Source organism: Engystomops pustulosus, chromosome 9 (genome assembly GCF_040894005.1).
Source record: "Engystomops pustulosus chromosome 9, aEngPut4.maternal, whole genome shotgun sequence".
NCBI lineage: Eukaryota > Metazoa > Chordata > Amphibia > Anura > Leptodactylidae > Engystomops > Engystomops pustulosus.
This window is the reverse complement of record NC_092419.1, coordinates 5,516,477-5,660,655: the sequence shown is the minus strand read 5'-3', so window position 1 is coordinate 5,660,655 and position 144,179 is coordinate 5,516,477. Positions and strand designations below refer to the sequence as shown.

Sequence of the window (144,179 nt, the reverse complement as noted above, 5' to 3'; positions counted from 1 at the left end):
CATTTCTCCATTCATCTTCCATAAGACAACATTCTGTTGACCAACCGGTTTAGTAAAACGGCTTAGACCAAGGCAAATCTCTCGGCTACATCTGAAAATTCTGGTGAATTAGGGGACTGTGTAGAGTTTATAAATCCTGGAACTTCAAGCCTCGGAAAAGCTTCAAACAGGAACTGTGAGGGATTAAGAAAAGTTATAGGTTAAATCCTCAGTTAAACTATCAAAGACGTCTCCAAGCTGGTGCGGAACATCTTGCTTCTCTAGAATCCTCCCTGATCTCCCGTTTATAGAGGTCTGAAAGGGTTAAAACGGCGTCTGTGTTTATTTGATCTATAGAAATCCGATGCTGCTGTTTGACACTGACCGTCTACCTGTCACAGCGCATTGTCACGGGGATTAGGGTTACATTTTGTTACATACCAGCCGTGTATATAGGGAAGCCATGTAACAGACATACAATGTATCATATACATTACCAGGATACAGTGTATCACATTGGGATATGATCAGAACTGGATCCCAGATGTAATGTAGAATTAGTGGGGGGAGCCGGATCATATTATGGGAACAGACAGCTGTGGTCTATGATATAGAGAGCAGTCAGTGCCGGCTCACCTGACGGGATATTAGAGGCATAACCAGGAGAGTTCTCCGGCTCGGATATTATTCCAGCAATATATAATTCATAGGAGCCCGAAGGTTATGGAATATAATCCCCACGTATACAAAGCCCCAGATCACGTACCTCACTAGTCCACGTTTGGGGGTGCGCTTACCACGGGAAGATGATGCAGGAACCCCAAGCAGCCGGTAGATATAGACGTGTACAAATTCCCAGAATCTTTACATCATCTCCAGCATCATCACCACCATCATCCTGTGTCCTTCCCCCTATAACAAGGTGAAGAGGCGATCGTTCTCTCCCATCACCTGCAGGAATCCGGCTCCAGCCCCTCGCTCTGGGGTAATGGTTTCCATTCACCTTACACTGGCTGTCAGCTGTTCCAGGCACAGCAGATACACAGCCACCCCCTCACCTCCCTGCTCCTGCACCATTGCATTGTGGGAGTTGTAGTCTTTCACTGGTGCAAAGAGACAATTACAGAGTGTGACCAGCAGGTTGTGCCCTGCAATCCTGGAAATGTGTCACAATGTATGGAAGAGCCTATTGTCACAGCGTCATCTATATACAGGTTATACATAGGTTATATATCATCTATATACAGGTTATATATTATCTATATACAGGTTATATACCATCTATATACAGGTTATATACAGGTTATATACAGGTTAAATACAGGTTATATACAGGTTATATACAGGTTATATATTATCTATATACAGGTTATATACAGGTTATATATCATCTATATACAGGTTATATATCATCTATATACAGGTTACATACAGGTTATATATAGGATATATACAGGTGTTATATATAGGATATATACAGGTTATATATATAGGATATATACAGGTTATATATATATGATATATACAGGTTATATATATAGGATATATACAGGTTATATATAGGATATATACAGGTTATATATATATAGGATATATACAGGTTATATATATATAGGATATATACAGGTTATATATATATAGGATATATACAGGTTATATATATATAGGATATATACAGGTTATATATATATAGGATATATACAGGTTATATATATAGGATATATACAGGTTATATATAGGATATATACAGGTTATATACAGGTTATATTTCATCTATATACCATCTATATACAGGTTATATACCATCTATATACAGGTTATATATAGGATATATACAGGTTATATACCATCTTTTTACAGGTTATATACAGGTTATATATTATCTATATACAGGTTATATACCATCTATATACAGGTTATATATCATCTTTTTACAGGTTATATACAGGTTATATATCATCTATATACATGTTATTCTGCTATATATATGTAATAGAGAGAACAATACACGCCCTGTCATGTACAATGTGAACCTATGGAATTACCATATATAACGTTATATATAAATATAGAGAATCATTACATTGCAACAAACTGTTGAAATTGTAACATTGTATTAACCAGTTCCATATTTTGTCGGCTAGCGATCTGCTTTTTGCTGCTTTGCTTCCAGGAGAAATATGGAATTCTTATTTGTGTTGAATTTATTCAAATTAAATTTTTTTTTCTTAAACAAGCAAAACAGGTATAAGGGTATTACAAAAATACCCCGAAAAACACAAAACACAGGGAAGCTAGGGCTCACGGGACCGCCATAGATGGAGATCTTACTTCATATGTTTTTTGGGTCTGAATTTTTAATTTGAAACTACCGTATATACTCGATTATAAGCCGACCCAAGTATAAGCCAAGACCCCTATTTTTACCACAAAAACCGCGTAAAACCTATTGACTCGAGTATAAGCCGAGGGTGTGAAATGCATTGGTCACAGCCTCCCCATTATATAGCCTGCCAGACCCTGCCCCATAGCATAAAGCCAGCACCTGCCCCCCCAGTATATAGCCGGCCAGCCCATATTCCCCAGTATATAGCCACCCCCTTCCCCAGTATATAGCCACCCCCTTCCCCAGTATATAGCCAGCCCCCTGCCCTAGTATATAGCCAGCACCTGCCCCCCAGTATATAGCCAGCCCATATCCCCCAGTATATAGCCACCCCCTTCCCCAGTATATAGCCAGCCCCCTGCCCCAGTATATAGCCAGCACCTGCCCCCCAGTATATAGCCAGCCCATATCCCCCAGTATATAGCCAGCCCCCTTCCCCAGTATATAGCCAGCCCCCTGCCCCAGTATATAGCCAGCCCCCTGCCCCAGTATATAGCCAGCAGCGGGGGAAGCCAGAAAGGTGAGTTTTCATATATTTTTTTTACTTGAGTATAAGCCGAGTTTGGGTTTTCAGCACATTTTTATGCTTAAAAACTAGGCTTATACTCGAGTATATATGGTAAGTAAAATTTAAAAAGCTGAAAAGAATAATTTTTATATTTTTTTACATTTTAGCCATTTTTGTCTATCTGTAATATAACGTTTCCCTATGACAGAGATTTTACAAGTGTTTGGCACTTTATGATGCAAATTTTGCTATATCACGTGTGTTTAAGGTTAACTTATGTTTTTAAAAATGATTTATTTACTTTTATTTTTCTATTTTTTTGTTCCTCAAAGGTCACAACAGTATGGTGCCTCAGTCTAGTACAGCTCTGTTCTCCCATAGGAGACACAATGGAGTCCGTAATATATTTACGGACCAGTATTTGCGCAACATTTGTGGCTCTCCAGGTGGTTAGTCACATCATCTGCAGCCTCCTGTTTTTTTGGGGGGGATCCACAAATACAGGTGTCACAACTGTGACATACAGTAAGGCCTGTGTTTTTCGGAAATACAAATCAGATGCGGGAAATATACAGTTGATACATGAAAACAGCCAATGGAGCCGTATTTTTGCAGCTAAATACATTCACGTGCAGGAGGTCTAATACGAGATCACGAGTTTCATCACATGATGGTCGGTATGTATGGCGGCAGTAGACCTGGAACATAAATGTATATTTTGCAGTAATTTGCTGCTGAGTTAGGGGCAGGTCACTGGTTGGAGTGGAGACCTACCTCAAGCTGCGTTGAAGCTGTGTTTTGATTGCATTACGAAGGATTCCATGGATCGCACTTTCATCGGCTTTTAGAAATTTTCAGGATTTCCGCCGCTGGGACAGGTTTTTAGAAGGGGATTGTGTTGCACATGATCGGATTTTGGCGGAATCGCACCGACTTTCATGTGACAGAAATCGGGGGCGGGCTGTTGGACGATCCGTCAGATTCGGACAGAGCGCAGGATTTAACTTTAAAATTGTGGCACAAGACAATGCACTTACGTGCACCAGGAAGAAGAAGGTGAACTCCGGGGACCTGAGCGGGGAAGCGACACATGCAGGATATCGGGGGCAGGATCTTAGTGACTCCCCGCACAGCGCATTATACACGGACAATGCACTTACATGCACCAGGAAGAAGAAGGTGAACTCCGGGGACCTGAGCGGGGAAGCGACACATGCAGGATATCGGGCCCAGGATCTTAGTGACTCCCCGCACAGCGCATTATACACGGACAATGCACTTACATGCACCAGGAAGAAGAAGGTGAACTCCAGGGACCTGAGCGGGGAAGCGACACATGCAGGATATCGGGTGCAGGATCTTAGTGACTCCCCGCACAGCGCCTTATACACAGACAATGCACTTACATGCACCAGGAAGAAGAAGGTGAACTCCGGGGACCTGAGCGGGGAAGCGACACATGCAGGATATCGGGTGCAGGATCTTAGTGACTCCCCGCACAGCGCATTATACACGGACAATGCACATACATGCACCAAGAGGAAGAAGATGAACTCCGGGGACCTGAGCGGGGAAGCGACACATGCAGGATATCGGGTGCAGGATCTTAGTGACTCCCCGCACAGCGCCTTATACACAGACAATGCACTTACATGCACCAGGAAGAAGAAGGTGAACTCCAGGGACCTGAGCGGGGAAGCGACACATGCAGGATATCGGGCGCAGGATCTTAGTGACTCCCTGCACAGCGCATTATACACGGACAATGCACTTACATGCACCAGGAAGAAGAAGGTGAACTCCGGGGACCTGAGCGGGGAAGCGACACATGCAGGATATCGGGTGCAGGATCTTAGTGACTCCCCGCACAGCGCCTTATACACAGACAATGCACTTACATGCACCAGGAAGAAGAAGGTGAACTCCAGGGACCTGAGCGGGGAAGCGACACATGCAGGATATCGGGTGCAGGATCTTAGTGACTCCCCGCACAGCGCATTATACACGGACAATGCACTTACATGCACCAGGAAGAAGAAGGTGAACTCCGGGGACCTGAGCGGGTAAGTGACACATGCGGGATATCGGGTGCAGGATCTTAGTGACTCCCCGCACAGCGCCTTATACACAGACAATGCACTTACATGCACCAAGAGGAAGAAGATGAACTCCGGGGACCTGAGCGGGGAAGCGACACATGCAGGATATGTGGCGCACGATCTTAGTTATCGTCAGACAACGCACAGCAGGGATCGTGACAGGACCGGGTAAGTAAATGTGTCCCACTGTGTGAACGCGGCCTCAGCCAGTGGCAAACTCCCAGATATAATAGATCTTGAATTTATACCGGAAGACATAACTCGGCACAGAGACACTTGTCAGAGTTGGACTGGCCCACCAGAGTCCCAGAGGATCCTCTGTGGGGGGGCCCTGGCTCAACCCAATACTGAACCCCCGAGGTCCATCAGAAAACACCACAATTTGGAGACTGATGGAGGATATTTCCTGGGGGATAATGAAGAGGGGGCCCCAGATTGATTTTCTCTGTTGGGCCTAAGGACATCCAGTCTGACACTGATGAGGACTATTCATGGCCATGGAATGAATATATGGAAAGCTTCCCAGAACAATTCCCCCTTCCAGCCTGTAAGATCCAATGTCTCGCTTTACATAAACTGGAATGAGATTGGATGTTTGATGTAACTCCCCTCGTAGCTGATATACAGGACCTACAAATGGCTACAACAGACAAGATGCAGAGGTGTTGCCTATGGCGATCAGATTGGTTGCTAGTGGTAACACTTCCACTTTTTGTTCCCGGGCTGTAACTAGAGGGGGTACAGAATATTGGGGAGCCATAACATTATACAAAATGACCGGTACCATAAATGGTCCATTTTAGTAAAGGGGGTTCTGCTCAGCTTAAAAAGGGAGGTTGAACTCTGGTTGCTATGGGCAACAAAAATAGTCTCACTTTTAGGCTGCTTTGATAAATAAGTCCCTCTGTTGCTATAGCGATGGCTATAATGGCCTCTTTCTCCGTCGCTAACACCCACCAGCACTTCAGAGCGGGGGATCGCGATGTGTCACTGACCTCCTGAGCAGCGGCACAGACATTTTATATGTTCAGGACGCCCCAAATGTGTGATGATAGTTCTATAAGCGCCTCCTCTTAGAGTGTAAGCTCTTGTGAGCAGAACCTGAATGGATTGTATCACATGACATGTTATGTGCCCCATGGTCTGGGATGCGCTATGGAATATGATGGCGCTATAGATTAGGGAAGGATTTGCTGGGAGATGTAGTAGTGTCACAGCAGCTGCTGGTGTCAGATATATTTAGGACATGAAGGGGTTATAATACTAACGATCCAGTGATCACTGTGGCCACGTTCACACGTCACGTTTGTTGGTGCTGCATTTTCGGTGCATTCAAAAGGCGTGATCACACACTGAGGTTACATTGGGGCTCATTTACTTACCCGGTCCTGTCGCGATCCAGCGGCGCATTGTTTCGGGTCTTCCGGCGATTCACTAAGATCGTGCGTCCAGCTTCCTGCATGTGTCACTGCTGCGGCGAGGTCCGCCGGAGTTCACCTTCTTCTCCCTGGTGCATGTGAGTGCTTGATTTTGCGACACACTTCGTTTTTTAAATTCCGCGGTTTTTCCGAATCCATTGGTTTTTTCCTACGGCCACTCCCCCCGATTTCTGTCGCATGAAAGCCGGCGCGAAATCTGATCACATGCGCCAAAATCCCGACGGAATTCGCTGCAAAACAGAAAAAGTGGGGAAACCCTCAGGCGTTCCGCTAGTGTAGCATTCATAACGCGGGGCCGAGGCCCTGATCGCATATGCGTTTCCAGAGATGTGATTGATATACTGATCGCATGTGTTTCTCTGAAAACGCATATGCGTTGGGGCTGAGACCCGCCCCCTGTGCATTAGCGTTGCGTTATGAATGCTACGCTAGCGGAACGCGTGACAGCGGCCTGACACTATTGAATGGAGCAGGAGGATACATTATCACCTAATAGTGAGAACAGGACCTCCATATGGATTGCTGGGGGTCTTGTTCTTGTGATCGGTTGGGGGGTCCCAGCAGTTGGACCCTCAAAGATCAGAATGTTCTCCCCCTTTAAGGGCATTTTCTATCGCCTGCGTATGGTGGTTTTGCTTTTTTACCCCTTGCATCTTTATATATTGTGTTATTATTAGCTATTGTATATAATTTGCTCGGTAAGGATGAGCATATGCTGAGCGTATACTTTCTGCTCTCCAGGCCCCATGATGTCCGGGCCCCTCCCTGACGCTTTAATGTGTAACCTGGTGGGTTAACCTGTTCCACTGCTGCACAACCTTTGCTCAGACACAAGCAGCGTCCGGCCCCTCCCCTGGCAGAGCAGAGGCTTCTGGGATTTGTAGTCTTGGCTCTGATTGATCTGTACAGTGGGTGGTGATGGGGATGGGCAGGTCTATCCTGTGTCTCTCTATGGCAGGTGAATGGACACAATGCAGCGGCTGCAGGTGCTCCTCCCATGTGCAGCACAGGTGTCTCTGCACACACACTGCCAGCACAGCCCCATCTAGTGGTGCAGGAGATCACTGCAGATACCTGGCAGAGGCAACAGCACGGCCCAGAGAGATTACTAATAATAATCATTATTTATACATCATATTCCGCAGCTTTACAAATCACAGGGGACAAACACAAATATAAAATGACGTTACAGAGGACAAAATTACTAAACTTGAGCACCACAAAAATGATTCCTGGCTGTAATATGGGGCAGGATGGTTGCGGAATATCAATATTATAAAACATTATGTTTCCCAGTTTACATTTCATTTTCCATTTTTTTGCGGGACAAGTTGTAGTTTCAAATTGCCCCATTTAACATTCCATGCAGGAAAAAAAAACGGATAAAAACAGAAATTCAACAATTAATTTACAGATGTATAATAATAATTCCTTTATTTATATAGCGCACACAGATTACGCAGTGCTGCATAGAGTTTTGCCAAATTGGTCCCTGTCCCCAATGGGGCTCACAATCTAATCATCCTACCAGTATGTTTTGGAGTGTGGGAGGAAACCGGCGGACCTGCAGGAAACCCACACAAACACAGAGAGAACAGATGTTGCAGATGTTGACCTGGATGGGATTTGAACCCAGGTCCCCAGCACCACAAGGCTGTAATGCTAACCACTGAGCCACCGTGCTGCAAGGCTGTAATGCTAACCACTGAGCCACCGTGCTGCAAGGCTGTAATGCTAACCACTGAGCCACCGTTCTGCAAGGCTGTAATGCTAACCACTGAGACAACATGCTGCAAGGCTGTAATGCTAACCACTGAGCCACCGTGCTGCAAGGCTGTAATGCTAACCACTGAGCCACCGTGCTACAAGGCTGTAATGCTAACCACTGAGCCACTATGCTGCCCAGATATTTTTTGTATGCAGTGACTACCGTGTGTTGACAATGAGAAATTAACTTTGACAGGTCAATAAGAGTATACAAATATCAAATGTATTTTTTTTTCCTAATTTTTAAACTTTGTATCTAATGAGGTTGTCCCGAGAATAAATGATTTGGGAGGGGGGGGGGGGGGTCTGATCGCTGAGACTATTATGAAAATATGGCCCCCATTCCGCTGTATTAATGGAACCACTGGTGGATCAACTTCCCACTTTTGTGTGATCGGTGTTGGACCGCCATGGATCAGCACGTTATCCTTCATCCTATAACATCCGACCTTTGAGTAAAGCCCCTTCCATTCTGTTTATATCTTATTACGCAATTTTTTTTTTGCTACACCATTCACCATATTAAAAAATAAAAAAATACTTTAATATTTTATAATCACAAATACTTTTAGACAAGACAATAATTTTTAAAAAATTTAATTTATTTTTAGTGGTGAAAGGAGGACAATTTAAAGTATTTAATTCTTTTTAATAAATCTATAATTATATGTTCCCTTTTTTCAGCCCGTCTGGTGTACAATACCCTATAATCCTTCAGTACTGGGGGAGTTTGGTGGTGAGAAGGAGCCCGTGCTTCTAAATGACCCCTGATATTTCAGTTCTCAAGTTGGAGCCATGTAAAAACATCCTGGAATGATTGGGAAGTATGTGATGTGGATGATGTTTGTGATGCGTCTGATTTGGGTGACCATGTGTGAGCTGCGCACATCTGATGTCTACATAATGGGGCTTATTTACTAAGGGCCGCACTTCCATCGGGTTTTCCAACGTTTTCGGGGATTGCGCCGTTGGGACAGGGATTTAGAAAGGGATTGTGTCGCACGCGATTGGATTTTGGCGCATCGGCGCCGGCTTTCATGCTACCAAAAGTTGGGGCCGGCCGTCGGACGATCTAACTGATTCGGACTGAGCGCGGGATTTAACTTTAAAATTCTGTTGCAAGCAATGCACTTACATGCACCAGGAAGAAGAAGGTGAACTCCAGGGACCTGAGTGGGGAAGCGACATATGCAGGATATCGGGTGCAGGATCTTGGTGACTCCCCGCACAGCGCATTTTACACTTACATGCACCAGGAAGAAGAAGGAGAACTCCGGGGACCTGAGCGGGGAAGCGACACATGCAGGATATCGGGTGCAGGATCTTAGTGACTCCCCGCACAGCGCATTATACACGGACAATGCACTTACATGTACCAGGAAGAAGGTGAACTCTGGGGACCTGAGCAGGGAAGTGACACATGCAGGATATCGGGCGCACGATCTTAGTCACTGCCCGCACAGCGCATTATACACGGACAATGCACTTACATGCACCAGGAAGAAGGTGAACTCCGGGGACCTGAGCGGGGAAGCGACACATGCAGGATATCGGGTGCACGATCTTAGTGACTCCCCGCACAGCACATTATACACAGACAATGCACTTACATGCACCAGGAAGAAGAAGGTGAACTCCGGGGACCTGAGCGGGGAAGTGACACATGCAGGATATCGGGTGCACGATCTTAGTGACTCCCCGCAGAGCGCATTATACACGGACAATGCACTTACATGCACCAGGAGGAAGAAGGTGAACTCCAGGGACCTGAGCGGGGAAGTGACACATGCAGGATATCGGGCGCAGGATCTTAGTGACTCCCCGCACAGCGCATTATACACGGACAATGCACTTACATGCACCAGGAAGAAGGTGAACTCCAGGGACCTGAGCGGGGAAGCGACACATGCAGGATATGGGGCGCACAATCTTAGTGACTTCCCGCACAGTGCATTATACACGGACAATGCACTTACATGCACCAGGAAGAAGGTGAACTCCTGGGACCTGCGCGGGGAAGCGACACATGCTGGATATCAGGCGCACGATCTTAGTGACTCCCCGCACAGCGCATTATACACGGACAATGCACTTACATGCACCAGGAAGAAGAAGGTGAACTCTGGGGACCTGAGCGGGGAAGCGACACATGCAGGATATCAGCGCAGGATCTTAGTGACTCCCCGCACAGCGCATTATACACGGACAATGCACTTACATGCACCAGGAAGAAGAAGGTGAACTCCGGGGACCTGAGCGGGGAAGCGACACATGCAGGATATCAGCGCAGGATCTTAGTGACTCCCCGCACAGCACATTATACACAGACAATGCACTTACATGCACCAGGAAGAAGAAGGTGAACTCCGGGGACCTGAGCGGGGAAGCGACACATGCAGGATATCAGGTGCATGATCTTAGTGACTCCCCGCACAGCGCATTATACACGGACAATGCACTTACATGCACCAGGAGGAAGAAGGTGAACTCCAGGGACCTGAGCGGGGAAGTGACACATGCAGGATATCGGGCGCAGGATCTTAGTGACTCCCCGCACAGCGCATTATACACGGACAATGCACTTACATGCACCAGGAAGAAGGTGAACTCCAGGGACCTGAGCGGGGAAGTGACACATGCAGGATATCGGGTGCATGATGTAAGTGAATCACAGCAGAGTTCGTCCAGGGACTGCTAAGTAAATGTGTCCCAATGTGTCATGTGGGGTCCCGTTTTTTCAGCAGGGCTCTCAGTGTCTGCCCCTGATCCTGGGCAGCTTCTGGTTCCAGGCCTTATCGGTTCAGCACAGTCCGGCTCCTGCGTCTTCGGCTTTAACCTCTGATTAGTCACTTTCCTATGAGCAGGATGTGGATGTCATATCAGATATAAGAGACGTGTGCACCTGAGTGTGATGCAGCCATGATATATTGGGTCTGCTTTGTCTGCAGTGATTGTGTGTTACACTGTCCCCAGGCCAAGAAGACATTCACCAAACCGGGAAAATCAAAGCATTTCCATACTGTAAAAAAATATCATTATCTCTTGGGACATGCAGAGTTTTTGTAACAGGGCTCGAGTTTAATAAAAATAAAATAAGACATTGTTGCTTGAACTTAAGTGGTTTTACTGTACATTATCAATGAAAACGGCTTCTTTCTTCCATTACCTGGCTCATCCCCCTACTGAACATATTTTCTATGAAAGCTCTGCTGAATATGTCTTGGTATTCCTAGACGGACTGCTGACTAAAGAATCCTACGGATAGAAAGGGTTGAAGGGAATCCCAGTGATTCTGCTGGAACTATTATTAAGTTTTCTATCTCGCCGCCAGTTTATTCACATCAATATTGCTCAGTTCTTTTCTAAAATTTGCAGCCCTCTGGTTTCCTAATCGTGTTTCTATCTGTTCTGACCCTGGTGGAGAGGAGGGAGGGTTTACAACGTAGCTGAATACTTTCTTCGAGCCTTGTTCCACTTTAGAGGGACCTAGTTTCGGTCAAGCAGGAACGCGAGTGACTCTATCACGAGCTTGTGGAGCAGGTTCCACCACATTCCTCCAGGTCACCAGGGATCCACCTAGACTCGGCTTATTAACCACATCCTGATCACACCACGCTGTGACCCAGGGAATGGCGCTAGTTATCCCCCTGGATATAGATTACATGAGATCCTGGGACAGATTATATTATATGCTGCTCTGTCTGTTGTATTTACTAAGAGAATAAGCAGTCAGGCCCATAATTGCGTTACTAGAACGGACAGAGCCAGAACCACAACATCTATAAATAAACCAGTCACATCTAATGCGTGTCAGAAATGGACTTCTATTAGGTCCACTTGAATTTGGATGAATTGGGATGAATGATCAGATGATGAAACGGGATGACATTTATAGAGTGTCCATGGAAAATACATATGTGATAGACTAGAGACACCAGATCCAGGCACCGGGACTGTGGTAAACATCTTATAATTGTTATCCATGGCCTCCTTCCTTCTAAAATCACCATTTAAAATTATGCTAATGAGTCTGAAGGGTTCTGGGGTCTTTACCAGAGCTGTAGATTCATAGGCTGTTACACTGTGCAGGAACACTTCGCACCTCCCACCGCGTCCTGAAACTTCCTCTAACGTAGAGAGTTTACATCAGGTAGAGGGAGGGGGAAATGCTGGGGAAGCAGAGACTAACAGCTGTATGACAAATGGGCTCTGGTAACCTCTATAGGAGCCCGTCTGAAAGGGCAAAGAGGCCTGGGTAACAAATAGGTAATAGTAACATAATAATATATAATACATAACAAAGAAAATGATCACAGTCACAGTGCCTGGATCTATGAGTAAATGTAAATGCAATGCAACTAAGCTGCAATACCGAGCTTAGCCACTGGGGAATGAATGGTGTTGTGTGGTATTGAAGTGCAAGAAGAACACTATCAATCTAATATTGGTGGCTCACCTAAAGCCCAGCAAAACTCCCAAAAAGTTTCTAGAAGGAACGACAGCAAAGTACACTGCAGAGTTATAAGATAATGATTTGCTATTACAGACGGGTCATTAGAGGAGGCGCGCTCTAGTAGGTCACAGTGTACACATGGATGGATGATTATCTCATCAGTATTAGTCCTCTCTGCATTGGATCCGGGCCAGCGCATCTGTATCACTGTCAGCACTGGACCCATCTTGTATATAGTAACAGTATAATAATCCGTGTATCTACAGCCGCAGCAGAAACTTCCATTTCCTGATCTTCTACAATCTCGGAATACCTGTCCTGTCCCCGGATGACAAGGACCGCACCTTCCTGACATAACACGAGCCACTACCACGCTGGCATTCCTCACATGTCACAGACAGCAGAGGTAGTGATGCAACAACAGGCTCCAAAGGTCCCGATACAGAAAACCATTCATTCCAAAGCGACAGAATCCTACAAATACTTGTATGACATGGGGGGAAACCTAAAATCACTACTTAATAAGGTAGATCCCATGGCAGGTTCCTTTACTAGGGACAAGTCCTACACTTCTACTTCTTGAGTGGCCGATATCTTGATACAAAGTCTATCTTGTATATATGCAAATTACACAAAGAGGCTACTATGTCGCCCTCCTGCACTATCGTCGGTGAAGCTGATGGGTCTGCGCATGCGCGGAGCGAATGCTCAAGGCTGTACGGCCTCGGCTCCGAAGCCACGGCTGCTGTGCATGCGCAGACCCTTTGGCTTCTCGGACAATATGGTAGGAGGGCTACAAAAAGGTTACTGGGGTGTGGAGTTCTGCTCCATGGAGTGGCTACTCCACGTCCCTGTAGCCTCTCCATGTAATTTGCATATATACAAGATAAACTTCTTATCAAGATATCGGCCACTCAAGATTTTGAAATAAAGATTATATATAGTAAAGGAACCTGCACTCAGATTATTAGGTAGGTCCGTGATGGTAGGTAGGTAGGATGGAAGGCTTCCTTTATAAGAATTTGGAAAAGGAAATAAATAAGGAAACGTTTGTATAGCGCCATCATATTCTGTAGCGATTTACAGATCATGTGATACAAACAAAGTAAGACAATAGCCTGATGGAACAATAGCTAAAGCTCATACATGTTACATATACATATTAATGGACTGAGTTTGATTCTGTTGCTGCATTCATGTTCTGGTTGCACCAAAACCAGTCTCCAAATTTTACCCCATTAACCCCTTAACTACAAGGCCTTTTTTCATTTTTGCATCCCCATTTTTCACTCCCCACCTTCAAAAATCTATAACTTTTTATTTACTTTTCCATGTTCAGAGCTGTGTGAGGGCTTGTTTTTTGTGTAACAAATTGCACTTCATAGTGACGGTATGTAATACAGGCAGTCCCCAGGTTACGTACAGATCCAGAGGTCTGTTTGTAACTAGGGATCGTCTGTAAGTTGGGTGTTCTTAAAGGGAACCTACCACCACAAATCTACCTATAAAGGTAGATTGGGTGGTAGGTGGATCAATGGGACGTGAGGATAGCCCTTTTAAAGGCTAATCCTCACGTCCCTGCACTTTTTTAATAACTTTAATTTGGTATTTATTCAAATTTACTTATGCGGCTACTGGGGCGTGGAGTAGCCGCATATGAGATTACACGAGGCGGCTACTCCACGCCCCGGTAGCCACTTTACTCCTCCTACTCACCCATCTCCGGCGATCCTGCGTCTGCGCATGCGCAGAAGAGCAGGCCCGCGCCTGCGCGGTCACAACTCCGAAACAGGCGCGGGCCTGCTCTTCTGCGCATGCGCAGACGGCAGGATCGCCGGACGAGGGCGCGCAGCTACGCGGAGCTGCGCACCGAAGATGGGTGAGTAGGAGGAGTAAAGTGGCTACCGGGGCGTGGAGTAGCCGCCTCGTGTAATCTCATATGCGGCTACTCCACGCCCCGGTAGCCGCATAAGTAAATTTGAATAAATATCAAATTAAAGTTATTAAAAAAGTGCAGGGACGTGAGGATTAGCCCTTAAAAGGGCTCTCCTCACGTCCCATTGATCCACCTACCACCCAATCTACCTTTATAGGTAGATTTGTGGTGGTAGGTTCCCTTTAGGTAGGGGACCGTCTGTATTCCATGCTGGGCACTGGGAAAAAAAAATTCTGAACGCAGTGAAATTGGTGAAATAAACAAATTTGTGCCATTTTCTTGTGTCCTTCATTTTACGGACTTCGTTGTGCGCCCCAAATGACGTCTACTCTATTCTTTGGGTCAGTTTCATTACATTCAAAAAATGAAAACCTTTTGTACATATAAATATTTCTCCATTTCACCTTCTTCTGGTGCCAATAACTTTTTCATACTTCGGTGCACGGAGCTGTTTGAGGCGTCTTTCTGCTCAGCTGATGTTTTTGTTGTTACCATGCTGGGGACTTTACGACCTTTTGATCACTTTTGATGAAATTTTTGATATTTTTTAAATGGCGAAAAAGTGCCATTTTGGACATTAAGAATTTTTTTTTACTTTTATTTCCTTTTTTTTTTTTACTATTTTTTAGACCCCTTAGGAAAATTGTTCCCCAACCACCGGTCCCAGGTGTTCCTGGCCGCAGCTGAGCTCTATAAAAAAAAAAAACAATACTAACCTTCGCTGTTCCCCTGCAGCAATCTTCTCTTCCTTTAAATCGATTCCACATTAATGCACTGCTCTATTGCAGGCGCGCGTGATGAGGTCATCACATTGGGGCAGATTTACTTACCCGGTCCATTCGCGATCCATTGGCGCGTTCTCTGCACAGGATTCGGGTCCGGACGGGATTTATTAAGGTAGTTCCTCCGCCGTCCACCAGGTGGCGCTGCTGCGCTGAAAAGCATCGGGACGCACTGGAGTTCACCGAGCCGGGCTGAGTGAAGGTAAGTGCAAGCTCCGCAACAGATTTTTTGTTTTAAATGCGGCGGTTTTTCCGAATCCGTCAGGTTTTCGTTCGGCCACGCCCCCCGATTTCCGTCGCGTGCATGCCAGCGCCGATGCGCCACAATCCGATTGCGTGCGCCAAAATCCCGGGGCAATTCAGGGGAGATCGGTGCAAATCGGAAATATTCGGGTAACACGTTGGGAAAACGCGAATCGGGCCCTTAGTAAATGACCCCCATTGTGTCTTCCAACAATAGAACCATGCACTAATGCGGGAGAGAAATGAAAGAAGAGAAGGCTGCTGCAGGGGAACAGGGAAGGTGAGTATTGGATTAATTTTTTTTATAAACACAAAAAACTAAAATAAGAGATACGCAATGGAGACATCGGAGCTTCCACATGCAGACGGTTACTATCCACCTGTTCTGTCCTTAGTGTGGATGACACACAGGAATATTATGTGCATTATGTTATAGTTACATCATAATTATTATCACCTACTTGATACTTAGCTATAGATTTCATAATCACTATTTCTACATTTATATTACCAAAGTTATTTTCCAATTCAGACAGTGGAGCAGTAACATGGCAGCCACAGTCTATAGGGCGGATGGGCTTCCATGGATTGGAGCTCTGTTAGACGATGTATCAGTATGAGTGGATTGGATTTGTTCAGAACTTTATTGATTTCTGAGTCGATTCCAGTCTGAGCCAATCTTTGATATGTTACATGACCACCCGCCCACTGGAAATACTTGCCTTTGATCCAATATGGTGGCGGCCAAGATGGCGGCTGTATTCTGGACACAGCCTAAATGATAGAGCCCCTCACCCATTACTTGCTGGGGTATCGGGAGGAATCAAAGTTCAAATCCCAGTGGTCTAATATTAACAGGTTCACGACCACCCGCCATGTATTCCCGGCGGTGGTCGGGTCCCGATGCGTGGAGAATGCTCACGGGCTGAGCCCTCTCCATAGCCGGTAAGTCTTCGCTGCATACTGCAGCTAAGGCTTATCAGTAACACCTGCGATCGGTGCCAGCACCGATCGCGGGTGGTTTTTTTTTAGCACATTGTAATGAATAAGGAGTAAAATCCCCATATACTGCCATACTGTAGTATGGCAGTATATGGTAGGATCGATCAGACAACCTAGAGTTAAAGTACCCTAGGGAGTCTGAAAAATAGTAAAATTAAAAAAAAAGTTTAAAAAAAAAAATTACAATAAAAAAACCTAAAAATTCTAATCACCCCCCTTTCCCTAGAACTGATATAAATCTAAATAAACAGTAAAAATCATAAACACATTAGGGATCGCCGTGTCGGAAAATGCCCGATCTATGAAAATATACTAACGGTTTTTCACTGCGTTTAACCCCGTAACGGAAAAAATTGCGCCAGAAGTAAAAAATGGCACTTTTTTGCCATTTAAAAAAAAATAAAAAATTTTATAAAAAGTGATCAAAAGTTCATAAAGGCCTAAAAATAATATAATTGAAAACATCATAAAAAGTCGCAAAAAATGACACCACCCACAGCTCCGTACACCAAAGTATCAAAAAGAAGACGGCAAAAAAAAAAAAAAATTTGTACAGGAGGTTTTCATTTTTGTAAATGTATGAAAACATTATAAAACCTATACATATTTGGTATCTGCATAATCGTATTGACCCAAAGAATAAAGTAGACCTGTCATTTGGGGCGATCAGTAAAAGCCGTAAAATCCAAGCCCACAAGAAAACGGTGCAAATGTGTTTTTTCACCATTTTCACTGCATTTGGAATTTTTTTCCCGCTTCCCAGTACACGGCAGGGAACATTCAATACCATCACTAAGAAGTGCAATTTGTTACGCAGAAAACAGGCCATCACACAGCTCTTTACGGGTAAAAAGATTTTTGAAGGTGGGGAGTGAAATGGACATGAAAAAACAGGAAAGGGCCCGGTGCTTAACCGGTTAATCATTTTATGACGTGTGCAAAAGGGAAAGTTTTATTTTGTGGAATATACATTAATGTACATTTTAGAAGGCAGGAGGCCATGGATAGAAATACTGTATCAGAAGATCCCACAGTCCCGGTGTCCGGATCTATGAGTAACGTCCCTGGATTATCAGGATGGGTTCCAAAGAGATTATTGTACAAAAATGTATTTCTTTGATGTAAATATTTACGGATGAAAAGATCTTTTTAAAAAAATAGCTTTTTGCCAAAAATAGTTTGTGTTTTTAAAGGAGTTGTGCCCCTATAGCATAGGACAGTGATGGCGAACCTATGGCACGGGTGCCAGAGGTGGCACTCAGAGCCCTCTGTATGGGCACCCGAGCCATCACCCCATCGCAGACTTCGCCAGACAGGACTCAAGGCCTCTTGCAGTTCCAGACAGCCCAGGACCCTAGAAGAAAGCTACAATGATAATCCAAACTTCTTCTCCTTCTTTCTACTGTATAAGTGTCCTCAGGGGCCTATACAATTTAATCCTGTGAAAGAGCAGGGAGTCATAAGTTACTGCTTAAATTGTCGCATTGGCACTTTGCGAAAAATATGTGTTTTTTTGGTTGTAGTTTGGGCACTCGGTGTCTAAAAGGTTTGCCATCACTGTTATAGGAGATAAGTGCTTCATCAATGGGACCCCCAGCATTCATGGGAGCATTTAACCCTCTTTAATTATTGGCTTTTCTTTCTTTTTTATAATGTCCATTTATGTCGGATACATGAATAACCAATGGATAACTATTTGCACCAGTCACATACATGGAGGACATGATCATCACTAATTAGTATCATGGAAGCCCCTCCCCTTGTCTTATGTAATAATAGCAGCGTCATTAGGAGCGGCCAAATAATCTGAATACTCACTAATGAATGTACATTATAGGGAACTATGTAAATAAGCAGTAATGATACAATATTATGCAACATTCTCATCTACTTTGTATACTCAGTGTTGCAATGTCCCAGGGTGTGGAAATGTGTATAGGAGCGAGAAATCTGTCCATCTACTCTATACAAAGGCGCCAGCCTCGTTACAGTGTATCAGAAAGGTGCAGTTAAAGGGATGTTCTTATTGCAGTATATTAATGTTTGTGTAATGAAAAGTTGTACAATTTTCCAATACACTTTCTGCAATTCCTCACTGTTTTCTAGATTGCTTGTTGTCATTCTATAGAAAGCTTCTATGTTTACTTCCAGTGGGCCGAAACCTGTCCCTGGTCATGTGATGTCACACAGGTGCACGGCTCGTTATATCCCTGGTCATGTGATGTCACACAGGTGAACGGCTCGTTATCTATCCCTGGTCATGTGATGTCACACAGGCGCACGGCTCGTTATATCCCTGGTAATGTGATGTCACACAGGCGCACGGCTCATTATATCCCTGGTCATGTGATGTCACACAGGCGCACGGCTCGTTATATCCCTGGTAATGTGATGTCACACAGGTGCACAGCTTGTTAGATTCCTGGTCATGTGATGACACACAGGTGCACAGCTCATTATATCCCTGGTCATGTGATGTCACACAGGTATACGGCTCGTTATATCCCTGGTCATGTGATGTCACACAGGTATACGGCTCGTTATATTCCTGGTCATGTGATGTCACACAGGTGCACAGCTCGTTATATCCCCGGTAATGTGATGTCACACAGGTGCACGGCTGGTTATATTCCTGGTCATGTGATGTCACACAGGTGCACGGCTGGTTATATTCCTGGTCATGTGATGACACACAGGTGCACGGCTCATTATATCCCCGGTCATGTGATGTCACACAGGTATACGGCTCGTTATATTCCTGGTCATGTGATGTCACACAGGTGCACGGCTCATTATATCCCCGGTCATGTGATGTCACACAGGTATACGGCTCGTTATATTCCTGGTCATGTGATGTCACACAGGTGCACGGCTCGTTATATCCCTGGTAATGTGATGTCACACAGGTGCACGGCTCGTTCATATTCCTGGTCATGTGATGTCACACAGGTGCACGGCTTATTATATCTTTGGTCATGTGATGTCACACAGGTATACGGCTCGTTATATTCCTGGTCATGTGATGTCACACAGGTGCACGGCTCGTTATATCCCTGGTCATGTGATGTCACACAGGTGCACGGCTCGTTATATCCCTGGTCATTTGATATCACACAGGTGCACGGCTCGTTATATTCCTGGTCATGTGATGTCACACAGGTGCACGGCTTATTATATCCCTGGTCATGTGATGTCACACAGGTGCACGGCTCATTATATCCCTGGTCATGTGATGTCACACAGGCGCACGGCTCGTTATATTCCTGGTCATGTGATATCACACAGGTGCAGGGCTCGTTATATCCCTGGTCATGTGATATCACACAGGTGCAGGGCTTGTTATATCGCTGGCCATGTGATATAACAAGCCGCACACCTGTGTGACATCACATGGCCAGCGATATAACAAGCCGTGCACCTGTGTGACATCACACAGCCAGAGACATAACAAGCCGTGCACCTGTGTGACATCACATGACCAGGAACAAATTTCTGTCCACTGGTAGTAAACATACAAGCTTTCTATAGAATGACAGCAAGCAGAGATGTAGAAATCTGTGAGGAATTGATACAGAAAGTATTTTGAAAAATGTTATAATTTTTCATTATACAAACAATTCTATTTGTTTGTTGAAATGTTGGGGCCACAAGGGACCGGCGCTGCAGCAGATAAAATGCAACTAAAAGCCTCAGAGACTTTGCTTTCCATATTGAAGACCATGTCGCCCCTTACACACTACAGCAGTCACCACTTTATGGGGCATCAAATTCCATTAGATAATTATATGTAGTCTGTAGACTTGACCAAATTATAACCTGACCCAATAATATATCAGCAACGCCATGAAATCTCAGTCTCTCTATGTATTATAAAAAAGACCTTCCATATTAGTGCCCCCATGTGCATGGCACCCACAATGCCCATCTAATAGAGGGCACCCAGTCTGTCATTCATCTGTGTAGTCTCATGCTGCCACCTGCTGCTCAGTTTCTATATTGCAGTATAGCTGCTGATCCTAAATGTCTGTAGAAATGAAACATTGTAACATGTATCAGGGATGACATCATTATTCACAATTATGTGTAGACGGAACATGTGACTAAAAGCTTCCGGCTGCTACACTGCTCATATTTTATCTACCATATGGGCTTCAGATTTTGCACATTATAATGATGCAATACAGTAATTAAAGAAATTCAACCATGAAAATCCATCATGATAAACCAGGGACAGTTACTCATAGATCCAGGCACCCTGACTGTGGTAATCTTCTTATATTTGTGATCCCTTGCGTCCTTGCTTCTAAATTCAACTTGCTAAATTATGCTAATTGCGCCTGAAGTGCTCCTGTGGGCATTACCAGAGCCTTTCTGTGCTGCAGCTTCACTGGCTGTTACACTATGCAGGTGCACACCCCGATCCCAGTGTATAATATGCAATCAAGCAGAGGGGGGAGGGGAGACAGTGTAACAGCCTGTGAATCTGCAGCATGGAGGGGCTCTTGAACCCCTCCACCTCCCAGAGCCCTTCTGGCTCATTTACACAATTATTAAAGTTGATTTTAGGTGGGAAGTCATGGATAACAAGAAGATTACCACAGTAACAGTGCCTGGATCTAGGAGTAATGTCGCTTGTTTTATTAGCTTGATTTTGATGGTAGATTTCCTTTTGCAAGCTATTGCTAGCCTTAGTTATGTGAATTGTATCTGTAATGGATGATTATTGTGAGCCTTTGGAGGGAGTCGGACTGACCCCCCATAATACCATAGTTTCCTCCAGTAGACCCAGGAGATAACATGTTACTGGACCCCGGATGGGAAGCAACGCAATTCAGAAACTAGAAGTGAGTATTTCCATGGAAATGATCGAGGGTGGGCACCCAGAATAATTTTATCTGGTGGACTTAATTGTTCAACAATGTAAGAGAGTCTATTATCTGCACAATATATAATTTATAGAAGACTATTCCTGCCTACAATGCTGAATGTGACAGCTTTGTGCTGAAATTATAGAGACAATTCCATCCAGCTCCAGCCCAAGTCTCCTGCACATGACAGCAATTTTGAAATTTATGAGAATACAAAGTTACTGCACAAGTGTGCGGGAAGAATCAGGATAGAAAATTACATAATCCACATTGGGGGTCATTTACTAAGGGCCCGATTCGCGCATTCCCAACGTGTTACATATTTCCGATTTGCGCCGATTTTCCCTGTATTGCCCCGGGTTTTTGGTGCACGCGATCGGATTGTGGCGCATTGGCGCTGGCATGCACGCTACGGAAATGGGGGGGCATGGCCGAACGAAAACCCGACGGATTCGGAGAAACTGCCGCATTTTTTTAAAAAAAAAGTGTCGCGGGACACGCACTTACCTTCACCAAGTATAGGATTGTGAACTCCGGCGGACCTCGGCGCAGCAGCGACACCTGGTGGACGTCGGAGGAACTACCTTAGTGAATCGCCGGAAGACCCGAATCCACCTCAGAGAACGCGCCACTGGATCGCGAATGGACCGGGTAAGTAAATCTGCCCCATTGACTTTTTTCGACCTGTGCACCTTTCTTCAATGGCACTTGTATTTATGGCAAGTAGCGGCTGCGCTGCTTCCATGCGACACAATTTAGGGAGCGTGCCATCGGATAGTCTGACTGATTCGGACTGAGCGCGGGATTTAACTTTCAAATTGTGTCGCAAGCTCAAGCCCTAACATGCACCATTAAAAAGATGGTGAACTCCGGGAACCTGAGCGGGGAAGCGACATATACAGGATATCGGACGCCCGATCTTAGTGACTCCCCGCACAGCGCATTATACACGGACAATGCACTTACATGCACCAGGAAGAAGAAGGTGAACTCCGGGGACCTGAGCAGGGAAGCGACACATGCAGGATATCGGGTGCAGGATCTTAGTGACTCCCCGCACAGCGCATTATACACAGACAATGCACTTACATGCGCCAGGAAGAAGAAGGTGAACTCTGGGGACCTGAGCGGGGAAGCGACACATGCAGGATATCGGACGCAGGATCTTAGTGACTCCCTGCACAGCGCATTATACACGGACAATGCACTTACATGCACCAGAAAGAAGAAGGTGAACTCCGGGGACCTGAGCGGGGAAGCGACACATGCAGAATATCAGGTGCACGAACTTAGTGACTCCCCGCACAGCGCATTATACACGGACAATGCACTTACATGCACCAGGAAGAAGAAGGTGAACTCCGGGGACCTGAGCAGGGAAGCGACACATGCAGGATATCGGGTGCAGGATCTTAGTGACTCCCCGCACAGCGCATTATACACGGACAATGCACTTACATGCACCAGGAAGAAGAAGGTGAACTCCGGGGACCTGAGCAGGGAAGCGACACATGCAGGATATCGGGTGCAGGATCTTAGTGACTCCCCGCACAGCGCATTATACACGGACAATGCACTTACATGCACCAGGAAGAAGAAGGTGAACTCCAGGGACCTGAGCGGGGAAGTGACACATGCAGGATATCGGACGCAGGATCTTAGTGACTCCCCGCACAGCGCATTATACACGGACAATGCACTTACATGCACCAGGAAGAAGAAGGTGAACCCCGGGGACCTGAGCGGGGAAGTGACACATGCAGGATATCGGGGCACGATCTTAGTGACTCCCCGCACAGCGCATTATACACGGACAATGCACTTACATGCACCAGGAAGAAGAAGGTGAACCCCGGGGACCTGAGCGGGGAAGTGACACATGCAGGATATCGGGGGCACAATCTTAGTGACTACCCGCACAGCACATTATACACGGACAATGCACTTACATGCACCAGGAAAAAGAAGGTGAACTCCGGGGACCTGAGCGGGGAAGAGACACATGCACACTGCACGTAACTCCCAGCACAGCACATTATACACAGAATGTGTATAATGCACTTTCTGTGAACTCTGGGGATGGGGTAAGTAAATGTGCCCCATTGTCTCCAAGCAAAACTGTCAGCTTCATATGTACAGTATACAGCCCACATGTTCTACAGCCAAAATTCTGCCCGTGTGAACTTACACTTTAATGACTAAACCCTAAAGATCATTAATTGTCTCAAATGTTTTTTTCAGACTTGGGCTCCTATGATGAGACAGAAAGCCTCCCCCCCCCCCCCACACACACACCGCCTGTATGGTCACAGATTACATGAATCCATAGACTTATCACACAGCCACTTACCTTGTTACACTGGAGCGCGCTTTATATTCTAAGGAAATTACAGTGTAAGGTTTCCCTCTAATCATTATATGTGAAGGCTGGAGTCTGCCCGGCACAGTGGGGCTACAAACCCATCCAAACCGTCCGCTGGGAAATAGGAAGGAGGCAGGAGGTGGGAGATAAAAATACTCCAAAGTAGAGGGTATTACACCTAGAATCAAAAAAATCACTCATAAATATATATATTTACTGCACATTGTTCTCTTCCCTCTAGTTTCTTACCTATACTTTGTCCTTGCTTCATACTGTGTCCGCCATGACAGTTCCTCAAGGACTTACATGTCACCCTACCCAGAATGTCCAAATCCCAAAAAGAGAAGGACATCCCGGGCTCCTGGAATTCGCCTTTCTCCTGCTCAAGATGTCTCTCCGCGAATCAGAGGTAAATACTTTTGGTTGTTCTGTATCAAGGGCACTTAGATCATCTGATATTTGATGTCTGGCGTTCCTGCTGTAGTGGACACTATAGGACTGATCACCCTCTTGGGCTCTGTAACTCACATATCCCACTTTTTAGTGGATTTTTACAAGCTTTTCTACCTAGGAGGTTGCATAATTGTAACAACAGCACCACCGAGTGCTACATGTGGATATACAGAGTATTTCATTAAAGTGAACCTGTCACCAGATTGTCACTACTAGACCTAATGACATGTTCCCCTAGCACTATGCTAACTATTGTTTTAGCTAAAAAAAAATGCACATTTTCTATCCCCAGAAACTTATCTTTGTAAGCCTAGCAGGGACCTTGCCAGAAGGAGCAGCGAGTCACAAGTGGCGGGTGTTATCCGTGCACGGCAGTGTGTCTGTCACCCCATGCCCCTGGCATGTCACTCATTCCCCCTTCCTTTAGCAGAGCAGAGGATGATCAGATGAAGGGAGGGGGAATGAGGGAGATGCTGGAGACATGGGGCAGAGTCACACAGTGACTAGCATGAATAATACAGGCGCCTTGTGACTCGCTGCTCCTTCTGGGAGGGTGCCAAGTAGGCTTACAAAGTTCATTTTTTTGGAGATACGGAGTATGCATTTTTTTATTTGTTTTTAATTTATTAATGTGAACAGCCCCATATTATGATGGTTTGTATTGTTAAGCTCTCATCATCGTTTTCTGTTTTAATTAAAATTAAAAAAACATCAAGAACAGCTTTCTGTTTCTAATGCTTATTACAAAATATTTATGTGAAAAATAAACATGAAGTTACAAAATGACAAAAAAAAAAATAATTCTCCATTGAAGTCTATGGGAGAGTGAAAATCTGCATCCATGTGCAGTTTCCATGCAGATTTCTCAGTCAAAATGGATGGGAAAAAAAAAACGCATGCGGAAAATCTGCATTAAAATCGTATATAAAAAATGCACATATAGGATGCAGTGCATGACAGTCCACAACATGTGCAGAGCCAAACACACAGGCAGTTTTTTCACCTAAACCAAAAAAAGAAAAAAGTTGATTTATCAAATGTGTCTGATTTTTTTTTTTTTTTGGTTATCTGCGCCTGCTCTGTGGAGGAGCTATTTTGAGACATTTTTTTAAAAATTGCATGTCATAAATTAGGAAAAACATCTGGATAACTAAGTTAAATAAGGTGTAAGTGGCTAAAATCCATGCGCACTTTTGGAAAGTCTCAAAAAAAGACGCAAATATGGTGCAAATAGGGTTAATAACAGCCTATCTATTCAGTGTGCCGCCAGTGTGTATGGAGGAAACATAAGTAGTAGTAACATAACAATGTATCACTTCTACATTGTTGTAAATGGTCATGGAATGCTGCTCCATTCAAACTCCATATAGAAAGCGAGCGATGAAGAATTGTTGGGCTATTTTCACCGGTCCCGTAGATATCGAACTGGGAGCCAGTGGCCAAGGTCACCCAGCGTTACATTCACACAATGGACACTTTGGGGCACATTTACTTAACCGGTCCTGCGCGCCCCCGATCCGGAGTGTACGACGAGAATGCACTGTGCCGATATGGTGCATATGTCGCTTCCCCAATCAGGTCCCCGGAGTTCACCTTCCTCTTCCAGGTGCATATAAGTGCTTGATCTTGCAACATAAATTTAAAGTTAAATTCCGTGGTTTGTCCGAATCAGTCGGACGTCCGGTCCCCAATTTGTGTCACGTGAAAGCCGGCACGATTGCGGCGAAATCCGATCGCGTGCGACACAATCCCCTTCTAAATCCCTGTCCTGGTGGCGCGATCCCCCCCAAAAAAAAATCGAAAAACCCGACGAAAATGCGGCCAAGGGAACCTTAGTAAATAAGCCCCTTAACTTGGTACTATAACTATAATTGGTGTAAATTTAAGCATAAATCTGCGCCAATCTCTGGTTTAGAGAGGAATGACCCAGCGACAGAATTTATTTCTCTGACACAACAGACTCTTCTCCCTCCGGAGACTCGATCTCTTCTGGTTTCTTATGTTACCGGTGAGGCACAAAAGGGAAAATGGAGCCCAGTTTGTTTTATTCATGAGACAAGGGTTGTGTGACGATGGCGAATGCTACAAGTGACTGGAGGGTAACACTATCAGGAGGGAGATTTCTGCTGCTCACACAAGGTTCCCTTGTCTAGATACAACTGTAACAAAACCACAGATGTGAAGCATATTAGATCTTAAAAGGGCGATTACCGTCATTGTGAAACGTGATGAAATCGCCAAAATCCAGTTTAGATACAAGATGAACAAGTGCTGTCCTAGGGCTCAAAGCAAATGATCCACGGATCTCCATGTGCGATTTATCACAACTTCGTCTGGAATTGCGACTTCTCCCCCCTCTACGCCATTTGGGCACAGGCTATGGTGCAATTCTACGTGGTATAATATCGACATTAATGGCCCTCATATTGTATAATGCCCCCTTTCAGTAGCCACCCCCCCTCCTGAGGACCCATATAATACCCCCTAATGCAACATATAATACCCCTCCCTCCTGTCCTCCTCCACCTCCTCTCATACAGTGGCCTCCTGTCCTCCTCCATCTCCTCTCATATAGTGACCTCCTGTCCTCCTCCATCTCCCCTCTCATATAGTGGCCTCCTGTCCTCCTCCATCTCCCCTCTCATATAGTGGCCTCCTGTCCTCCTCCATCTCCCCTCTCATATAGTGGCCTCCTGTCCTCCTCCATCTCCCCTCTCATATAGTGGCCTCCTGTCCTCCTCCATCTCCCCTCTCATATAGTGGCCTCCTGTCCTCCTCCATCTCCCCTCTCATATAGTGGCCTCCTGTCCTCCTCCATCTCCCCTCTCATATAGTGGCCTCCTGTCCTCCTCCATCTCCCCTCTCATATAGTGGCCTCCTGTCCTCCTCCATCTCCCCTCTCATATAGTGGCCTCCTGTCCTCCTCCATCTCCCCTCTCATATAGTGGCCTCCTCCATCTCCCCTCATATAGTGGCCTCCTGTTCTCCTCCATCTCCCCTCTCATATAGTGGCCTCCTGTCCTCCTCCATCTCCCCTCTCATATAGTGGCCTCCTGTCCTCCTCCATCTCCCCTCATATAGTGGCCTCCTGTCCTCCTCCATCTCCCCTCATATAGTGGCCTCCTGTCCTCCTCCATCTCCCCTCATATAGTGGCCTCCTGTCCTCCTCCATCTCCTCTCATATAGTGGCCTCCTGTCCTCCTCCATCTCCCCTCATATAGTGGCCTCCTGTCCTCCTCCATCTCCCCTCATATAGTGGCCTCCTGTCCTCCTCCATCTCCCCTCATATAGTGGCCTCCTGTCCTCCTCCATCTCCCCTCATATAGTGGCCTCCTGTCCTCCTCCATCTCTCCTCATATAGTGGCCTCCTGTCCTCCTCCATCTCCCCTCATATAGTGGCCTCCTGTCCTCCTTCATCTCCCCTCATATAGTGGCCTCCTGTCCTCCTCCATCTCCTCTCATATAGTGGCCTCCTGTCCTCCTCCATCCTCCCTCATATAGTGGCCTCCCGTCCTCCTCCATCTCCCCTCATATAGTGGCCTCCTGTCCTGTATCTCCCCTCATAGTGTAGCCCCATGTCTTCCCCTGTTCCTGGGAATTAAGCAAAAAAAAAATGTGCTACTTACCTTTGCTCATTCCACGCAGTCCTGCTTCCTCCTCTCCCCTGAGTTCTGAGATGACGGAGGGGGGAATAGCAGCCAGGAGAGGAGCGACCACCACACATTTCTGATGTAGAGAATAGCTGCAACACAGGGTCAGCTCCAGGTCTCAGTAGGCCCATGGGTGACAGAGCCTCAGGGGGCCCCTTTGCAGTGAACTCACATGGCGGCATTCAAAATTCAGAATCTAAATCAGTCTCCTGTTCCCTAGTTTATCGTCCCAAACATTCCCCTCATGGTTATTTTATACAAGACCCCCACTCCCCCTATGGATTCATTAGATACAGTCCTCCCCCCATGTATTCCTTATGTACAGCCTTATGTGGGCCCCCCAGCAGCTCTGGGCCCCATAAGGCTGGCACCGGGCTTGCAGCAACATGTGCAACAGGTATAAGGCTACATGCGCATAAACGTCCAATGTTCCTATGTTATCCTGTGTTCCATCAGGGTCATATATATATATCAGTGGCCTCACAAACATGGTCAAGATTTCCACGGCTATGTGTGTCATTGGAGCGGTAAATTGTACTCATCTACTATCCCCGAGTGTGAGTGGAGCTCCCTCAGCAATGACACACGGGCCGCAAACACAAGAGCGACATATTCCAATGTTTGCTGCTGCTGCTGAAAATCACACATAGGAGTCAGTTGTGTAATGTTGCAGCATAGTAGGGCAGCATAGTAGGGCAGCATAGTAGGGCAGCATAGTAGGGCAGCATAGTAGGGCAGCATAGTAGGGCAGCATAGTAGGGCAGCATAGTAGGGCAGCATAGTAGGGCAGCATAGTAGGGCAGCACACAGCAGCATATAACAGAACAGAGCAGCATAGCAGTGCAGCACAGAGCAGCATAGCAGTGCAGCACAGAGCAGCATAGCAGTGCAGCACAGAGCAGCATAGCAGTGCAGCACAGAGCAGCATAGCAGTGCAGCACAGAGCAGCATAGCAGTGCAGCACAGAGCAGCATAGCAGTGCAGCACAGAGCAGCATAGCAGTGCAGCACAGAGCAGCATAGAGCAGCATAGAGCAGCATAGTAGTGCAGCACAGAGCAGCATAGAGCAACACACAGCAGCATAGTAGTGCAGCACACAGCAGCATAGTAGTGCAGCACACAGCAGCATAGGGCAGCATATAACAGAACAGAGCAGCATATAACAGAACAGAGCAGCTGCAGCCATAGTGTAGGCCGTGCACTCTTCTAGTCTGCCATGTAATTGTGCTGCACAGCTATTGGTACCATGTCACAGAACTTCTGCAGCCCAATATCATTATTACTCTGGTTCTTGTTGCAGCATTTCTTACATTGCACTTCTAGTACAGACAAGCAGCTCTGAGGAAGAGCCTGCAGCCTCCACACTCCATACACGTCCTGTCTTCTCCCGGAACCTGATCTGCTGTTATATAAACTGCCAGCAGGTGGCACTGGAGGCCATTGTTCAAAATGCCTTAAGCGGAATAAAGTTATTCGAAAAATAAACCTAAATGTAGGTGTGGTCGACGTGACGTAGGGAAACATGATTGGCTAACGGAAAAAGGGGCGGCATTACGTGAGGAGATAAGGTGGGCGTGGCTAGCGCAGCTATGAATTACGTGGGCTGCGTTGCTGTTGTGGTTGCCTTGGCAATGCCACAAGGCTAATTACTCAGGCTGTAGCTATGGCGACGCACAGACGCCATGTGACTGGTGGGATTTATTTCACGTGATGTCCCCACAGCAGCTGTGGAATAACGTGTACGTGCACCTGTGTAATAACGTGTATGTGCACCTGTGTAATAACGTGTACGTGCAGCTGTGTAATAACATGTATGTGCACCTGTGTAATAACGTGTACGTGCAGCTGTGTAATAACGTGTATGTGCACCTGTGTAATAACGTGTATGTGCAGCTGTGTAATAACGTGTATGTGCACCTGTGTAATAACGTGTATGTGCACCTGTGTAATAACATGTATGTGTACCTGTGTAATAACATGTATGTGTACCTGTGTAATAACATGTATGTGTACCTGTGTAATAACGTGTATGTGCACCTGTGTAATAACATGTATGTGTACCTGTGTAATAACGTGTATGTGTACCTGTGTAATAACATGTATGTGTACCTGTGTAATAACGTGTATGTGCACCTGTGTAATAACGTGTATGTGCAGCTGTGTAATAACGTGTATGTGCACCTGTGTAATAACGTGTATGTGCACCTGTGTAATAACGTGTACGTGCAGCTGTGTAATAACGTGTATGTGCAGTGTGTAATAACATGTATGTGCACCTGTGTAATAACGTGTATGTGCACCTGTATAATAACGTGTATGTGCACCTGTATAATAACATGTATGTGCACCTGTGTAATAACATGTATGTGCACCTGTGTAATAACATGACTGTACACCTGTGTAATAAAGTGTATGTTCACCTGTGTAATAACATGTATGTGTACCTGTGTAATAACATGACTGTGCACCTGTGTAATAACATGTATGTGCACCTGTGTAATAACATGTATGTGCATCTGTGTAATAACATGACTGTGCAGCTGTGTAATAACGTGTATGCGCACCTGTGTAATAACGTGTATGTGCACCTGTGTAATAACATGACTGTGCACCTGTGTAATAACGTGTATGTGCACCTGTGTAATAACGTGTATGTGCACCTGTGTAATAACGTCCGTCAACTCTGGTTTGCCCGGACCTGAGTCCCGTCGGCAGCAGTCCCTCCATCTATTTTACGCTCTATCTTTCACTGAAACAGGAGAGAGACATTCTATTATATATTTTCCTTATCAAACAATACACTTGAATCCTTTGCGCTTTTTGTCTCCCCCTCCTATTGGCCACGTTGATGCATACCTGTGGATCCCCACATTAACGCATCTAACACCAGCCCTCCATCTGTGTAATAACGTGTATGTGCAGCTGTGTAATAACATGTATGTGCACCTGTGTAATAACATGTATGTGCAACTGTGTAATAAAGTGTATGTTCACCTGTGTAATAACATGTATGTGTACCTGTGTAATAACATGTATGTGTACCTGTGTAATAACATGTATGTGCAGCTGTGTAATAACATGTATGTGCACCTGTGTAATAACATGACTGTACACCTGTGTAATAAAGTGTATGTTCACCTGTGTAATAACATGTATGTGTACCTGTGTAATAACGTGTATGTGCACCTGTGTAATAACGTGTATGTGCACCTGTGTAATAACGTGTACGTGCACCTGTGTAATAACATGACTGTGCAGCTGTGTAATAACGTGTATGTGCATCTATGTAATAACATGTATGTGCATCTGTGTAATAACGTGTATGTGCAGCTGTGTAATAACGTGTACGTGCAGCTGTGTAATAACATGTATGTGCACCTGTGTAATAACGTGTACGTGCAGCTGTGTAATAACATGATTGTACACCTGTGTAATAAAGTGTATGTTCACCTGTGTAATAACGTGTATGTGCACCTGTGTAATAACATGTATGTGCACCTGTGTAATAACGTGTATGTGCACCTGTGTAATAACATGTATGTACACCTGTGTAATAAAGTGTATGTTCACCTGTGTAATAACGTGTATGTGTACCTGTGTAATAACATGTATGTGCAACTGTGTAATAACATGTATGTGCACCTGTGTAATAACATGTATGTGCACCTGTGTAATAACATGACTGTACACCTGTGTAATAAAGTGTATGTTCACCTGTGTAATAACATGTATGTGTACCTGTGTAATAACGTGTATGTGCACCTGTGTAATAACGTGTATGTGCACCTGTGTAATAACGTGTACGTGCACCTGTGTAATAACATGACTGTGCAGCTGTGTAATAACGTGTATGTGCATCTATGTAATAACATGTATGTGCATCTGTGTAATAACGTGTAAGTGCACCTGTGTAATAATGTGTTTGTGCACCTCTCTAATAACGTGTTTGTGCACCTGTCTAATAACGTGTATGTGCACCTGTCTAATAACGTGTATGTGCATCTATGTAATATCATGCATTTTTGGATGGACTGCTTAAAAACTGACCAAAAACGGGTTCAAAACGCCATGTGTGGCATCACCCTTTGTCTACATTCACACAAATGTATGTGGCGCTTACATACGGCCGAGGTATATACGTCCCCCATACACTTCTTTGGCCTTGCGGCGCCGTACGGGAGCGGGAAGGTGCAACACATGTGCGGCACCGTTCCTTAATTGGACATGTCCTATTTTTCTACGGAATATGGCGGAGTGCACTGTGTATTCCTATGGTGAGCAGCGCGTATCCCCTGCTCCTCACCCCGGCGCCGATGTGTGCCCAACGCTCTACGGTATGGCGGGCGTATATTGCGTGAATGTAGCCTAATGATAAATCTCCCTCATGGTTCCCACTGGGAGCTCATATCCCAATGGCAAAAGAGCCAAGAGCCGCCTCCTATCATCCCTACAGTCTCATTCATGTCATCTCCTTGATCATAATTCCTTCTGTTGGGGCCGTCATCTCTATTCCCACCATCTATTATAGCACCCAACCACCTAAAATGTTGCCCCCCCCCTAAGGTCCAGTAGAGCATATAAGGTATCAACACCCAAACCTCTAGGTGGAGGCTTAAAATATCAAACAGTGTAACACCCCCCCTGTATAGGCCCTTCAGCCGCAATTAAAGGGGTGGTCTCATTTCAGCAAATTATTGTTATTTTTTATATTATAAAAAGTTATATAATTTTCCAATATACTTTCTGTATCAATTAATTCCTCACAGTTTTCTAGATCTCTGCTTGCTGTCATTCTATAGAAGTTATATATGTTTATTTCCAGTGGACAGAAATCTGACCATAGTCGCACAGGTGCACATTTTGGAGCGGGACGACCTCCCTCATCGGATCTGCAGAGCTGAGTGCAGACACCGGACCATCTCTTATCACCCACTGACACCACATCCAGACGACCTACTGGCCACCAGGCTATTGCCGGACACTTCTGCTCTTATTTTGGTAAGATTTCGTAGTTTATGGATAATAAGGGGCCTCCTACCTAAAATTAAAATGGAACCCCACTTATTGTCCTATTACATCTCTGTTATATTGTTTTTCAACAATACAATCCTCAGGGATTGCCCTGCTCAGCAAACTCATTAGCAAATGGACAAGCTTGCAGCCTAAGGGTGAAGACACACATGGCGTTTTTGGGCCGTTTTTACTAAGTGCGTTTTCAGATCGTTAAAAACGCATGCGTTAAAAAACGCATGCGTTTTTTGAAAACGCATGCGTTTTTGTCCGTTTTCCAGAATTGCGCAATGAAAAACGGACAAAAACGCATGCGTTTTCAAAAAACGCATGTGTTTTTAAAAAACGGATGCGTTTTTTAACGCATGCGTTTTTAACGATCTGAAAACGCACTTAGTAAAAACGGCCCAAAAACGGCCCAAAAACGCCATGTGTGTCTTCACCCTTATAAGGGTGATTGCACACGTGGCGTTTTAAACACGTTTTTGGCCCATTTTTAAGCAGTCTGTCAAAAACCGCATGCGTTTTTGACTAGTTTCATTTAAGATAATTGGTTAAACCCATCAAAAACGGATGCGTTTTTTAACTGACTGCTTACAAACGGGTCAAAAACTGGTTTAAAACACCACGTGTGCAATCACTCTAACGTCCCCCATAGACGGCAATAGCCGCAATGTGTGATCACTGTACCGTTCCGCAGCCGCAAAAAGATAGAGTGTGTTCTATGTTCGGCCGTATTTATGGCCTTGCGGCATTATTTTCAATGGAGAGAGGAGGGGTCACCAGAGTGGCTCACCTATGCCCTCTGGGCTACGACCCGGTGGGCAGACGTCCGTGTAAATGCAGCCTAACATTGAGGGCTGATGAGTTTTTTGTGTTTTAGATCTAGAGAAGCAGCAATTTACTAGCAATTAATCTTGCAGAGTTCTGATGGACGCCGCATTGTCTGTCGCCCCGTGTCATCTGACGTGGCAGGTGGTGGCTTTCTTCCTCTTGATCATTTGTCTGTGTTATTACATCCTCTGTACAGGGGGCCTTTGATGCCGTCTTGCAGAGCGCATGTTGTGACCCCCGCACAAGCGCCGATGGCTGACATTTATCCTCCTTTCTCTATGTGCGGAGAGAAGCTGCAAGGAAAGGAGCAAGTAATATTTCAAGGTGAGAGGAGCTGTCAGTCTGGAAATTGAATTACTAAGCTCGGAAGTCAACTTGATATTTTCCTATAGGTATAAACATAGAAAAAAGAAAGGTTTTGCAATAGACATTCTCCCACACCAACACACACACTAGAAGCCCACTCAAAGGGGATCTACCATCAAAATCAAACATGATGAACCAGGGACACCTACACCTGCTAATCTTCTTATATTTGTTATCTATGGCCTCTTTCCTTCTGATATAAACTATTAAAGGGAACCTACCACCACGATTGTACCTATAAAGGTAGATCGGGTGGTAGGTAGATGTAAGGGACGTGAGGATAGCTCTTTTTAGAGCTAATCCTCACGTCCCCGCTAACTTTTGGTACACTTTATTCCCCTAATATGTAAATTTCGTTACTGGGGCTACTGGGGCGTGGAGTAGCCGGCACGAGGCTACACAGCGCGGCTACTCCATGCCCCAGTAGCCGCATAACAAAATTTACATATTAGGGGAATAAAGTGTACCAAAAGTTAGCGGGGACGTGAGGATTAGCTCTAAAAAGAGCTATCCTCACGTCCCTTACATCTACCTACCACCCGATCTACCTTTATAGGTAGATTCGTGGTGGTAGGTTCCCTTTAAAGGGCTCCAGTGTACCAGCTTCACAGGCTGTTACACTGTACAGGAGCACAAACCCCCCCTGTTCCCTGAGCACTTCACCAATCCTGGTGTAATCTCACAAAGTGGGACAATGTGACAGCCTGTGAATCTGCATCATGGAGAGGCTCTGGAAGCCCATCAAGCTCATCAGCATAATCTTAAAAGTTGATATTAGACTGGAAGAGGCCATGAACGACAAATATAACAAGATACCACAGTCACAGTGCCTGGTTCTATGATTAACTGTCCCTGGTTTATCATGATGGATTTTGATGGGAGATTTCCTTTAACCCCATAGCGCAATAAGACGTACCCTTACGTCTTACTGCGCATGGGGGAGTATGAAGAGGGCTCACAGGCTGAGCCCTCTTCATACTCACCGGGCGTTTGCTTCATAATGAAGCAAACGCCCGTCGCTAACACCCGCGATCGGTGCTTGTACCGATCGCGGGTGTTAACCCTTTGATTGCCGCCGGCAAAGCTGCCGGCGGCATTAAAGAGCCGGCGGCGCGTGGGCGCCGCCATCTTGGCTCCGATCGTCACTCCCCGTGACGTCACCGGGGAGCGGCGATCCGTTGCCATGACAGCCTGGGATCACACAAAGATCCCAGGCTGTCATGATCGGGGCTTTCTATTATAATGTGCGATCTGCACATTATAATAGATGGTATGCAAAATCCCCATATACTGCCATACTGTAGTATGGCAGTATATGGTAGGATCAATCAGACAACCTAGGGTTAAAGTACCCTAGGGAGTCTGTAAAATAGTAAAAAAAATAAATAAAAAAAAGTATAAAAAAAAAAATTATATTAAAAAAACATAAAAATTCAAATCACCCCCCTTTCCCTAGAACTGATATAAATATAAATAAACAGTAAAAATCATAAACACATTAGGTATCGCCGTGTCCGAAAATGCCCGATCTATCAAAATATAATAACCGTTTTTCACTGCGTTAAACCCCGTAGCGGAAAATAGCGCCCAAAGTCGCAAATGGCATTTTTTTGCCATTTTGAAAAATAGAAAAAATTCTATAAAAAGTGATCAAAATGTCGAACAGTCCTAAAAATAGAAGCATTGAAAACGTCATCAGAAGTCGCAAAAAATGACACCACCCACAGCTCCATACACCAAAGTATGAAAAAGTTATTAGCGCAAGAACACTGCAAAATGAAGAATTTTTTTTCTGTACAGGAGGTTTTAATTTTTGTAAATGTATGAAAACATTATAAAACCTATACAAATTTGGTATCCCCGTGATCGTATTGACCCAATGAATGAAATAGACATGTCATTTGGGGTGCACAGTGAAAGCTGTAAAAACCAAGCCCACAAGAAATGGCGCAAATGTGTTTTTTCATCATTTTCACTGCATTTAGAATTTTTTTCCCGCTTCCCAGTGCACGGCATGGAATATTTAATACCATCACTACGAAGTGCAATTTGTTACGCAGAAAATAAGCCATCACACAGCTCTGTACATGGAAAAATAAAAAAGTTATAGATTTTTGAAGGTGGGGAGTGAAAAATAAAAACGCAAAAACGAAAAAGGGCCTGGTCCTTAAGGGGTTAAAGGAAACCTACCATTTGATTTGATGCAGTATGAAGCAAACATACCTTGAGAATGCTGTAGCTACACTGATGCAGGATCATATCTTGGCAAATCCCTGAGTGGTTTTTCTGAAAAAAACATTCAGGACCTTGGGAAAGCTGGGTGAGGCTGGCTGCCCGATCAACACGTTACAGAAGGGATATTGGAATTACAAAAGGAGGTTAGTCAAGCATGACTAATCAACCTGAGCTGGATCACTCGTACACAGCAGCTGGGGGGGATGGTGGAGCAATTGATTATTCTGTCTGGCAGGGAGAAAAGTGATTGCCTCATCATCTCCTGCAGAGAAAAACTCACAGGCTGGGAGAAGCGCGGAACCAAGTGCTGGAGGAGCCATAGAAGGGACAGCGCTTCATTATCATAATGTTATATCTATTTTATCAGCAAAACCACTCAGCTCAGGGATTAACCAAGATATGATCCTGCATTAGTGCAGCTGCAGCATTCTCAAGGTATGTTTGCTTCATACTGCATCACATCACATGGTAGGTTACATTCTTTGTAACAATTGGAGTTTTTTTTATCCTTGTAGTTTTGCAAACTTTCACTCCTATATTACATCTAATGTATAAGTCTAACCAAAAGGGCAGCAGATATGGGCAGCAGCAGCCAAGACCTATATGTAATCCCCATGATATGTATAATAGTTGGTACACTGTGTACACAAGCTTTCTGCAAAAATGTTTGTAGGTATTTTCATTCTTGTAATTTATGGTAAGAACATTTCTTGAATAACTAGAATCTGCCATCGCGTCATGTGAGACGCTGCCTAAGAATCTCAGAATTCTTGTAATTCAGCAAAACTGTAACTAATTCCATTCATTATTAACATTGCAGCAGCAGAAAGTCACAACATTCAGAGCAACAAATAAGGAATTGTTTCCTGGTGTTACTTTATCTTTATACAATTCACACATGATGTCTCTGTGTCTTGTAATATTGTTTGACCTGAAAGACAAAATACACTGCGAATCCGAACTGAGACTGTGCCCATAGCATGTGTCCCCCCAATGATAGACTGTACCCATACCATGTGTCCCCCACTGATAGACTGTACCCATATCATGTGTACACCTAGTGATATACTGTACCCATACCATGTGTACCCCTACTGATAGACTGTACCCATGCCAAGTGTATCCCTACTGATAGACTGTATCCTTACCATGTGTACTCTTACTGATAGACCTCATCCATACCATGTGTCCCCCACTGATATACTGTATCCATACCATGTGTCCCCCACTGATAGACTGTACCCATATCATGTGTACACCTAGTGATATACTGTACCCATACCATGTGTACCCCTACTGATAGACTGCACCCATGCCAAGTGTATCCCTACTGATAGACTGTATCCATACCATGTGTACTCTTACTGATAGACCTCATCCATACCATGTGTCCCCCACTGATATACTGTATCCATACCATGTGTCCCCCACTGATAGACTGTACCCATATCATGTGTACACCTAGTGATATACTGTACCCATACCATGTGTACCCCTACTGATAGACTGTACCCATGCCAAGTGTACCCCTACTGATAGACTGTACCCATACCATGTGTACTCTTACTGATAGACCTCATCCATACCATGTGTCCCCCACTGATATACTGTATCCATACCATGTGTCCCCCACTGATAGACTGTACCCATATCATGTGTACACCTAGTGATATACTGTACCCATACCATGTGTACCCCTACTAATAGACTGTACCCATACTATGTGTAGCCCTGATAGACTGTGCCCATAGCATGTGCACCCCTACTGATAGGCTGTAACCATTCAGTTGTGCCTTCATTGAGAGGTTGTAGTCATCCAATGTATACCTTTTTGAGAGGATGTAACCATCCAGTGTGTGTCCTCAAAGAGAGACTGCAACAATACAATGGGGCAGATTTATCAAGCAGCCTGAAAGTCAGAATATTTCCAATTGCCCATGGCAACCAATCACAGCTCCCCTTTAAAATATTCATGAGCACTGGTGAAATGAAAGCTGAGCTGTGATTGGTTGCCATGGGCAACTGGAAATATTCTGACTTTCAGACTGCTTGATAAATCTGCCCCAATGTGTCTTCACTATGTGTGTCTATAACCATACAATGTGTGACTTCATTCAGGGACTACACCTAGCTAATTGTTTTCCTACAACTCCAAACCGTCCCGAATCCAGCGGGGCAGTCCTGATTTTGGAGCGCTGTCCCCCTATCCCATACGGCGGGAGGTATGACATCAACTCTGCCAGCATCCTCCGGAGGACAGAGTTAATTGGCAGCTCCCTGCACTATCACTGTGACTCTGCTCCTGTGTGTAGCTGTAGGCGCCAGGTGATGATGTCATCCCTGCTGACTTCAGGGCTACATACAGCAGAAGTAGCTGTAACGGAGCATATGTGTTTATTATTTTACTGTGGGGGGCACAAGAAGAGGGGGAGCTGCTGTGGGGGGCATAAAAAGAGGGGGAGCTGCTGTGGGGGGCACCATAAGAGGGAGAGCTGCTGTGGGGGGCACAATAAGAGGGGGAGCTGCTGTGGGGGGCACAATAAGAGGGGGAGCTGCTGTGGGGGGCAGAATAACAGGGGGGCTGCTGTGGGGGGCACAATAAGAGGGGGAGCTGCTGTGGGGGGCACAAGAAGAGGGGGAGCTGCTGTGGGGGGCACAATAAGAGGGGGAGCTGCTGTGGGGGGCACAATAAGAGGGGGGGCTGCTGTGGGGGGCACAATAAGAGGGGGAGCTGCTGTGGGGGGCACCATAAGAGGGGGAGCTGCTGTGGGGGGCACCATAAGAGGGGGAGCTGCTGTGGGGGGCACAATAAGAGGGGGAGCTGCTGTGGGGGGCACAATAAGAGGGGGAGCTGCTGTGGGGGGCACAATAAGAGGGGGGGGCTGCTGTGGGGGGCACCATAAGAGGGGGAGCTGCTGTGGGGGGCACAATAAGAGGGGGAGCTGCTGTGGGGGGCACAATAAGAGGGGGGGGGCTGCTGTGGGGGGCACAATAAGAGGGGGGGCTGCTGTGGGGGGCACAATAAGAGGGGGAGCTGCTGTGGGGGGCACAATAAGAGGGGGAGCTGCTGTGGGGGGCAGAATAACAGGGGGGGCTGCTGTGGGGGCACAAAAACAGGGGGGGCTGCTGTGGGGGGCACAATAAGAGGGGGAGCTGCTGTGGGGGGCAGAATAACAGGGGGGGGGCTGCTGTGGGGGCACAATAAGAGGGGGAGCTGCTGTGGGGGGCATAAGAAGAGGGGGAGCTGCTGTGGGGGGCATAAAAAGAGGGGGAGCTGCTGTGGGGGGCACCATAAGAGGGGGAGCTGCTGTGGGGGGCACAATAAGAGGGGGGGGCTGCTGTGGGGGCACAATAAGAGGGGGAGCTGCTGTGGGGGGCAGAATAACAGGGGGGGGCTGCTGTGGGGGGCACAAGAAGAGGGGGAGCTGCTGTGGGGGGCACAATAAGAGGGGGAGCTGCTGTGGGGGGCACAATAAGAGGGGGGGGCTGCTGTGGGGGCACAATAAGAGGGGGAGCTGCTGTGGGGGGCAGAATAACAGGGGGGGGCTGCTGTGGGGGGCACAAGAAGAGGGGGAGCTGCTGTGGGGGGCACAATAAGAGGGGGAGCTGCTGTGGGGGGCACAATAAGAGGGGGGGCTGCTGTGGGGGGCACAATAAGAGGGGGAGCTGCTGTGGGGGGCACAATAAGAGGGGGAGCTGCTGTGGGGGGCACCATAAGAGGGGGAGCTGCTGTGGGGGGCACCATAAGAGGGGGAGCTGCTGTGGGGGGCACCATAAGAGGGGGAGCTGCTGTGGGGGGCACCATAAGAGGGGGAGCTGCTGTGGGGGGCACCATAAGAGGGGGAGCTGCTGTGGGGGGCACAATAAGAGGGGGGGCTGCTGTGGGGGGCACAATAAGAGGGGGAGCTGCTGTGGGGGGCACAATAAGAGGGGGGGCTGCTGTGGGGGGCACAATAAGAGGGGGAGCTGCTGTGGGGGGCACCATAAGAGGGGGAGCTGCTGTGGGGGGCACCATAAGAGGGGGAGCTGCTGTGGGGGGCACCATAAGAGGGGGAGCTGCTGTGGGGGGCACAATAAGAGGGGGAGCTGCTGTGGGGGGCACAATAAGAGGGGGGGCTGCTGTGGGGGGCACAATAAGAGGGGGGGCTGCTGTGGGGGGCACAATAAGAGGGGGAGCTGCTGTGGGGGGCAGAATAACAGGGGGGGGCTGCTGTGGGGGCACAAAAACAGGGGGGGCTGCTGTGGGGGGCACAATAAGAGGGGGAGCTGCTGTTTCTGTTCTCTCAAAGCATTATCTATAAAGCTGGATGTTATACGGACATTCAGACGGGAGCTTTCCACTGCGGAAAAAAAAAATCAAAGCAAAAAAGATTTTATTCGGTCACAGAGCAGTAATAAAGCTTTTACCAATAAAAAAAAGCGTTGGTTGGCGGTGACGTCGCCTGGTTGGCAGCGGCAGCCATCCTGGCTGGTGGGCGGGGCTCGTGCGGCCGGTGCAGAGGCGGGAGGCGTGGCGGTGGGCGTGTTCTGTGGTGTCGCTGTGGGATCGGAGCAGGAGAGAGCCGGAGTCTGGTGTCGGGGAAGCGGCTGCGGTAAGTGCCGGGAACTCTGGGGAAGTAGCGCGGGGAGCGCGGCCCGGAGCAGGCGGAGGACTGGAGGTACCGGGAGATACATGCAGGCTCCTGCTGACTGACAGCACGCACCGAGAGTCACCACGTTATATGCGGGGGCGCTGCGGGGTACAGAGGGGGCAGCTAGAGGTGGAGGGGGTATAGAGGGGGGCAGATAGAGGTGGAGGGGGTACAGAGGGGGGCAGCTAGAGGTGGAGAGGGTACAGAGGGGGGCAGCTAGAGGTGGAAGAGATACAGAGGTGGGCAGCTAGAGGTGGAGAGGGTACAGAGGGGGGCAGCTAGAGGTGGAGGGGGTACAGAGGGGGGCAGCTAGAGGTGGAGGGGGTACAGAGGGGGGCAGCTAGAGGTGGAGAGGGTACAGAGAGGGGCAGCTAGAGGTGGAGAGGGTACAGAGGGGGCAGCTAGAGGTGGAGGGGGTACAGAGGGGGGCAGCTAGAGGTGGAGGGGGTACAGAGGGGGGCAGCTAGAGGTGGAGAGGGTACAGAGGGGGGCAGCTAGAGGTGGAGGGGGTACAGAGGGGGGCAGCTAGAGGTGGAGGGGGTACAGAGGGGGGCAGCTAGAGGTGGAGGGGGTACAGAGGGGGGCAGCTAGAGGTGGAGGGGGTACGGAGGGGGGCAGCTAGAGGTGGAGGGGGTACGGAGGGGGGCAGCTAGAGGTGGAGCGGGTACGGAGGGGGGCAGCTAGAGGTGGAGGGGGTACAGAGGGGGGCAGCTGGAGGCGGTAGGGACGGGGGCAGCTGGAGGCGGAGGGGGCAGGGAGGGGGGCAGCTGGAGGCGGAGGGGGCAGGGAGGGGGGCAGCTGGAGGCGGAGGGGGCAGGGAGGGGGGCAGCTGGAGGCATAGAGGGGGGGCAGCTGGAGGCGGTAGGGAGGGGGGCAGCTGGAGGCGGAGGGGGTAGGGAGGGGGGCAGCTGGAGGCGGAGGGGGTAGGGAGGGGGGCAGCTGGAGGCGGAGGGGGTAGGGAGGGGGGCAGCTGGAGGGGGTAGGGAGGGGGGCAGCTGGAGGGGGTAGGGAGGGGGGCAGCTGGAGGCGGAGGAGGCAGGGGGGGGGCAGCTGGAGGCATAGAGGGGGGGCAGCTGGAGGCGGAGGAGGCATAGAGGGGGGGCAGCTGGAGGCGGAGGGGGTACAGGGGGGGCAGCTAGTGATGTTGGTTATTTTGGGGTCAGTGCTTACAGGTGGCAGAATCTGGGCTCGGGATATTTATTTTTGATCTATAATTTGTCATTGAACCCCTGAGATCTCCCCACGTTGGGCTGTGATCCCATCATACAGATTCTAGTTGTGTAGGGGATGATATCTGCATGTGTGATGGATGTTACATGTGGGGGTGATGGGGCACCAGTGCATGGGGGGCAGCCTGGGTACCCCTGGCATACGCTCTTCTTGCACTGACTTCTCCTGTGTTATCCTAATGACGCATTATGTAGATATGTCAGGAAATGACACAGTTGAGGTCCATGCGCTGCGCCCCCTGTAATGCCCCGGCTCCTGGCGGCGTGGATTTGGTGGGGTCCGAGCTCTGGTCTCTCGGCCTCACTGTCGGGTTCACGCCTGGGCCAGCGCTTCAGTGCAGTTCAGATAAGGAGACCAGAGGATGGGCACAGGGTGAGGACGAGGATTTCCTGATGTAGTAGTGCCGGGAGTGTTGTATAGTAGATGGAGCCGGGTGCTCAGGACACTAGGAGATGAATGTAATGTCATGTGTTTGTTAACATTTTGTTAATATATCCACCCACGTTGTGTTAACGCTCGCGTTTTGTAAACGCAATGTTGACAACAATGTAATTAGGCAAATCTCCTCTTCAGCTGTTTGTAAACAAATGCGTTAAACGCAAACAAAACGCAACATGTAACCGCAGCCTAAGGCTACATCCACACTGCCTTTGCCCGCAGTACCGTAGTATGGCGGGCACACGGCGGCGCCGGGGAGAGGAGGAGGAGGATGAGGAGGAGGTGAGCGCCGTGCGCCCATTGCCGTTTATGGGGGATGTATATAGGCCATATGTACTTCCCCCATACAGCAGTGTGAATGCCTAAGGGTGGTATTGAGTATATAGGGGGCAGGTGTGGAATTGTGCACATGGTTTATGTAACTCTACATGCTAATGTGGCCTGTACAAGTCAGATGATTATAGAGGTGACAGGTGCGTACGAGGCAGGCGGCGCCGGTCCACAGGACCAGCGCGTACGAGGCAGGCGGCGCCGGTCCACAGGACCAGCGCGTACGAGGCAGGCGGCGCCGGTCCACAGGACCAGCGCGTACGAGGCAGGCGGCGCCGGTCCGCAGGACCAGCGCGTACGAGGCAGGCGGCGCCGGTCCACAGGACCAGCGCGTACGAGGCAGGCGGCGCCGGTCCGCAGGACCAGCGCGTACGAGGCAGGCGGCGCCGGTCCACAGGACCAGCGCGTACGAGGCAGGCGGCGCCGGTCCACAGGACCAGCGCGTACGAGGCAGGCGGCGCCGGTCCACAGGACCAGCGCGTACGAGGCAGGCGGCGCCGGTCCACAGGACCAGCGCGTACGAGGCAGGCGGCGCCGGTCCACAGGACCAGCGCGTACGAGGCAGGCGCCGCCGGTCCACAGGACCAGCGCGTACGAGGCAGGCGCCGCCGGTCCACAGGACTAGCGCGTAGGTGGGCCGCCAATGATCCGGGGGACTAGCACGTAGAGGGCGGGCGCCGGTCTGGTGGACTAGCGCGGACCTTTACTACTTTTTTTTTTCAATACTTTGTGCTTCCACGTGAAATCCGGGGAATGTGCGGAGAATTGGGAAATGTGATTACTTGTGCAGCTGCCGCTCTCTGCACACTTATTATCCGCTTGTCCATGGTATTTACTACTGAGCCCCTTGTATTCCGTGTATCTGTGGGATACAATTGTAGCAGCTATATATATGTATATAATGTATCCAGCCTCCCCCCCCGTATAAGGCTTCCTCATGCCATCTCTGTGTGGGTGAGGATCTGTGACGTCCATGGATCTGACTAATTGTAGGTTTGGTGTGTGCGGCTCCGTGCAGAAATCCCTGACATTTTCCTGCTTTTTGTCAGTTCCCACAGAAGGCCGGGACACGGTGTATGGCGGAGTCTCCCACGTCACAGCTGTCCTGACATTCGTGTCTATGGATTTCATGGCAGATAATCAGATGGTTAATTAGCGAGCGGTTAATGATTGATCGGGGGGGGGGGGGGGTGTTTATAAAGTTATCTGGGAAGAGGCGCTGATCCGGACAGCAGCGTCTGCAGGTTAAGTTGTCTCCTTATCCCTTCCAGACAGCTGCTCATCCTGGAATTGGCTTTTCCCTGGGGGATTGTGGGAGTTGTAGTCTTGTCTGCACCCCCCATCATCTCTCCCTGCCAGATGTCCTTGTCACTAATCCACTCCGCTCCCTATTGTTCTCCTGTATTATTTTGCACAGTTTTGGGCGCAGTCTATTTACGGATGATCCGGGTTGTTAGTTCTGTGCTGTGGTTCTGGATTATGTATATTATCGTGGATCAGATTTTACCCAATTAACCTAATATTTCCCTCAGGAAATAAAATGTACTTTCTAGAATTTCCTTATTCTCAGCCTCTTATTTATAAAAATCTCCTCCAGAGTTATGTGGAAATGTCCAGAGAAGAGTCATATTTTCCCGAGATGAGTCAAGTTTGAAGGCTCCAGGCGGAGTGTCACTTCAGAGGCCCCTGTCTTTGGATCTATAGTACTGAGAACCAAGCTCCTGGTGTCATATTAAAGATACTCATTTCATCTTTCAGGTTTGTTCTGAGTCTGTTAAAGATCCAATATCTGCCTTCTTTTGTATTTCCTGTTCTGTAGCTCACAGAACCGCATGTCTGATGCGATCTGAAAGATGAGATTTTTATCTTTAATATGACGCCATGTTTCTAGGGACCATAGAATTGAAGATGGCGTCTGAAGTGTCCCTCCCTCTGCAACCTCCTCTCAGGTGAAATATGACTCTTCTCTGTTTATTAACACATTAATTTGGAAGAGATTTTTTTTACAGGTAAATGGTTGAGATTCCGCACAAAAGAGGGAATTCTAGAAAGGTCATTTCATTCCCCAACTGGGGGGGGGGGGGGGGCTGCTAGTTTAACCCCTTAACGCTGAAGCCACTTTTCACCTTCCTGACACGGCCCATTTTTTAAAATCTGACATGTGTCTATTTAAGTGGTTATAACTTTGGAACGCTTTAACATATCCAGTTGATTTTGAGATTGTTTTTTCGTGACACATTGTACTTCATGCTGGTTGAGAAATGTAATCAATATATTTAGTATTTCTTTATGAAATAAATGGAAATTTGGCAAAAATTTTGAGAAAAACAATGTTTTCCAAATTCAAAATTTTCTACTTTTTGGAAAGTGGGTCATATCACTAAAATAACTTGATAACTAACATTTTCCATATGTCTGCTTTAACTTGGCATCATTTTTCAAACATCTTTTCCTTTATTTAGGATGTTAGGAGGCTTATAACTTTAGGTGCAATTTTTCAGATTTTCACAAAAATCATCAAAACCTACTTTTGGAGGGTCAATTTAGTTAGAAGTGACTTTATAAGGCCCACATGACAGAAAACCCCCACAAATGACACCATTTTAGAAACTACACCCCTCAAAATATTCAAAACAACCTTTGGGAATTTTGTTAACCCTTTGAGCGTTTCATGAGGGTGAAAGATAAATGAAAGTGAAATTAGAGAAATGTAATTTTATCTCACTATAGATTCATTGAACACTAAAATTTGCACCTTCACAATAGGTTAAAAAGGAAAATGCATTTTACAATGTTTAGGTCAATTCCTCCTGAGTATGCCAATACCCATTTTGTCACTGTACACTGCTGTACGGGCACAGGGGGGCACCTGGAAGGGAAAGAGCGTTGTTTCGTTTTTGCAGGGCAAATATGGCTGAAAAAGTTTTCATGTGTCAGGATGCATTTGGAGAGCCATAATGGTACCAAAACAGAGAAAAGCCCCAACATGAGACACCATTTTGGAAAGTACACCCCTTGGAGAGTTTAGCAGCGTGTAATTTGTGTATTTTCCCCAACAGGTGTTTGATTCAATTAGGCCCCAAAAGTGAAAAAAGGTGAACATTTTCTCAAAAAAGTCACTTTTACCCCAAATTTTTGTAAGCCACAAGGGATAAAAGATAAAACAACCCCATAAATGTGTAAAACTATTTCTCCTAAGCACAGAACTGCACCACTTTTGCATATAAAGTGTTGTATGGGTGCACAGTAGGGCTCAGAAGGGAAAGAGGGGCTTTGGCCTTTTAGAAGCCAGATTTGACAATCATCCTTTACATGTGTCAGGATGCATTTGGAGAGCCCTAGTGGTACCAAAACAGAGGGGAACCCCAACAAGTGTCACCATTTTGGAAAGTGCACCCTTTGGAGAATTCAGCAAGGTGTGATATGTGTATTTTCCATAGCGTCCCCCATGACGGCCCCAACTGGAGGATGACCCTTGACCTCTGTAGGGACAGGAAGCAGAGAGGTTAAATACCCCACCCCGGCATCCGTACACCAGTGGCTTCCTGTCCCTACACAGGGCAGGTAGTAGAGAGAAGTCTCTCCTCATCCCCAGTAGTTGGGACGGTGAGGGGGGACCTAAGTGGCGCAGGGAATTGTCCCTTACCCTAAGGCGGTCTCGGCCTCGATCGGACTTCGGTCCTTTCCTCTGCCACAAGCAGAGACGCCATTTTTCTCCGGCTCTGCCCGCAGCTCTGCGCAGCTAAGGACACCCGGAGCGTGTCCATCGCAGAGGTCACGTGGACCGGCTGCCGTCCGACTCCGGTGACGACTTCCGCCGGAAATGACGGGACCGGATGTGACGTCACGATGGCGCGACCCGGAAGCAGGAACGTGGAGCGGTAAGATTCAAAAAGCGAGATAGTCATGTTGATCTGAGGTCTAACAAACGCTCTTTTGGCCCTGATTCAAGCATTTCTGAGATCGGACGCTATTCTAGGCATTTCCAGCCATTAAGGTCGGTTACATGCTGTATGATTGCCTCATATGTGTCTTATCCAACCCAGGTCTATATACATGTATGTATCTATCTTAGGGACCTGTGCAGCGTATCCCTCATTTCAAGATACCTCAGGTACTCCTTTATTCATATTCCACTTGGTTAAAAGCAGAATTTATCTCACTTCTGTTAAAATGTTTAGGTTTACTGATACCGGTGGTCCCACAATTGGGAATATGGAGACGCAAGGCATGGAGGCTTCAGGTCTGGATCTCTTATCCTTGAACCCTGTAAGTAGGGTTAATTAGGGATAGGGTGGTGGGTCACCCACATATCCCCGTGTTGTCACATAGGGTCCGGTTAAGGACTAATTACTTCTCCTTCTCCTTGGTAGGAGCCCAGGGAAAAGGAGAAGGATAAAGTGAGAGCTAAAGATCAGTCGAGCTCGAAGAGAGCCACTTCAAGGAAGTGCAACATGTGCTCAGAAAAGCTCCCTGCAGATTACAAAAAAACAGTCTGTAAAACCTGCGTGGATAACCTACTCAGGGAAGAGAGGTCTTCTTTCGTGGATGAGATGCGCAGTTTTATTAGGGATGAGGTTAAAACATCTATAGCCTCATCTATAACAACTCTTATACCTCAAGAGCCTCTGCATAAAAGACAACGAGTTATGGAATCCATGTCAGACTCCGCATCGGACTCGGAAGGGACCAAGGAATCTATGGATATGGAGCCAGGACCATCCAATTCAGCATGTAAAATGGAATCTAGATATTTACTAGCTTCAGAAGATCTGGAACCGCTTCTAAAGGCTATGAGAGATACCCTCAAGATTGAGGAGATAGAAGAAACTAAATCCATTCAAGATGAGTTATTTGGACTCCTTAAGGTTAAGAAGAGGCGAGTGTTTCCCATAAATAACACTCTTAAGGAGCTGATACTTGAAGAATGGAGAGAACCGGAGAGTAGAATCTCCATTTCTAGAGAGTTTAAAAGCCGTCTCTCCTTTGATGAAACAGAAGCAAAAATTTGGAATTCTACCCCCAAAGTCGATATTCAGGTCACCAAGATGACCAAAAAGACGGATCTTCCATTCGAGGATGCAATTCAGCTGAGGGATCCTCTGGATAGGAAGGCGGACAGCCTTCTAAAGAAGACATGGGAGTGTGCCATGTTGAACCTAAAATCTAATATTACTACGACATCCATGGCACGCACTCTGTTTCATTGGATTACAGAATTGGAAGGTCATGTTAGAGACGGCACTCCAAGAGAAATGTTATTGGGCACATTTTCCACCTTAAAAGCAGCGGCCGCCTTCATTGCAGATGCCTCAGCGGAGGGAGTTAGAATAAGTGCCAAGGAAGGGGCACTGTCAAATTCGGTTAGGAGGTCTCTCTGGCTTCGCCAATGGACCGGTGATTTCAGGTCAAAATCGAAATTATGTGGAATTCCATTCGAGGGGGAATATCTTTTCGGTTCGGAACTCGACACGCTTTTGGAGAAGGCGGCAGATAGAAAGAAGGGGTTTCCGGAGTCCAGGGGTATCCCCAGGAAACAGCCCTTTCGGGACGCTAAGGACAGGAGACAGCCCTTTAGAGGGAAAGGCAAGCAAGGTAGATGGAGCTACCCTAAAGGAGGAAAAGGAAGAGGCTTCCTACTCAGTGCCAGCAACTCTGCCCCGGCTTATAGAAAACAATGACGCCAGGGTGGGGGGAAGACTATTGAAGTTCCACTCTCAATGGACTCAGATAACATCAAACCCCTGGATACTAAGTATTCTTCGGGAAGGTTACCTGTTAGAATTAACCTCTCTTCCTCCCAGAAAATTTGTTCTGACCGAGCAGCCCTCGGAAAATCTCTCAAGCTCATTATGGTTGGAGATACAGAAACTAGTTCAACTGGACGTCATCATCCCTGTAGCTCAAAAACAGTTAAAAGAGGGACACTACTCTCCCCTCTTCTTAATAAAAAAACCAAACGGTGCATTCAGAATGATTTGCAATCTGAAAAAACTAAACAGCCATATACTCTATCGAAAATTCAAGATGGAAACCGTGAGTTCGGCAGTCGTCCTGATACAACAAGGAGCGGTTATGTGTACAATAGACCTGAGAGACGCATATTACCATGTGCCAATACATCCAAAATCCCAGAAGTTCCTCAGGTTTGCAGTTCGATCACCTTGGGGAGAAGAGGTCCACTACCAGTACAAGGCACTACCCTTTGGGATTTCTTCAGCCCCAAGGACATTTACAAAGATCATGGTCGAGGTGATAGCTTATCTGAGGCAGAAAGGGATACTAGTCATCCCCTACCTGGACGATCTGCTAGTGGTGGCCAGTTCAGAACAGGAGCTAATACACCACCGAGATATTACAAGGACAATCCTACAGCAGTTAGGATGGATGATAAATTTGGAGAAATCCAGACTAGTCCCAAACACAAAAGTTGTATTTCTAGGAACACTATTGGATTCGAACCAGCAGATGTCCTTTTTACCACCAGAAAAGGCAGCGAGACTGAGACAACAGATCACGACGTTTCAAAAAAGGAATCATTGCACAATAAGAGAAGCCATGAGGATACTGGGGCTTATGACATCCTCCATTCAAAGCGTACAGTGGAGTCAGAGTCACACCAGAACCCTTCAAAACTGGGTTTTGACCTCCTGGGACAAAAATCCCCAACACTTGAATCAGAAGGTTCAGATATCGATAGCGGTCAAGCAATCCTTGGAGTGGTGGACAGAGACTTCAAATCTGGGAAGAGGAGTGTCATGGCATCCCTGGCCAGTGATAAACATCCAGACGGACGCAAGTCAGTCAGGTTGGGGAGCAGACATAGCAGGGCGACCCATTCAGGGGCTATGGCCATCGACAATCAGATCCCGTTCCTCAAACTTTCGGGAACGAAGAGCTGTCCTAGAGACTTTAAGAGCCAGCACTCAAAACCTGAAGGGGAGTCATATAAGAATTTACTCAGACAACACCACCACAGTGGCGTATCTCCGTCATCAAGGGGGTACCAGGAACCCAGATCTCCTCAGTCTCTCAGACAAAATATTCACTTGGGCAGAAGCCAACATCCGCTCTCTCTCAGCCACCCATCTAAAGGGAGAAAAGAATTTAATAGCAGACTATCTAAGTCGTCAGACTATAGACCACAACGAGTGGTGCCTGAACGAGAACATCTTTCTATATCTCACACAAAAATGGGGACAACCAGTGACAGATCTCTTTGCCTCCAGCAAAAATACAAAGGTTCCCCATTTCTTCTCTCTGGAGCCAAATACTCCGTTTTGCCGGAGGGATGCATTCAGTCAGACTTGGAGGGGGCCTCTAATGTACGCTTTTCCTCCTATACCTCTCATAGCGAGAGTTGTTCAAAAGATCAGAGAAGACCAAGCGAAAGTTATTCTCGTTGTTCCCTGGTGGCCAAAGAGGAACTGGTTTCCGTGGCTAGGGAAAATGGCATTAGAAGAACCCATCATGCTGGAACCAGTAAACAATCTCCTATTTCAGGGCCCCATTTACCATCCAAATCCACAGGCTCTCCAGCTCTCGGCGTGGATCCTGAAAGGATGTTGTTGATTGCCAAAGGACTATCAAACAAGGTAATTTCTACACTTAAAGCCAGCCGCAAACCAGTCACCCACAAAATCTACGCAAGGATTTGGGGAAAGTTTGTATCCTTTTGTGGCAGGACTCCTCCTAACCAACTATCCCCTAATATTTCACAGGTGCTAGACTTCCTGCAGGCAGGATTCGACAAGGGCCTGAAGACGAGCTCCTTAAAAGTCCAGATTTCAGCCCTCAGTGCCTTTTTCGACACCTCATTAGCAGAGAACAGATGGATTCAAAGGTTTGTCAAGGCTACTGTCAGGCTAAGGCCACATATAAAGCAAAATATCCCAAACTGGGATCTTTCACTAGTGCTAGACTACCTCACAAAGATACCGTTTGAGCCTCTCGAGACGGTTAAACTCAGAGAATTAACACTGAAAATTTCCTTTCTCATAGCCATAACAACAGCTAGGCGTGTAGGGGAAATCCAGAGTTTATCAATTAAAGAACCATATCTTAGACTGTGTGAGGATAAAATTGTGCTAATGTTAGATAAAACCTTCACACCAAAAGTTGCATCATCTTTTCATCGTAATCAAGAGATTGTTCTACCTTCCTTCTGCCAGAACCCAAAGCATGCCAAAGAACGGGAGTGGCATACACTGGATGTCAGAAGATACCTGTTACATTATCTCGAAGAGACCAAATCCTGGAGAAAGGACGACAACATTCTCCTACAATTTAGGGGAAAAAACAAAGGCAGGAAAGCTTCAAAAGCATCCATCGCCAGGTGGATCAGAACGGTCATCAAAGAAGCTTATGATGCCAACAACCTGGACATTTCAGGGACTATTAGGGCCCACTCGACCAGAGGGGTGGCAGCCTCTTGGGCGGAGAAACGTGGGGCCTCATTAGAGGACATATGTAGAGCAGCTACCTGGTCTACTCACCTGACTTTTGCTAAACACTATAGGCTAGATGTCCAAAGTGCTAGAGATCTAACCTTCGGAAGGAAGGTCTTACAAGCTGTTGTCCCCCCCTAACTTTATAATCTGGTACATCTCCAGTTGGGGCCGTCATGGGGGACGCTATGGAAAAAGAGAATTATTCTCACCGTTAATTCGGTTTCCATTAGTCCACCATGACGGCCCATATATATTTCCCACCCTGTATTTTTGATTAAGTTAATATTGCCTATTTGTTATGTGTGAATTGATAACATACAATAAATGGGTTGCATCCAAGGCCGGTGTAGTTATTTGGTAGCCACTGGTGTACGGATGCCGGGGTGGGGTATTTAACCTCTCTGCTTCCTGTCCCTACAGAGGTCAAGGGTCATCCTCCAGTTGGGGCCGTCATGGTGGACTAATGGAAACCGAATTAACGGTGAGAATAATTCTCTTTTTCCCCTACAGGTGTTTGCTTCAATAAGGTCCCTAAAAGGAAAAAAGTGAACATTTTCCAAAAAAAGTCACTTTTATGGCTAATTTTTGTATCCCATAAGGCATTAAAGATGAAACAACCCCAAAAAATGTGTACTAGCATTTCTCCCGAGTATAAAATTGCCCCACACATGCAAATAAAATGTTGTATGGGTACGCAGTGAAGCTCAGAAGGGAAAGAGGGGCATTGGCCTTTTAGAAGCCAAATTTGACAGACATCCTTTACATGTGTCAGCATGCATTTAGAGAGCCGTAGTGGTACCAAAACAGAGCGGAACCCCAACAAGTATCACCATTTTGGAAAGCACACCCCTTAGAGAATTTAGCAAGGTGTAATATGTGTATTTGTCCGTAAAGGTGTTTGATTTAATTAGGACTTAAATAGATAAAAGGTGAACATTTTCCTATAAAGGTCGTTGTACCCCTAATTTTTTATAGCCACAAGGGATAAAAAAATGTAATAACCCCTCAAAATGTCTAAACCTATTTCTCTCAAGTGTAGAAGTACCCCACATGTGTATATAAAATGTTGTATGGGCGCACAGTAAAAGGAAAGGGGAATGTTTGCCTTTTAGAAGCCAGATTTGACAGAAATGTTTGACATGCATTTGGAGAACCCTAGTGGTATAAAACAGATAAGAATCCGAAAAGTGACCCTAATCTTTGAATGCACACCCCTTAGAGAATTTTGCAATGTGTAATATATGTATTTGCCCCTACAGGTGAATGATCCAATTAGGCCCTAATCATTAAAAAGGTGAAAATTTTCCTATAAATGTCACTTTACCTCTAATTTTTGTAAGCCACAAGGGATAATATATTAAATAACCCCAAAAAGGTGTAAAACTATTTCTCCCGAGTGTAGAAGTACCCCACATGTGCATATAAAATGCTTTATGGGCGCACAGTAGAGGAAAAGAGGGATGTTTGTCTTTTAGAGGCCAAATTTGTAAGAAATCCTTCACATGTGTCAGGATGCATTTGGAGAGCCGTAGTGGTACCAAAACAGAGGAAAACCCGAAAAGTGACCCTAATTGTTGAATGTACACCCCTTGGGGAATTTAGCAAGGTGTAATATGTGGTGTAGTGTAATACACGTGGTGAAATGAGCATTTTGAACATATAGGTGGTTTCCAAATATGATGTGCAATGGAGTCCAAGATGGAAATTTCAATTATTTCTGGAAAGTTCAGTGCCCGTTATGTGGCGCCCCTTATGAAATAATGGAGGGGTGTAGGGAGCAACAGGAAATAACAGTTGTTACAATTATTCATTTTACCGAAATTAATTCACAATAGGTTGGGCGTGAATTGTGAATGTCTAGTGTATAAGGAGGTAGTATATATCAAGGGACCAACTAAACTTTTGTCACTCTGGAGTTGTCGCAGGTCTCTTAGTAGTATATAGTGTCCATCCTTAGTATATAGTGTCCATCCTTAGTATATAGTGTCCATCCTAACTCCTCTTTTGGAACAGACTCTTTATTGAGTCCTATCATTAGAAGCAGCAGAATTCACCGGGAAAATGCTGTCCTGGCAAAACACAGAAACATCTAAACCAGAGGTACTGGGGCCCCGTCCTTCTTGTCCCAATATTAGTTTCCTAATATCTTTCTCTTGAAAACGGAGAAATGATACTGCAGGACATGCACATTGGAACAGCTCGTAAGAGTTGTACAGCATCATCTGAACAATGTGCACAGCCAGCGCTTTTCTTCGTTTTAGTAGGGAAATTATCGCCAAGTGTTGCTCTTATTCACCTTAGCGATGCCCATTGTGACGAATATTGCTGCTTTTGGCTGGACCAAATCGACCAGCCAATAGCGGCAAACATGGACAGAGGGGGGCAACAAAACCCCTCTGGACCGCAAGGCACAATTGGTGGCTTTCAGGAACAGCCGCCACCCTGCCCCGATCACCGTGTCTACAGACATAGTGACCGATATTACTGACGTCATAAGTAAATTCGCTTCTATTGGCTCGTCTGAATTGATGAGCCAATAGCAGCGATAATAAACTGGGGTTGTGTGGGGGGAACGTAACCCTTCTGGTCCATGGGGCAGGATGGATGGCTGTCAGGAACAGCTGCCGTCTTACCCCAATCAGTGAACAGCCGCCGTCTTACCCTGACCGGTGTTGTAAAGTCACTACTCGCCGCACCGTTCTATAACAACGCTCGTTGGGAATAGGCTATACAATCTTTATTTATTTTTTAAGCAATTTAGACAAATAAGGGCTTATTTTTTGCGAGACGAGATGCACTGTAAAAAAAACTTAATTTTAGTGGGTTTTTAGCTTATTGAAGCAATTTTATTAACTTTTTACGTGTGGAGGAAAATAAAATCATCAATTCTTGTTTTGGATTTTTAGCATTTTTTTGGGGGGTTGTTCACTGTAGCATAACAATAATATATTATCTTTATTCTACGGATCACTACGATTACGGTGATACCTCATTTATATAGTTTTATTTTTATTTTTCCAATTTTATTGAAGGAAAACTAGAATAGAAAAAATTGCATTTGTTTTAGTATTGCCATTTTTATAGCGGCATAATTATAGTATTTTTTGGTTTACGGAGCTGGTTGTAAGCTTATTTTTTGCGTGACAAGTTGCTCTTTTTATTGGTATCATTTTGGTGCTTGTAACTTTTTCGGATCACTTTTTAGAACATTTTTTGTAAAGCAATTTGATAAAAAGTTTTAATTTTTGGCAAGTTTTTGGGTTTTTTTTTTTTACCATGTTCACCGAGCGGGTCCAATTATGATTAGGATTTATTGTACAGATTGTTACGGACGCAGCGATACCAAATAAGTGGGGTTTTTTCGTGATTTAGTGTTTTTTATACTTTATTACTTGTGTAAAGGGAAATGTGGTGTTTGGGGGGACTTTCACTTTCTTTTATTATTTATTTTTACTGTAAAAAACCTTTATTTATTTATTTTTACTTTTTTTACAGGTAATGACATCTAAGCTTGAACAAGTGATCTTCTGATCACTTGTTCAAGCTTTTTTACAGATTACACAGTGCAATACAGATGTATTGCACTGTGTAATGTAAGACACTGAGCATGCTGCGCATGCCCAGTGTCTTACAGCCGGGTCCTGCCAGAAGGCACGGACCCGGCTTCCGGATCAAGATCTTGCAGCCCCGGGCACCGGCAGTCCCGGGGCTGCGATCTGAGCAGCGGACCCCCCCGGTACGCGCCGCGGGGGGGTCCGATTCAGGTAATATAGACATTTAAATGCCTCTGACACGCCGCGGTCAGCGCGACCGCGGCGTGTTAGGGGTTAACACCCGCGATCGGAGAAATCTCCGATCGCGGGTGTTAGAGGCGGATGTCAGCTATAATATATAGCCGACACCCGCAGCTTCTGGCGCCGGCTCCGTTCAGGAGCCGGCGCCAGAAGCTTGACGTAATAGTACTGCATTTTGCGGGAACGCACCTCCCGCGATGCAGTACTATTACGTCAAATGTCGGGAAGGGGTTAATGGGGTTCTGCTTAAGTGCATTTGTGGGTTGCATTGTTCTGCACCGGTGCTGCGGTACCTCTGTTACAGCTCTGATGACATCCGTGTTGTAGATTTAGAATGGTTCATCCATAGACTTTCTTGTAAGTTTATATGAAAAGGATATGCCCCCCCCTTCTCCTCTTTCGGGTTTGGAGCTGAACTTGTGGGTCTGTGTTGGGTTCTACTCTGGAAAATTCATCGCACACAGTCCCCGGCACATCGTTCTGTACTGGTAAAACCACTTTCTGTCACTAAACATCCAGATTTTTATCTATTTTCATCAACATTGTCAGAGGGCGATGAATAGTTTCATGTTAAATCCTACAATAACATAGAATCCTAATTTTGTTTCTCTGATCGCTTTCTTCACATACTGTGCAATGCAGGAATCATGTTGTTATAGAGCAGGAGGAATTGTACATAGTGACCTATCTGCAGGCAGCATGTTATACAGCAGGAGGAGCTGAGCAGATTGTACATAGTGTCCTATCTGCAGGCAGTATGTTATAGAGCAGGAGGAGCTGAGCAGATTGTACATAGTGTCCTATCTGCAGGCAGCATGTTATAAAGCAGGAGGAGCTGAGCAGATTGTACATAGTATCCTATCTGCAGGCAGCATGTTATAGAGCAGGAGGAGCTGAGCAGATTGTACATAGTGTCCTATCTGCAGGCAGCATGTTATAGAGCAGGAGGGGCTGAGCAGATTGTACATAGTGTCCTATCTGCAGGCAGCATGTTATAGAGCAGGAGGGGCTGAGCAGATTGTACATAGTGTCCTATCTGCAGGCAGCATGTTATAGAGCAGGAGGGGCTGAGCAGATTGTACATAGTGTCCTATCTGCAGGCAGCATGTTATAGAGCAGGAGGGGCTGAGCAGATTGTACATAGTGTCCTATCTGCAGGCAGCATGTTATAGAGCAGGAGGGGCTGAGCAGATTGTACACAGTGTCCTATCTGCAGGCAGCATGTTATACAGCAGGAGGAGCTGAGCAGATTGTACATAGTTTCCTATCTGCAGACAGCATGTTATAGAGCAGGAGGAGCTGAGCAGATTGTACATAGTGTCCTATTTGCAGACAGCATGTTATAGAGCAGGAGGAGCTGAGCAGATTGTACATAGTGTCCTATATGCAGGCAGCATGTTATAGAGCAGGAGGAGCTGAGCAGATTGTACACAGTGTCCTATCTGCAGGCAGCATGTTATAGAGCAGGAGGTGCTGAGTAGATTGTACATAGTGTCCTATCTGCAGGCAGCATGTTATAGAGCAGGAGGTGCTGAGTAGATTGTACATAGTGTCCTATCTGCAGGCAGCATGTTATAGATCAGGAGGAGCTGAGCAGATTGTACATAGTGTCCTATCTGCAGGCAGCATGTTATAGAGCAGGAGGAATTGTACATGTCCGTGTCTCTGGCTGACCTCTCCTCCTCCTCCTCCTCTCTCGCCCTCCTCCCTTGGCTCCGTCACTTCTCTCCTGTCCCCATCTCCGCTGTGTATGTTTCGCTGTCACTTTGCACCTACACAAATCTGACATCTTAGACACTCGTCATTGTCACACAGTGCGGCATAAACACAAAGGCTTCAGGGGGCCACCTACCTACCTGCCAGGATCTCACCATCACCTGCTGCTAGATACAAAGGTGTCCTTGTAGTAGTCCTCAGGGTGCAGCACCCAGTGTCCTCCTGTGAATGAGATTTGCATATCGTTTGCTGCTTTGCGTGTAGGTGATACGTCCTGCGTTACTTCTCCGGTCGGAGGATGAACCTTAGTGATTCCTTAGTGATTCCCTTTGACCTCACTGCCCCCGTGCAGGTCCTTGCGGTGCTCGGCGTCTTTGTGGGGCCACGTTGTATTTGGGTCATTGTGCACTTATTTCTCTGTATATTTGTCCTGTATAGATGAATGGGCGCCGCCGTCCTGTTTGCACCGCTGAGATCTGAACATTTGAGCGGGATAATGGTGCCGGCCTGCGCAGGATACGGTGGGAAGCACGGGTGACTTTGGGATTGAGGGATGAATATAGACACTCGGTCGTCTCATGGACAATAACCAAACATTATTATACAGGTAGCGATATCATAGCCTGAGGGTGACCGTGCAAAACAAATATCCGGGGGGGGGGGGACTTCAAGGAATCCTCCACTAGACATCGTCACATCACTGGCCCATAAGAAAAGATGCTCCGGAATTATTTTACTCAGCCGACATGTTCGGTAGGAAGGTTATTGAAGGTAAACGGTGGAAGTGTGGTTATAGGGAACCTGTCAGCAGGTTTGGGACCTCCTTGACCCACCAGAAAGCCTTCATGCCGGGTTCATAACTGATGGTGTTCTGCAGTTTTAAGGCAGTGCAGACCAAGGGGTTCAGGTGGTTCATGCTCAGGGAAGCAAAGTCACTGTCCCGGATCCCGAAAAAGCCTCAAACCAAGGTTCCCTAATTATACAGACCCCCTAAGGCTTGCGTATAGGAGGAGGACTACCCCCTGTGACTCCCCGGGCAGCACCCTGAGTATGAGTGACAGGCCTCCAGTCTCCTCCGTGTTCAGGAGTGTGAGTGACAGTGAATGCTGTATTTCTGGCAGGAATAAGGACTCTATTCTCCATTGTGTCAGGGCTGTGGTATGTGCGTCTCCTCTGTGACGGGGGGGTGGGGGAGAGACATCCCATGAGTGCGCCCCTTACCTGACTGCATCCCGATCAAGGTGATCTCATAGGCTAAAAAGGGATTTATTCTGCCGTCTCTCATCTGTGCTCTGGTGCCACCTTGCTGCTGGTGACTGCTGGTATTGCAGCCATGACCTTATTCATGTGACTGCTACAGCCAGTTACTTACCTAAGCTGCATTTTTTAAACTGGATTTATTGAGTTTTCTTAATATAAAGGCTAAAAACTGTTTATTATGACGTTTCTGATCCGTGCTTTTGTGCTGCCTTGCCGGTGGTTGCTTCTGGTATTGCAGCAATGACCTCATTCATGTGACTGCTGCAGCCAGTTCCTTACCTCTCTGCATTCAGTCCAAAGCGATCTGATAGGCTAAAAGCGGATTACTATGGCGTTTCTGATCCGTGCTCTGGTGCCGCCTTGCCGGTGGTTGCTGCTGGTGCTGTAGCGATGACCTCATTCATGTGACTGCTACAGCCAGTTACTTACCTAATCTGCGTTTAGTCCAATGTGTGATCTCATAGGCTAAAAGCGGGTTATGAGAGCGCCTCGCTGAGCTGTGCTTTGGTGCCGCCTTGCCGGTGGTTGCTACTGTAGCGATGACCTCATTCATGTGACTGCTGCAGCCAGTTCTTTATCTCTTTACTTTCAGTCCAAGGAGATCTCATAGGTTAAACGATTAGTACCGCCGGATTATGATGGCATTTCTGATCCTTGCTCTGGTGCCGCCTTGCCGGTGGTTACTCCTGGTATTGCAGCAATGACCTCATTCATGTGACTGCTGCAGCCAGTTCCTTACCTCTCTGCATTCAGTCCAAGGTGCGATCTCATAGGCTAAAAATGGGTTATGAGAGCGCCTCGCTGAGCTGTGCTTTGGTGCCGCCTTGCCGGTGGTTGCTGCTGGTGCTGCAGCGATGACCTCATTCATGTGGCTGCTGCAGCCAGTTCTTTACCTCTCAGGCGATCTCATAGGCTAAAAGCGGATTATGATGGCATCTCTGATCTGTGCTCTGGTGCCGCCTTGCCGGTGGTGGTTGCTGCTGGTGCTGCAGCGATGACCTCATTCATGTGGCTGCTGCAGCCAGTTCTTTACCTCTCAGGCGATCTCATAGGCTAAAAGCGGATTATGATGGCATCTCTGATCTGTGCTCTGGTGCCGCCTTGCCGGTGGTTGCTTCTGTAGCGATGACCTCATTCATGTGACCTCAGCAGCAATGGTCACATGAGTGACATATCCGAGTGTAGGATATTACTTTATTTTATACCATTCCCTGCCGGACAGTGGTCCCGGGTTATCGGATCAGTCCCATAGTATCTGACATGTAACCTTGAGCCTCCCCTTACATTGCAGGCTGCAGGCCGTGTATCTCCAGTGATTTGTGTGGCTTCACAGCTGCTGGGACATATGTACAATGTAGGATCGTGTTATATGTCCGTGGACCTGCACATTACACCCCCCCCCCCCTCGTTGTGGCTGACCTTGGGACTGACCAGACCTGTGATGCAGCACTGAAGGGGTGTACGGCGTATACTCTGCGCGGAGAGTCTATTAGAGCGGAATGAAGGCAGATGACGGGAGGATATGAACAGTTTTGGCCTGAAGGTGAGGAATGGGAACGCGAGTAACAGCTGCTGTTTGTATAGAGAGGGATCCTAGAGGGCAGCCCCGGAGCCGGAGATATGGAAATGACGGGTCATGGGGTCCCAGCGACTGACAACGAGCTCGTTATTAGCCAACGCCGCCTGTGTTACTGCAAGTTATTCCCTGAACCTCCAAACCTGCATCGTACAGTCCTGCATGTTCTGGATTCTGTGCGTGTGTGCATAGCCCCATGTGCATGAATGTGCTGTCTCCTCTAACTGCTGCAAAATGGTTAACAACACTGCTGTGCTCTGTACTCCCTGTAGCCAGGGGTAGATATTGTCCCTGGAGAGATGTGTAATCAGACCTTTTTGTACGTTGTTAGTAGCAGCAGGACTGTGAAAGATGGATTTATATCCCAAGATTGTAGCTTCTCCACGTGCCTTGGGGGCTTGTTCTCACACTCCTGTGCTGTGTGCTACCTGTAGCCAGTGTTTGGTATTGTCCTTGGAGAGATGAATAATTATACCTTTTGTGCATGTTGTTAGTAGCAGCAGGACTGTGAAAGCTGAATTTATATCACAAGATTGTTGCTTCTCTCAGTGCGCTGGAGGGTGTTTCCTCACACTGCTGTGCTCTGTACTCCCTGTAGCCAGGGGTAGGTATTGTCCCTGGAGAGATGTGTAATCAGACCTTTGTGTGTGTTTGTTAGTAGCAGCAGGAATGTAAAAGATGGCTTTATATTCCAAGATTGTTGCTTCTTTGAGTGCACTGGGGGGTGTTTCCTCACACTGCTGTGCTCTGTACTCCCTGTAGCCAGTGTTGGGTATTGTCCTTGGAGAGATGAATAAATATATTTTTGTGTATGTTGTTGTTAGTAGCAGCAGGACTGTGAAAGATGAATTTATATTCCGAAATTGTAGCTTCTTCGAGTGCTGTAATGCTACCCACTAAGCCAGCATGCTGCAAGGCTGTAGTGCTAACCACTAAGCAACCGTGCTGTAATGCTACCCACTGAGCCACCGCGCTGTAAGGCTGTAATGCTACCCACTGAGCCACCGCGCTGTAAGGCTGTAATGCTACCCACTGAGCCACCGCGCTGTAAGGCTGTAATGCTACCCAGTGAGCCACCGCGCTGTAAGGCTGTAATGCTAACCACTGAGCCACCGTGGTGCTCCACCATACACCGTGTCCTCAGCCCTGACCATATGCCGCCATTATTGTCCATAACATTATTAGGCCGATTAAGCTGAAATTGACCCCATAATCCATCTTTAACCTTCGGTTAGAGGGGCTCGTGGGGTATTTGGGGGGTTTTTGCTTTGCAGACATGAAATCTGTGTAAGTAGATTAGTCGTGTCTGGCCTCCTGGAAGCTTTTAGGCCAATAAATCCCATCTTGATTGTAATTTTAATTAGCCGGGGGAATTAAGGTGGAAGGAATATTCCAGAGCCGCCGTCCAGAAGATTTGGATTTTTGAGATGACAGAAATTCCCTCTCTCGTAGCGAACAGGAGACGGAGAAGACGAGGATCGGCTCCTGGAGATATCGGAGCAAATATTTTCCCTCTGATTGTTGGTTTAGGAAGATGTCGTGCCGTCCCCTGGTCCATATTGTGTCTGGCAGCGGCTGGTACGCTGCAGCGGTGGGGCGCGCGTTTGGTGGGCAGCCGAGCGTGTCCGTGTTTGCATTAGGAAGTGTCACAGTGACTTGTCGTCAGGCCGGTCCAGGCCTTTGTTCCATTAGGTCTCCTTTGTTCTTCCAGGCACAGCCCGGCCCTTATCTTGTCCCAACAAGCTCCTGTCTAACACAACAAGTCTTCAAAGTCTACATTGATGTCTGGGCTCATCCTAATAATGACAATGACCCGGCTGGCAAGTGGGGGCCACACACAAGCGCTAAAGGGGGCGATGGGATAAGTCCTGCGCGCCAGTCAATGACTTTTAGACTGGATAATGGGAACAGCTGCCACAGCAACAAGGTCATGGTGAGCGAAGGGGCAACTATGACCTAAAATGCACCAAAAACTGATGCAAATTTCGTCGGTTTTAGACAAAAAATTTCCATGTTGCATGGGCAGTGCATGTGCAATGCTGTGCCCATTCTCTCCACCAGTCCCATGGAAGGGGTTACCCCTAGACTTAGTGTTGTCTCTTTTCAATGGGATCTGTATTCGGCTTTTCTCCCCCAGTCCCCTAGATGGGGATTCTCATTGGGACGAATGGGGTTACCCCGGCTTTCTGCTATATCCTCCAGTCCCATAGAAGGGCTTGTCCATAGACTTAGTGTTGTCCCTTTCCAATGGGATCTGTACTTGGCCAGTCCCCCAGAGAGCTCGGGGTGGGGTGGGGGGTTCTCATTAGGACCCCTGCTTTCTGTTATATTCGCCAGTCCCATGTGCCTAGATTTAGCATTGTCCTCTTTCAACGTGAGCTGTACTTGGCCGTCTCTGCCAGTCCCATAGAGGACGAATGGCGCTAGCGTTCTCTCCGCTCTATCCTCCCCATTCAACAGAAGCTCCAACAGCCCCGTAGAGGGTAATCTCTGTCCTATAGAAGAGGATATCCCCTTTTTATGGAGCTGTACTCTGCTACCAATACCATAGAGGGGGGGTGGGGGTACTCATTACATTGCATGGCACTACCCGTACCCCTCTGCTGTATGGTCTCATAGAAGGGGGTGTCCCTAGATTCAGTGTTGTCTTGTTTCAGTGGGAGCTGTACTTGGCTATCCCCGCCAGCCCTATAGGCTGAATGGCGCTATCTCTTCTCTTGCCTGTATTCGCAGTCCCATAGAATAGGGTTGTCAGCTTTTAATGGGAGCTGTACTCGGCTATCTTCCCCAGACCCATAGGGGGCGTCCTCATTAGGCTGAATGGCGCGATTTCTTCCCTCGCCTGTATCCGCCAGTCCCATGTCACAGAATTGGCCTAACACCTCGGGTTTTGGGCGCGGGGCTTATCCCCTGCACTCTCAGCCGTTGGGTCTGGATATTGTTGCCTTCCCGTGAGATTGGCAGATTCGGACCCTACATACGGGGGTGGAATCTGCCCGGAGCTCCTGCTGGACGGGTTACTAGGCCGCCCACTGGTAATTTCATTATTCTTCCTCATTGTTGAGTCCTCCATCAATCCTAGGACGGACGGCTTCCCGGCCAAGGAGAGCGGCCTGACCTTGGATGTGTGAGAATCCTATTCTCGGTTAATGTTGCTGATCGTGGAGGGAGAGATCACTGTGAAATATTTGCTGGCAGCAGGAAGAAGGTCGAGTGCATTTCATTCAGGATTGAACATATTACGATTCAGAAATCTAATTTTTTTCGGAGACGCCTACACGCCGGGTGATCGGAGGAATGTGCAGGATTTGCCTTTGAGGTTACGTTTACAATTTTGCGTACATCATAATAATAATAATAATTCTTTATATAGCGCACACAGATTCCTCAGCGCTGCACAGAGTTTGCCAAATCGGTACCAGTCCCCAATGGGGCTCACAATCTAATCACCTACCAGTATGTTTTGGAGTGTGGGAGGAAACCGGAGGACCCGGAGGAAACCTGCACAAACACAGAAAGAACATACTAACTCTTTACTGATGTTGACCTGTGTGGGACTTAAACCCAGGACCCCAGCGCTACAAGGCTGTAGTGCTACCCACTTAGCCACCGTGCTGCAAGACTGTAATGCTAACCACTGAGCCTCCATGCTGCCCATACAGCTTGGCAACACACTGACGGCCCATGGATTACAAAATTGGAACTCATTTACGTTTAGGGAACATTACTATGTCGCCTTGGGGTCTCGCTGTGCATTATAGTGCATCTAATAAATAATTTATTGTTCATGTGGTGCAAATACTGGCTGCAAAATTGCATCTTTGTGGGTCTTACAATCCATCTGTTCTCTGGGAGGCAGAGGCAGTGTAACAGCCTGTGAAGCTACAGCACTGAGGGGCTCTGGTAACGCCCCATGGAGTCCCTCAGGCTCATTAGCATAATTTTAAAAAGTTGATTTTAGAAAGGAGGAGGCCGTGGATAGCAAATAAGTAGATAAGCACAGTCACGGTGCTGGATCTATGGGTAAGTGCCCCTAGGTTATCATTGCTGGATTTCGATGGTAATTTCCTTTAAGCCTATGCACGCTCAGACCTTACGGCGTGCAGATTTGTCGCGCGGTTTTACCAATGGGGAATCTGCAGCGTGTTCCAGTTTAACAAATCTCATTTGCACGCTGCGGAAAATGTTCATGGATAAATTGCCATTTTCACAGTGAATTTCCCGCAGGGGGGTGCGGGAGCTGTGCACGCTCTATAGGCTCCAATTTTTGTTTTTTTAAAAATTTTCACTTTATGCCAATTTCCATTTTTTGTAGAGGACACTGCAGGTTTTCGATTGCACAGAATACACTACATGTGCACTCGGGGATCTAGAGACTGACCCCCACGATGGAGTCTCATGTAGACGTTGATTTGGCAGGGTTTGGGTTAAAGCTTTTGGTTATCTGCGGTCAGTAGTTTCGGTCGAGTCATTTATTAACCTGCGGCGTTAGCTATTACCCGGCTGACTGTGCTGGAGATTAATGGGGGAGAAGGGAAATCATTCACGCCTTGTGCTGCTTCTTCCCAGCTCTGGGACCGTCTAGTTCTGTCTTGCAGGGTGACTAGTGGGAGCAGCACCGCCCCCATGACTCTTAAAGGCGCCAAACTGATACCGAATACTGAAATGTTGTCCCATTTAAAAATGTCTTTGATTTTCCTGTGTTGGTTTTGGAGAGACGTCTTGTGCGAGTTTATAGGGTCTAGACAAAGGATGCATGAAGATATTTTTTTTTGCTTGCTTAAAGGAACAGTTCTTGGATCTATTTCTAGATCTGGTTATTAGGAAAATCCATGGTCACGCTACGCTCTGTACCTACAGTTTGTGTGGTGTAATCGCAGATAAGGGAAGTCCAGCAGCACTTATGGAAGCTTAAAGGACCATCTCGAGCCCCCCCCCCCCAGAGGAGATGGGACAATCCCTTTAATCAAATTTGCAACAATATAAATAAGCATTTTGAGCTTATTCAGCTTCAGGAAAAGGGGTGTGGCCTAAGTTGCTTGCATATATTAAGACAACTCCTAAGAGCCCCACTGTGGTAAACATCTTATATTTGTCATCCGTGGCCTCCTGCCTTCTAAAAACAACTTTTAAATTATGCTAATGAGCAACAAGGGCTCCTGGTCGGTTTTCAGAGCCCCTCTGTGCTGTGCTGTTACACCATGCAAGTAGCACTTCTCTCCTCCTACTGAGTGCTGCAACTTACTGTGGCAGAGGGAGGGGGAGACAGTGTAACAGCCTGTGAATCTGCAGCACGGAGGGGCTCTGCTAATGCCCCCAGAGCCTTTCTGGCTCATTAGCATAACTTTTGAAGTTGATTTTAGAAGGAAGGAGACCATGGATAAGAAATATAACATTCTAAGCACAGTCACAGTGCCTGGAGCTACAAGTAAGGCCTCATTCACACGGCCGCTGGGGGACTATATACGTCCCCCATAGGCTGGCAATGGGCGCACGGAGCAGTATGGAGCGGTACGGTGCGGCACATGTGTTCCGTACCTGGGGAAAAGATTGGACTACGGTACAGCTGGAATGTAGCCTAAGTGTTCCTGGTTTATTCATGCTTGATTGTGATTTCCTTTAAGCGGACCCCCCTAGGACACCCGGACAGTAAGTTTGGGGCCCCCTGACTCTCTCAATGGCAAATGCTGGGTGCACGGACATTTTGGATATGTTGAATTTTTGATGCGCTCCAGCGACATAAGGAACCATTATAAGGTCTGACAGCGGCTCACTCCCTTCTCCCAATGTAGAGCACATGCACACTCTGCTACTCTGCCTGTGTATGGTTGGGTCAGGAGGAATGGGTTCTTTTGATCTGTATTTTGGGGAAGGTGCGGGTTACCTCCTCTCTAAGTATTTCCCTAGGCAGATTATCCTCCAAAAACAAGGAGTGACACAAGGAGTGACACTCGATCTGCTGTAGGATTACGTGTCGGACTCTTTGATGTCCGTGAGATGTAAGATGAGACTCCGGATAAGGCAGAATCTGAGGTTTCCCGGTGTTGGGAGATGCTGTAGTTTGTGTATTGCAGAATATTGGATGTGTTGGGGAGGTCTCTGGACGCCCCTGAGCACCCCTAGTACTTGGCACGGCCCTTGCTTCTGCTGTGCACATGGCACCTACCTTGCTGGCAGCGTGGGGTTGTTCTGTGGCCGCCTGTGCGTGGGCTCCTTCTCTGCTGCTTCCTGATATTCCGATCTACCAGCTGCTCTATATCCCGGGAGAAGGTAGAGGATTGGGATCATGTGTTGTCCAAAAAGCTTGCAATCTATCATGGTAAGTGGAGACAATGTCTATAGAGCACTGGATGGGGCAGGTCACATCTGCCGGACGTGTATGAAATCTCTATACAAAGGTCCACGAAAAGGTGCCACAGATTTGTATGAGAGCCACGTTTATTACCTTGTGTGAATACAGCCTTAGGGGGTTTCCTGTATGTAGGATATCTGGATGGTATGTAATGTGGGGGTGTACCAGTTCTGCTTTAGTGGCATGTGGTTGGATCGGTCATGTTTTATTCAATATGCCCAATCCCTTGACCACAGCTTATTCCTCCGATAACACTCTCGTAAGTACATGCACTCTCAGTCAGGACACCAGTACAAATATGGGAGCATCTAGTCTGCTGCCGTCATGGCGCTGTTCACACATTGCATTTACCGGTACATTGTGCTAACATTGAGTAAATGGTTTGTAAACTCATTAACACAATGTAAATGGAATGTAAACGCTCTGTAAAAGAAATACATTGTTTCTAAACTCAATTTAGAGGCAAAATATGAACGAGGCCTCGGGTTGCGTTCAAACGCAATACAACAGATGTACAGAATATGTGCGCAAATGTATTGCATCTTAAAACTCCATGTAAATTGCCACATGTGAACGCGGCCTGAGAGTGCTCGAGACCCCATGTGAATCCCCAGAAACAACTGCCCCAAATTTGCAATGAAGCCGCGTCTATTACATTCAGATTTTGAGCTTCACCTGTAGATTGGATTCAAGTACAAAAGCCAATTTTACACAGTGCGGATGAGTAACCCCTATGTCTGTAGAGCTGCCCTGTGCTGCTCTTTAGCCCCTCCCCCATGTCTGTAGTGCTGCTCTTTAGCCCCTCCCCCATGTCTGTAGTGCTGCTCTTTAGCCCCTCCCCCATGTCTGTAGTGCTGCTCTTTAGCCCCTCCCCCATGTCTGTAGTGCTGCTCTTTAGCCCCTCCCCCATGTCTGTAGTGCTGCCCTGTGCTGCTCTTTAGCCCCTCCCCACAGTTAGTAGGCGCTGGTTTTGATTGGCTTAAAGGGAACCTGTCGCCGTGTATTTTCATGGTTCCTTTGTGTATTCTGTACATTGCAGCTTCGACCCAAAAAACACTTTTATTCAGCCCAGTAAATCTCTGATCGATGCAGTCAAGGAGGCGGGAGACCAGTCAAGTCCTTTCCCGACCCCTCACAGCGGCTGTGCCCGGAAAACCCCACACGTCCCTTGGCACTGCCCCCCGGTTCACTTCAATGCGCTCATGTTGTAAACTCTGCGCATGCGCACGTCGAAGCATGGCCAGCCAGCTCTCAGACCTACCCAGCACCATACATCCTGCTCAAACATGCGCTGAGTTTTCAAACACCGAGCGCAGTGACATGAACAGGCGGCTGTGTCAAGGTACGTGTGGCTGAATAAGTATTTTTGGGACCGACATAAAACACAAAGGAACAATGAAAATACAATGACAGTCATCTAGAAGGTCCTGTGAGGGGTTTATAGTGTGGTGCTATGCTGACAGGTTCCCTTTAAAGGAAATCTACCACCAGGATGAAAAGCGCACTTACAGGATCCTGCCAGAGGGGACGCACACCAGTAAGTCAGTGTGCTTGGTTTACAATCCTGCATCCTGGTGGTAGATTTCCTTTGAAGACCCGCCCAAAGCACTTGTAGAGCTGCAAACCTGGATTAAAAAAATAAATTAATAAAAATGAATTGTTTACGGTCCTGTTGCTATGCACTGCACGCGCAGAGGCTGCATGGATCTCCAGGGCCTATACTGAACACTGTCTTCATTTTATCATGGTCAAAACTGATGACAGGTTCCCTTTAGTGAGCAAGTCTTTAGAATCATGCAATACTGCTGGTGAAATCTACAGCGGGAACCTGCAAAATAAATGGAAAGTCCACCCTCCTGGTTAGAGTAGATTCCATCGGATTGAATTAGTATGGGGGGGGGGGGGGGGGGGGCGCGCATTTGACTGCTCGGGCTCCTGCAGCCATCAGAACCGAGACCCATAAGAAGGGACCTGGGATTCTGGGACTCACCATAGGATATAGTGTTGGCCGAGCATGCGCAGCAGCCACTCCCTGCACATGGTGCACCTTATAGACAGCGCATGAATCTTGTATAGTATACGGTGGATGAGTGAGTAGCACTTCTGCCTTGCAGTGCTGGAGTCCTGGGTCCCACTCAGGTCAACATCTGCAAAGAGTTTGTATGTTCTTGTGTTTGTGTGAGTTTCCTTTGGGTCCTCCAGTTTCCTCCCACACTCCAGAACAGACTGGTAGTTGATTAGATTGTGAGCCCCATTGGAGACAGGGACTGATTGGTCATGCAGCGCTGCGTAATCTGTGTGCGCTATATAAAGAATTATTATTATTATTATCTGTGTCGCATTTGTCCTGTACAATGCACATTTGCCAGGACAGACAGAAGAAGATATCAGACGACTTATTTTGTTATGCGTCTCCATAGTAACAGACTACAAATAAATGAAATCTTGCAGAATTGTTGCAGAATTGTTGCAATAATAAAAAACAACAGGTTGTTAAAATGGACACGACCTTTAAGTCATAACTTATAAGGTTGTAGCGGTGTCCTTTAAGCATGGCCTGCCCCTTTAAATTCCCCTCCCCCCCTCATTAGATCACTTTCTTCCCGTGTCGGATCGCTCCCTGAACCTATTAAACTTACCTGGGACTTATCCGGCAGCCCATTATAGCCGTCCTGGCGGTGGGCAGCCCCGTCCATGCGCTTTCCAGGCGCAGCTGTAACGTGTAGAAGTCGTGCATTGTCTGCTGTGTGTGTGGGAGGGGGATCTGATCCCACTTAGTATTCAGCAGACGAGGATGGTAGTATTACTAGGCAGCCCACGGCTCCGCTGCCTCCTCTCATTCACCGGACTGGATATCCAGGGAGAGGACGGATCCTATGGAATGGCAGGTAGGGCTGATGCGTGTGTATGACACTTGTATGTGTGGGGCATGGTGCTGCAGGATTACTCCATACTGCAGCACACTGAGTATTATACAGCAGCGATACTACCTGTTATAGCAGCGCAGAGTTTCCGTAGCACCCCCCCCCCCCCAATCCTGTGTTTGCTTTGCTCGGATATCCTACGGATAGCTATGATTTATGGCCGGAGCATCCGACGTGCTTATTACTGGACCACGCTTCACTATATATTAATCAGCGGGTGAAGGGATACAGGCGGTAGCAGCAGCGTCGTTGCAGCTCCCTGGGGGCCGCTTTACGTTCATCCTATGGCGCCCGCATTTAATAGCCATTTCGGAGCAGGTCCTGCTGTGCCAGCTCTTTCCCGTCTCTCCGCATGCTGCTGGGGCGGAGCTTATGAAATTACATCACCCGCCATAAAGTGATGTCATGCTGAAGTTGATGTTCATCTCCTGGGCACAGCGGCACGCAGTATAAATATTTTACAGGGGCAGGGGACGGACGCTGCGCGGTACCGCAGGCAATGGGGAATGTCGTACGGCAACCAGCAAAGTTCATACGGTCGCCTTGAATAATTTAGGAGAATTCTGCAATGAAATCCTCCCGTAACCATTGAAGGATTCGATACGTCAGTGCTGGGTAACAATAGGGAGCTACGGGATAATGGACGTCATGGTTTGACCTCCTGGAGACGCGCCGTGTGATGATTCCTCATCCTATCCCACTGGGAACGTCACCCTGGATACAGCTCTGGTGTTCCTGTGTAGCAGCAAATATGTAGGAAGATCGGACGTCTTTGGAAATGTTGATACTGGAAGCCGTAACGTATTTGTGCACTTGCAATATATTGTACAATATTGAATAACGTAGCTTCATTCTTACAAAAACAGCGCCACTCCTATACTGAGGCGATGTGCGGTACTGTAGTTTAGATGCTGAGATGCCCAACTCGTCCTCTTCACAATTTCACCACCGCTCCTCGCGTTACGCGTGTGATAGGCTGGGGGGGGGGGGGGAGCTTGGAGACCACGGGTGTAAATAATGGATTAGGGATTAAGATTAATGGCTTTTCGTTAACTTTTAGTCCATAAATGTTTTATCGTTGGGCGTCCGTGGACATGAGAGCATTTCTTGTGCTGGTTGTTTGTATGAATAGGTCAATCAAACGATGAATAAATTCCGCGTTCTTGGATTTAGGAAGTAGGGTGCAGGGGGACTCCGTCACATAGGAAGTAGGGTGCAGGGGGACTCCGTCACATAGGAAGTAGGGTGCAGGGGGACTCCGTCACATAGGAAGTAGGGTGCAGGGGGACTCCGTCACATAGGAAGTAGGGTGCAGGGGGACTCCGTCACATAGGAAGTAGGGTGCAGGGGGACTCCGTCACATAGGAAGTAGGGTGCAGGGGGACTCCGTCACATAGGAAGTAGGGTGCAGGGGGACTCCGTCACATAGGAAGTAGGGTGCAGGGGGACTCCGTCACATAGGAAGTAGGGTGCAGGGGGACTCCGTCACATAGGAAGTAGGGTGCAGGGGGACTCCGTCACATAGGAAGTAGGGTGCAGGGGGACTCCGTCACATAGGAAGTAGGGTGCAGGGGGACTCCGTCACATAAGAAGTAGGGTGCAGCGGAGGCTCCGTCACGCAAGAAGTAGGGTGCAGCGGAGGCTCCGTCACGCAGGAAGTAGGGTGCAGCAGGGATCGGGACTGTAAGGAGCACAATGTAAACCTATAATTTCGTAACCCCTGTATTTTATATCACATGACTGGTAGTTGAGGTTTTATGAAGGGGGTGCACATGCTGCAGATTTATGTTCTAGGGGTGACGTTGTGTATTATGTATTACTGAGCGTATCATAGGGATCTCGGTGATGGAAAAACGTGTGTCGCCGCAGTGGAAAAACCGCCGGTGACGTTTGTGGTTGTCGTAGGGCCGGCAGAAGTTATCATTGAGGACTGAGGTGGGTTTTTCATGAAGCCGCTTCCCTTAGTTACACGTATTCGTCAGGTTATGTCGTCAGAACGCTCGTAGACGCGTTGTCTCTGTTTCGGTCGTCATCCCTTTGCAGCGCCTTGCACCGGCCGCCATGACTTATGGCCTGGGTTGAAATTGAGATGGGCTGCAGGCGCCTGTGGTTGGCGCGGTTGTCGGGCACGCGGATGATGATAAATCGGGCCGGTGCGCCGCCCTGTCGGATGTGTAGAGATTGTGTTGTCTTTCCCGTACTGTACAGTGAATATCCATCTTTCTATCTGCAGATACAGAAATCCCATTGTTGCCTTATCCGCACTTCCCCACCTTGGATCTGAGCCGGAGGATTACACGTGGATGGCGGCTTGAGACGCCCCTGAAGAAGGATTAAGGGAACCTAAATGTGAGTGCAGATTTATGTTTCATTCTCGTGGTATCACAGGTCGGGGTTCAGCACCCGTCCCCAGTACTTCACAGCAACCACGGGCGCCCAATCTAAGGGAACGCAGGTGTTAGCGCAGCGCCATTCTCTGTGTAGTGGCCACGCCGGGTTACTGCAGCTGGTGATGCAGTAGGTTTCTTCGAGACCTGCAGATTTATCTGCTGGATAGACGAGTATACGCTCACTAATCCGGAGGAGGCGGAGCCATGCAGAGCCGTCATATTTTTCCACTCGTTAAATTTTTTTCTATATAATTTTTTTTTTTCCTCCCACTGACGAGCCAATTTCTGTAACGTGCAAAAGAAAATAATGTGTCTGTATAAATAAAGCTGCGTTGTGTCTGTACTGCGCTCGGCGCCGGCTTTACGTGGTTTGAGTAATCCACACTTTGGATTAAAGGATTTTTTTTTTTTAGCGAGATTGTCGCTGCTCGGAGGAGAGAATATAAAACCATTAGCGGAGGAGATTGAATGTTCTCTGCTGGAGGAGAGGACAGTGGGCGCTTCTGTTACTATAGGGGCTTATTGTGCGCTGTGGAGCCCCTGAGGCTCCACTTGTGTCCCTTATGTAGAGGTCGAGCCTTTGCTTCTTCTGTGTAGGCAGATACTTAAGTCTCTATCAAAAATATCAAATAGGCCCTCGAGTTGTCGCCAATTACTCAATGAGTTGCTTCATTATTTTTTCTATACTATGTAGAGGGGACAACTTACTGATTGGTGGGAGTCCCCGGTTGTGGGGTCTTGAGAGCAGGAAGGGTCGTACCCTAAATGAGTAGAGCAGCTGATTGCACATGAAGATGGCTGCACCCAGTACTGGGCTACTCCTTCAGTCACAGGAACGGCACGTGCATGCTCAGCCTACCAGTTGATTAATTTGGGATATGAATATAGCACCTGGTGGCACATGCGTCCTATGGCACTTACGTAGATGGCTGGACGCAGTATTTGTCTACTTTCAGCAGTACTATAGACAGTGAGTGGAGAGCCAAGCTCCCCCCGTCTTCATCTGTGCAGATATCTCCAGTAGCCATGCCCCCTATGGCACTGCCAGAGACAGCTGAGCGCTCAGTTACTTCCATCATAGACGGTGAATGGAAGGGCAGCGTGCATTCTCTATTAATTTCGGGGACAGCGGACCCCTCGTCTGGGTCTGAGCAAGTACTTCTAAATGAATAGAGCAGCTGGTTGCACATGCCCCCTATGGCACCACCAGACACAGCTGAGCGCAGCGCTCGGCTACTTCCATTAGTGCCATAGACCGTAAATGGAACTGAAATTCACATGCTCAACCTACAAATCTATACATTTGGGGTACAGCGGATCCCTGTTCTCTTGATCTGAACAAGTAAGTAGAGCAGCTGTGTGCACATGCGCCCTATGGCACCACCAGAGACAGCTGAGCACAGCGCTCGGCTACTTCCATCGCTGCCATAGACCCTGAATGCAATCTGCCCCAATGCTCTTGGATTTGTCAATAAGTAGAGGCTTTGTTCTGGTAGGTTTTTATTTCCAGAGGTTATTTGGTCTCCAGGGCACAATTTCTTTGACCTCTAAGGACCCTTATTTCTCACTTACCCAGTTCCAGTACATTCCCCAGGGCTCGATTCAGAGGAAGTGAAACATCCGATTATAAGAATCCAGGAAGGTTCCGTCTGGGAATGACGAGTCGTTACATTGTTCCATGGGATCCTAAAGAGTGATAGACGCACAAAGCTCCATAGAAACCTGGGAATCTGCAGAAGATGAGGCGACTTCTCCGACACTATTCGGTGTTTTTTTGTTTCTTAGTCATCTGGGTGATGATGCGAACGCACGATTTCCAGATGATTATGAGCAAAATTACATCTTGGCACATTGTGTAATTAAAGGGGCAGCAACAGAGCGACCCCTTTTATTGTGTTTCAGTGGACGTTTTTGGCACGAGTTTTAGATTTCCAACTGAGGTCTAACTACAGGTCCCAGCATGTCCCCGCAGCTGTACAGAAGCTGGAGAGGTCACAGGTTGGAAGTAAACTTCATCTCTGGAGCGATTCCAAGAGGATTACACAGTCTGCAGCCGTGGAAATAACACTGATAATCGTGTGTTCGATACTCATGTGATACTCGTGATGTAAACCAAGAATAGAGGGCAATAGCTGCTGTAGACTGACACACAAGGTGGGTGCTTAGAGGGGCCCTCCACTCCCTGATGGCCAATGCAGGGGCAGCCTACCTACTATACATGGAGATTATCCGCTGCTACAGATGCTTGTATCCAGCTGGCTCCATTCTCTGCATTGAAAACGCGTGCATGCTCCACCGAGATGAGTGTACATGTATATGGGAGCGGATAGGAAGAGTTATTGTCAGCTAATGGTTATCTAAGGCGTATAAGGAGCATTACGTGCGTTTCATATTCTCAGTCAACAGTGATTGTGCTCTGGTAGAGGTCAATGGATAAAAACACATGTCCATAGAATGTGCAGGTTGTCAGAGGATGCATGTCCGCAGATAATGCAGAATGTTGAGTGCCTGTCCATAGAGAATGCAGGTTGTTCGATTGTGCGTGTCCCTAGAGCATGCAAGTTATTAGAGCTTTAAGGTTTTCGGAGGGTGCCTGTCCGCGGGGCGGTCAGCTTGCCGGAGGGTGCCTGTCCGCGGGGCGGTCGGCTTGCCGGAGGGTGCCTGTCCGCGGGGCGGTCGGCTTGCCGGAGGGTGCCTGTCCGCGGGGCGGTCGGCTTGCCGGAGGGTGCCTGTCCGCGGGGCGGTCGGCTTGCCGGAGGGTGCCTGTCCGCGGGGCGGTCGGCTTGCCGGAGGGTGCCTGTCCGCGGGGCGGTCGGCTTGCCGGAGGGTGCCTGTCCGCGGGGCGGTCGGCTTGCCGGAGGGTGCCTGTCCGCGGGGCGGTCGGCTTGCCGGAGGGTGCCTGTCCGCGGGGCGGTCGGCTTGCCGGAGGGTGCCTGTCCGCGGGGCGGTCGGCTTGCCGGAGGGTGCCTGTCCGCGGGGCGGTCGGCTTGCCGGAGGGTGCCTGTCCGCGGGGCGGGCGGCTTGCCGGAGGGTGCCTGTCCGCGGGGCGGGCGGCTTGCCGGAGGGTGCCTGTCCGCGGGGCGGGCGGCTTGCCGGAGGGTGCCTGTCCGCGGGGCGGGCGGCTTGCCGGAGGGTGCCTGTCCGCGGGGCGGGCGGCTTGCCGGAGGGTGCCTGTCCGCGGGGCGGGCGGCTTGCCGGAGGGTGCCTGTCCGCGGGGCGGGCGGCTTGCCGGAGGGTGCCTGTCCGCGGGGCGGGCGGCTTGCCGGAGGGTGCCTGTCCGCGGGGCGGGCGGCTTGCCGGAGGGTGCCTGTCCTTAGATTGTGCAGTCCTAATGGCATTTGTCTGTTCTCTGTTGTTGCCTCTTTGTTAACAAAACTTTTGTATCCGGAAAGACTTGTTTTGTTTTGTTTGGGGGGAGGAAAAAAAAGAAAAATTACAGTAACTACAATTGTCACAATCCATAAGTTTAGGACTTGCAGGTTTTTTTCTCTGTTTGCTTTAGGACTTCAGTCATTTCCACTGCAAGAAAAGGGATTGTCAAACAGTCAATTATTTGACACGGATCCACTTCCTCCCCCCACGTCTTGCTCACAATGAAGCTTTGTCTCAACGTTCCCAACTCCGGGCTTTCCAAGAAGGGCCTCAAATAACATGGATCCGTCTGAAAGGAGGGCTGGGGGTTTGTCTTTATGACCGGCACCAGTTCCCCCCGTGCGTTTCTAGTGCATATCAGGGTGACGGGTGTCATATGCTACATTAATAGCTCTTTGTCCCCCTAATCCCTGGGTCTCTCTTTCAAGACAGAATTTCAAAGCCGCTTGTTTTTATTGCACGGAGACGCAGCGGTCCCCCCCCCCCTGGCAGCTGCGCATGAAGTGACTTATATAGTGCAGCGCTCCTTACACTATGTGACTGTCCAGGAGGAGGCCTACCGGGTGGCGGGGACCGATAGGGGAGATTATACATGGGGAGACACTGTTATGGGGTCATAACAGAGACCCCAGGCAGAACTACAGAGGGTTAAAGTTCTGGAGACTATGTAGCAGTTTCCACCTACGTATAGAAAAATCTGATTTATAAGGCATCAGGCCAAGAGGGGGGATCACAGGTTCCGGATATAGCAAGTTTTTGTTTTTCTTTTTTATGGTGTGATGTCCAAGATCCAAGAATATGGAATCCTGGCTCCAGGTTCCCCCCCAAAAATCCAGGCTGATTCTCAAGCGTTAAAATTATATTCCAGAACCGTAACGTTTGGGCCAGTAGAATGGAAGACTTGAAATACACAGACGGGTTTAGGTTTAGGTGCAGTTTTTGGAGACAAAGTCAGAGGTGGATTGAGAAGATGAAAAATGTGACTTGTTTCTGCTGGATCCGTTTTGTGTTTTGGCTTTGACCCCAAAAACTGCCCCTCCTACGTGATTCCGGAAGGCTACGTTTTTGCTAGAAATGTTCTACCTCGTACAGTGGCCTTTTATGTGGAGTTGCCGGAAATCCTGATCCAAGTGACCTGTGGCCCCAGTGTCCGACTGATGTCCCGGAGGTCCTCGAACCCCTAGGGAAGAAATCCTAGTAGCTCCCAAAGGGAGGATTCTTCTTCTGTACTTGTGAGGGTCTTTTTGGGTTAGTCTGGGCCCTCGGGAGGAGCCTCTGGAGCTCTGGTGGGGCAGTGCGGACCGATGGGTCAACTCTAAGCCGATTCAGCTTCTTCCCAAAATCATCAAAGTATAGTTAGGGGGTAGCGGGTAGACCTTCTAGCCTAGACAGAGGTCCTGTGCCAGATCCGAGGCTCGCTCGGGACACAGCCAGCTGCATATTTTTGGAAGAGGTTACATTTCTCTAGTGCCTCCTATAGGGAATATGCAAGGAGCTTGCAGGATGTAAGTGTGAACACGTCCCTAGACTGGATGCAGGGGGTAAGTGTGAACATGTCCCTAGACTAGATGCAGGAGGTAAGTGTGAACACGTCCCTAGACTAGATGCAGGGGGTAAGTGTGAACACGTCCCTAGACTGGATGCAGGAGGTAAGTGTGAACACGTCCCTAGACTAGATGCAGGAGGTAAGTGTGAACACGTCCCTAGACTAGATGCAGGAGGTAAGTGTGAACACGTCCCTAGACTAGATGCTACCTGTCTTCTGTACATGGTGGAGCACCCGTGTGTGTCCTGGTTACATTCCTGACTACGTGTGGCTGCACTATGGTGTCCTTGTTCTCCCTGTGAGCAGCAGGATGTACGTCTGAGTCAGTCGGTGCCTCCACCCTCCGCGGCTCGGGCACCCTTTCAGTGCTAGCAAATCTCTGGGCCTGGCGTATGCAGGGTGCACAAAGCCGCAGGGGTGACTTACTGCCAAAACCAGGGATCATCCCTTCTATGAGGACTCTGGATCCCGGTGCAGGGACGGCAGCCATAAGCTTTGTGTGTGTGTGTATATATATATATCTCTTCAGATACTGGATGGAGGAAAAAACTATTATAATTTTTGGACTGTGTTGTTTTGGACTGTGTTGCTTGCCGCAAGCATTGGCCGCCGGCATGTGATTGAAGACGGGTGATAGTAAGGCGGCCATGTTGCTGGGGGGGGGGGGTATGCCCAAACAGATGATATCAGCCGGATCGCAGTCACAGCACAAGGCAGAATCCTCTATACGTCTCCTCCATAGTAGTCTCTCCGAGAGCTTTCCACCTGCATGGAGATGAGCGCGTGGAATGTGTCCACAACACCCGGAATATTTAAGGTATTTCACTGTTTTTACTAAATCTCTGCCCTTAGGGGCTCATCGCAAAACTCCATCCCCCCCCCCCCCCCAAAGAGTTTCTGTGAAGTTACTCAACATTGCAAGAAATAGAAGAGATCGGAACGTGACGACTAGATGCAAGGATCCCCCCGGGGGCTGAGGGGAGACCACAGAGGGACCCGTTCCGCAGCCATTTACCGAGGACCGCAGCGGGGTCCTGATTTTAGATACCGGACCACAGAATTAGTTTTGCTTGTGATTATGACTTTGTGATGATCAGTCAGGAGAGGGGGGGGGATTGTCAGCTTTTATGTTATATAAAGAAAATTGGGGGAAAAAAAGCACCAAGTGGAGATGATTTTGGAATTTGCAGGTGAGGAAATGGGATACATTTTGGTAGAAGTTACGGCGCTGGATGATGGCGATGTGCAAGGATGTAATTTTCTGCTTGTTGTTCCATCTGTAAGAGAAAACCTCTGCTGCCAGGCATCGGGACTGTGATAATCTTCTTATGTTCCCACAGCCTCCTGCCTAATAAAATCAACTTTTAAAATTATAATCTCTAAGATTTACCAGAGCCCTTCCATTTTCCAGATTCAGAGGCTGTTACACTGTCTCCTCCCCTCTGCTTCCTCAGCACTCCTCCTCCTCCTCCTCCTCCTCCTCCTCCTCCTCCTCCTCCTCCTCCTCCTCCCTCTGCCTGATCTCACTGCAGCACAGGAAGTTTCAGCACACAGTAGGAGGAGGAAGTGCTCCTGCACAGTGTAACAGCCAGTGAAGCTACAGCATGGACGGGCTGTGGTGATGCCCCCTTTAGCCCTTCTGTCCCATTAGCATAATTTTTAACATTGATTTTAGAAGGAAGGAGGCCTTGGATAACAAAAACTATTCACAGTCCCGGTGCCTGGATCTATGAGTAAGTGCTCCTGGTTCATGATGATGGATTTTGGTGGTAGATTTCCCTGTAAGCGTGTGGTGGGCATGTGTCGGGCAGCAAATCAGAGGAGGCAGAGCTGCAGAGGGAGGCACAGAGCAGCGGTCTGAAACAATGATGTCACAGGAGGCGTGTCTTTGACTACCTCATACTTCCTCTAGTCATTCCACAGTCACAGATCTGTCCTAATAGACTGGAGCTAAAAATAGCCGAAAATCTTGGCTTCTAGGGCCCGACAATTTCTATAAATGGATTTCATAGGAAAATGGCGCCTCCCCTGTGTGTACGTTGTCGTGAATGAGGTTGGGCTGCAATATCACATTCAGCCTGTGGACAGGTGTGGCGCTGTTTCTGGAAAACACCTGCATTTGTGAAGTTTTTGGGGGGAGGCTGCTCGGCCTCTTCTCAGAGTCTTAGAACTTTTATAAAGCACCGCAAACTTAGTGCAAAAGTTCATTATCGTTCAGGACTCTGGAAAAGTTGGGTGTTATTGTCTTTTTAGGGTTAAGTGGTGTAGCCTTGGCAGGTAAGCCAGGCAGGTGACCTTGGGACAGGAAGGCTGTGTGTGTTGTTGTAACCTTCTCCTCACCTCCGCGTTCCTCCTCCATGCGCCTGCTCTGAGTATCTGATATTTTGGTGAGCGCCGCTGCAGGTTCGGCTGGTTTTTCCTCTTCTCGCTCCTGTGTTTAATATGTAATCAGAGAGACTCGCAATCCGGGGACGGCGCTGGGGTTAACCCTTCCTGTACCCTCAAAATGCATTGACCTGTGATCACATGTCACGTCTATAGAAGTCAGGCCAGTGCTAATTAAGGGTTAAACAACTCCAATGAATCCCTGGATTCTACCGCAGTTTAACCCTTTTTCAGTCTCTTCTTCTCTGATATTCCGCATCATAGCGGTTAGTTTAGGAAAAGTTGGATGCATTATGCAGTCGGCTTTACAGTCTGAGCACGAGTTACTACCCAGCTTTCCCAGGGATCTGACATTCGGATGAATTAAGCTACACTAAGGCGGATATTCGTGTGCTGTGCATTATGTACATGAGGAGCCGACTCCTGGTGTATCGATCCCCTGTATTACCAATAACTATAGATCAGCCCATAGTTATAACTTCTTCTTTAGCTTCTTAAAACTTTAACCCTCTCTTTGCCAGTTGTTAAATATTTATGTCTGTGTCCCGTAGCATTGAATGGAGCACTGATGGCACCTCTATGGCATTTTTGGGATGGCCATCTGTATTCCGTGTCATTGAATTAAGGAGCAGTGCACTGATGGCACCTTTTACAGTATTTTCCAGAGGCCCATCTGTGTCCTGGAGCACTAATGGCACTTCCATGGCACTTTTGGGATAGCCATCATTCTCCCGCAGCATTGAATTGAGCACGGATGGCACCACCTGTATGGCACTTTTGGGATGGCCATCTGTGTCCTGCATTGAATGGAGCAGTGGTGCACTGTTGGCACCTCCATGGCACTTTCAGGGGGGGGCATCTGTTTCCAATGTCATGGAATGGAGCAGTGGTGCTCTGACAACACCTCTATGGCACTTTTGGGATGGCCATCTGTGTCCTGCATTGAATGGAGCACTTATGGCACCTCTATGGCACTTTCAGGGTGCCCATCTGTTTCCAATGTCATGGAATGGAGCAGTGGTGCACTTATGGCACCTCTATGGCACTTTTGGGATGGCCATCTGTGTCCTGCATTGAATGGAGCACTTATGGCACCTCTATGGCACTTTCAGGGTGCCCATCTGTTTCCAATGTCATGGAATGGAGCAGTGGTGCACTGATGGCACCTCTATGACATTCTCCAGTGACCCTTCTGTGTCCTGTAGCATTGGATGGCGCACTTATGGCACCTCTATGGCACTTTTGGGATGGCCATCTGTGTCCTACGTTGAATGGAGCGCCGGTAGAGCCGGTTTTCCCACTCTCGTTCCCCTTGTGGGGCCGCCATCTCCAAGCAGTGTAATGTCTATAGCTGCATGTGTCCGGATCCTCTAGGGTTACAGCGTTTTGTATTGTCTCACTTTATGGAGGATCGAATGGCTTAACCCTTTGTATTCTGGATGGAAACAAGAAGTGACCGACTTATGGATTGTAAAGTTATTGCTAGACGCCTGTTGTTACTAGGGGGGAAAGCCAAAAATGGCAGGAAATTCGAGGACTTCTGTTTGTGTCTCTCACTAGGGGACGGGTGGATTATTTAGGTGGGGTTGAGTCCTAGTTTCACCCAGCCCCGTTCTGGTTCTTGCGGCCAGCCGTCTCATTGGATACAATAATAAAGGATGTAGGAGTCGGGTCCAGGTGCCAGCAGGATATTTGCAGAGGAACTTTCACGTTTCGGTTTACTTAAGAAATAGTTTCCAAACGCAAACTTAGCAAAGTTTTCCCATGTATATTGTTGGAGAAAGAAAGTCTTGTGACAGCTGTGAAAGTGTTAATTCTTCCTCGCTGAATCTGCACTTGGATATTAGGAAGTGGAATGAACGGCTCCATTCAAAACAAAGACCCAGACAGGTTGTAACACGGCACCGATGGATCCTTGTTTGCCCTGACGGCGGGCACTGAGCATGTCTGACGGCCCCCATGCAGATTGTAGGGAGACATCCACCCCGGAGGCGTCAGAACAGCCAAATTGTGGTCTACATTGGAAATTAATGTGCTCTTTGCAGTTTTGGAGCATGTAAGGGATCTGCTACAGTATCACTTGTTTAATAGGTAAGTGAATATTCTTTCTCTGCTACTGAAAGTGTTTTGCTGTGAGATAACTGGCTGTAGCAGGAGGGGCTGTGAGATAACTGGCTGCAGCAGGAGCGGCTGTGAGATAACTGGCTGCAGCAGGAGGGGCGGCGAGATAACTGGCTGCAGCAGGAGGGGCGGCGAGATAACTGGCTGCAGCAGGAGGGGCTGTGAGATAACTGGCTGCAGCAGGAGCGGCTGTGAGATAACTGGCTGCAGCGGGAGGGGCTGTGAGATAACTGGCTGCAGCGGGAGCGGCGGCGAGATAACTGGCTGCAGCGGGAGCGGCGGCGAGATAACTGGCTGCAGCGGGAGCGGCGGCGAGATAACTGGCTGCAGCGGGAGCGGCGGCGAGATAACTGGCTGCAGCGGGAGCGGCGGCGAGATAACTGGCTGCAGCGGGAGCGGCGGCGAGATAACTGGCTGCAGCGGGAGCGGCGGCGAGATAACTGGCTGCAGCGGGAGCGGCGGCGAGATAACTGGCTGCAGCGGGAGCGGCGGCGAGATAACTGGCTGCAGCGGGAGCGGCGGCGAGATAACTGGCTGCAGCGGGAGCGGCGGCGAGATAACTGGCTGCAGCGGGAGCGGCGGCGAGATAACTGGCTGCAGCGGGAGCGGCGGCGAGATAACTGGCTGCAGCGGGAGCGGCGGCGAGATAACTGGCTGCAGCGGGAGCGGCGGCGAGATAACTGGCTGCAGCGGGAGGGGCGGCGAGATAACTGGCTGCAGCGGGAGCGGCGGCGAGATAACTGGCTGCAGCGGGAGCGGCGGCGAGATAACTGGCTGCAGCGGGAGGGGCGGCGAGATAACTGGCTGCAGCGGGAGGGGCTCCCACAGACTTGTTTGCAAAGGAAGAAAAATGCCATTTAGGGGTATCAAAATCAGATCAAAATCAAGCGTAATAAGGTTATATTTGTTATACACTGTGCAGAAGCACTTCCCCTTCGTACACTTTGAGATTATACTGGGCAGAGGGAAGGGGTAAGTGCTGAGAGAGCAGGGGAGGAGGAGACAGTGTAATAGCCATATAAGCCAGAACAAGTAGGAGCTCTTATAAAGCTGACCTTATACTGAGCAGGTTTCCTGCCGTGGTATTTGCCATGTGTGAACATCGCCTTAGTATTTGGTGTCCTAGAATTTGCCCGGACATAAGCTCTCGGCAGAGTTTTGGAAATTCTTTCACTGTTGAATGCGGATTATAGCGGATCCCTGCGGAGGTGGCGATGGACTCGTCAGAGCGGGCACTCAGCCCAAACCCTTATCCGAAATGTATAAAATATTAGGCTGGATTTTGGGTCGTTGTGTTTAATTACAAACCTCTCTTTACTTACTCGATCGTCTGTCCTGTTACATTAGCGTCCGCTCCTTCCCATATTGGAGGAAGCCGCAGCCCATGGAGACCATTTATCGCCGCATGATAGAGCTCTTAAAACGGGCCGAGGCTTCAGTAATCGATCGGCTGTCTCTTCCCTGCTGGGAGCGGCTACTTAGTCTGTGAATTTCCCCTGAAGCCGTCCCCTCCATCACTGAGTCTAGTGTAATGACAGAGCGTAGGCCACCCCATCGAGGGCTCATCTATGTGCTCACACATCATGAAGGTCGTAGTAATAACTCTACATCTTATCAAACTCCTCTTAACATGATGTAAAATAATCCGAAAACTCAATTTGCGACGCCCAACAAATGACCCCCCACAGTTCGTCGCTCTTCTGTACGTTTCTGGATTGACTTATTTTGCACATTACATGTTGATGGACGGATCTACATCTACTTATACATCCATATTTTGGCGGCAGGAGACAAAGTGACATATGAAAGCAATGTTTAAAGATAAAACATTTGGCAAATGAGGTTTGATGTGGGTAAATGTAAGGTTATGCATCTGGGGGCTAATAATCCACAGGCAACATATGTCCTTGGGGGAGTAAATCTCGGAGAGCCCCTCGTTGAGAAGGACCTGGGTGACTACTAGATCATAAATTATATAACAGCACAATGTCAATCAGCTGCCTCTAAAGCCAGCAAGATCTTGTCATGTATCAGAGGTCTAGACTCTGGGGATAGTGATGTAATATTGCACTGTACCAAGGCATTGGTTCCGCCTCACCTGGAATATGCCGGCCAGTTTTGGGCAACGGACCATAAAAAGAAGGCCCTGGAGCTGGAGAGGGTTCAACGAAGAGCCACAAAAATAAGGGGCATGGAGACTTATTTAGTCTGGAAAAGAAACGACTACGAGGGGACATGATTAATTTATATAAATATATGAATGGTCCATACAAAAAATATGACAGAGGCTTCTTTTCTATGAGAACTGTCAATCTGTGGAATAGCCGAGCTCAGGCGCTGGTCACAGCAGGGACAGCAGAGAGCTCAGGCGCTGGTCACAGCAGGGACAGCAGAGAGCTCAGGCGCTGGTCACAGCAGGGACAGCAGAGAGCTCAGGCGCTGGTCACGGAAGGGACAGCAAAGAGCTCAGGCGCAGGTCACAGCAGGGACAGCAGAGAGCTCGGGCGCTGGTCACAGCAGGGACAGCAGAGAGCTCAGGTGTTGGTCATAGTAGGGACAGCAGAGAGCTCAGGCGCTGGTCACAGCAGGGACAGCAGAGAGCTCAGGCGCTGGTCACGGAAGGGACAGCAGAGAGCTCAGGCGCTGGTCACAGCAGGGACAGCAGAGAGCTCAGGCGCTGGTCACAGCAGGAACAGCAGAGAGCTCAGGCACAGAGCACAGCAGGGACAGCAGAGAGCTCAGGCGCTGGTCACAGCAGGGACAGCAAAGAGCTCAGGTGCTGGTCACAGCAGGGACAGCAGAGAGCTCAGGTGCTGGTCACAGCAGGGACAGCAGAGAGCTCAGGCGCTGGTCACAGCAGGGACAGCAGAGAGCTCAGGCGCTGGTCACAGCAGGGACAGCAGAGAGCTCAGACGCTGGTCACAGCAGGGACAGCAGAGAGCTCAGACGCTGGTCACAGCAGGGACAGCAGAGAGCTCAGGCGCTGGTCACAGCAGGGACAGCAGAGGGCTCAGGCGCTGGTCACAGCAGGGACAGCAGAGGGCTCAGGAACAGATCACAGCAGGGACAGCAGAGAGCTCAGGCGCTGGTCACAGCAGGGACAGCAGAGAGCTCAGGCGCTGGTCACAGCAGGGACAGCAGAGAGCTCAGGCGCTGGTCACGGAAGGGACAGCAAAGAGCTCAGGCGCAGGTCACAGCAGGGACAGCAGAGAGCTCGGGCGCTGGTCACAGCAGGGACAGCAGAGAGCTCGGGCGCAGGTCACAGCAGGGACAGCAGAGAGCTCGGGCGCTGGTCACAGGAGGGACAGCAGAGAGCTCGGGCGCTGGTCACAGCAGGGACAGCAGAGAGCTTCAAGAATAATATTGATAGTTATGTTATATAGAATTGTTTCCCCTAAATCCCTTCCTCATGCAATCCCTTCCCTTCCTTGGTTGAACTTGATGGACAAGTGTCTTTTTTCAACCGTATAAACTGTATATCTCATGATATTTGCTGCTGAGGGGAGTCGGGGCAGGTTGGATTACAGCATGTCTCACCATAATTCTCAAGCAAGCAATGCCACCAGAGATATTTGGGAGCAGCTTCTTTTTCTTTCCCTACTTGAGAGCACATTTATACTTATGGGCGGCAGCACGGTGGCTCAGTGGTTAGCATTACAGCCTTGCAGCGTCCTGGGTTCAAGTGCCATCCAGGTCAACATCTGCAAAGAGTTTGTATGTTCTCTCTGTGTCTTCCGGTTTACTCCCACACTACAAAAAACATACTGGTAGGTTGATGAGATTGTGAGCCCTGGGAACAGGGACTGATTTGGCAAGTTCTGTGTACAGAAAGGAATAATTTATTATTATTGGCCAAGCCAAGGTGTTTGAGTGTGGAGAATTGGGTTAAGTAGCCAACTTGTAGTTAGACTCTCAGCCTTAAAGGTAAACTGGTTAGTTGGTTTGGATTACAGCCTTTATGCAGCTGTGATTTTAGGGTCTCAACCCTTCATTATCCACCCTTCGTGGTCTCCAAGTTTTGGAATTAACCGAAAGGGGATGTGGCCCAATGACCTGAGCGCATTTCAACCCCACCAATCATAGTATTCGGTGAAATGAGGTTTGTAGACATTGACGCCTTTAAAAGATCCCTTTAAAAAGAAATGGTAGGGATGGGCACATGAGACGGGATGTAAATGCACTGGCCTGCAGAGGAGCTGCAAGTACAAAACAATGGGAACAATTTGCTGAATTTTTCTTCTGTTACATTTGGGCACAATATTTGTGAAGGTAAATGTTTACTTTTGTGTATTATTTGGTGATCTTGAATGTAGGCAAATGGTTTTCTTGCTTGTTAGGGACCAATCTGTCATCAGTAATTTGTGCAGATTTTGTATCCTGTGACTGTACACACACTGTCCGCTCTGTCGAAGGAATCTTGGGTAGAAATTGAGTTAAGATGAAAATGCAGATAGGAAACCACAGTATGGGGATGTGTGTCCGCCTGCACGGTCCCTCCAGTCGGTGGGAAGGTGTGGACCGCACTGGAGAATACGACATTCCTGGTTCGGGTCACTGTGGCGTCATTGTTTAGTAATGTAACCGTATGATGTGTCGGTTCCCACTCCCTGTCCTCTTGACCTCCCCGAGAGCCCGTCCTGCACTCGCTTCCTGCAGAAGAATGAAGCGATTGTGTTTCGCGCTCTGGAGCTCTGCACAGGAGAGGATTGCTGGAGAAGTCATTTGTCGCCCACTCATTGCCGAGCAATTATTCACATCAAATGGAGATGAAATGATTAAGATCGTTGCGTTTCCTCTGCTTCTCTCACTGAATGTGATGGTAACCTTCCTCTCGAGATACGTAGCGCTCTCCGACGAGTGTAGGAGTGCATCGGCATGGAGTGGATGTCCTTACACTGTCCTACTGTAGACATAGAAGATAAGATCATAAACAATTCACATTAATTGGCACATCCTATGTATGGGGGGTTAGGACAAATGCCAAAGAAGGATCAGGCCATTGGATCTGAACATGGCCGATCCCTCAAGACGCCCACAAACCTTCTGTGAAGATCTACCAAACCTCACAACGTCTCTCTATCTCATCGAGGAGAGAAGGAGCTGTTGGAGTTCAACATGCCCAATTCTTTTGACACGGTAACTTGGGTTTACTTTTTTCAACTATCCAGTCCATCAAGTTCAACCAAGGAAGGGAAGGGACTGGATGAGGAAGACATTTATGAGAAACAAACATAACCATCAATAATGTTTAGGTGTAAAAAGGCATCTAGACCCTTCTTGAAGCTCTCTGCTGTCCCTGCTGTGCTCTGCTCCTGAGCTCGGCCATTCCACAGATTGACAGTTCTCATAGTAAAAAAGCCCTGTCGTCTCTGGTGATTAAACCTTGTTTTCTCCAGACGGAGACAGTGCCCCCTCGTCTTTTGATTTGATTTAATCTGAAACAACTTTCCACCATATTTTTTTAAATGGACCATTCATATATTTAAATAAATTAATCATGTCCCCTCGTAGTCGTCTCTTTTCCAGACTAAATAAATCTAGTTGTTTTAATCTTTTCTCATAACTGAGACCCTCCGTACCCCTTATCATTTTTGTGGCTCTTCGTTGATTCCTTCGTTGAGGGTGGTGGTAGTTTATAGGTGGAAATGCTTGGTTACAGGTTCCCTTTATGGCTACATTGACACGTTTCAAGTGCAGGAGCTTGTCATCTCGTGGACTTGTTAAGAGCTGAACTCTTTCCCGATGGAAAAACTCATTGAGTGCCCTTCCCCAGGGCAACTGCACTCGATTCAAGAGGTGTGTGAACGCAGCCTAAGGGAGGTGACCTCCTCTGGCTACAGTAGTCTGAGGTTTTCTAGTGGTAAAGAAACAAGAGATCTCATGTATGTGGAGGATTTGGAAGTGATGGCAGTCGACCAACGTTATTTGCCTCTAATCAATGATAATCCATGCTCAGTCCAGCCATGCGTACATGTCACCAGGAGCCATGAGGAGTATCTGGATAACAGCCTGGGCTTCATTCACAATTCTATTGGCTTCAGAGCAGAACTCTCCCAACATCTCTGGCTGGATCAGTCTGCACGATGTTCAGCAAATCCAAAAAACCTTTATCCTTCTCGGCCCCCAATAATGATGAAAAGATCCTAATTTATGTATGTTTATAAATCCGAGGCTGATCTATACCCGGCTCCGAGAAAGCGGGAGTGAACGCTGTAGTTTTTCTATCATATTAAGTAAAACCTCCATCACCAGATGTAAAATCGCTGTTCGTGGTTACGTGTTATACTCCTCGAAGCTGAATGGAAGGTATTTTCGGGAAATTGGCATTTGGCACCTGTTAGAGCCCCGGGGTGTGGGGGTAATAAAGTGGCCCAGTGGGGCACAATCCTAAGTGCCGGCACGTCTAAGTAGTCTCTGCGGCAGTGCGGCGCTAGGGAATAAGCGTCTTCATATCTAGTTGTGCTCGCAGTTTATTTTATGCCCTGACAACACTCGGCGGTCAGACACCGAGCTCCATACAGATCATTCATCATCTCCGCTCGCGCCTCATCTAATGGACGCTTTGTTATTAGACTGGAGAGAAATCCTCGTCGGCTGGAAGAAGCTACCGGCATCTCAAAAAAGCTTCTACCGCCGCGGATGCCCGGCGTAATGACTAGATTCAGAGTCTGATTATGGGGAGGGGGATTATCAGCGGTAAATTTATCATCTTGTCCCTTGCACACGGCGGGGGAATGATCCGGCGTCTCTCCCTGCCGCTAATAGATTACCGGTGTCTCGCCCGTCCGCTCGTCACGCTTCATGATCTGCCAGCAAGGAGTCATTTCTCCTTCATCTTGTCCATTACTGTCGGCGATGCTGGAGATGGCTGATATCAGTTTGTTCGTTTTTAGGTTTTTGAGGAATGTTTTTGTGACTTTGCCGTACGGAGAAAATAGGAAGATACATAATAATACAACATTTTTTGTGATTTCATTAAGTCTGATCAATCGAAATGTTGTCAAGTGTCAAAAAGGAGGAGGAGATGGAAGCTCCTGAAGGTGGCAGCTTCTGTGGATAGCGGTCGTACAATCCATACGTTGTTCCACATGCACGCTCAGTCTATGCATGCAAGTTCTTCGTTGTCATTGATGGGCTTAACAATGGGACATGATGAAATCCATCAAGCCCAATCTTTCTGTCGTTCACCATCATACACATTGAGGAGATGTTGATTTCGGCGTTCATGGGTCTTTTAGAGGCTTAAGAGACTGCACCCCTCACACGGGCAAAGACGACCCACCGACAATCTCAAATCAATCGCCTTTTCTAAAACTAAACAAAACATTAAACCTTCTTCTCAAGATTTAGAACATGCAAAAGGCATCAAAATTAAGATTACTACATACTGTAGATACAGGACCAGAACCAGGTCTACTACATAGATACGGCACAGGAACTAAGATTACTACGTACTGTAGATACAGGACCAGAACCAGGTCTACTACATAGATACGGCACAGGAACTAAGATTACTACATACTGTAGATACAGGACCAGAACCAGGTCTACTACATAGATACGGCACAGGAACTAAGATTACTACATACTGTAGATACAGGACCAGAACCAGGTCTACTACATAGATACGGCACAGGAACTAAGATTACTACATACTGTAGATGCAGGACCAGAATCAGGTCTACTACATAGATAAGGCACAGGAACTAAGATCACTACATACTGAATATGCAGGACCAGAACCAGGTCTATTACATAGATACAGCACAGGAACTAAGATCACTACATACTGAATATGCAGGACCAGAACCAGGTCTACTACATAGATACAGCACAGGAACTAAGATCACTACATACTGAATATGCAGGACCAGAACCAGGTCTATTACATAGATACAGCACAGGAACTAAGATTACTACATACTGAATATGCAGGACCAGAACCAGGTCTACTACATAGATACAGCACAGGAACGAAGATGACTAAATAGAATGATATGTTGGGATGTTTCCAGGTATAACCGAGGGCTTTTCTGTATCTTGTGTTCTTATAAAGTGGAATATGTTGCCCAGTTCAGCCCCTCGCCCTAAAATTTTATACCTCTTGTGTCACCCCCCATCCTCTTGGACTCTTGTGAGCAGGGTCCTCATTCCTTTTGTTCCATATGATTGTTTGTATGGTATATGATGGCGCTATATAAATAAAGATTATGATTAAGACCACATCTCTCGGCCTTATGATAGCCATTATCCAAGGGGAAGCAGTGGACGGTGGTGAGTATGTGACTATTGGCTATTTTTAGCTATTAAAGCTTTTTTTTTTCGGAAGGACCCCTCTGTACACTATGATCTGCGTCCTGCGGTTACTTTCCTTTCCATAGCATCTGCTTGGTGAGCGGGGCAGGATGTGATCGCACCGTCCTCTCTTCTGATTCACATGGAAGTCCGGTCACAATGCGGCTCAGCAGTGAGTAACGCTCCTCACTACATCGGTCTCCTCGTTCCCTGTGGACCTCAAGGATGAGAAACTCTCTACCGCAGCAGGAAGGGCTGATCTCTCACTGAGGAATTATTCACTTATAGCAGAAATCACAGGTTGAGGAGAGAACTGCCGGCTCTTCAAGGATATAATTTAGACATTTTGGAAAATTATATGGTTTTGGAGTGAGTGCCTTTGTGGAGATGCGACGAGGACGAGCTAGAACCTCCTGAAAACGAGAGAAGAGCTCTTCATATTATTCTGGAGAACTTTGGAAATGGATAGAGAACGACTGAGGCGTGGAGAGGGGTGTGCACCAGCCACTACCCCGACATTATTAACAACCATACCCACAACTTAACCGAAACTTAGAAGAACCTCCTGTATCTAGACTATGACGGCTCATCCTGGAGCAGGTTCATGGGTCATCCTGGAGCAGGTTCATGGGTCATCCTGGAGCAGGTTCATGGGTCATCCTGGAGCAGGTTCATGGGTCATCCTGGAGCAGGTTCATGGGTCATCTACTCGTTTTCCTTATTAATATTATTATTAATTATTTGCTCTTCTGCGATCATTTGCAAAAGTTGTCCTGTGTGACCGTTCTGAACGTGTGGTCTCATTCAAAGTTATGCAAAACTAGTGAAAGGCTCTGATGTCAGGAGACCTGCTGGATATTCCTCTTACTCATCCATTGGCTTGTTCCTAAAACCGCAATTTCCTGCTCTTTTGAAGTTGGTGTCCAGATAAAGATCCTTTTATCCAGTTAAAATAGAATTTATAAATGAAAGGAAAACTTCTTTAATTACGAGACCCTTTAGAAGACTGATCTATGCGAGTACCAAGATATAAACGTGTGCTCTATAATGACCTGTTAGGAGGTTGATGCTTCTTGGAGATACTGGGGGTCATTTACTAAGGGCCCGATTCGCGTTTTCCCAAATATTGTGTTACCCAAATATTGCCGATTTCCCCTGTATTGCCCCAGGATTTTGGTGCACGCGATCGGATTGTGGCGCATCGGCGCCGGCATGCACGCAACGGAAATCGGGGGGCGTGGCAGAGCGAAAACCCGACGGATTCGGAAAAACCGCTGCATTTAAAAAAGAAATGTGTCGCTTGGGACGCACTTACCTTCACTTGGTCCGTCCCGGTGAACTCCCAGCGCGTTCAGATGCTTTTCAGCGCAGCAGCGCCACCTGGTGGACGGCAGAGGAACTACCTTGATGAATCCCGGCCGGACCCGAATCCAGCGCAGAGAACGCGCCGCTGGATCGCGAACGGACCGGGTAAGTAAATCTGCCCCACTGTCTCCTGACGGATGATGTATATTTGCCCCCTGGATGAGTAATTTATCTTCTTTCACAAACATTGATGAAGATTTCGGGGATATAGATAATAAAGACCCATTTTTCGGTGTGCAATGACGATTGAGAGAGGCTATCAACATCCGATTGTTAGGAGTCTAACAACCGGGCACCCCCCACCGATCGTCTCCAGAGCCGGAAGCCCAGGTCTGTTCTCTCCAAAACCAAAATACCCTGTGATTTTCCCATAAGTGGCCTCTATCCCCCTCTCGGCAGAACGGGGGAATGTTTTTGTCCTGTGGGAAGGGTCTCTGATAAGTTGTTGCCAGAAGTCGGCAGCTAAGGGGCTCTTACGATTCTCTGTTTTGTTGATGGTCTCAGCAGTTGCTCCTCCATCAAGGATATATGTCATGTATTGGAAAACCCCATTTAATGCAGTTTTTGCTTTTTTGGAAAGATCTTTATCTTTTTGGGATCCATTAGCCGAAACCCCGATTTGAGCAGTTTATTCGTTTGGCCCTTTTTCAGCTACAATATGGCAATGTGTGGGCAAGCGACGCTCTACTTGTGCCTCTGCTATGTTTCCTCTAATAGGACATGTAGGTTGGATTTATCCTCTGGAGTTTACAGCAAATTGGCTGCATACATTAAATACTATTGCAAGTCGTCTCATTCCTAAAATTTCCATAAAATGTCAGGTTTCGTTGTAGAGTGCGTTCATTAGCTGCAGTGGCTCGGCAGGAGAACCTTGTGGGGTTGTTCCTCTCGTTAGGAGGACGTCTATTTTCTCTTTGGAGGACAGAAGGGAAATGATTTGTAAAATGTTCTGCTCGTTGTCACCTTCATCCGCCTTGTCATCTCTTCTCCCGGCACGGAGGCGTTCAGCGCTTTATGGCATATGACGGGGTCCTTAGGCTGGAACACATCGTGTCCCTTGCAGTCAGTGTTCCTCTTCGCATTCCGTGACGGTGACATGTTAAAGCGGCGGAATGGGGCCGAGCCGCTCGTCTGGATTCTCTATAGATAAAGGGTCACGTTCCCTCTTGCTGAAGGACACGTCAATTCACACGTTTTTTTATGTGTTTTTCAGGACTTTTGTGTTTTTGGTCTCGGGGCTACCTTTGTGTATTTGGACAAGTGACCGCTTGCATTCTTGTCGGCAACACATCCCCTCGTGTAACCGAAATGCAACGATGTTCATATGCGAGAATGATAGGACCCCCATATATTCCATCTGCAATGACTCCGTGGCTTATTAACGAGAAAGTCTTCCTAGTTTAGGACGAACCTAAACTGCCCAACAATACATCGTAGCGAGGCTCGTGCGTAACTATGCCGATCCTTTGCAATACGCAGTCTGTAATTTCCGCCTTGAGTGGTTGTCACGTTCCACGTCGTGGGTTGTTTCGCACTCAGCGCCGTTGTGTCAGCCTTGACGAGAATCTTCCCAAAATTGGCAGTTCTGTTTTATGTTCTCTTAAAATCTCCTATTCTTCATCTCCTATAGAGATCTCTATGGTAACAGACTACAAACAAACACTGCGTAGTCTGACGCTGAAATCCGTTTTTTGTTTTTAATGTATGCAAGTTGGGGAACAGGATATGTATCTTGTGCAAGCACCAATTGGAAATTCTTGGCGTTGAGATGGATCTTATCTTGGGGCCCATTCACGCTCACTTATCCGGACTGTATTGCTGTATTTCAAGGACGGATCGCTACCATGGGAGCAGTACTACAAGAATAAGAGATTTACAGCATCACCCTGTCCCGTGGGATCCATTGTGTATCCAACAGCATGGTGGCTCAGTGGTTAGCATTACAGCCTTGCAGCACGGTGGCTCGGCGGTTAGAATTACAGCCTTGCAGCGCTGGGGTCCTGGGTTCAAGTCCCAGGGTCAACAAAAGACTTTATATGTTCTCTCCGAGTTTGCGTGAGTTTCCTCCTGGTCCTCCGGTTTCCTCCCACACTCCAAAACATACTGGGAGGTTGATTGGATTGTGAGCCCCATGGGGACTGGGACTGATTTGGAAGGTTCTGTGCAGCGCTGCGGAATATGTGTGCGCTATATAAATAAAAAAATGTTATTATTAGCCTGCGTCACTGAATCCTGTCCTGCCGCTGGAGTCCTGCTGATCATCACCAGTACTGAATGCACATGATTGTCTTGCAGGACGAGCTTTGTCTTTGCGTAGCCTGTATCGGGGAAGGAAATCTTATCCGGTGGGTGGGGGTGATATAGCCTCGTCTTTAACCCTTCTGATCGACAAGTCTAAATTAAAGCTGACACAGCCACTTAGAAGTCTCGGACTTTACAAATAGGTCATAGCTGCGTGAGCTGATGTGGCTGGAAGTATGTCATAACTAATTACCTCTACGAGGGCTCAGTCCCCCCCCATCGCTAACCCTGACGGACCGATCCAAGCGCACCACACGGCCTCTGCACTGCAGCGACTGCACAGAAGCACCGAATAATTCATGGGGCTCCTGCAGGAGCGGAGCGTGAATGGAGGTCATAGTGCTGCTAAATGGGGTCATTCTAAGGGGCCGTGAATGAATAGCCCCCCTGCATTGTGCGTCTGTCATTACAAGATGCAAGAGTCACAGAGTCAGGGGCTCCTTTCATTAGATGAAAGTAGATTAAAGCCGGGGCCCCCGGGGGAGGTAAACACTCCGTTTGATTGGGTAGAGAGATAAATAATTCAGATCTGTGTTTTAATCTTTCAATAACGCGGCGAGCGTCCTGTACCGTGCCGGCCGCGCACTTACCCCCCTCGTTTTAATATTAATATGTGATGACAGGAGTTTTCCATAACCTTATAATATCCAGGCCTGGGGCATATTACATACATTAGCGATGGATATGCATGACAATGAGAACCCGTGTCATGTGCTTTCCCCCTACTATTAAAAAATAGGTAACAATTGTAAAACCACCCCCCCCCCCCCCTTCACCCCAGACATTTACATGGTGTATAGAGAGAGAGCAGCTGCCACACACATCTTGGGCCCAGTTCACACCTGCATCTGGACTTTCCATTACACCCTGTTTATGGAAACTAAAACCAGAAGTTCCTCCTTCTGTTCCCCATTGACTTTAATAGAATTTCCATTGAGCATCATCAAAGGAAATCTACTATCAAATCAACCACCATTGACGCTCATAGATCCCCGCTCTGCGACTCTGGAGATCTTCTTATATTTGTTATCCATGGCCTCCTTCCTTCTAAAATCAACTTTTAAAATTGTGCCAATGATGCAGAAGGGCTCTGAGGGGCAGTACCAGAGCCCCTCCGTACTGTAGCTTCACAGACTGTTACATTGTATCCCCTCTGCCTGATGTAACCTCACTGCAGCAGAGGAAATTTCAGCACACAGTGGGAGGGGTGAAGGGCTCCTGCACAGTGTAACAGCCTGCGAAGCTATAACACAGACACCCCTAACCCGGATCTGAGTTACTGTACCTGATCGATCATGTCGGGTTTTGATGGTAGATTTCCTTTTAATAACAGAATTTGTAATGAAACATTACGGACGCAGGCGTAGGGAATGTGCAACGCTTGGTGGTAGTGTGGCCACAGTCCTACAATTTGGCAAATATCGGTTACATCGCTTCAAATGTGGTTGGCGAAAACTTGCTACAGCGGCAGCAAAGTTGTCCTCAAGCTGTGGCTTGTAATTTTGGAACGGCTGTGTAGCCAGAGGTTAGAAAACGCTACTTTAGGGCCTATTTGTTTACCAAAGCCTGGTCGGACATTGGGAAGAACTTCGGAGCAGATGCAGCGCCGCAGGGCAATGGGTCTGACCATATGGTACAGAGGAGACAAGATATGGAGGACGAGTATGAAGTGGAGGGAAGGTCATCTCCAGCGGCTGGAGCAGAAGCACCTCGAGAAGGAGGAGGAGACCACATTGGACATAATTGAACGTCGTTGGGTACGGTCAAGATGGACATTTCATGCAGCAATAACAGAGACTAAATACACGCGGGACGCACGGCGGGGCGAGTAATGAGGCGCGTAACAAAGAAACGAGACTTCCAAGAGTCTGGCAGCTGCCGTGTTTGCCTCTGTAAGGTGACACTACACGTAGAGCTCTGGGAAGAAGGTGGAAGCTTGTTCCAGAAATTCTGCGGGATGGGATGTTGTTTTCTCTTTTGAACCACAGATAATCATCTTAAAGTGTCCAACCATCCCCACGGCTTATTTCCTGGATGGAGGGTTATTAGCTCATTGCGCCCAACCCATACAATGTGCGGCTATAAACATGTCTAGCCAGGTCTCATCCACCTCTTATTCATAAGGAGGGGGGGGGGGGGGGGGTTCTGCACAGCTGGCGCTTAAAGAGTTAGTCCCTCCTTGTGGAGCAGAGTCTAGGATTACACGTCCCCCTCCCTTATTACAGCTGGTTATAAAACTTCCCTTTTGATGTAATGGGAGCAGCTGGTAGTATGGGCCGGCAGCCAGGCGCGAAAAGGGTGGAGTTAATATTAGGGGCCATTAATGCAGATGTCGGTCCATGAGCACAAGGTCGGGGGATCTGACGGTCAATACTGTACATGTTCAGACTTTTCAGGAGTATTCCTGGTTGTAGCTCTTTTAATAATTGCAGATTAATCAGGGTCAGGGGGTCATGCACCTAGCACCCGCACTAACACAGAGAACACAACCGCTTCTAGTGCAGTTCCCAAAAAAGGGCAACGTTCTGCACCAAAACAGTTGGGATAGTCACCCACAGATTTATAGAATCTTATCCATGTGCCTTGCTCAGTCTATAGCAGCACATTGCTCTGCCCGGTCCCGTATTCTGTGCTGTCTATGATTTTCGGGTCATCCTCATGATTGATGGGTGACGTAAAGCATCGTCTGCATTTTACTATATTAAATGTTAACTTGGTTTCCATAGTAAAAATGCATTAATCAATCAGTGTGGGCGTCGCACTATTAAAACACCCAACAAGACGGTGCTTGTACGGTGATGCCACGTGTGTACAGTAACCTGTGTGATCACAGCGGGTAGTTATGTCAACAAGCAGGCGAGGTTTAAGGTCTCCGGATGCTCTGCTACAGGTAGGACGGAGGTCACCGAGCTTAAAGGGAGTCTACTACCTACCTCAAGCGGTACAATCTGCTGGCAGCATGTCATGTGGTTTCCAACATACTTTTATACTGTTTCTAAGAAATTCCCATAGTAATCTGTATGCTAATGAGGCATTTGGTGCACCCCAACACCCAGTGCACTTCTTACCTTACACTGTTGTTTACTTAGGACTCCCCACTGAGTCTGTCACTGTGCTTTCGGGTAAGCACTAATTATATATATATATGTACCTCCGGTCTCCACTTTACATAGGACCGATATAGGTCACCTATTTGTTTACATTCCTGTCTGCATCTTACCAATGGTCTGGGGGGTCTTTTGAGGGTGCTTGTGTTTCCTATGGTTGCCCCAGGGGCCATTTGTCCTCCCCTTTTTCCTCCCTATCACGTGATATATATTTTGTATTGTTTACATTATTACTTTAATAAAATATATAATGCATTTTTATGGATGGCTTTTTATAGCTCTCTTTGTTTGAGTTGTGTATTGTATTCTTTGTTTGAGAGCTGTAGCGATACAGTTTGGAATAAGTTTGGCTTCCTTTCTTTGGTGTTGTCACTTCTTACCTTAAAGGGCACCTACCACCCCGATTCTACCTATAAAGGTAGATCGGGTGGTAGGTGGATGAATGGGACGTGAGGAGAGACCTTTTTGGGGCTAATCCTCACGTCCCAGCTATATTTTAGAAAACTTAAATGAAGGCATATGTAAAAAATTTTTATGCGGCTACTGGGGCGTGGAGTAGCCGGACATGAGGCTACTAGTCGTGGCTACTCCACGCCCCAGTAGCCACGTTACTCCGCTTACCATTTAGTCTTCGGCGCGCAGCTCCTCGAAGCTGTGCGCCCGCGTCCGAGTCCCCCGGCCTCTTCGGCCTTCTGCGCATGCCCAGTAGCTCCGGCCTCAGAGCCGCAGCCGAAGGCCTGCGCATGCGCAGAACGACGGGGACTCGGACGAGGGCGCGCAGCTACGAGGAGCTGCGCGCCGAAGATTAAATGGTAAGTGGAGTAACGTGGCTACTAGGGCGTGGAGTAGCCGCATAAAAAAAATTTACATATGCCTTCATTTAAGTTTTCTAAAATATAGCTGGGACGTGAGGATTAGCCAAAAAAAGGTCTCTCCTCACGGCCCATTCATCCACCTACCACCCATTCTACCTTTATAGGTACAATCGGGGTGGTAGGTTCCCTTTAACCTCTACCCTGTCCAATAGATAAGTGGGGACATATCTCTTGTGAGAAGCTTGGAGGCAGTGAGAAGTGATTTAGGAATTGCAGTGCTCCGGGTGCCCCAAACGCCATATTAGCATATAGATTAAACTGGGAGTATCTTGGAAATGACAAAAATAATGTTTTTAATTCTGAGTCCCAGAAGAGGACTAACAATCACACTTTTCTTTCGATAATGCGATCTAGTCCAGAGGGCACAGTCGCACCTTCCCGATACAGGAGGCTTAGTCACAGACTAGTAAATAGTAGCAAAAACAGAAAACGCGGCCACTGAGTCACAGACTAGCCTTCTACATATCAGACTGTGACCTTTTGGACCTTGACCTTTTTTTCATATTTTTCTTTCTATGTCTCATATGAGGGTAAATAAAATGGTCAAACTCGGCTGTAACCCAAGTGCCCTATCAGGTGTTTGCCGATAGATAAGCCGGAGCTGGTTGTGCATCACTCTATATCTATATTATGAGACATTTGTTTGTTTTTATGACACATTGATGTTGCTGTGTGCACGGTGACCTAACACCCCCGTGACATCACTGTTTATTCCCCTTCCTTCGCTGTGATATGATGTGCTACGTGCCCGGAAGTAACCGGGAAAACCTTTGACCATGAGTTTGTTTACACACTACTGGCAGGCGCGGCCGCCCACCCACCAGCTACCTACCGTCCCCCACCCCCTGGCGTCCACCTGCCGCCCACCTGCTCCTTTCTGCTTTCATGCCAGGAACAGATTGCACATTGTCATTACTCCGTTAGATGAACTATGTGGGAAAAAGGACAGAAAATTGGGTCACTGTGATATTCCTTTATAATGTGTCGGGAAAGCCAGAAGAGCAAAATCGGTCATTACTGTGCTGAGACTTGCCAATTTTTGTTGTTTTTTGTTGTTTTTTTGTGCTTCCCGCTGCTGGTTGTTATCGCTACTATTGAATGTTTCGCAAAAGTTGGCAAAAACATTGATTGCTCCGGGTAAGATCATTGCAACTTGTCACAAGAACCTTGTGTTAAAGTGATCCATTGCAATGTTACTATAAATGAATAATACATGGGTAAGTACCCGTAACATTGCTTTTTGATCTACTTTTAGCTCCCAAATATGTGTTGTTTGAGAAGGACAAGACTGCAGCTTACAGAGGTTTCGGGAAGTTTTTGGAGAAGAGATGGGTCAAGGGGTTTGTAAACTTGTTGCCCACAAGTGAGACAAACTCGTTCTCATATTTAGAATCGCTGAACTGAACTCTGCATGAGCGTTCGGTTCAGTTGAAGGGAGGGGCTTTCTGCTCCTGCGTATTAAGCCCCGCCCGTCTGGTGCCACCAGATAGTTTACGAGGCATCCGCTTTGTCTGCCATAGAATTGCGTTATTGCCGATGATCTGATGATATACGGCCGGGGATGCCCAACTCCGCCACCAGATATGGTCCCGCCTTCACATCCCGCCTTCATATCCCTCCGTGCCTACTTGGCCACTAGTGGTTTGGATAAATGTCCCATAAGGCTTCTATGTTCAGTCACGCACAGTGGGTTTCAGAGAGACACAGTCTTCCTGCACACACTTAATGCCTCCTACCAAGTGACTATTCACAGCAGTTTGGGTCAGAACTTGTACATACTGTCCTATATAATCCAGCTGCTGAATGATGGAGCGGATTCGCCTCTACTTACAGTGTAGGGGAGACCTGGTAGCAGCCAGTCTCCTGCAAATCCATTAATGGCCTGAAATACTATTACTTATTGTGTACATTACTCTGTAATAGTGATCTGTGCAAAATTTGGTAAAACTACATTGCGCAACATCTCTGGTCTATTCGTTGTCCCCGTCTCAGGAGTCCTCGCCGCCGGTAGGTAGATCACATTGGCAGCAGATAAGGTAGAATTCAATAAATGCGTGATAGCATATTAATATAAATGATAAGGATATGAAGAGCGGATGATGGATGGGACGTTCTATCCTCGTAGCCGAGTAGGAAACGTTTTGTATCTATTATTGCTATTGACTTTGCAGCTTTCATGCTCGTGTGGATATCGATCTTTTAAGCTTCAAATACGGTGAATGCTGGAAGTAACACTAATAGCCGTGACATAACTATAACATTAGGGGCGGCGGCAATTAACGCTGCGTCCTGAAGAGCTAGCAATCAAGTAGAAGCACGGGGAGAAGGTGGGAGGGGCCACGGGGAGAAGGTGGAATGGGCCACGGGGAGCAGGTGGGAGGGGCCACGGGGAGCAGGTGGGAGGGGCCACGGAGAGCAGGTGGAAGGGGCCAGGACTGCAAAGGAAAGTTCATTATGTTCATCGACTTTGTTGGAAAGTCTCGTTCGTTCGCGTTGAGCTGTGCAGTGGGCGCTTCTACTTCTCTTCAGCGAGTTTTAGCCCTGACTATTTTGGGAAGTAGCCGCCATTTTTAGAAGACATGCAGCTTCCATGTAGTCAAGGGGTCACTCAAGACACCTTTTATTTTTTTACGGTGGTGTTCACCAATTCCATAAACCTAAAACCTTGTAGTGTTGGACCTACAGTTTCTAAGTTTGAGTAGCCTCTTCGAGGCACCGGATGCCTCCCTTGACTTGGCAAGTCTACAGATGGCCCTTCATCTGTCGTGCTGAGGGGTGGCGTGGGGCCATTGATTTCTTACATAGATCTGTAAGACCTCCATGTACATAGTTACCAGAAGTACATGATGATGAACGTGTGGACAACAATGAAGTTTGGGAGTCGTTCCCCCTGCGGTGGGTTCGTTCTTGTGTCTCGGACCTTCTCTCTCCTGTATGCCAGCTTTGCTTATCATCCCGGCTTAACAAGGGCACCGTGCCTAGTAATATCTCATCATAACATCACCCCCACCGCCCCCTCGTCATCTACAGTCCATAATTGTCTTTTTTAGGTTAATTAATGGCCTTCAGCTTTCATGTCACCAAACCCTGAACTGCGTTGGCAGATGGAGATGAAGAGGCTTGTGAATAGTTTCTGATTTTTATAGACGCTGATGTGTTTCCCGGCATTTGGTGACCAGCGCCATAGTGGAAAAAACGAAGAGATTAACACCTGCTTTACAGGAGGACGTTACATTGTTACCAGGATGCATCGCAGCACAGCTGAGCACTTCATTTTGTGTGATGTGTACGTGAGGATCTGAATTCCTTACAAATATATAGACGTTTTAGGTGCGTAGTGTGGAAAGAAGTTTCTAGCATAAAACCTATATGTTGTACTACGGTCACCAACCACGGGTGTTATGAATCAAAGTAGTTACCTATGAAGCTGCTTTTTGTTTTGTTTTTTGGCTTGCCGATGAGTTTTGCAGCTGTAATAAGTTCCATATAACTTGGGCGCAGCATCGGACATTGGAGACTGTGTCAATATGTAGGATGTTATTCATGCAAGAAGTTAAGGGTTAAGCGTAGGTTTGTGAAGGTGAATACATTTTGCTGCTAGCGCGTGTAAAGTGAGATCCTGCGCGGCCGACATCCGTCCCTCGGGTTGTATTAAAGATTGGATAATAATGACTGGGAAGTTATGGTTTCCGTTGCTGATATTAAGATGTATTCTCCAGCCTTCTGCTGTAAATGAGGTCCTTAAATCCATGTGAACTCTCCTTACTGAGGGTGCATGTACATTCATGGGCGGATTCACTATTTTCCGGGCTGGCCCAGAAAGAAATGTGTGGCCTGAAAAGTAGAAGTCCTGGTACCATCATCCACAACATCTGTGTTACTGTGATCCAGCATAGAGCCTACAACTTGTTCTTATCGATTTTCTTAACTTTTTGACTCCTCTCTCTCTTTTTTTCTGCAGAAAACAAGGGCTTTTATCATTCCGAAGAATCCTTGACGTCCCGGCCCTCTTTTGGATGTCACAATTGTACAGAAGCAAGATGACCTACAGGTAAGTGACTCGCCACTCCTTGGTGGTCTGTTGTGTTACATTCTCCTCTCCTGACACATATGATGTAGTAATCTGGGAGTAGGTGCTGCCAGGGGAGTGTGGAAGGAAAGACATGCATGCTCAGCTGTTCCAAGTGTAAATGTTTATATTATTGGTTAACTGTTGTGTGTGCGGCCCTTTAAATTTAAAGGGCTTTTCCATATCAGTCAGGGCGCGTCTAGAGATAAAGGCTGATCCATACGTATTGTATAAGTGGCCCTACATCTCTCTTCATCATAAAACCGATGAAACGTGTTAAGGTAGATGAGCGGATTGTCACACATGGCGAAGCGCATATCTCCAGGGGAGCTAAACTTTACCCGGCCCAGTATGTCTCTTCCTCGTGAGTCACGAAAGCTTATCCGATTGTTATAGAGCCCCATCCCAGTCACAATTACTGAGCCGTCCCAGTCTAATTTAGGGTTTCGGCTGGTACGTGTGATGATCCGGCTCTGTCATGTACCAGTCTCTGGCTCCTGTCCACACCTGACTGCTGAGCCATCACTTCTCATCATGGCACCTGCAGTATATAGTAATCTCCATACAGCCAGTGCTGTGTATACTTATTATTGTTCAGATGAGAGCGGTAAGAGTCTATGTCAATCCTTCCATGGCAAGAATGCAGTGATACGTATGTGATGTATACTAGGAAAATACTGATGACTTCATAAAAATCAACGGGTCGCATTGTAGTCCAGTGGAAGCCATTACACTAGTGTGAACAGCGCCTAGGGAAAAATAACTCAGAGTTCACAAAACCTCATTGATCTAATATTGATGACCTGCCCATAAAAAGGGTTTCCATGGCTTCTATGCTAATAATGACCTGTATATAGTTGATGGGTGGGGGTGCGACACCCTGCACCCCCTGCAGCTGGTATACACTTCAGCCAAAGGAAGAAGAAGATGGCACTGTCCAGCCGCACACTCTGGATAAGTCATTAGGTGTATAGGAGCCCGAAAAAAAACCTTAAAGGGAATCTATTGTCGATTTTCATACAAAGCTGCAGACAATGTTGGGTAGGAGCTCTGGAGACCTGTGTAGAAGGAGGACTGGGAAATATGCATTCATATTCCAGGATTGTAGCTGGACTTTGAACTCTCTGGTGCACTGGTGTGTGAGATCTCTTCACTGAAGACATCAAAACTCCTCTTCTCCTCTCTCCTTTTTCACTGCTGTAGTATTCAAACGGAAGCCAGCTACGGTTACTCGGGAGGGAGGTGCTGTACTCAGGGAAGAGAGATCGCACAACAGTGCACCAGAGTTAACATGTAAAGCTACAATCCTGGGATATATTAATTAATGTTTTCAAAGTACTGCTGCTACTAACACAAAGTTTTTGGTACACAGATCTATCCAGGGACAATACTAAACACTGTCTGCTGCTTTGTATGGTCAAAACTGCTGACAGGTTCCCTTTTAAGGTCACATTGTCAGTATAGAAATCCTGGAGAACCCCTTTAACAAGTGAGTAATAAGAGATTCCCGTCTGCTCGTTTATTTCCCTGTGTACTCGGACAAACCCCATTAATGTCGCCCGTATTGCTATATAATTTCACGTTCCTCTCTGCCACTCCTATATAATCCCTATAATTTTTTTTCTTAATCTCCAACTCTCAGTAATTTCACTTTTGTGTTTCTGGACTGGAATTGTAAAATATGTTTAAAAAAATCTAATGTTTGCATTATCTTTTGCAGATGCATCTGAAGTCCTCCGGCCCCTCTAGGGACATGCACACGAGCGCCGCTCCTCTGAGACCCATCACTTGATGTAAATTTGCACAGACAACGTCCCAATGATGGTTCTGCACTGCGCCTCAACCAAGAACTATAATACGATTTTGCTCGATACGGATATTTATATCTGTATTGGAGCATGACAAGCTACAGACCCTACCAAAACGATGGAGTGGAGGCCAGTGGGACATCCATGAGAGCCAATGATGTTGTCCGAGGAGTGGATTATTATCCACAGGGACCGTGGGGACAGAACAGCAATGGTATGCAACACTCTTCAGATGCCTCAAAATTTAGTTCCATCACTCCGGCAATGCCGAAAATGGGGGTGCGCGCCAGGATCGCTGACTGGCCTCCAAAAAAAGAAACTCAAAAAGAGACTATGACCCCCAGCCCATCGAGGGAGATGGAAGGGCCTAAAGAGTTCTACCTGCAGAGGAGCTTTCCGAATGGACAACATTTTCAGAGCAATGGGGGTTCTCCAGCATATCGAGGCTTTCATAGATTGTCGAGGAAACGTTCTAAAGACGTTGAGTTCTTAGATGGTTGGCCGAGGTCTCCGGGTCGGACCTTTATCACCCTTCGGAATAGGAGTAATAGCGAGACGACACTAAGTGAATGTGATGTGGATGTGTCTCTGGAGCCCAGAGCTTCAAAGCTCAGCAATGGGATGCCTCTCTTTAGAGAATATGGGAGCACGTCCTCTATCAATGTGCAAGGCGTTTCGGACCAGAGCTTGTATGATATGCTGAAAGACTTAAGAAATGAACAGCAGGACAAAGGAAGCGAGTCGCCTTTGAGGGGTAGTGGTCTTCTTCATGAGGATTCAAGCATCGCCTCCAATCTCCACTTGGCAGCAAGCTCCAGGACGGATCTACGTAACGGACAATATCAGAGAGACGACGGTACGTTAAAGGATAAGCAGAGAAAACGAGCCCCCAAGGGGGAGTCCAATGACTCCTCCATCTTTCGCAAGTTGAGGAGCAACAAAAGTGAGAACGAAATTGGGAAGTCATTCGTCGACCAAGATGAAAGTCATAAACCATGGATCTGCCCCAAATCGTTTGCCCACTATGATGTGCAGAGCATGCTCTTTGACCTCAATGAAGTAGCCGCCAACCGAAATTATGTCGCCCAAAGGCGTAACACTACGACTGGCGCCTCTGCCGCATCTGCTGTCTCCTTGGCAGTCTCTAAGGCTTTTAGTCTTGGCAACATGGACCCTAGTTTCACCAGCACGGAAGACCTAAACTTTAAGGAGAACTTGGAGCATGACATGGGGGACAATAACAGTAACGACCTTCTTCTCAGCTGTCCACATTTCCGAAATGAAACGGGTGGGATGTCTGAACGGAACGTGAGCTTTTCCAAGGCTTCTGCTGGCTCCCCGAATGGAACTGAAGGGGGGGTTCTGGAGCCCTCGCTTTCCCTGTACTGTACCAATGCCAGTATCTCTGTATTGGAAATTTCCAAGGAGATGCAGAAGACACAAGGGAGATTAAAACACTACAGTATAGAACATGTGGATCTGGGAGCCCGGTATTTCCAAGATTACTTCCATGGGAAAGGTAGGATTGTTTTCCTTTTTTTTTATTTTTTTTTGATGTCCAGGATGATAAAAATAAAGGGTTCAGTTTTGCTTCCATAAACAGCGCCACCCTTGGCCACCCTTGTGCATAGCTCTTTGGTTGTAATCTCACGGACTATATCGTAGCTTTGGGGCACAACGAATATTTAGTCATCAAAAAATATATATATTGAAACCAATTCAAAATGTCCTAGTGGTCACATGCACTCAAGCACAGTAATGGTGCATCTGTTCATTGCTATATCTACCCTCTCACTCACACACACACACACAGCGCTGCTACATTCATCCTCTCTCATATACACACATACCGCTTGCAGCTGTACATACGTCCCCCATAGACGGCAATGGCCACACAGAGTGATACGGTGCCACGTGGCCTGGCGGACATACGTTTGTGTAAATGTGGCCTTATGCATACCTATTTCCCCCCATGTGGCTCTGTCCCAACTTCTGTCTCAGATATTGGGCGAAATGCATTGTCAGCGCTTCGCCCGATCTCTTGGACATTGATCAGGAGGGTCTGGTAGTGAAGGATCCTCATCACCTCATGATTATAAGATTCTTTCTTGCTATAAATTGTGTCTTATAGTCCAAAGAAAATAGTAGATCCCTTTCATTCTTTAAATCGCAAAATTGTGGAAGATTTGACCTCTGTTCACATCACTTTTTGGATACGGTTACAATACAAATAAACATATACTATTCCATATGGACCGGGGATCGGGATCTGATTGCTGGTATCCCAGTGATCACAACAATGGCTTTTGCTTTGAGTGCTACAAAATTCTAAGTGTGCCGATGTGTCTGACCAGGGGCGTAACTACAGGGACAGCAGCTGCTAAGGGGCCTGGTGTGTCTGGGGCCCGGCCATCCCACATGACACACGGAAGAATGGAGGATGTGCACCATTATATAAATATTATACTGCACATTGTGTAACATAATATGTATATAACAGTGCACGTCTTCCACAGTAAAAACCTGAGATAGGTCCTCAGATAAGAAATGGAGGGGGAGGGGACAGCAGGACAAAAAGGACGGGGGATCTTCCATCTCTACTTCCTGTCCTCTAAGTGTGTGATTGTATAAACTTGTGAGTGTATATTATTTTGATGAGAATGGGGCCACAAGGGAGCTTCTAGTTACACCCCTTTGTCTCATGGATAGTTGGACCCACAGGGTTAATGAGAACTGGGGCTTACAAGTGCCTCTGAGACCTGGTATATATGGAGCACTGCTCCCACTGCGCTCCATGCCGACTATTTCAATGGGAATGCAGGACATGGTTGTCCCATGGAAAGTGAATGGAGCGTGGTGCGAGCATTGCTAGGTTATACAAATTCTTCAGATGCCCTGTGGGTCCAAGCCTTCATCAGAGACCTGGTATATATGGAGCACTGCTCCCATTGCGCTCCATGCCGACTATTTCAATGGGAATGCAGGACATGGTTGTCCCATGGAAAGTGAATGGAGCGTGGTGCGAGCATTGATAGATTTATACAAATTCTTCAGATGCTCTTATTATCTCTGTGGGTCCAAGCCTTCAACAGAGACCTGGTATATACGGAGCACTGCTCGCACTGCGCTCCATTCCATTTACTTCCATGGGGACAGCAGGACATCCTGTATAGTATGAATGGAGCGCAGTGCGAGCATTGCTACATTTATACAAATGTCTCATTCACCAAATGCCTCCTTTCCTTATAATGTATAAGGATTTCTAGTCCTAGGTGTAGGAACATAGGGGGAGATTTCACAAGTTTCTGAGGTAAAACTGTTCTAGTTGCCTATGGCAACCAATCAGAGCTCAGCTTTCATTTTCCCACAGCTGTTTATAAAATTAAAGCTGAGCTCTGATTGGTTTCCATGGGAAACCAGAACAGTTTTGCTTCAGAAACTTTATGATAAATCTCCCCCACGGTGTGCAGGGCCGGGGTGATACCTGAAAGTATCCGTAGCCCCCCAGAGGTCTCCATATGTGACGTCTCTCCCGGGTAACGCTTTGCTGTAACAAGCCTCAGCTATTTGGGACTCATTAGAGTAATGCCTAACGAAGATGTGTAATGCGTCTGTCTCGTCCTAATTAAGATCATGTCATTTTATCACCCGACCTGCTTCCAGGAGAGACGCCAGGGATTGTTTCCATTTATGACTGTAGTGTCCCCGGAGGGAGATGACACCTGTCATGGCGGAGCGTGAACGCCGCAGACATCCATGGAGACTACTCTCTACATTCGCTCGCCCCTTAGGGCCCCAGTCACCTGGCGTACAGTGATTTTTGGCTGCAATACCAGCTGCGGCCTATAGACCAGAGTGGCGCACTTGCCAGAAACAAAAAAGCGCACCCCCCCATATCTTGTTTTCCTAGAAAACCCATATAAATGACACCAAATGTTTTCCGCCTTCCATTAATGCAGATTGTAGCTGAGATTATCGTGTATATTACCGGGGGATGAAGCGACAGCTGCCGACTGAACGGCTTTTAGCTTTATCTTATGTCTGGGGGCAGCATTAGTCTATTCATTCGCCGGCCAATAACATCCCATGTGATGAGACCTGGGAATATTCCGGATTTTGCCGTGTTTTCCTGGATTCCCTGGAGGCTCGGAGCGTCTCCTCTCCCTGAGGCGTCTTAGACGCCGGCGCTGCGGGCTTTTCTGTCAGGACGATGGCGTCTCTAGCTGTGAATCCAAGGCTCCTTGTAGAGACTCGAGGACTTGTTGACATTCGCCTGAGCGCTCCTTATACTAAGAGCCTTCAGTGTAGAGGACCCTGGGGCTGAGGTGATGGCGTCATCTTCACTTACCTCGTATGTTATTAGCAGATCCTCCAAGAAAATATCATTACTGGAGGCTTCCCCTCCGCCAGACGGGACTCTGCTATAGAAAGGGGTTTTCTGAGAATCTCTGAGGACTCCCTGCCCCGAATACTGGGTCCAGCGTAGTAAGGACTATATAAAAATGGCGGAGATTTATCACAAGTGTCTGAGGTAGAATTGTTCCACCAATCAGAGCTCAGCTTTCATCTTCCCACAGCTGTTTGTAAAATGAAAGCTGATCTCCGATTGGTTTCCATGGGCAACTAGAACAATTTTACCTCAGACACTTCATCAACGCTCCCAATTGAAGGTGTCCGCAGTCACAATATCCCCTGCGGTCAGTGGGTCCTGGTGACGTGAAACGTGTGACATCACCGTGGCCCGATGAAGCCACTGATTGAACACACAATGGCCAAGTCACTCTGACTGGGAGCTGGAATTTGCGCAAATCTACCTCAAATTAAGTGTGATAAACCAGGGACACTTACTTGTACATCCGGGTACCTTCGCTGTGTGAATCTTTGTTATCCACAGTCTCCTTCCTTCTAAATTCAACTTTGTAAATTATGCTAATGAGTCTGATTCTGCGGGTTGTTACCAGAGCCCCTCTGTGATGTAGCTTCACAGGCGGTTACACTTTCCACCCCTTTGCATGCTGTACTCTCACACAGTCAGAGGGAGAAGAGCTTCTGCACAGTATAACAGCCTGTGAATCTGCAGCACGGAGGGGCTCTTTTAACACACCCATAGCCTTTCTAGAATAATTTTTCAAAGTTGATTTTAGAAGGGAGGAGACCATGGATGACAAATATAAGAAGATTCGACAGTCACGGCGCCTGGATCTAGGAGTAATGTGCCTGGTTTATCATCATGGATGCTGATGGGAGGACGTAATTTAACAACCTCTCTGCACAACTGCGACCCTAGGATGCATCTTGTTACCCCAGGATGATGATCGGGTCACAATGGTGCCCTTATTATCCACCCAGGGGTGGCAGCACCTCCCAAAACTGGCCCGATACAGGACTGCTTAGTCCTAAAGAAAGCTCTCCCTCTGGTGATTGTAGTGGGTCCCAGTGGGTGCCCCCCTCGGGTCAGTTCTCCCCTATCCACCACCATTGTTCCCCTTTGGAATATGATGATTTTATAAACCTGATACATTGTGGATTTTTAGTTCCCTCATTGGAGATTTCGCTGCCGTCCCAATATTTCTCTCCGTTGCGGCGATTCTAGTGATTTTGTATTATGCTCGGTGATCAATGCTTTCATTTTAATCTCCATTAACACTATGAATGCTGCTCGTTTTCTCTGTGTACCTGTAGATTTATTGCTCCGTCAGTTTTACGTCGAAGTAAAGAATTGTGGAGACTCGTTTCTTCCTAATGTTATATCGATAGCGCGGCAGATGCTCCGGCGCGGTGGAGGATGCCGCGTATTTTACACATTGATTATTACTTAGCTGCTGATTTTCTCTCTTTTTATTCTTTTTAGAGCACTATAACTATTTTGGAATAGATGAGAAATTGGGACCGGTCGCTGTGAGTCTGAAAAGGGACAAACTGGATGAAAGCAAAGAGCATGGTCCACAGTACCAGTACCGGATCATCCTCAGGACCAGCGAGGTAAGATGGGAATGGGTTTAGACCTCCTTTACAGGACTGTAGGGGGGACTGTGATGTGGCTGCATAATTTGCGGGCACATCACGGCCATCATTGAGATCTATGGCACCTGATCGCGTGTCATCCTATATTTGGAGAGATTTGCAATGCGGCTCCCGGTCTTTCCAGCACTCGCTCCCCCTCCCTTCTCCACCCGGCCCTGTGCTTGCAAGGGATCTGGTCCAGGCGAGCACATGGTTGTGTGAATGTAGCCCAAGGCTATATGTGGGGACATATATTCAGCTGCAAACTTGCGCCCCATAGATGGCACTGTTCTGTGCACAGGGAAAAGATAGAGCATGCTCTCTTTCCCCATATGTACGGCTGGGCAGCACCCCTTTCCTCTCCAGGCTACACCTGGACGAGCACACGTCCATGTGCATGTAGCCTTAGGGCTCATTCCTGCACACGGGGAACCTATATGCGGCCGAAACCATTTGCAGACGCATATCGGTGCCCATTGACGTCTATGGCACCTGGTCACGGTGCGGTGAGACGGTTCCCATTACGTTGACCATGCACGGTGAGATATAGGACATGTCCTATACTCCGCCGTATTATGGCACCGGCCCTGCGCTGCTCTATGGAGAGGGGAGGGGTGAGCAGCGCTCATTCCTCCTCCTCTCCAGTGTGGTGACGTGTGCATGTACTCTTAGGCCTCATTCACACGGCCGTATGGGGGACTTATAAACGTTGCATATACGTCCCCCGCAATGAGCGCACGGTGCTGTACGGGAGCGGTAAGGTGCAGCACACGTGCGGCACCTTTCTGTAGCTGTGAAAAGATAGGACATGTCCTACCCTTTCTCGGCATATGGTGCCATGCACAATGTATTGCTATGGAGAGGGGCTGGGGTGAGCGGTACTCACCCCATCCTCCTCTCCCGGGCGCCGCCGTGCTACGGTATGGCTGGCAACAGCAGTGTGAATATAGCCTAAGTCTGTATCAGCAGAGATGTTAGTGCACGGTGTTGTTTGGATATATTCACTGTACTGTCATCTCTTATGTAGATCATGTTCACCAAACCAATCCCCAGACTGCATCATCCTCCATCTCAGCCTGTAATGCAGTTAGTAAAAATCTATGTAATTCCGCGCTGTTATGGCCTGAGGTTCAGTTTCCACTGTGAGATTTACCATCTCTCTCTCCGACTTCTCACTTACAGCTTGTAACCCTGAGAGGGATGATCCACGAGGATGCGGTGCCATCTACTGCAAAGCATGGAACGGTACGGGGACTACCCCTTAAGGACGTCCTTGAGGCTGTCATCCCCGAGCTGAATATCCACTGCCTGCGGCTCTCCATGAATTCCTCAAAAGTCACGGAGCAGCTCCTCAAGCTGGATGAACAAGGGGTGAGATGTCCATGTCCTGTGACCATATAACATGTAAAAGAACCAGATAAAGGGGAGTTTTCTCGATCGATATTATTAGGGCGTAGCGTTGGTGTTTGATCCTAGTAAAGGGCTCGGAAAATAGATGAGACTGTAATTTTCCGTCCTCGTTGCTGAGATTTTATGGTATGACCTAATTAGGATAATGGAATGATTTCACTCAATTAGGTGGCTTTGATGCGGAGTGCGATGTATAAAAGAGATCTAATGATAACAATACACCACAGGTCCCTATGGCATATCGGGCATAAGTTAACATTACCCAGTCACTATACACAGAGAGGATGGTTCTGCACCCCAACATTATGACATTCATAAGTCTTGATGGGGTGTATGAGAAGAGGTTACCCTGATGAGACTACATATCTATTGTGGCATAGCTGATAGAAAAGATGAAAAGCTGCTGCATAACAAGGACAACACTAATAATTAATCAGCACAAATAAAAACCAGGCTATGTCTTATTTATGTAGTTACAGGAACACTAAACTCAGCAATAATTTATAGCGAGTAACCTGAAATGATCTTTCCAGATTTAGTTTTTAGTAATCAAAGTATCCAGGGAATAATCTGCTGCAGATCTGTTCATTTTACTGCAGAGGGGGCGAGACGCCTGCTCCAGCCAGTTCTTGTACACCTCGAGGCAGGACAACTGGGCGGTGGAGCAGGAACATGGCAGATCCCAATATGAGGGATTTATTTGAATTATAACAAAAGTCCCTTCTCTTTGTAGCTCTGCAGAAAACACAAGGTGGGGATCCTGTACTGTAAGGCGGGTCAGAGCTCGGAGGAGGAGATGTACAACAATGAAAGCGCAGGATCGGCCTTCGAGGAATTCTTGTCTTTACTAGGAGAGAAGGTCTGTCTAAGAGGCTTTGGCAAGTACGCAGCTCAGCTGGACACGAAAAGTGAGTAATAACTGGAGCAGCACCAGAACATGTCCTGCACATACAGAATATGATGTGTATGTGATCACTGTCATCTGTAGGGTCATACAGATTAAATATTAGTATGATGTGACCAGCCTCTTGCATTCTTCCAGCGGACTCAACCGGGACCCACTCTCTGTATACCAACTACCAGGACTACGAGATCATGTTCCATGTATCAACATTGCTGCCGTACACCCCAAACAACCGGCAACAGGTAATTAGGGAGATTAGACTCGATATAAGGATGAATCAAGCCATGATTCATATGGAGTGTATACCAAGCCATGGCCTCAGGGGGAGCCTGTTATTGAGAAACAATCTTTCTTCTGTAAAAAATAACTACAGTGTATGTCAGATTTTGTAATGTGGTGGTGCTCTGATTCTGTGTAGGTACATGTATGGATACTGGAAGCTTTATTACAAGAGTTATGCTCTTCCTTGACTCCATATATAATCAGGCATAGCAGCTATGACTGTGTAGCACGGGACTTGCACTGCTACATGTTTGAGGCTATACATTGTCTATGGTTATACTGATGGTGACAATTTCTCAAAGTCACATTCCCATACTGTAAAGCCATCACTGATTGTGGGGTCTAGCTGGTGGGTCTTCTGCTCATCTAAAGAACAAAGGGGCCTCAAAGCAGGTGTAGGACTTTGTCTCCCTTATCTTAGTCTTCCTCATTTGTATGGCCTCCAAGTCTGGACCGTCTGGTTTCCTTCTCCCTAAGGCTACATTCACACTGACGTGTGCCCGCTGTACCGTAGCACGGTGGGCACACGGTGCGCCGGTGAGTGGAGCTACTCACCCCCACCCCTCTCCATAGAGAAACATGGGGCACATGTCCTATCTTTTCACGGGGTACGGTGCCGCACTTGTGCTGCACCGTACTGCTCCCGTAGAACGCTGTGTACCCATTGCCGTCTATGGTGGACGTATATATATGCCGTATATACATCCCTTAATCGGCAATGTGAATACAGCCTAAGGCTTCTTGTGTGCAAAAATAAGCTGCAAATGGGGGAAAGTTGCGGCACATTTCTGCCAGAAGGAGATGGGATGGTGAGTGCTGCACACTAGACAATAGTGACCATATACAATAGACCTCTATAGGGTCTGTGAGCTAGCTGCAATTTGCACGGCCCCATATACGGTCGTGTACATGAGGGCGCAGACCCGGACTTGGCCTCTTGGTGTCCAGCCATTCATAATGAAGTGTTGTATCTGAATAGTATACCTTCTCTTTTCAGCTTCTTCGGAAGAGACACATTGGGAATGATATAGTGACCATCATCTTCCAGGAGCCCGGAGCTTTGCCTTTTACTCCCCAGAATATTCGCTCACACTTCCAGCACGTCTTCATCATTGTCCGGGCACATGAGCCGTGCACGGAGAACGTCTGCTACAGGTGGCTGCATATTCTACATCCCTCTGCCTTCCTGGTTATATTGTTGCCCCCATGCTAATTCTGTTTGATTCGTGTCTCACAGGGTGGCAGTGACCAGATCCAAAGACGTCCCTCCCTTCGGTCCTCCAATTCCTAATGGTGTTACATTCCGTAAATCCGATGTGTTTCGCGATTTTCTCCTGGCCAAAGTGATCAATGCCGAGAACGCGGCTCACAAGTCAGACAAGTTTCACACGATGGCAACTCGTACGAGACAGGAATACTTGAAGGACCTGGCAGAGAACTATGTGACCAATACCCCCATTGACACAACGGGTAAATTCAACCTGATCTCTCTGACTTCAAAGAAGAAGGAAAAGACCAGGGCGCGAATGGGTGCGGAGCTGCAGAGCTCCGGCGCCTTGTGCTGGAGAGTGATGGCTCAAGACTTTTCTCAGGCGGCAGAGACGGAGTGCGCATTGGGCATCTCCAACGAGTTTATGGTCCTGATTGAGACCACCACAAAGGAAGTGGTCTTTAACTGTTACTGTGCCGATGTCATTGGGTGGACCCCAGAGCCATTGTCCCTGAAGATCTTTTATGGCCGAGGTGATCATATATTAATACGGGCAATTGACGGCAATGCAGAAGATATCCGGGAGATTGTGCAGAGGCTCAAGGTCAGTAAGTCTTCCCTAAGGCAGCAGTGTTGTATAAATGCTGGGTTTGCTTTATTTGATGGATCATTAATTCATTGAAATGCAGTCGGAGCGTACGATAAATCAGACTCTATCACAGAGCTGTAACTTCCATCAATAAAGAAATCCATAATCTGAGTATGAAATAGAGGGTTCTTATAGACACAACCCAGCGTGTGGTGCCAGTCCAGGTCCAAACATCCTCTTCTAAGTCTGTAAATCAAGAAAATGTTCCATGTCTGAGTATCCTCTGCCCCAGTCATGTATAACCCTCTCCGCTACCATCTACTGAATCCTATGGATAAATCGGTCGCTATTAGGGGATCTTGGCTCTATGCTGCACTTTATGAAATGTGAATATATAAGCAAAGGTATTAAATGAATCTCTTCACGTTTATACTGTTTTTATTCCTCCCTGAATTGGTGCCACTTTGTTCTCATGCTGTGTCTGGAATTACAGCAGAGTTTAAGGGAATAACTATTTATGATAATGGAGTCTGACTGCAGGGACCCCAAGCAATACAGAGCACAGAGTCACATTCTAAGTAATGGGGGGAGCGGTGGCACAAGCGTCGATGCTACCGCTCTATTCAGTGCTGTGGGAAAGGACGGAAATTGCAGAGCACAGCGCTCCGCTATCCGCAACTCCTATAGACGGCAAATGAGTGGATACTTGGTTATAACCCTAGTGTTCAGTGGGAGTATGAACACTAGGACCACACTGATGAAAAGTACAGGGCTCCCGTCCACCCCAATGAGTGCAATGGGGCAGCTGTCTATTTAGATCTTGTGATCGGCGGAGGTCCCAGCTGTCATATTGGTATCCTGTGGATATGGGGTGATGCAAACTAAACTTGGGACAGCCAACTCAAAAGATGTCAGTAAAGGGGCACGTTTGTTATTCTGCCTACAGAAGACGGAATCGGGTTGCCATAATCTAGCAGATGCTGTAAAAGTTTGGCTCAGCTGTTTCATGGGATTGGAAGGGACTCCTTGTATCATATATCACTACAATGCTCTGAGTCCTGTACTCTGCACTGTTGTTTGTTCTGTAAAATCCAGGCCACTACAGGCCTGTGATTCACAGGCCGGCCATGGTCATCTGTTTGAGCCCCTTACAGCTAAGCAAATTGGAGAAGATAATGCATATGTTCATCTCTTCCTTTAAAGGGAACTTGTCAGAGGGATTTGAGACACTAATCCATCCACAGGTCACTGTGGACCGGTGGTTTGGGTCTCAAATTGTCCTGTATGTGTTTTCTCTCCAACTTACCCCGTTCCTGAGCTTGTTTGCATTGTGGCAGGTGAAGCCGGCGTAGTCCACCCCGGTGCATGCACAATGAAGCCGAGGTATTATCTCCGCTTCATTGAAGCAACACGCCAGCACCGAAATCTTCAGATATGAGTCCAATGTGGCACATCAGACCCACATCTGAAATCTCTAGGGGAGTTTAGATGTTTGATTTGTTACGTTGTGTCCCCAGACAATTGTCAATTCAGGTTGATTCAAGACCTTAAACCATAAGATCCATGCGGACAAGTAGTTGGTTTAGGGTCTCAAATTAACCTTTATTCTGGAATATCCTAAAAACGAGAAATCAAAATCCCCCTGCCCCCCATCTAAATGTAAGATTGCAGAAGCATTTCTACTTGAGCGTTAACTCTCACGTCACACTGATACAGCTGAGCAATCGCTACGGGTATATTCACATGACAGATGTGTTGCAGAAGTCTCTGCTTCCATCTGAATAGCAATACAGGCGAAGGCCCTGCAATAAATCAGCTGTATGTGAATATATCCTTAGGGGCGTTGTATTAAAGGTATATTCCCCGGGGTACTTTTACCTCACATTATTCATGTCCTGTTCAGCAAGGACTGTCCCAGATGTTACATTAGAGCAGAGACTGTAATAATAGATTGCAGAGACTGATGGAGGAATAGCAGACGCTCTAGATGCTCTGCAGTAATTTTTGGATTCGGCGCACGATCCATCAGTGACCCTCAAGGTTTCGGAATCTGTCAAATCCTCCCCTTGCTTGTCTGCAGTGTCTGCTTTCATGAAAAGTGGGATTGTATGGATCTGTAATGTATATATTACATATGTGCTCTTCATAGCGCCCCCAACTGTCCAAATTCTGTGCTGAAGAACATTAATATAAATTATTTATAGTTTAAAGAGAAACTTTCAGATAAACTATCTAAACATATCTTTTAAAAGTGCAGTATAACTATCCATATATTGTTCCTCTCCATGCCTGTAAAGTTCCACAATCCATTCAGAAAGCTGACTCACCATCTATAGATACGCCATCTATACCATGTATACAGACGCTGTATGTGTGTTACTGACACCCAGAAGAAAAATCTGCTCCCGCATTCCCCCATTCCTCGAGTTCTTGATTCAGTCACACACAACACAGCCAGCATCTCGCTCAATCCTGAGGGAGGGACGCTGGAGGCACAGCGGAGCAGGAAGGACATGAATATGCTGGACTCGGCTCAGAGGGAAAGCGACAATCAGACTCTTGCAAAGGTGGTGAGACAACTTTATAAACGGACAGTGGAACGTTACCGGCATGGGAAGGAACAATATAGGGATAGTTGAAAGAAAGTTGAAAGATGTGTTTAGTGTGGGTTACTTTAACTCACCGGAGCCATTTAAAGGGACCTTCTGCAATTTTAATGGGGTGCAGCAATATGGAGCGATAGCAGCCCCTGCTGGTGCCAACGCTGCCCCTTTTTATTGCAGCACCTGGCACATCAACATGAGGTCAGAATAAAGTTTTTTTTTGTCGTAATGTACAATTTATTTATGAATCCATTAGTATAAAAATATGATATGCAACATAAACCACAAAAGTAGGATCCACAGAAATGGAGGCACTAATAAAAGTGGCGTCATCGTGTCTCCCCCTGCGCTGTGTCCCGGGAGATCTCTACACCTCCTGGAGACTGTGGCATGGCATGGATAATAACTTTTATAGATGGGCGCCCGCTTCATGCCATCCATATGCCCCACCAGGTTTTGGGACAAGGTTTATCCTTATGGGAACCCCTGTAACTATTTGCAATGGCTGGGACAAATCTAAAACCTCCTTACAATATCCAGACACTTCGCCCCTGACCTAAGTGATGTGTGTAACCCGTGTCGGGGTGGCGTGTGCCCGCGCTCTCTCTCTGTGTCTTATGCTTTACTGTATCTCTGGGTTTTGATGATTTGTGCTGCTTTCTATGTGCTCTCTGGGTCTGATACTTCTCTATGTACTAACAGCCTCGTCCTGTAACCGCTCTGTAACCCGACATGCGCTTCAGGTCTGTCTGTGCATGATGACGTCCTGTATGGAGGATTTATATGATTGTGACTTTTATGTTGTATATTATGTTTTTTCAAGGTAATGGATTGTAATAATAAAGATGAATAAAAATGAGTGTATTGTCTGTATGTGTTTTCTTGGCTCGGGGCTTTGGGGATCTGGTGGCGGGTACATTATTTACTGTATGTATCACACTACTGAAGGCTATATACATTTATATGATATAATGGTGTCCTGTACATTATATACTATGTATAGTGTAGTGTATAAGCTCCGGGGGGGCTGGTTGTAGAGTATAATCCCAGTTATAAGACTAACTCCATGTGTCTCCTCATCAGATCATGACTACGGGATGCGAGACGGTGGACATGACCTTACGCCGGAACGGACTGGGCCAGTTGGGTTTTCACGTCAAGTATGACGGTACGGTGGCAGAAGTGGAGGACTACGGGTTCGCGTGGCAGGCCGGCCTGCGGCAGGGCAGTCGACTTGTCGAGATCTGTAAGGTCGCGGTGGTGACCCTGACCCACGACCAGATGATTGACCTCCTCCGCACGTCAGTCACCGTGAAGGTGGTGATTATACCCCCGCATGAGGACGGAGTCCCTCGAAGGTAGGAAGATTCTCTATGCTAAAAATGTTGCCTTTCCATTCACATTTTCGTCTAATATCTGCTATTGTTTGATGTTATCAGCCAGTTTAGGGGAGAAAGTAGTGATCTCGAGGCATCTGTTAGTCCATCACCTTCTCTGTGATGAAAAGTTTTCAGTCCCCATCAAATAAAAATGGCCGGGCCCTTATTTTTGAGCTGTTTTTTTACAGTTCCTCTGTTATTCCTCCTGGAAACAATAGCTGCTCTTCCACATGGAACGTCCTGCATACATTTCTAATGTATGTCTGATACATATCCATAAACCCTACTTATACCTAGAGTGGTCCTTGGTCCCAGTATACACCTGTATGGTGTCACCAGCACACGCAGGGGCATGCACCTCCGCACCATCAGGCACCATTGCAGGAGGTATGAGGAGACTCTGTGTGGACAGAGCCTTGCAGCAGTGTTGTATACAGCAAGAAGGAAATCTACCATCAAAATCAAACGGGGATAAACCAGGGATATTACTCATAGATCCCGGCACCATGAATGCGGTATCTTCTTATATTTGTCACTTATGGCTTCTAGAATCAATTTTTAAAATTATGCTAATGTGCCAAAGGGCTCTGGAGGGTTTAACCAGAGCAGCTTTACTATGTGATTACATCAGGCAGAGGAAGGGGAAGACAGCGTGATAGCCTGTGCAGCTAAAGCAGGGAGAGGCTCCGGTAACACCCCTCTGATTCACTAGTATAATTTTAAAAGTTGATTGTAGAAGGAAGGAGGCAGTGGATTAGCACAGTGACGCTGCCTGGATCTATGAGTATAACCCCTGGGTTATCGTGATGGATGGAAAGCCCTGGGTCAGAAGACTGGATTCTCTCACGCTGTTTGTTTGCACATCACCAATGTAAATACTGTGCAAATGTTCCGAAAGCTACTTGCTATGTACATAGAGGTTATCACTCCCTGGAGCAACGGGGGCGTCACAGGAACATGTGCAGCTGCTCTCTGCTAATGTATCTAGACAAAGATATGATGACAATCTTCCCTCCCCTTTCTGCAAAGCATCAGCGCCTCCTCTGTCCTCAGGTTGTATATTGTATTGCAGCTCAGCGCCTCCCCTGTCCTCAGGTTGTATATTGTATTGCAGCTCAGCGCCTCCTCTGTCCTCAGGTTGTACATTGTATTGCAGCTCAGCGCCTCCTCTGTCCTCAGGTTGTATATTGTATTGCAGCTCAGCGCCTCCTCTGTCCTCAGGTTGTACATTGTATTGCAGCTCAGCGCCTCCTCTGTCCTCAGGTTGTACATTGTATTGCAGCTCAGCGCCTCCTCTGTCCTCAGGTTGTATATTGTATTGCAGCTCAGCGCCTCCTCTGTCCTCAGGTTGTATATTGTATTGCAGCTCAGCGCCTCCTCTGTCCTCAGGTTATGTATTGTATTGCAGCTGAGCGCCTCCCCTATCCTCAGGTTATATATTGTATTGCAGCTCAGCGCCTCCTCTGTCCTCAGGTTATATATTGTATTGCAGCTCAGCGCCTCCTCTGTCCTCAGGTTGTATATTGTATTGCAGCTCAGCGCCTCCTCTGTCCTCAGGTTGTGTAGTGTATTGCAGCTCAGCGCCTCCTCTGTCCTCAGGTTGTATATTGTATTGCAGCTCAGCGCCTCCTCTGTCCTCAGGTTGTATATTGTATTGCAGCTCAGCGCCTCCTCTGTCCTCAGGTTATATATTGTATTGCAGCTCAGCGCCTCCCCTGTCCTCAGGTTGTATATTGTATTGCAGCTCAGCGCCTCCTCTGTCCTCAGGTTGTGTAGTGTATTGCAGCTCAGCGCCTCCTCTGTCCTCAGGTTATATAGCCATTCCATGTTGTCCTAGCAAAAAATACAGCCAAAATTTCACACCTAGATTTTGCAGAATAAGTGCTAAAATCCTTGTTGCGTTCCATACTTATACTTTACTAATAACTAATAATATTGATATATTATGTCCTGTTGAAATTTGTTTGAAACTCTGCAGATTCAGAGGAAATTATTGCTAATCTGCGGAGTAAACCGCACCCGTTTATTGCCTGGCAGGACATGTTCCTGCAACGTTCTCCATCCGCCGGGGGGGTTGTGCTTCCCTTCTGCCTGTACATGTGTAAGAGACCTCTCCACATTTTACATTCTTTGTGTTTTTTCTCTATACACAGAGGATGGTCCGAGTCCTATGAGCTCAGCTCTATGGAGCACAAGGATTCCGAAAACGCCTCGTCCAGTTCCCGGCCTCCGTACCGGAGTAACACAGCCTGGCAGTGGAGCGGATCCGCCACCCATCATGGGGCCAGCCCTTCTCAGAAATGGGTGACCCCGAGCTATGCACTGTCACTGAACCGCCCCACCAAACAGGGAGCGGGGGTGCCCGTCCGGGAGCCCCAGCCCCTACACAACAACAGAAGGTGAGTGTGAGCCCCTTGTGGTGGAGCAGCCTCTGATAGGTGATGGCAAACCTCTCAGAGACTGAGTGCCCAAACTACAACCAAACCCACTTATTTAAATGCAAAGTGCCAACAGGGCAATTTAAGCAGGAACATGTTGCTACCTGTTTTGTCACTGCTTTTAATTGTATCTTGGTCCTGGGGACACCATTACAGTTGAAAGAAAGAGCAGAAATTCAGATTATCATTGTAGCTTCCTATCAGGGTCCCCTGAACAGGAAGAACTGTGGGGCCCAGAGCAGGAGCTCCAATGAAAACGCAGCCTTGTCTGCACCTCCTTGCTTCTCCTGTAGTCCCGGGCAGCTAAGGATGTGTAGCTTCGAAATAGCCCTGATCACAGCACATCCTGGGTGGCAGGGACTGCAGGAGGAGGTTTTGAGTCATGGCTGGGGTGATGGATTGAGTTCCCACAGAGAGTGCTCCGAGTCCCACCTTTGGCACCCATGCCATAGGTTCGCCACCACTGCTTTACAGTATTGTTTGTGACTACAGGCGGTCCCCTACTTAAGGACACCCGACTTACAGACAACCCATAGTTACAGACGGACCCCTCTGCCCACTGTGACCTCTGGTGAAGCTCTCTGGATGCTTTAAAATAGTCCCAGATTGCAATAATCAGCTTAAAATTGTCTGCAATGAAACTCCAATTGTCACTGGGGCAAAAAAAAAAAAAATTGTCGGGAACTACAATGATAAAATATACAGTTTCGACTTACATACAAATTCAACTTAAGAACAAACCTACAGTCCCTATCTTGTATGTAACCCGGGGACTGCCTGTATATATCCTGTAATGCTCCCTGACTATGGGGGTCAATAATGATAACAAGAGGGTCTCACTGCCAGACCTTCTATATACTGTATCATATTTAGATTCATTATAGAGATTTTCTCAATGTATTGTTTTATAATCTGCGTTTTGTCATATTGACACTTCAGTCTAATTTTATGGAGTCCAATGGAGTCTTTACAAGGAGGTAAAATGGTCGTTAACAGGCTTCACCAATTATCATTGTTATCCACTATTCTGTAACCATCTGATCGCTGGGGGCCTGACTGCTACCAATAACAATCAGAAGTTGAATGAAGCGTCGATCCTGCATCCTGCCGCTCCATTCAATACTTCGGGAAAGTCAAAACTGCTGAGTACAGCGCTCAGGTATCTCCAGCATTCCCATTCACGGTCTTTTGAGAGTACTGGAAATAACAGAGCGCTGTGCTCAGCGATTTCTGATGCTCCCATAGTATTGGACGCAGCAGCAGGACACATGCTCGACCTTCTGCTCCATTCATTAGTGAGATGGGGACCCCTGTTGAATAGAGGTCCAAGTAGATAGATCCCCATTGATCAGACCCCTAAACTCTAAATCACTTCCCAAACAAAGTAGAGGAATTTAAATGAATGTTTTACAAGTTACGACGATCAGGCAGATGTTCTGTAAGTTAGAGGTGCATATAGAGGTGATATATATACATATATAAACGAAAATTTTCTAACAGCGCTGCTATGGTGATATTTGTGGGTGCCAGCACCAAGGACCGGGTCCTATAATAAATCATAGGAAAAGGCGACACTCCAAGATTGTGGAACAAGTTCAGGTGGTTTAGTTCTCAATCTACTACGTTTCTGCTGCATATATTTTATGATCTGTTTAACAAGACTCAGATGTAGACACTCACTGATGAGGCCAGTGATTGCAGGACAATCCCTGTAACTTCTTTTCCTTCTTCGTTACCAGTGTTGTCCTTTAGGCCGTGGTCACACGTACCGCTAGACGTCCGTTCATAATGCGATGCTAGCGCACAGGGGGAGGTCCTCGTCCCGAACGCACATGTGTTTCCAGGGAAACGCATGCGATTGTTAAGCCGATCGCATGCGGTTCTCTGGAAACGCATGTACGTTTGGGCCGAGGACCTCCCCCTGTGCGCTAGCATCGCGTTATGAACGGACGTCTAGCGGTACGTGTGACCGCGGCCTCAGGGTTAGACCCTTCCTTACACTGGCACAGGACTCGGAATCCGTCATTGATTGATCTTCAATAGCCAGGGATAGGTGTCCCCTCTAACGATTCATCAGAACATAAGAAAAAAAACACAATTGTTTGCAAAAGTTTCCTTTAGGGAGCAAATCCAAAGGCACGGACAAAAAGGGGGAACTTTGCGAGTGCTGCCCATAACTTTTTGCGTATTTTCCTGCATCGGTGACCTGCAATACACATATGGGCACCATATATGGGACCGCTGAGGCCATTCACCAGCACCATTAATTTGGGGTATAATTCATATGGATTTATGGCACCTTTTGTATCAGTTTCTTCTGTTACACGTTGTGCCTTTGATCCGTTATACCTGGCAGCGGGATGAGGTCACGGCACCGATATGTGGCCCTGAACCCTGGAGCATGTAAACATTGGATCACTCCTTACCTCTCGTTGTGCCCCCGCGCACAATGTAAAGTTTACTCTTTCATCACAAATCAATAAGCGAGGAAATATTCCTTACACCCGATGAGCTACGCCTTGAAAAGCTGGCATAGCGTGTGCCAGGGAGTCAGCTGGGGCAGGTGTGACGAGGGAGGAGATGCCCCCGGGCGCTGGGAGACTTTCACCTGTGCTGGCAGTTTCTCATGCCGTGTAATTTTATGCTTACAGGCCAGTAAGTTATCCGGAGACGCCGTATGTCGCCACGTCCCCGACAGCCATCGACAAAGTGCAGCCTTACAGACACCCCTCCGGGAGCTTCTCCACACCTACGTCTACCGGATACAGCCGCTACAAGCCCACCCCGGACAGGTGAGTCCTCTGTACACACCTCAATCTGTCATGTTAGTGATGAGCGGAGCCCTGCAGCCGGTAGGATCAGTATAAACTCCTCACTGCAGGGGCTGGATTTATGTAAATTTATGTGAATGCCATAAGTCGGGTCATGCTTATACATTAACATATACAGTAAACGCTTGTCCCACCATTAAACATATTAATTGTACGGACCATTAAAGTGTATTTAATTTGCATGCTTGCCAAAATGGAGAGCAATGGCAGTCACTTACATGGTCCGGCACCACCTTGTGGTCGGATTGTATATCACTGTGCACGTCCAACTAATAAGAGATGAGGGACATACATGACAAGTCTCTCCTCACACCCATAGTGATAATCTTTTCAATGTAGAGCAAACAATGGCAATAGGTTTTTGCCCTGCTAGTCAGGACAGGAGCACGGCATCTGTGATATTGTGGCAGTGTAGCTTAGAATGAGATTATAGGGGTGAAAGGAGACAAATGTTCAATGAAATAATGAACTGAGTGAATATTAAGTTTATGGGGGGGGGGAGAGAAACTCTTTATAGTGGCACTTTTAGGTATTGCAGTGATGGTTATAGTACGTTGCTATAGCTCCTACACCTGCTGCTGATTATAGTACAGTGAGCGCGAGTAGCACGTCCTACAAGTAATACGGCTGATCAAAAATGGATGGATGATGTACCATCAGTTTTAAAGGAAAACCTCTTAAATAAATGAAGTCTGATATATCTACGGCACAGGTGTCAATCACAAGTCCTGCTGGCCAAATCCATCCTGTGGCCTTGTGTAATCAGTCTCCCTGCCCCTATACTGCACTAGTCAGGAGAGCAGGGCAGGGTACTCAGATACTCACCTTTCCCTGCTCCCCCAATGCTGCAGCTGTAAGCTACACTCCTGTCTGCGATGGCTGTACACACCGGCTTTGAAGTCAGCAGATGGGATGATTTCATCACATTGCGTCTGCCAGCATCAGAGCCGCATACAGCCGCTGCACAGTGGAGAAGAGGAGTGTTTCTGCTGTGGGGTACTGGGGAAAGGTGAGTTAATGTTTTTTACACTGCAAAACTGCCATTGGTACATAAAATGGGAGCAGGGTTTCTACCGACACGGGGCCATTATATATGAATGGGCAAGAGTAAAGGCACTCTAATAAGGGTGACTTGCTGTGGCTGTAACTATTGGTTTCTTTAGAAGAACTATGACTATTGGGGGCACTGACACTACTGACTCCTGTGGGGACAATCAAACTATCTGCTACTATGTTGGGATACTATGACTATTTGCTACTCTTTGTGAGCGCTGTGACTATTTGCTACTCTTTGTGAGCGCTGTGACTATTTGCTACTCTTTGTGAGCGCTGTGACTATTTGCTACTCTTTGTGAGCGCTGTGACTATTTGCTACTCTTTGTGAGCGCTGTGACTATTTGCTACTCTTTGTGAGCGCTGTGACTATTTGCTACTCTTTGTGAGCGCTGTGACTATTTGCTACTCTTTGTGAGCGCTGTGACTATTTGCTACTCTTTGTGAGCGCTGTGACTATTTGCTACTCTTTGTGAGCGCTGTGACTATTTGCTACTCTTTGTGAGCGCTGTGACTATTTGCTACTCTTTGTGAGCGCTGTGACTATTTGCTACTCTTTGTGAGCGCTGTGACTATTGTCGCCACGCATACTTCACATGTTGATGTGGTTTAACAATAGGTTCAACTTAGTTGCCCTCTAATGGCTAATTGTAATTGTAACAATGTATAAATGTAACTGCTAAACAGCTGCCGTAATGAAATGACATTCAGCCCAATATCCGTTTGACACCTCTGATCTCCAGTGTCAGTAAAAGCAAATTCTCCCGCACTTGTGTAGGCCCATAATAATTCATCTTTGATCTCGTCCAAACGTCTACGTCTTTTAAGGTCTCACCAGTTTTATGTTACAGGTTTGGGACGCCGCAGCGCACCGCTCTGCAAGCAGAATCTCATGGTGCACAGGATGGGTCTAACCAGGAGATGAGCGCAGACAGACACAAGCCAGGTGAGATAGTGGAGATGATGAGAGTATTCTCCTTTCATACCTATGCACTTGGTCAGAGATGCAGAACTTGCGTTTGGGTTTCCTTCTTGTATCCATCCCCTTTGCTCGTATTCCACATGTCCTGCAGGTTATTGCATCAGGCCATGAGATATCACAGCAGAATATTGTATTTGCAGCGCCATCTAGTGATACTTTAAGGAAGTGCAGTATAAGGCCTCATTACATCCCGATACTCGGTCCATGTGTTACCCGTATTGAATCTTAGGATTTGTGTCAGAATTTTGAAATCTTGATCAGAAGGAAATTACACTGGACTTAAATTTTTATAAAACAATTATTCTTAGTTACCGTAGATAAGGTCTAATATTCTGCCCAATGCTGCATGTACCTTTAAGCGCTTCTGTAACATTAGGGAAGATTTAGATGTGAGAAAGTGATTCTTTAGCAGATCATGAGGGTAAGGTCCTGCGTCATGTGAGTCGTCTTGTCTGGAGCATGTGATGGGGGGGGGGGTCTGGCTGCTTCCTGTAGGACGCGGCATTTACCACCAGTAGAAGAAGGAACATGTACAGCTGGAAGGTAAGAAGATGGGGGATTATATAGGAGAATCACCCGTCTGTGGTCGTGTATGGTGGATGTGGATATAGAATAGAAGACAAGGACCAAATGTATTGCAAATTAGAAACTCTGTAAAATATTCCAAATTCATTAAGAAGGAATTATCCATGTCCCTTTATGGCATGTACCCTGTGTGTATATATTATATATATTATTACCCCGTGTGTATATATTATATATATTATTACCCCGTGTGTATATATTATATATATTATTACCCCGTGTGTATATATTATACATATTATTACCCTGTGTGTGTATATTATATATATTATTACCCTGTGTGTGTATATATTATATATATTATTACCCTGTGTGTGTATATATTATATATATTATTACCCTGTGTGTGTATATTATATATATTATTACCCTGTGTGTATATATTATATATATTATTACCCTGTGTGTGTGTATGTATGTATGTATATGCACTCACCGGCCACTTTATTAGGTACACCTGTCCAACTGCTCGTTAACACTTAATTTCTAATCAGCCAATCACATGGCGGCAACTCAGTGCATTTAGGCATGTAGACCTGGTCAAGACAATCTCCTGCAGTTCTCCCGAGCATCAGTATGGGGGAAGAAAGGTGATTTGAGGCCTTTGAACGTGGCATGGTTGTTGGTGCCAGAAGGGCTGGTCTGAGTATTTCAGAAACTGCTGATCTACTGGGATTTTCACGCACAACCATCTCTAGGGTTTACAGAGAATGGTCCGAAAAAGAAAAAACATCCAGTGAGCGGCAGTTCTGTGGGCGGAAATGCCTTGTTGATGCCAGAGGTCAGAGGAGAATGGGCAGACTGGTTCGAGCTGATAGAAAGGCAACAGTGACACAAATCGCCACCCGTTACAACCAAGGCAGGCAGAAGAGCATCTCTGAACGCACAGTACATCCAACTCTGAGGCAGATGGGCTACAGCAGCAGAAGACCACACCGGGTGCCACTCCTTTCAGCTAAGAACAGGAAACTGAGGCTACAGTTTGCACAAGCTCATAGAATTGGACAGTAGAAGATTGGAAAAACGTTGCCTGGTCTGATGAGTCTCGATTTCTGCTGCGACATTCAGATGGTAGGGTCAGAATTTGGCTTCAACAACATGAAAGCATGGATCCATCCTGCCTTGTATCAGCGGGTCAGGCTGGTGGTGGTGGTGTCATGGATCCATCCTGCCTTGTATCAGCGGGTCAGGCTGGTGGTGCTGGTGTCATGGATCCATCCTGCCTTGTATCAGCGGCTCAGGCTGGTGGTGGTGGTGTCATGGATCCATCCTGCCTTGTATCAGCGGGTCAGGCTGGTGCTGGTGGTGTCATGGATCCATCCTGCCTTGTATCAGCGGCTCAGGCTGGTGGTGCTGGTGTCATGGTGTTGTTGCTGCCCATGTCCATCCCTTTATGAGCACAATGTCCCCTGTAACATCTGATGGCTACTTTCAGCAGGATAATGCGCCATGTCATAAAGCTGGAATCATCTCAGACTGGTTTCTTGAACATGACAATGAGGTCACTGGACACAAATGGCTCCACAGTCACCAGATCTCAATCCAATAGAGCATCTTTGGGATGTGGTGGAACGGGAGATTCGCATCATGGATGTGCAGCCGACAAATCTGCGGCAACTGTGTGATGCCATCATGTCACTATGGAGCAAAATCTCTGAGGAGCTTCCAGCACCTTGTTGTATCTATGCCACCAAGAATTGAGGCAGTTCTGAAGGCAAAAGGTGGTCCAACCCGTTACTAGCATGGTGGACCTAATAAAGTGGCCGGTGAGTGTATAAATCATTTTCTGAATTACCCAGAAGTTCAGGAGAATAGAAGAAATTGTGTAATATGTCTCACCCCTGAAAATCCCATGCCACCACTAGTGGTGCAGATTCTCCTCTCCTCACTATGTGCCGTGTATAGGAGACCTCTCGGCATGTGGTTCCCACTCACCTGGGAGAATAAGATGGAGAAGAGATGAGGGAAATCTGCTACAGAATCGAGAATACAAAGGTATAACAGGCAGAAATAGCGTTACTCATGTGCTGGTCTAGTGTTTGTTGGGTACAATTCAAAGTCATTCAGGACAGGTTATGGTATATTATATAGGGGGGGGAGATGAGATCCTGTATTATATAAGTTATGGTATATAGGGGAGGAGATGTGATCCTGTATTATATAAGTTATGGTATATAGGGGGGGAGGAGATGTGATTCTGTATTATATAAGTTATGGTATATAGGGGGGAGGAGATCCTGTTTTTTATAAGTTATGGTATATGGGAGGGGAGGAGATGAGATCCTGTATGATATAAATTATGGTATATAGGGGGAGAAGATGAGATCCTGTATTATATCATTTGTGGTATATAGGGGAGGGTGAGATCCTGTATTATATAAGTTATGGTATATAGGGGAGGGTGAGATCCTGTATTATATAAGTTATGGTATATAGGGGAGGGTGAGATCCTGTATTATATAAGTTATGGTATATAAGGGAGGGTGAGATCCTGTATTATATAAGTTATAGTATATAGGGGGAGGAGATGAGATCCTGTATTATATAAGTTATGGTATATAGGGGGAGGAGATGAGATCCTGTATTATATAAGTTATGGTATATAGGGGGGGGGGAGATGAGATCCTGTATTATATAAGTTATAGTATATAGGGGGGGGGGGAGATCCTGTATTATTTATTCTTCAGGATGAATTATTGGGCATTGGTCCACCCCCCGGCATCACCCCCTGCCATATTCCGTGTGCATTATTGTACTGATGGGTGACGCTCTCCATGATCGGACCCCAACAATCTGAATGTGACTCTTTATTTTCTTGTCTCATATACTGGAATTACCTCTTTAACTAGTACCTTACTGTACAGATTTGTGGGGACCCTACAGGTAACAGGTGCAGAGTACTTGGGCCACATAAACTTTTATACTGCTGCATCTAACCTTGTGGCTGTACAGGGAACTGCAGCTGCCCATGTCTCCTAAATTGGTCTTTGCTGTGTCCTCCCCTTGTAGCAGATGACTCTGGGTCACTGTGGAGGTAGTAGGTGCTTTAGCCTTCAATCTGAGGATTGTTGGGGTACCACATTTGGCCCCCCACAGAATTGAGGGGAATATATTAGCTGCATCATTTTATCATTGGAATAATGTATAAAGACTACATTGTATCTCTGCTTGCTGTTAGTTATGTGCCAACAGGTAAATAAAAACCAGATACTTCTCGCCAGATACAATGTATCCAGTTCATTTTGGATTTATGATTTTATGATAAGAAAATCCTGTGCATGAAGATGAAGGTGTAATGTAATGAGCGCATCATTGGCAGTCCTGACATTTTGTTATTTCTGCATCTTTTCCTGCTGGAGTAGGACACGAGTTCATGTGTCATGTCCCTATGGAGGACTGTCTGCTGTGTGGAGCCTCGGTATAAGTCGTGTCACGATATCACAGTCTCTGAGATCCGCCACCCAGCCCCCAGCAGCACCATCCTCTTTAATTAACACTCAGCTTGTAATTATTCGCTGACGTTAATGCTGCAAGGTGCATGTGACGCCATTATTTGTCTTTGCAGAACCTCTGTGGCACATCCCATCGCAGCCCCGAGTCAGTGTGAACAAGAGACCGAACAGACAGGAGCTGGCTGGCAAGAGTTCTCCTCACCGTCATTCCAGGGTAAGTGCCCGGGTAGGTGATGGCCGTCACACGTCCTGACAGCGTTGTCCTGTATGTCACTGGTTTCGTCGATGTGTTTGTAGGGGGAGGCCCAGTATTCCAGTCACTCCAGCAGTAACACGTTGTCCAGCACGGCCTCCAGTAACCAGAGTGACGAGCGCTGGTTTGATCCTCAGGAGCAGCCGGATGTAGACCTGGAGCCGCTCTGTAAGGGCACATCCAACGACAGCGGCATCGATACCTCCCTGCCCAATTTTGCACTTTCTAAGCCGGCCAGGCCCGCTCCTCGCCGAGAGAAGGTGCAGAAACCCATGGCCTGCTCCACCTACCCCGGCATGCACGAAAGTGGCTCCAGGGACAAGAGGAAAGATCAGATGTCCTCTGGAAAAGGCTACAGACCCAAAATGTATCCGACTGGCAATGGTGCAGCAGAAGCCTTCAATGACGTAAGGTAAAGAGCAGACTGAGCTGAAGTCCATTACACAATACATCACTAGTCATATGGGTCACTATAGCCATTGTTTTGTGTTGTCACAATCTGAACAGTCATTACATTGTATTACATTACATCCTGTATTGTACAGTGTGGGAGGAGATGAGATCATGTATTGTACAGTGTGGGAGGAGATGAGATCCTGTATTGTACAGTGTGGGAGGAGATGAGATCTTGTATTGTACAGTGTGGGAGGACATGAGATCCTGTATTGTACAGTGTGGAGGGAGATGAGATCCTGTATTGTACAGTGTGGGAGGAGATGAGATCCTGTATTGTACAGTGTGGGGGGAGATGAGATCCTGTATTGTACAGTGTGGAGGGAGATGAGATCCTGTATTGTACAGTGTGGGAGGAGATGAGATCCTGTATTGTACAGTGTGGGAGGAGATGAGATCCTGTATTGTACAGTGTGGGAGGAGATGAGATCTTGTATTGTACAGTGTGGGAGGACATGAGATCCTGTATTGTACAGTGTGGGGGGAGATGAGATCCTGTATTGTACAGTGTGGAGGGAGATGAGATCCTGTATTGTACAGTGTGGGAGGAGATGAGATCTTGTATTGTACAGTGTGGGAGGAGATGAGATCCTGTATTGTACAGTGTGGGGGGAGATGAGATCCTGTATTGTACAGTGTGGAGGGAGATGAGATCCTGTATTGTACAGTGTGGGAGGAGATGAGATCTTGTATTGTACAGTGTGGGAGGAGATGAGATCCTGTATTGTACAGTGTGGGGGGAGATGAGATCCTGTATTGTACAGTGTGGAGGGAGATGAGATCCTGTATTGTACAGTGTGGGAGGAGATGAGATCTTGTATAGTACAGTGTGGGAGGAGATGAGATCCTGTATTGTACAGTGTGGGAGGAGATGAGATCCTGTATTGTACAGTGTGGGGGGGAGATGAGATCCTGTATTGTACAGTGTGGGAGGAGATGAGATCCTGTATTGTACAGTGTGGGAGGAGATGAGATCCTGTATTGTACAGTGTGGAGGAGATGAGATCCTGTATTGTACAGTGTGGGAGGAGATGAGATCCTGTATTGTACAGTGTGGGGGGAGATTAGATCCTGTATTGTACAGTGTGGGAGGGGATGAGATCCTGTATTGTACAGTGTGGGAGGAGATGAGATCCTGTATTGTACAGTGTGGGGGGAGATGAGATCCTGTATTGTACAGTGTGGGAGGAGATGAGATCCTGTATTGTACAGTGTGGGAGGAGATAATATCCTGTATTGTACAGTGTGGGAGGAGATGAGATCCTGTATTGTACAGTGTGGGAGGAGATGAGATCCTGTATTGTACAGTGTGGAGGGAGATGAGATCCTGTATTGTACAGTGTGGAGGGAGATGAGATCCTGTATTGTACAGTGTGGGAGGAGATGAGATCCTGTATTGTACAGTGTGGAGGGGAGATGAGATCCTGTATTGTACAGTGTGGGAGGAGATGAGATCCTGTATTGTACAGTGTGGGGGGAGATGAGATCCTGTATTGTACAGTGTGGGGGGAGATGAGATCCTGTATTGTACAGTGTGGGAGGAGATGCGATCCTGTATTGTACAGTGTGGGAGGAGATGAGATCCTGTATTGTACAGTGTGGGGGAGATGAGATCCTGTATTGTACAGTGTGGAGGGAGATGAGATCCTGTATTGTACAGTGTGGGAGGAGATGAGATCCTGTATTGTACAGTGTGGGGGGAGATGAGATCCTGTATTGTACAGTGTGGGGGGAGATGAGATCCTGTATTGTACAGTGTGGGAGGAGATGAGATCCTGTATTGTACAGTGTGGAGGGAGATGAAATCCTGTATTGTACAGTGTGGAGGGAGATGAGATCCCGTATTGTACAGTGTTTGGGGGGGGGGGGGGTTGAGATCCTGTATTGTACAGTGTGGGGGGGGGGATGAGATCCTGTATTGTACAGTGTGGGAGGAGATGAGATCCTGTATTGTACAGTGTGGGAGGAGATGAGATCCTGTATTGTACAGTGTGGGGGGGGAGATGAGATCCTGTATTGTACAGTGTGGGGGGAGATGAGATCCTGTATTGTACAGTGTGGGGGGGAGATGAGATCCTGTATTGTACAGTGTGGGTGGAGATGAGATCCTGTATTGTACAGTGTGGGAGGAGATGAGATCCTGTATTGTACAGTGTGGGGGGAGATGAGATCCTGTATTGTACAGTGTGGGGGGAGATGAGATCCTGTATTGTACAGTGTGGGGGGAGATGAGATCCTGTATTGTACAGTGTGGGGGGAGATGAGATCCTGTATTGTACAGTGTGGAGGGAGATGAGATCCTGTATTGTACAGTGTGGAGGGAGATGAGATCCTGTATTGTACAGTGTGGAGGGAGATGAGATCCCGTATTGTACAGTGTTTGGGGGGGGGGGGGGGGGTTGAGATCCTGTATTGTACAGTGTGGGGGGGGATGAGATCCTGTATTGTACAGTGTGGGGGGGGGGGATGAGATCCTGTATTGTACAGTGTGGGGGGGGGGATGAGATCCTGTATTGTACAGTGTGGGGGGGGGGGATGAGATCCTGTATTGTACAGTGTGGGGGGGGGGGGATGAGATCCTGTATTGTACAGTGTGGGGGGGGGGGATGAGATCCTGTATTGTACAGTGTGGGGGGGGGGGATGAGATCCTGTATTGTACAGTGTGGGGGGGGGGGGATGAGATCCTGTATTGTACAGTGTGGGGGGGGGGATGAGATCCTGTATTGTACAGTGTGGGGGGGGGGATGAGATCCTGTATTGTACAGTGTGGGGGGGGGGATGAGATCCTGTATTGTACAGTGTGGGGGGGGGGATGAGATCCTGTATTGTACAGTGTGGGGGGGGGGATGAGATCCTGTATTGTACAGTGTGGGGGGGGATGAGATCCTGTATTGTACAGTGTGGGGGGGGGGGATGAGATCCTGTATTGTACAGTGTGGGGGGGGGGGATGAGATCCTGTATTGTACAGTGTGGGGGGGGGGGATGAGATCCTGTATTGTACAGTGTGGGGGGGGGGATGAGATCCTGTATTGTACAGTGTGGGGGGGGATGAGATCCTGTATTGTACAGTGTGGGGGGGGGGGGGGTGAGATCCTGTATTGTGCAGTGTGGGGGGGGGGGTGAGATCCTGTATTGTACAGTGGGGGGGGGGGGATGAGATCCTGTATTGTACAGTGTGGGGGGGGGGGGGATCTCATACTATACTACATATCAGATGATACTATTGACCATGCATTCATATCTTATTACATCACGTCATATGAGGTCTTAGTGGCATCTTCTGATACTTTGTATTTCTATACATTTAGCATCAAAATATAGAAATTCAAGTTCTCCAGACATAACACGTTGTAGGGAACCAGACTCGGAGCGAATAATCCTGACATCTCTGTTCTTTGCGCAAGCAGATCCAATGCGTATAAATCCCCCGACGGTTCCAGGAACCAGCAGATGTCCCAGTCGAGCTCCTTCCAGCTGTCCAGCTCGGTGCCCAAATCTTTTTTCTCTCGTCAGAACGTGAGGAATAAGATCCCAGCTGGCTGGAAAAAGCCAGAGGAGACACCACAAAGGCCGAGCACATTCACAGAGCCCAAAAAGTAAGTGCACCCCGGCGATCGGGACTCCCACCATATCCACCTCCATTCCCAGTTATAGTTCTGGTATCATGTCAGGACAGGGGGCCCCTATTAGGTCCAGGGGTCTCTATAACTCCCCCCCTATTAGTCCCAGCGAGTCCTCATTCCTATAGAATAACCTTTTCCACGCTTTGCCATTTACTTTCTGCTTTCAGCCACATATGAGCGTCCTATTGCCGCCTGACGTTTGCAGCACCCTGTGTGTGAGACCACATGCACACTCTGATTAGCTGAGGGTGCATGTATATCTGGGTCTCAAGTCATGATCATACAAGTAATCGCCGGTGCCTGAGGCTCTAATCTCATCTGAGGTCCTGCCATGTACCTGCTGCTCATTGTAGGGGAACATCTACCCACAAATTCAGATCTCCTTCCTCTTATGTTCCTTCCTAATGTTTCCTGTTCTTGCTACTCTCTGTTGACTCCTAAAAGTTTAGACTTGGGAGTCAAAGTTGCCAAGTTATTCCATGTATACTTGTACTTTCCATCAGATTTTTGGGGGGTCTGTTCTTTGAGTGCACAGAGTGGCCACTTTATTGGGGACACATTCGCTACTTTCTGTATGGAAACTAGAACCTCCCAGCTACATAGTCTGTACAGCGCTGCGGTATATGATGGCGCTATAGAAGCCAATTATTATTTGGCGCATACAAGCTTCAGTATAAATCCATGTTGCGATGCAGTGATCCGATGGGAGGCTGATTGCTCCATGTTATTGGAAGGGTCAGAATTGGTGGACGGCGAGAGCCGTCCATCTCTAAGGTCCGGCCCGGAGTAAAGGTGATGCCTGCGGATGGTTCTCTGTACATCCAGGGTCTTCTTTTCGTGGCGTCTATCCCCCCTCAGGCAGAGCATCAGCAGGACGATGCCCAGAGGCGAGAGTCGTCTCATCACAAATTATTCTAGTGTTTTCCTTTCTTGTGTCACATTACTCCTGATGCTATATCTGAGCGTCTCCGGGGCGAGGTAGTAAACCCTCCATCTTATCCAAGGCGACAGCACCAAGCTGTCATATCCGCAAGGGCTACAACAGGCCCAATGGGTTACTAGATGGGTCACACTGTGCCCAGTAATAAAGTCCTGACATAACGATACGTTAGTTTCCTGCTTTGCACCGGTGCATTAGATGTTACCCCAAGATGTAGCGTCACGTGATGAGACGTCCCGGGGTCCTGCCCATTGTCTGCAGTATTTAGGTCAGCGGTAAGAGAGGAGGATTACATGGACATCTGTTATGTATGCAGCGGCCTGTGTATATACCGTATACTGTTTACTGGGAATATTAACCCCTTCTCTGTCTTCTTCCTTCCTGCAGAGAGATAGATGTGAACACAAAGAATGTGTTTGGTCAGCCCCGGCTCCGGGCCTCGCTGCGGGACCTCCGATCTCCCCGCAAGAATTACAAGTCAACCATCGAGGATGATCTGAAGAGACTGATTATTATGGACAATCTGGGGCCGGAGCAGGAGCAGGACTGCATGGTGAGACGCCAGATGCCCGGGACCGTCTGCTCTGCCCGTGGTAGTGCCAGTTATCTCCCCCCACCTAAATCGCTTTATACGATAAGAGCAGGAGGAACATTGCACCTGCAATCGCCCCCCTTTACTCTGACCATAGTGTAACAGAGATGATCATGGCTGGTATCAGGTGTGGATCTCCAGATACTAATAACCTCATAAATATCCAATTTGTGGGGCTCTGACACCCGCACCCCCTCAGTGCTCAGTGCTATACATGGCACAGCTCGGCCTCATCCACTGTTATGGGCCGGAGCTGAATCCAGGCCACATGACGTCACAGATCCGATCGATGTTAGTCCCTGATGCTGCTGGACCCTCATTGATCCTTTATTGATCATTTCTTAGAATGAGGTCAATAATATTTTAACCCCTTTCAGACACATTAACCTTTTATAAGACTTGAAAAGGTAGAAAATATTACCTTTACCCTCTCCTGCTATATCTGGAGTTGATCCGCCAGCCCTGAGTCTGTGTATCTGCAGCCCTGAGTCTGCAGAGCCGTGGATTGTGGAATTAGGGGGTTCCCTGTGGTGTTGTGTGGGGGCTAATGCTGGGGAGTATCGGATCCACAAGTCTTATAACCGCTCTCTAATGCTTTTACGTTGCTCCTTCAGTCGCCTCAGAAGACCCTGCAGAGGACGTTGTCTGATGAGAGTCTGTGCAGCGGACGCCGAGACGCAGGATTCGCCTGTTCCCCGTCTGTGGACTCTTCTCGGGGCACCGATGTTTTCTATGCCAACCCGTACCCATCCAGCACCCTCCCTGTGCGCCGCCAGCACCAGCCGGGAATGCCAGAGAAATCCGGTAGGAAGAATTTCCTGTATACACGTGAATAATGTCTTGTGCTGGGATCAAAGGATTCTGTTCTGTGTGCGTCACATGTAGCAGAGGTCTTACCTGCAGCATTTTTGTTTCTAATAATTCTGTTCTTTCCGCAGCCGCTATCTCGTCTTCGGAGCTGTCACTGACAGAGATTCGGGATGCTAACAGCGGGATGATGCCGCTGCCAGACACTGCGTCCGGCCTGGAGTGGTCCAGTCTGGTCAGTGTGGCCAAAGCTTACGAAGGTAGGACTCCTTAAAGGGAACCTGTCAGCAGATTTTACCCAATAAACTACCAGCCCCCAAAGGAAGGGTATGAAATGTCCAGGTTGCATTAACTCCTATGGTGCCTGGAGCCCCTCTGGCTCATTTACATAATTTTCTAAGCCTTTTTTTGTAAAAAAAAAAACAAAAAACAGTTTAAGAAATGAAAGAAGAGCAGATCCTGCCAGAGGGGGCGCACAACAGTATGTCAGTGCTTGGTTTACAACCCTTCATCCTGGTTGTAGATATACTTTGATGATGAGAATCTCATCTTTCAGATCACATCAGGGTTGTGGTTCTGTGATCTGCAGAGCCAGAGATACAGGTAAATAAGAACATAGTTAGAAATGTGAGCTAAAACGTGAGATTCTCTTATTATCTTTATTCTTATTATTTTTTAGATTATTCTTAATGTAACATTTCTAGTTTTTAAAGAACTGAATATAGGGACATCTGAAGTGACCACTTCCTGCAATCTCTAAACTTGACTCTTCTCTGCTCGTTTTCACATGACTTTGGCTCAGATAAGGGGATACTCCCAGCTCTGCTAATATAGGGAATGTGCGCTTTGTGTCCTGGTGCAGAGGTGCCGGATCTGTAGTAATAACCTTCTCTTCCTCCACAGTGCAGAGAGCTGCCTCCCTCTTCTCTCTGAATGAAGTTGCGCTGAGTCCTGTGCAGAGCGGTGGGACGGCGCACCTGAGCCTGGAGAGGCCGCACACGCCACGGACCACCCCCACCTCAGGGTACGGAGACTCTCTACATTCCTATGGTTCGGGTTTATAGAGACAAGACAAGACGCACAATTTTTAGTCTCGGATCAGGGGCCGATCATTAGTGAATGGAGCGGGCAACATGGATGTGCGATTTAGTTTAGGGGCTCGGCCTCCTGATCACTTGTGGTCCTAGTGGTTAGACACCCAAACATCTGAAACATATTCCCTATCCATGTGGACCCCTAAGATATAAGCTCATGACTCCAGGGCCCATTCCCCCTTCCCGCGCCGTCAGTCATTATTTAGTATTACATGGCAGCCATTGTTGTAATATACAGAACAGGAGTTACTTATATGCAGCTGTGATTGTAGAGGGGATGGCGCTATACACAACATATTGCCGGACCCCCCTACTGTCTTACTCACTTTCCTCTCCATATCTGGATCACTTCACCCAGCGCTTTGGCCTTCCCTCGGTGGCTTTGTGTTAATTTCCCGTTATTTGTGCTCTTTCTAGTGATGAAGTGGCTCCTGACCTCACCGGGAAGGTCCTCCAGCTCGAGGTCATGCTGAAACAGCTCCACACTGATCTTCAAAAGGTAATGACGAGGCGGGAGGCGGCCGCTGCACTGTAATGATGGGATCCGCTAATGTCGGGCGGCGCAGTCATTATCTGACTATGGCCTTGGATTTATAATTTCCTCATTACTGCTCGTTAAGAAGCATCTGAGAACAATCTGAGTTCTTGAGGGAGACGCACGAGGTCTCATATCTCAATGACTTGGCGGAGTGCTGAGCGTCCATGGGAAATGGGGGCTCATTCTCCGGGGATACAGGTAGATCAGAGGTACAGAAACACATTAGAGCAGGCGGGCGGCTGCTCCACCTCCAGGGTCGCACAGACTAGGCCTTTCCAAGGGCAGGTGAGATGGTTGTAATCCGTATAGAGACCTTCCTGACATACGCAGAACACAGCGCTGACGCCTGTGTATAATGGAGGGGGATCTCAGTACATGCACTACAAAGGTTCCTGTATTACCTCTGTGTGACCCCTTCTTCTGTTTCCTGTTGCTGCAGGAAAAACTAGACAAAGAGGCGCTGCAGGCAGAAGTGGCCAATCTCCGACAGAACAATCAGCGACTTCAGGCGGAATCGCACTCGGCCAGCGAACAGCTGAGGAAATTTGCAGAGATCATTCATACGGTGGAGAAAAAAAATCACTGAGGTCCCAGGAGGTGACGACCCTCCGGAGCTGACACTATGGTACAACCCACCGCAGGAGGTGACGCCCATGAGGAGGAGCTCACACTATGGTACATCCCACTGCAGGAGGTGACACCCATGAGGAGCTGACACTATGGTACAACCAACCGCAGGAGGTGACGCCCATAGGGAGCTCACATTATGGTACAACCCACCGCAGGAGGTGACGCCCATAGGGAGCTGACACTATGGTTCACCCCACTGCAGGAGGTGACGCCTTTAAGGAGCTGACACTATGGTACATCCCATGCGGGAGGTGACGGCCATGAGGAGCTCACACTGTGGTACATCCCACTGCAGAAGGTGACGCCCATGTGGAGCTCAGCTATGGTACAACCCACCGCAGGAGATGACAACCATCAGGACCTTACAGTATGGTACAACCCACTGCAGGAGGCAGCAACCATCATAGCTCACACTATGGTTCGCCCCACTGCAGGAGGTGACGCCCATGGGTAGCTCACTATGGTACATCCCACTGCAGGAGGTGACACCCATGAGGAGCTCACACTATGGTACATCCCACTGCAGGAGGTGACGCCCATGGGGAGCTCACTATGGTACATCCCACTGCAGGAGGTGACGCCCATGAGGAGCTCACTATGGTACATTCCACTGCGGGAGGTGACGCCCATGAGGAGCTCACTATGGTACACCCCACTGCTGGAGAAGCCTCTTCTCTTAATGTGCCCTGCACTATTGGACTGGAAGTTACTTTTGTTCTTATTATCTCATGATCGCTGCACGTTTTTCTGTTGTTTTTTTCCCCCCACATTAATAATTATTTTCCCTTCCTGTACAGAACCATTTTCCTCCTTTGTAGATTTTGTATAAATTAGAAAGTTGAGGAGGGAGGACGGATGGATTTTTGGCTAAACTGTCTGCACAAGTTTCCGTCAAGGAATTATGCAAAATGGACTCTGCAGGCGCCGCGCCAAATACTGGAACGTAATGTTATATATATAAATAGAAATCTATTTAAATTGTATAGGAAAAAACACAAAGTTGTATATGGGGGCGCACAGGTCTTTTGGGTGAACCCTTCAAGTGATGTTAAAGTTTCATACAAATTTATTTTAATATGACGCCGGTCTCGCTGGATGCAGGAGATTTCCGTGTATATTTTGTTAATATGTCGTGTATATAAATCATCTCTTCTTTGGATTCTTGAGTTCCATCATATTGTTGTATATTAATGTGAGCCCGGCCTGGCACAGGGGCGTCTATGGTCATCCGGCTGCACCGGGCAGCAGGGCGGCTGTTACCTTTCCCTCACATAGCGCCGCCCTGCTGGCCACTACATCGAAATGGCAGCTTTCTATAGGGCCCATGTCCCATGACGGGAGATCTGCAAGTTTACAAGCCGATACCCTGGATGCTTCATGTAAGAGTAAAGGACATTATTTATACTTGAACTTTTGGGATTTGCTTTTGCCATTGATTTTTCTACGTGTGAGATCACAGGAAGCCTAAACACATTCTATTTTTAAGCGGTGAATTTAATAAATCTCTATACGGAGCCGCCTCTCGGCCTGGAATACAATGCACTTTCTCCTTCCAGTCGTCTTGAACTTTCTTAAATGTTTCATCGACCCGAAACCCTGTAGATAGTCTCCTCCATCACCAGCCATCCCCAGCAATCAGGTCTCACTGTGTTCCTCAGGCAGCCATAGGGGAGCTGCCGCACTGAAGCCGATGGATGAGCTTCCGCTACTGGACCTCAGCGACCTCCATGCCTTCTCGCCATGCACATTGTACGATATGCCGTAATGTCGTGTAAAACGCATGATGACGGGACGGAACAACTAATTCTTTTGTATACGAGGGCTGCAGACTGATAGTTGTATACGGTTTTATTTGTATAAACTGATCTACACTTTCCATGGTGTCGTTCTTGACTTCTGTCCTGGTTTGGCCTCTCCCGAGGTGTCACACATGGTGGATACTTGACTTGCCTAATTGCCAATGTGTTTGTAGCTGTGGCTACATTAATCTGCCACTAGGGGGAGCTCCTCAATGGTCAATCACAGCCTCAGTCTCATTAGATCTCCCCCTGGTGGTGGCAGCCGACAATCAGTTTTCATTCCATTGACCATGAAACAGGGATGTGATACTTTGTATTAGAACAAACAAAGACATAAACATTCTATAAGGAAACTATGAGACGAGGAATTCTCAGAATTTGCTCTGGGAATGGGTTTTACCTTTAAAGACACTTATTCTATATCCACAGTCCTCTACCTCCAGGACTGGCCTGATCCCTACTATATGTCACCAGCTGCTGTTACATTATATGTTGGGAGCTCAGGATTTTATGTGCAGTTATATCTCCACTTACACATCGTATTGTAACCAGTGAGATCCCATTGTACGGTCCCCGTCTTCTCCTCTGGGATCCCTCATCTCCCCATCCCCCAGCCTGGGCTGCCAGACATTGCTCACACTCATCCTCAGGGCGTCCGGCCGCTATCACGGACATTGAGCGTCTTCTATGGTGACAATCACATAGATCCCAACCAATGAAACTGCCTGTACTAAAATCCTGGGGAAGGGTCTTGTTATATACAGTGAATGGGGACAAAAGACGGACCCTCCATGTTCTCCGAGCAGCGGCTCCTTCATGTGACCCGGGAGATCCCAGGAAATCTCTATACAAGACACATACACATTACATTATGGAGGTCGGGGTGTACAGAATTAAGTTGCACCTCTGCCTGTGACATCAGAGAATTATTGGGGGATTTGGAGGGAGAACAGTCTTTCCGCAGCTTCTCAGACACTAATTTCATGGAATTCAAGAGATTTTTTTCCACTATGTAGAATCATCACCATTTAAATATAGTAGTGGTCTGCCCTTCCCCCCCTGAGAGAAACCATGTATACAGGATAGGAGTAGTAGTACTGTGCGGTGCTCATATATACAGGATAGGAGTAGTAGTACTGTGCTGTGCCCGTATATACAGGATAGGAGCAGTAGTACTGAGCAGTGCCCGTATATACAGGATAGGAGTAGTAGTACTGTGCTGTGCCCATATATACAGGATAGGAGTAGTAGTACTGTGCTGTGCCCGTATATACAGGATAGGAGTAGTAGTACTGAGCAGTGCCCGTATATACAGGATAGGAGTAGCAGTACTGTGCTGTGCCCATATATACAGGATAGGAGCAGTAGTACTGTGCAGTGCCCGTATATACAGGATAGGAGCAGTAGTACTAAACAGTGCCCGTATATACAGGATAGGAGCAGTAGTACTAAACAGTGCCCGTATATACAGGATAGGAGTAGTAGTACTGTGCAGTGCCTGTATATACAGGATAGGAGCAGTAGTACTGTGCAGTGCCCGTATATACAGGATAGGAGCAGTAGTACTGTGCAGTGCCCGTATATACAGGATAGGAGCAGTAGTACTAAACAGTGCCCGTATATACAGGATAGGAGTAGTAGTACTGTGCAGTGCCCGTATATACAGGATAGGAGCAGTAGTACTGTGCTGTGCCCAAATATACAGAATAGGAGCAGTAGTACTGTGCTGTGCCCAAATATACAGGATAGGAGCAGTAGTACTGTGCTGTGCCCATATATACAGGATAGGAGTAGTAGTAGTACTCTGCTGTGCCCACCTATAAAGGATAGGAGTAGTAGTACTGTGCCCATAGATACAGGATTGGAGCAGTAGTACTGTGCTGTACCCATATATACAGGATAGGAGCAGTAGTACTGTGCTGTGCCCAAATATACAGGATAGGAGTAGTAGTACTGTGCTGTGCCCATAGATACAGGATAGTAGTAGTACTGTGCTGTGCCCATAGATACAGGATAGGAGTAGTAGTACTGTGCTGTGCCCATATATACAGAATAGGAGTAGTAGTAGTACTCTGCTGTGCCCACCTATAAAGGATAGGAGTAGTAGTACTGTGCCCATAGATACAGGATTGGAGCAGTAGTACTGTGCTGTACCCATATATACAGGATAGGAGCAGTAGTACTGTGCTGTGCCCAAATATACAGGATAGGAGTAGTAGTACTGTGCTGTGCCCATAGATACAGGATAGTAGTAGTAGTACTGTGCTGTGCCCATAGATACAGGATAGGAGTAGTAGTACTGTGCTGTGCCCATATATACAGGATAGTAGTAGTAGTACTGTGATGTGCCCATATATACAGTATAGCAGTAGTAGTACTGTGCCCACCTATAAAGGATAGGAGTTAGTAGTACTGTGCTCATATATACAGGATAGGAGTAGTAGTACTGTGCTGTGCCCATATATACAGCATAGTAGTAGTAGTAGTACTCTGCTGTGCCCACCTATAAAGGATGGGAGTAGTAGTAGTACTGTGCTGTTTTCGTACTGTGCTGTTTTCATACTGCACATACAGGATAGGTGAGGACAGATGTTATTGCCTTATACCCTCATTCCCCACGTGTTCTGCAGGAAGTAGATGTAAGTGTGGACACATCCGTGCATTAGATTTCATGCCCTCAGGCTGTGGCCTAACTTTAACCTTATTTTCAGCATCGCTATACGTCGTTATTACTGGAGTTGTATCCAAATGTATACTAAATCTTTGGGAAAAAATTTTTTTTTTTTTGGAAGTTATAATTATTAACTGTAAATGGGGGGAAAAAAACAGCAAAACCTGAACCCTTATCAGATCATTTATTTCCTTTACACTTTCCTTAACACTTTTATCATTTTTGCTACTTATTCTCACCAACCTTCCCAATAACTCACTCACCTGCCATGAATATTCCAGTAGCCGCAGTTCACATTCTTGGCCACAGGGTGGCGGACTCTGCAGGATTTCTATTAGGAGCACTCACCTTAAATGACTCCTGTAATTCATTCTCTGCCTATAGGGATCTATGTCTTATCTGAGCAGCAGGACCTGAGCTCCTGGGCTGCTAGGAGCGAGGCCATTGTTATGGGGTAGAGGCATCGCATTTCTGGCTGCCTGTGACCCCAGCCTCTGATATACCGATCTCTATCACAGGACATCCCCAGCCGTACACAAATACAGATCATAGAAATAAAACCTAACCACGAAAATACCTGACCGCAACATCTCCTGGGCGCGATATCCTTGAGTATCCAGCTCTGTTGTGTGGATAAACCACAGGCGTGATCCGCTATACTGCACATCATTTCACAATGTAACGACACAAAAAAAAAACGCTGACGCCATTTATTGTGCGGTGCAATAGCGGGAGAGTAACCGGTCATTATGATCCACATAAATAATGTATTTCTCCATTCATATGATGAATGACACAAAGTTGGACCGTCTCAGCTGTGCCCTTATTACTGAAATATTCAACCACAGGATAATACGTACCCCCCCCCCATCATTGGGGGTGGATAATCCTGACAATACCCCATTCTGGGGGCTCTTACATTTATAATTGGACTGGACAGAGGCCTGAGTGTCTCCCCCCACTGACTGTCCACTGCCGGGAGATTTCCCTAAGGGAAGAAAAGCCGAGATCTTGGAGAAGAATAATGAATGTTATGGCCATTGTTCCCAGCAATCTCTGCGTCTCATCTATTTCTAGCAGCACATTCATAATTAGCTCTTCTTCCTAGCGCTTGCCCCGACGCTGGGGGGGTCGGTGCTCAAATCTGGTCCCTGTAGTCCTGATCTGATTCTGATGGGTTCTGTTGACTTTGATTATGGATTTCATAGATCTTGTGGATTTTGCTGCTTTGTTTTTGTGCATGCGGGGAATTCTGGTGCCAAAATGTTCTGCTGCATATGTGACCTGACCAAAAAATAATAAATGCATACACATATACAGGCGGTCCCCTGCTACCCGACTTACAGACGACTCCTAGCTACAAACGGACCTCTGGATGTTGGTAATTTACTGTACTTTAATTTGTCGGCCTACAATGAGCTGTAACAGTTATCACAGGCGTCTGTAATGAAGCTTTATTGTAAATCCTGGTTCTTATGACAATCCAACATTTTTAAAACCCAATTGTCACAGAGACCAAAAAATATTTGGCTGGATCTACAATTATAAAATATACAGTTCGACTTACATACAAATTCAAGTTAAGAACAAACCTACAGAACCTCTCCTGTATGTAACCTGGGGACTGTTATATAGCTGAAGTTTGCACCAGCAGGTAAGTGGTTATAATCCTTGGTCCTGGTGGTAGATGATTTTCTTTACCATCTGCTGATTGTTGGCAGCTTAAGCCTCACTGACCCCCATGATCAACATATTCCCATCTATCATAAAGGATTGTCAAGAGCAGACATCACCTTTAATCATTTTAGATGATTTCTTTATATATGGCCGGGGTGCTTAAAAAAAATTATACCTACCCCTCTTCCCAATCCTGTTCAGTCTCAGCATCACCCATAACTGCCTGGTCCCTGCTTAATAATAATAATTATTTATGTATATAGCGCTCACAGATTACGAAGCGCTGCACAGAGTTTGCCAAATCAGTCCCTGTCCCCAATGGGGCTCACAATCTAATCCACCTACCAGTATGTTTTGGAGTGTGGGAGGAAACCCACGCAAACACAGAGAGAACATACAAACTCTTTGCAGATGTTGACCCTGGTACTTGAACCCAGGACCCCAGTGCTGTGTGGCTGTAGTGCTAACCACTCAGCGACTGTGCTGCAAGGCTGTAGTTCTAACCACTGAGCCACCATGCTTCCCTTGCTTGTATACTGAGGCCAGTGATGCCGTCCTGACCACAGCTGTGCACCTGCCGTTGCCTGAAACCAATGTTGTAGGCCCGTGGCAGTGGTTGGGATGGCACCGCTCACCACTGTATACAGAGACCCAGCAGTAATGGGTGATAGG

General features: G+C 47.3%; 2 protein-coding genes across 11 annotated transcripts in view; one reads left to right on the top strand and one right to left on the bottom strand.

Annotated features, from left to right (window-relative positions):
* The window catches only part of MAP3K10 (mitogen-activated protein kinase kinase kinase 10), a 34,294-nt gene extending 33,229 nt beyond the window's left edge, over window positions 1-1,065 (bottom strand). Inside the window, exons 1-2 of one of the 2 annotated variants that reach the window (XM_072123153.1) lie at window positions 746-1,065; window positions 1-173 (exon numbers count right to left, since the gene is read on the bottom strand). The exon at window positions 1-173 is cut by the window's left edge and continues 892 nt beyond it. The gene's annotated coding sequence lies outside the window, so the exon portion shown is untranslated. The remainder of the gene's footprint in view (window positions 174-745) is intronic. The other variant, XM_072123154.1, reaches the window with a different exon arrangement.
* Window positions 1,066-32,756: 31,691 nt separating this feature from the next.
* SIPA1L3 (signal induced proliferation associated 1 like 3) lies at window positions 32,757-137,402 on the top strand. Of its 9 annotated transcripts, XM_072124530.1 has the most exons (24): window positions 40,836-40,964; window positions 71,307-71,422; window positions 100,792-100,881; window positions 102,272-102,388; window positions 102,620-104,226; window positions 108,559-108,689; window positions 109,893-110,081; window positions 110,854-111,028; window positions 111,163-111,266; window positions 112,304-112,461; window positions 112,544-113,120; window positions 116,792-117,066; window positions 119,241-119,486; window positions 122,177-122,317; window positions 124,261-124,355; window positions 128,542-128,642; window positions 128,726-129,093; window positions 132,544-132,732; window positions 134,087-134,252; window positions 134,906-135,095; window positions 135,230-135,358; window positions 136,002-136,122; window positions 136,610-136,691; window positions 137,170-137,402. In XM_072124530.1, the coding sequence occupies exons 5-24, from the start codon at window positions 102,798-102,800 to the stop codon at window positions 137,314-137,316; spliced, it is 5,013 nt and encodes a 1,670-aa protein (XP_071980631.1). In that variant the 5' UTR covers window positions 40,836-40,964; window positions 71,307-71,422; window positions 100,792-100,881; window positions 102,272-102,388; window positions 102,620-102,797; the 3' UTR covers window positions 137,317-137,402. The 9 variants fall into 9 exon arrangements, with proteins under 9 accessions (XP_071980629.1, XP_071980627.1, XP_071980631.1 ...); XM_072124528.1 differs by lacking the exons at window positions 40,836-40,964; window positions 102,272-102,388 and adding an exon at window positions 32,757-32,925; XM_072124526.1 differs by lacking the exons at window positions 40,836-40,964; window positions 102,272-102,388 and adding an exon at window positions 33,990-34,095.
* The last annotated feature ends 6,777 nt before the right edge of the window (window positions 137,403-144,179 follow it).

Bases quoted from the DNA above. Each gene is read 5' to 3' on its own strand.
- SIPA1L3 (XM_072124528.1), top strand. From the start codon at position 102,798: ATGACAAGCTACAGACCCTACCAAAACGATGGAGTGGAGGCCAGTGGG. The intron at 112,462-112,543 runs GTGGCTGCATAT...CGTGTCTCACAG, and splicing joins ACGGAGAACGTCTGCTACAG to GGTGGCAGTGACCAGATCCA. The intron at 129,094-132,543 runs GTAAAGAGCAGA...TTGCGCAAGCAG, and splicing joins GAAGCCTTCAATGACGTAAG to ATCCAATGCGTATAAATCCC.